This window comes from Pinus tabuliformis, chromosome 5_2 (assembly GCF_031772625.1).
Source record: "Pinus tabuliformis cultivar Carrire ecotype Pingquan chromosome 5_2, CPIR1, whole genome shotgun sequence".
Classification (NCBI taxonomy): domain Eukaryota; kingdom Viridiplantae; phylum Streptophyta; class Pinopsida; order Pinales; family Pinaceae; genus Pinus; species Pinus tabuliformis.
This window is the reverse complement of record NC_142306.1, coordinates 624,644,775-624,788,953: the sequence shown is the minus strand read 5'-3', so window position 1 is coordinate 624,788,953 and position 144,179 is coordinate 624,644,775. Positions and strand designations below refer to the sequence as shown.

Below are 144,179 nucleotides of genomic sequence, written 5' to 3'. Positions count from 1 at the left end.
AACCATTGGATTGCAACTATAATCCCATCACTAAACTTGAATATTTGTCGTTCATATTAAAATATTCCATGGGATCGTAATTATAATCCCATCAGCCCCTAAATTTGAATTTATACAATTGTATTTTGTCCCAGTGGATCAATATACACCATTGGATTAATCTAGAACTAACGTGGATCGATTTTAAATAGTGGTATAAATTGGCTCCATCGCTTCTCTTTTTCTCTTGTGCTAACTCATTGCTTTTTCTGAATCATGCATTCTACTTCTCCTCTAGAGTGCTCAATTTGTAGGACGAGCAACACTCTACATATATGTAGGTGGAACACTGTGCATATGTTACTTATAATGTGGCAGTTTCCATTTATTTTAGCCTCCCACAAGCGAGAAAAGGATATACCATCCCCCTACAACATGATCGAAGGAGAACTCGATGTTTGGGCACCTGTTATAGAAATATGGAGAGCATAGTTTCCTCATAAAATCGCCATCTATTATAGCATTGATATACATTCCCACTACCAAATTGTACACCCCACTTGCATTCATGCAATATTTAGTTTCTATCAATTCATTACTTTTCTCTACAATAATGTCAGAGGATTGGCATTCATACTACACATTTTTGTTCCTCAAGATGGGCTTGTGAAAGACAAAATGTGCTCTAGAAGATGACACAGAGAATGTGTAAATTTCCACGGGATATTTCTAGTATACTATCCCACCTCAAACGCCTTCCAGGCTTATTAATGAAATAAGGATTGAGAGTGTTAATTCTTTTTTACCGTCAACTCAAAAAGCGAATGTATTGCATCCATTATAGGCATATCATATGTGGCTCAACAAGTATAGATTGATTTCTCCACTAGCCCAATGGTAGTGGCTTATAGGGTCTCAATCGTAGCATCCCTCACGACTTGGGGGCTAACAATCTCAAGCACCTCTAGGATGAGGTTTTGAAAGAGCCTACGACTTTACCATGTGGCCAAAGCTTCAATTTTATGAATAGACTGAAGTTGAAGCCCGTTGGTAATGCATACAAGCTTAGGTGCTTAGACTGTATGGCATTATTCAATGTGGTGGCACTGACAAGTCACACTGTGAGACCGTGAAGGAAGAGGCCATGCAAAGGAATATAAGAAAAACTCAGTTAAGATATGTGGCAACTTAAGCTACCCAAATTCCCAGAGTGTAATTTTGCGTCTTTGATCTACCCTCATGAACAGATTTATAGTTCAGCAATGGATCCTCTTTAATAAATTGGTGGCAATCCATATTATTGACCAGCTCACATTGCTACTTCCCAAATCTATGGCTGCAAGGAAATTCTATTAGAAGTGCCATTTGTTGAATTATTTTGTTGTTCGCTTCACATATTAACTCCACTTCACACATAGAAAATTTTACGTGTTTGGACGTGTTCCTAGCTATTTAAAACCTTCTCCTCTGCAACATGGTGACATTTTTACCGTCAAATGGTATGTTTACACGTGACATGTTCTTACATGATATGGACAAAGGATGAAATCCTCTAGAGTAACCTCCCCTGAAATAATGCCTTCAGCATAATTAATTGGATTTAATTTGGGTGATTAGAAAAATATATATTTTTTCCTTACTTTCATGATATGTTGAAATCATAATATTTCCTCTAATGACTAAGAATTTTTTTAGTAAATACACAATCTTATATTAAGAACATATATATGTACAACCCATGCCAAGGAGTGAATCCTTGACCATCGCTAACTTGCTTGAGCCTAAATCATGATCAGAGGACTCGTCAAGAGTTAGACTATAATGTCCAAAAAGCCATGGGTTGAGCTGGTGGTAGCCAGGATCATTAAAAATGATACAAATTGGCTATAAAACCTATGATAACAAGGTAAAAAAAGGATCTAAACATGCACAAGAATTATAAATTAAAGGTGTTACTAGGCTTACTTATTGTGGTGGCATTGTGCCACAAAGATACCATGCAATCAACCAACACGGGCAGGACGTCCGGGGTGGCCAAGAGGTGTTATATATTTGTCCAAGAGTAATGTTATTTCCAATCATTATAGTCAATCATCCATGATTTTTTCAAGAAGGTGGAGCTCGTACATGTGAAGAAGGAGTTCATCCCTACTCTCATTATGGTCAAACAAGGCCTTTCACAACAAGTGTTTAGCTTGCCAGTATAAATCAACTTTCTGAAGGTACTAATTATGATGAGATCTTGGTGTGCCCACATCGAGGACCGAATCCTCCACATATGCCATAACTTCTTAGTCCATCATTTTAACTCTCTCGTCAATTATCTCTTACTCAATGTCTTATGATTCGTGTTGAATGAGCAATGGATCATTCTCATGGAAACAATTTGTTGAGGCTTAGGCTTTAGCTTGAGCTCGTGAGTTTTTCATAGGACTTCATCCCCCACCTCCTCTTCTCGAACAGACTCTCTCCCTCAGCGTTTGAGAGAACGCGTGAAAAGTGAAAAAGTATCAATTAGAGCATGGGTTGGAAGGAGCAGTTAAGAGAGGCGAAGGAAACTAAGGGAATATGAGGTGAGAGAGAAAAAGGGAGAATGAGAAAAAGGGAGATACATGAAATGGGGGAAACCTCTAAAATAGAGATTCACAAGCCCAAAATTATCTCTCTATAAGCCATAAAAACTAGATGGGAAGTTGGAAACTAAGAGGTAACGATGAGGACAACATTATACAATGCTATGAGTGAGGAATGTTGCAATCAAGGAAAAGGGAATTGTTTGGTATGCATCCAACAAAAGGAATATGTGTGGAGTGTTGAGCGTAACCCACTGCTTTCAAAGAAAAAATAGTGAAACCGTTCAAGCATTTTCGCTTCTACATCCCTCAATTAACCAGGAGAGTGGTATAAATGCAATCAAGAATAGGTAATCTTTCCCAACTCACCCTATCCATACATCGAGAATAAATACCCAACATGCCTTTGTTCGGGGCACCTTCAATGTAATCCCCACCTCGTAATCCAATGCGCACGTGCACACCTTGCACTTTGAACCTGAAAGATGGCTCCAATTAGAACCTCATAATGTGTGTCATTCTCAAATATCTTGAAGATGTATTGAGATATGTCTTCATGGCTTCATGCATAGGCACGGGTCAACCCATCAGAGTGGCTAAAAACATTGTGTTTTAAGCATTTCCTTAAAAAACCAAAACAAATGTATTTGTCATCTAAAATATAAAAATATTTCTAATTTATATATAAACAAAAATTTAAAGTCATTATAAAAATATATTTAAACTGAACTTATTTTTCACATATAATTAAAAAGAAATGGAATATATATATATATATAACTTAAGAATGTGTGTATATAAAAATAACTAACTTAATGTAATGCAATAGAAAAATTTAAAGTTGTAATAATAATATACTTAAATTAATTTTAATTTATTATAGATAGGAATTTAATTTAGGTAAAGGAAGATAATGATTATTTTTTCCAATTACTGGTACTATAGTTAATTAATAAAGTAATAAATAATTTAAACAAATAAAATTATAGATTTAAATAGAAGATTATTTGAAAAAGAATTATAAATAAAAATAAAAATATTTAAAGAAAAAAATAATTATAATAAATTATAAATATATTATGGAATGGATTGTTATTCAATTCATTTTTGAAAAATGTGTTAGAATTCATAGGAAGGATATCATGCCATGGTTTAAAATTTTATTGGTAAATGTATTTTAAGTTAAAGAACATAATTAGTTTTTATTTTCAATCTTTTGGTCCAACATTAAATTTGTATTGACAAAATATGGTTTGTTATGTTTAATACAAGGGAGTAACATTTGGACAAGCAAAGTAACGCAATGCAACTAAAAACTTTTAAGTTATTATTATATTTAAATTAATTTTGATATATTATTTTAAGTTATTATTATATTTAAATTAATTTTGATATATTATTTGTAGGAAGTGAGTTTAACAGAGAGGAATAGTAATATTTTTTCCCAACTACTCAAATCAAATTTAGTTAAATATTATTTATTTATATATTATTATTGAAAGGGAAACCATTCTTTCTTTCATTCTTAGGGTGAAAGTGGGGGTCAATACAACAACATTTCTCACGGTGAAAGTGGGGATCAATACAACAACATTTCTCACGGTGAAAGTGGGGATCAATACAACAACATTTATAGGGGCATAGCCACTAATCATTGTATCACTCAATTGGGGATCAATACAACAACATTTATAGGCGCATAACCACTATAGTAATATTTCTCATCATTATATCACTCAGAGGGGAAGATAGCAACCTTTCTACCCAACCACCTGAAATAACCCCTATTCACACACAATCTAACTAATAAATGAAATGGCCTTATGGTGGAAGATAACAACCTTTCTACTAGACCACCTAAAATAACCCCAATTCACACACACAGTCTAACTAATAAATGAAATAGTCTTATCTAAGTATTTTTTTTTTGTTAATACACTAAAAAATATATTTTAAATAACAAATAAATCATAATCTTGCTTGAAATTGTATTGCAAGAAAATATCATTTCATATATATATATATATATATATATATATATATATATATATATATTGTTATTTTATATATATAATAAAAAGAGTAAAGTAATTAGAAATTTAACAAAATAAAATTATAAATTGAAACATAAATTTATTTGAAAAAGAAATTTATAAATTAAGATAAAAATATTTAAAAGAAAACTTCAATTGGGTTGTTGGTCTATGGGCGTTGGTGGCTTGACGTATATTTTTCTCTCTTCCCAAACATAATGACATGCTTGCATTTGGTAGATTTTGCAACAATAAATGATACAGGAGGGGCACAACAAGTGGCCTCAAAATTGGATCACTTTCTAGTCACATAATCTATCACGGTCTAGAACCTCATTTTTGAAGCATCTATACTACCGATTCATGGCTCAAACCACTGGCCTATATGCCTAAGTATAGGCATTCAACCTAGACCTTGCAGTAGGCCCTTTCAATTTGAGAAGTTATGGCTCCATCATCTGGATTTCAAGGAAAACATAAAGTAATGGTGAGGAGAGCTAAAAAATATAGAAGTCTCTTATATGTACAAACTCCAAAAAAGAAATGAAAAACATCAAATGGAGGCTCAAAGGCTATAACAAAACCAAATTTGGCAACATCCTGGAGGAAATACGTAAACTACAACAAAACATTTATGCGCAACAACAAGAATTTATTCTATATGGTTGATCCAATGCATTAATCATAGAAGAAGCCGCTACCCTCACTAATCTTAAACAGTGCATGAAAGAAGAAGAAATTCTATGGGAGTAAAAATCATGGGTGTGTTGGCTTAAACAAGAGGAAAGGAATATTGCATTCTTCCATAAATCCATGCTCCAACATTGACACCATAATCACATATCTCCCATAAAAAAAATTACAAGAGACAAACTATTAGATTATCAAGAGATTACTCAGGAGCTTATCCACTTTTATTAAAAAAAAAATAGAACCTTCTCAAAATAGATCAAGGGAAATCCAGCGCATCTTAGCAGCTTTAAAAAACACCTACAATTCTAGGCATATAAATTAATAGCAAGATGAGTTTTGGATTCAAGGCAAGCAGGCAGTTAGTTATGGTTTCTAAGATTATAGTCAGAATGAATCTTTTCTATAATTGATGACCATATTCTCAACATTCTACGTAAGATGTAAGTTTCAAATCCAAGGACTAGATTTTAATCAAAAGAAGACTATTCTTATTATATATCTTACAATTTGTTCGTTTGTTTATTTTCTACCCTGTGTGTTGTCTCTTTCTAGCATTTTAGAATTGTATTTTGAAGGACATTGTGTATATTGTGTTGCAATTCCAATGTGCATTGTGCTTTTGTGTGTATTTTAGAGGGGTTCTATATTTAGGTGATGTATTTTCTATTCTATGTGTGATAACTGAGAGAGGAGCCGAGATCGCAGCAAAGGATATGACAACGATGACGTCGCCTTTGTGTGTTATGTGCCAAAAGGGCAAACTATTTTCAATTTTTCAAACTCTTGCTATGTTCTCTTCCACCAAAAATCCTTCTTTCTCTAGTTTTAGTGCAAACATCGACACTCTCTATGATTAACTTAAATAACTAAAGACTTAATAAATTTATTTCTATTTGCTACAAATTGTTGTTTCCTTTTGCAATTTACCTATAAATCAAATAACTAAAGTCTTGGTAAATTTATTTCTATTTGGTCTAGTTTGATTTATCAAAGAAATTTGCAAACTCTTGCAGAGAGTTTTGTGATTTGACCGTAAATTAACAATTAAATCACTCACAGCTTAGGTTAGATCATTTAGATTTATTGCAAAATATTGGTCCATTTGCACATTTTCAATGTGATTCGCCTATGAAGGACATAGGATATAATGTTTCCATCAATGTTGCTATTGATGGTAACATGGACAAAGCCAAGGAGTTCATTGAACGACTCTAAATGGTACATCAAACAGTGCAAGATCAGCTTGAAAAAAGCAAAGGCAAGTACAAAGCAAGGCACGACAAGCATCTTGTAGATAACAAGTTCCAAGTTGATGATGAATGGATCAAGATTGGAAAGGTGAAGGAACTGGACCCTCACTTGGTGGACAACTGAAAGTGGTATTTTGGGGTCCAAAAGGCTTTCAATGGGGAGGAATGATTGGGTGCTCAAAAAATAGCTCAAAATTCAAAGTTTTCAGATCAGTGTGGAACCTAGACAATCGTGTAGTGCTCATCATCCTGAATCTGGTGCAACTTGTTTCACACGAAACAGACACTGTATGCTCCCATAATCATGTTTTGTTCACTTTCCCAAACAGGGGAATTTTTGAAAAAAATTAATAGCCTAGTCAGTAGTCCGTACTGCTAACGTGGCATTAATAGGGCATGTGTATGTGGCAAGTTGACTAGTCAACATTATCCAGTGAATTGTATTGCGCCAAGTGTCACATTCTTATTGGATGAAATCAATGGTTTTTTATTGGTTGGATTGGTGGCCAACCATGGGTTGACACGTGACCCAGCCAGAGGTCGCCACGTGGTAGTGCGGGGGCCACCAAAATTATGGTTTGAGGTCTGGGCAGCAGTAGCGGGGGTTGAACCTGCGACTTCCAAGTGACAAACCAAGGTCATTTACCAATACACCATACCATTGTTTCTTAATATATATAGCAACTTACATTTATTTAAAGTTAATGAAATGTGCATTCGGGGGAGGGGCCAGCCCATGAGGGCCAACCCTTGGTCGCACCACTAACACACGACCACCGACATAGAGGAGTGGGGGGTCCAACCGGCGGGGGTGGGTCGTTGGCCTTAGCCTCGGGCATGTGGCCCTTGTATGCCCACGTTTTTTGGAATTAAGGCGTTGGAGGCTATTTAAAGCATCCGACAATTTCACCCGAAAATCAACGAAATTGTCACTCTATTAGCGCGTTTTGGGGCAAATTTGTAGGATGGTGCTGGATTTTGGGAATTTGCAGTGCGATAACCAGAAAACATGGAAAGGCCATAACTTCTTCAGTTTTTTACCAAATCAGGAGCAAAAATAGGCTATACAGGGATTTTTGGGCATTCTGGAGCCATTGGAATAGATTTCAGAGCTTTTTGAGCATTGTAAACTGATGTATTCACATTTTTTAGCATAATAAAGGAGGTCAAGCCATTGGAAGCTAGACCAAGGAGACGTAGACTAGGAGGGGTGAACTCCTTCATCATGTACTATTGTGATATTGTTTATGGTGATGTTTATGTATGTTATATGTTGATGTTCAGTCATTTGTTTATGTTAATTTGCACATAAAATTTACATAAAAACACTCAAAAACCCATGTTTAAAATTGCAAATAATCTCATGAATCCTCAAGCACATTTAATATATTCCCAAAAGTAATTTTAGCACAATAAAACTAATTTTCTTAAGCAGATCACACTCTCTCTCACTCTTGGTCACTTAGATTTTTCTTGGAGCACTCTAGATTTGGAGCAAGAAAGGAAAAGCAAGCAGGAAAGGAAGGAAAGCAAGGATCAAGGAAGGAAAGCAAGATCAGGCAAAAAATCAGCAGGAATACTTGCAAGTAACCTTTTGCATGTGTGATTTCCTAGCTGGTTTGGACATGCATGGTTTTGCATGTTGGTGTATGGTTCTCTTGTTGTCGGTGGCATGGTTTTGTCGAGTTATGACAGTGATTTTCGGCCTAGCCTTTCCTTTTTTCGGATGTCATGGTATGTTGGGATGTTTATCTCGGTTTTGAGCTTCATTTTACCAGTTGGATTTTGGAATTCGAGGCTGAGGTGGTCTCAAGTTTCATTCCCAAACACCTAGGAATCCGTTGATCGGTTTTGGTTGGATACACAGTAAAGCCTAAGGGAGAAGTCTTGGTTAAGGGCCTAGTGATCCAAGTTTGGATTACGGTAAAACTTGAGAGATTGGTCTCGGTTTAGGGCCTAGTGATTCGGGGTTGGATTGTGGTAAAGCCTGAGAGACAAGGAGATGAAAAATTCCTCAAGGTTAGTGATGGATTTCGGATGTCATTCCAAGTTCGGTTCAGTTGTGATCGGGGCACCAATTTTGGTGTGAGCACGTTTTGGTGAGGGTGGAGGTGGTTTAACCTCTGGATTCCCTTGGTTGTTCTTGGATTGGTTGTTCTATGAGATCCCACATTCATGCTTGGAATATGGCACGGGGTTGATACGTGGAAGTCCCGAACCTGGTCGGATTTGCCTATGATTAATAAAAGCTAAGTTATCTTACTTTTTCCATAGTTTATATGTGGTTTAATGGCTGTAATATCTCTTATATTTATATGGTTTTATGTTGGTTATAATCATGGTTGAATAATTGGTTCATGTCATGGTTATTTCATGTATTTACTTGTAATTGTTAAATGGATGGATGCAAGACCTAATTGATGATATAAAAGTTCAATGGAGAAGGAGGTGATCATTTTGGTTATGTTTCATAAGTTCTTTTAGTCATTTATCATATGTCTTGTATCCTAGACTTGTAGGTTGCATTGATGTCAAGTGTTTGACATAATGTCAGTCCTGGTTGGGGATGCTTAGGCCTAGTCCTGAGGTTGATTTTTTATTTATCAGCATCGTTATCATGTCTTTGATGGATTATGAAGGTTGTAACAAGTTCTAGGCAGAGGACGGGATTCTGGGCTAGAAAAGTGGCTCAAATCTCGGGGTCACTGGCACAAGTCTACTGAGAAAAGTCAAGAGTCGCTGGCACAAGTCTATTGAGAAAAGTCTAGAGTCACTGGCACAAAGGCTTATGAGAGCGAATTTGAGTTGCTCATGGTCATTGTCTTACCTATAACATGAGAGCTACTCTAGGTTAAAAGGCTTAAATCATCAGTGGGACTCAAGGACAGGCTGACATGTCTTCTGAGGGTGTTGTTGTTGATGTGGATGGGTTTGTTTGGTTTCTTTTGTTGATTCCATTTCCTTAAGGTCACCTAGGAGATTGAATCCCTTAGTAACCTCTCTCATCACATGTTTGCTCGACTAGCTGGTTGTTTGGGTGAGCCTGGGAGGAGAGGGTGTTACAGATTGGTATCAGAGCCAATTGTGCTCTCTTTGGGTCATATCTGATACTACATATTGGTATTAGAGCTTGGTTGCACTCTCCTTGGGTGAAGGTGCTCATTCATGCATGCATGTTAGTTGCATGTGTGTCTCTTACACTTGCATTCCATGTGTTAGTTTCATTGTATCATGTTTATCATTATTGTAGTAAGGTTGTTATGAGGAACATGATGTGATTTTGTGGGATGCATCATTGGAAGTGTATGACTAGTTGCATATGGTTATATGTCACTTGACTACGTCCTTGTATGTCAGGTGAATTCTTGAATGTTTTGATTACATGTATCAATCTTGTAGGTTGGTTACAATAACCGATTGCTTATGCTCGACTACATGTGTTCATTCGTATGTGTAGTTGATTAGGCATTGCTTATGAATGTTGATAGTTGCATGTGGCAACGTGTGCAATGGAGTAATGGTTGTTTCCATGCATGAGGTCATAGCATGCTTTGTTGATATGGCCTTGCATTAATGATTGGACCCTAGCTAGAAAGATGTTTATGCGTTGATACATTTTTTCGATATATGTTTGTATGCTGTTATGATTATGTTATACATATGTCACGCTGATTGGATGATCTTGCGGACGAGTTATCCTCCTCGAATTATGCTAAGGTACGTTGGTGTTACACAGTAATTTGTCACTGCCTTCCTGTCAGTCACCCTGCTGTGTCAATCACTAAGCTTCATGCCTTCTGAACTAGCCCAGAAACCCATTTTTCTAAAGTTTTGTGCATCAGCGCGTCTGTTTGAAAAATACCCGCGATGACTGGCGCTCCATAGTGTTTTCAGTGCGCTGCCAGCTCGGAAGGACATCACTTTTCCGCGCTGGTCGCCAGCGCGCCTTTCCCATGTTCTTCCGCGCTGACATGACTGTTTCAGTTATATAGACGCGGCGACATCGCGTCAGTTTCCTCATTATCCGCGCTGATCCAGTTTGGGCGAATTCGTTCAAACAACCAGCCTTCCAGATAACTCCAGGCTTGGTTGTTAGCTTTGTGAATGTCGACTCCTTTCTATGGCATGACTGTTCGACCCTTTGCAACTGTTTCCCTCAAAGATAAGCTCATCCTTCCACCCTTTTAGGAGACTCCTTCTCCTATATAAACTTCCACCATTACCATGAGCAGCTAGTTAGACTTAGCTTGGAATAGCTTGGATTGTACAGAGCTTGTAGTGCTCAGATTGCTGCTATAGGTTTGGTGTGCTAGGTGTGGAAGTGATTGATTGCTTAGGGAAGGTTGTTTTGTGCTATTTGTGTGAGAGAGAGAGTTGTTTGTCTTGGGAGAATCATCCTCAAAGGTGAATGCTTGAGATACATACTGACTGGCCCCTTCTGAGAAGGTTACCGACGTCAGAACATTTGGTTGTACTCTTCTCTATTCTGATTAATAATAGATGACTGCTATTATTGTTCCATTCTCATTTGTCTATGCAATGGTTAAATGTGAATTACATCTTTTCTGACTGATGTATGGTTGCTTTTACTAGATTTCACGCTTCTGTTTGTTTCCCCTTCGTGTGTGCAGGTATCTATTCGCGGAGATCGCGGAGGATTGTGACCAGCCGAAGCGGGGGAGCGAAGGCAACATCTCTTCGTCAAACGACAAGCGCAGGAATCCAAGTAGGTGCTCTTTACCTCTTGTTTAATTGTAATTAGGAACATGCGTAGCAGCATTGTGTGATTGTTGCTAGACCCCTGCTGGGCTAGTAGGGATCGCCTCTACCCGTAGAGGGGATTTACCTCTCCAACAATTTGGCGACTCCACTGGGGATCAGCCTTTTTGTCTCTTGAGTCCACTTTTGTGTTTGGCTTTGATTGATCTCTTTTCGAGTTTTTGGGATTGTCTCTTTTGCTTATGAACTTTCTGGGCGTTTCTGGGAAGCATCTTTATTGTTAAAAAGCTCTTGCCTTTGGTTTGGGAAGTTTTTAGTTTGGCCTTGCTTGTTTTTGCGCTCAGCGCGTTTTAATTCCAAACAGTCGCGCTGACATCGCGTTCCTGTTCTTTGGTTTTCTTTCCATCGCGCCTGTACGTCTAACAGTCGCGCTGACCTCGTTTTCAGAGACAGCGCGCTTTATTCGTGTCCTTCCGCGCTGGCATCGCGCCGCCGCTTCTTTGTGTTTCTTGTCATCGCGTCTGTGTGTTTTCTTTCCGCGCTGACCTCGTTTTTCCGAGACAGCGCGCTTTATTCCTGTCTTTACGCGCTGACGTCGCAAAGTTGCTACAGGCCTCCCCCTGTCAGCGCCGAGTTGCTGAAGGCTACCCGCGCTGATCCTGTAAAACTCATTTTTGACCAAATTGGCCTCTTGAACCTCTTGCTGTGACTTTCCCTTCTTCTCTCCTCCTGTCTGATGACTTGTTTTTCATTGTTTGAACTCTGAACTGCTTGATTGCGGAGCTTGTTTCCATAAGGTTTCGTTTTTGCTCAGTTTTAAGTTTGCAAATACCTTCCCTTTCTTGCTTTCGCTGCTTGGTTCGTGTTCCTACCATCACTTTTGCAATTGCTGGATTGTGTTGTGTCTCTAGTTGACTGGTTGTGACTCTCGTCCTTCGGGTGTTTGCTTTTTTCTATTGATTTCGCACTCTAGCTCTAGGACATCTAGAGGCCGTGTGTGTGTCAAGCCTGCCGTAGGGAGCTTGTTTGCTTGTTCGACCAGCCGAGTTCAGATCTGTTCATGCACTTGTTCAGTGATTGTTGGAGTGTTTTGGGTTGTGTTTCCAAGTGGTTTCTTTTCGCTTCCTCCTTGCTTGCGATCCTTGCTTATCTTGCAGAGCTTAGATCACATAGCTCGTGCAGACCTTTGTTTTCCTTTGATTTGGAAGCTTTGGTTGAGTGTTTCGGGAACTTTGCGTGCTTTCATTAAGTAGTTTACTTGGTGTTCCGGTTCCTCCAAATTATTTTAGATGCTTTGTGTCACTGAAAGAAAATCAAACTAGTGGCTTTGCTTTTGAAAATTGAAAAGGAAAAGAACATTTCATTGATTTGCATCTTCAAAAGAAAAGTTTCCTTTCCTCGCTTTAGTTGCATTAAGTTGCTTGTTTGCTTGTACTTGTTTTGTTTGGTAGAAAATTTCTTGCCCTCTCGTAGCTAGAATTCATCGAACAAAACGGAATTCTTTGGCATATAGATTGCATCTAGGTAATTGTGAGCGAACATACGATAGAGCTTGAAATCGAAACTTAATCTCAAGATCAACTATAAAATGAACCAAATGAATCTAAAAACGCATTGGAACTAAACGCAAATATCTAGAGGTCTAGGTTAGAGACGTGTTCCGGCGTCTTTAAACATAGTCACTGTTGTTTCACATTAGGTTGGGTGATTCCTCCTTCTGTGACTCGATAGTGGTCTAACACGGACTGCGCTCCCACGTACCGTCGTGTATATAGGGAGACCCCACTAGGCTTTTATCCTTTATCCATAGGAAGCCGAGTCGGCCGCCCTACGATTCGCAATGCAGTGAACACAGCATTCACGAAGATTGACCACCCGTACCCTAAAAAGTATTCTGTGGTTTTGCGAAAAGTTTGGCACACCCTCTACCTAGAATTCCAGAGCAGTCACTTTTGATCCTTTTCGGACTCCCTAAACGAAAAGGTGCCTGTGAGCGTCTTGTCACTTCGTGCTCATTAAACATTCGAAGGAGACTGGAGTCATCTTTTCGTCCTTCTCTCGACTCCTGAAACATGAAAAGGTCAAGTTTGGTTCTTGTGTCTTAAAATTAATTTGGCCACGATAACATCACCTATTTTAGATCTTGTGTGCGATAGTTTTGAGTAGGGTTTTATCGTTAGTTTCCTTTAGGTTTTCTAAGGGGTCTGGTCATCCTGGCTGATCCATCAACTCCCGGTCAACGTGATCAAGGTTCTCCGTCCTCTGTTGCTCCAGAGGTACCAGTTGTAAGCGGTACTCTTCCCATTGTTCCGAGTATCCGGCCTATCAACGTACGTGCCCCAGGCGACGAAGATTACATAGAGGATTGGAATCCCATCTGGGAGCCCGATTATACCCCCCGTACCCCTCGTACCCCTCTCGGTATGTCGTCTCCAATGTCTTCTTCCCACATGGATGAGGCAGCTTCTAGCATCGGTGAGACACCCGTGGTCACAGACATCGAGACCCCGATCCCGCTTCCTCTCCCCTCCCTCCACGATACCAATCACTGAGGGATAGGTATGCCGCTAGAACGACTTCTACGACTATATGGGATCCTAGTCTTGCTGCTTCCACTGGGCCTTTTGTTTCGCAACCCCTTAGTACACCCCTTACGTCAGGGCTTAACACGCCCGTCACCTCAGTTCCCACTCAACCTACTGTCTGTGTAGCACGTTCGACTCCGGTCGTCAGTGCTGTACCGGTTTCCTCGTCTGAAATCCCTCAAGCTGGTTCCTTTGTTGGTGGAATTCCAGGATCAGGGCCGTATGATGCTTATGGGGAACCCATAACGGACCCGGATTACGAAGGTCCCTTCTTTTTCTATGATGAAAACGGTGAGTTCCTTGAGAGCGTCTCAGGCCTCCCTCATCGCCCTTTCGAAGAAAACGAGGAACCCTTGAATATCACGTACGATTACGCTACTCATATGTTCAAAGGGAACCGGGATCCTCCCAGGCAGCCCATAGGACCACCCAATCAAGGCCAGCCATTCTACGTGCAAACCCCCCAGGGGCAACCACTTTATGGCCCGCCTGACCCAGGACAATCTGGGGGCCCACAAGGTCAACCTTACCAGGAACAACCCATGGGCATTGGAGGTCCGCCATATCCATATCAAAATCAACCCACTGGACAACCAGAGCAACCTTCTTTTCAACAAGGCCAACTCGGTTTCCAGCAAGGGTACCCTCCTGGACAAACTGGCTCAGTTTACAACCCTCCAAATCAACCAGTAGTCCAGCAAGGGTATCCTCTTGGGCAGGGTGGACAACCCTATGTACAACAGGGCCAACCTACCACCCAGTCTGGTCAATTCCCTGGGCAGGGTGGACAACCCTATGTTCAACAGGGCCAACCCACCCCTCAAATCACGAATCCTTCTGGGCAAGGGGGGCAACCTGCTCTACAGCAAGGCCAACCCTCTGCTCAACCCATACACCAAGGAGGGCAGCCTGCCATACAGCAAGCCCAGCCCTCTTCTCAATCTGCTTACGCTGGGGGACAAACGGGCCAACCGTCTATACAGCCAAATCAACCCGGTGTCCACCCTCATCGTCAAACTGGACAAGCTGGCCAACCTCGGCGTCAACCAGCTATCCAGCCAATTCGACCATCCGTTCCGCAAAGACAACCCTTGGTGGCACATGGACAACCTGGCGCCCAGCAAGGCTACCCTGCTGGCCAACCAGGTCCATCTCGAATCCGACCAAGTCAACCTTCGGGACATATGGTTCAACCCCAGCCGGTTCAAGGACATTACTCTGGGCCTCAAACTCAAACAGGTTATCAACCTTCATACCAAACGCAACCTGCCTACCAGGCTCCGTATGGGACCCAGCAGTCATCTGGCTACCAGCCACCCCAGGGGCAAAATCAGTATGCTCCTTATCAAAATTATCAGCAGCCACAGGCCACTCCTTATCAAAATTATCAATATGGTCAACCTGTCGGGCAAGCTGCTAATACTTGGGGAGCTGGGGGGCAGACACAGGGACAGCCGTCCGCATATGGCCAAAATCCATACGGACAAAACTCCTACGGACAAACTCCCTATGCGCCAGGTCCTTTTGGACCTGGTCCGTCGGGACAAAATTCCTACGCGTCAGGTCCTTTTGGGCCGGGCCCGTCCGGACAAAGTTCGTGGGGGCAACCCCAATCTGGGTGGAACCCTAATGTCGCCTCGAATCCGCAGCCACAGATGTCCTTCAACCCGCAGCTACCATTTTTGGCAACGTTGGAACTACCTGATGTGTCCAAGTTAACAAATGACCCTATCTTGCATAATCCATATTGGCCACCGGTTCCAACCAAAATACCAGGTGACTGTCCAAAGTTCGACGGCAAAGCCGGAGAGGATCCTCAGGCCCATGTAATGACTTATCACCTTTGGTGCTCATCTAACTCATGGCTTGATGATTCTATCCGACTTCGCCTCTTCCAGAGGACCCTCACTGGTTCAGCTGCTAAATGGTACATCGAACTCAATCGCGGCATGTTTTCTGATTTTAACTCGTTGGCTATGGCCTTTTTAACTCATTTTTAGTTACCCATTCGGTACGAGACTGGGACCCATCTTCTCACGTCTCTAAAACAGGATACGGCAACGCACATCTCCGATCATATACATGAATGGAGAAGGCGCCGTCGCTTGATTAAATTTTGGATCCCTGATCAACTCCTGACCGACTGGTTTACCACGTCCTTTGTCCCTAAAATTGCCAAAGATATCGCAATGGGGGCGTGTGTAACTGAGGAGCAAGCAATCGCGCGAGCTCAATACCTGGACTTAGTGTATTCTCAGTCAGGTACCTTGTATGAGTATTTGCCAGATGCCCCGAGACACGGACAACCCAAAGCTCCACCAAAGCCTTCTGTTGATGGAGTTATCGGTTCCGTAAACTCATCATCTAAAAAATCGGCCGCGAACCCCGGGAAGCAGAAACAAAATGCCTCTAACGAAAATGCTTCTCAGAGCCAATCTATTCCTGGGAATACCTCTGAGGTAAATGCCGTTCAGTCCACCGCGGCAGACAAATCCTCGAAAGGCAAAAAGAAAGGGAAGGCCAAAGATAAATCTGGACAGCCTAAGCAGAACCCTCCTAAACCTCCCTCCGAGGAAGGAGCCAAACGGAAGCCTAAGTATCCTTGTCTCATTTGCGAAGAGGATCACTACACCAAGGATTGCCCCAGGCGGTCCGAGGTTAGTCGGCTTTTGAAAGGTGCTCCAGGGTCCCCTGCCGTACTTAAAGAGCCTTTCCCGTCCCAGCAAACGCATCAGGTGGCAGATCCTTCTCAATCCTCTTCCTCGTTCGGTTCTCAGGTGTTCATGGCTGGAACCATCCCCATCCATGTTACAACTCGAGCGAAAGATTATCCATCTTCAGCCGGGAAGGAGCCGGAAATTCCCTCCAGCGCTCCTCCGTCCAGTTCTGGTCCCCTTCACATCGAAAGGCCCAGCACCGAGACGATCCCCCGACCCCCTCCCAAAGGTGTACTCAGGAAGTCATCTTATAATCCCAATGCTCGTGCTGCACAGCATTATAGCATTGTCGAGGACTTAGCTCAGGCTCCGTCTGCTATGTCCGCATTAGAAGTCCTCCAGAGCTGCCCCTCTCAGAGGAAGTCCCTGCTATCAGCGATTGGTGGCATAGACCCGGCAGATTCGGATTTAATCTCTTTTGATCTCGAGGGTTTCACGCCGAGATTGCCTCACCAGGTGGCCTTCCTTATACAGGTTCTCATCAACGGCAAAACGATTCATCGTACGGTCATTGATGAAGGTGCCTCAACCTGCATTATGTCGGTTGCTTGTTGGAAAGCTATCGGTTCCCCTGCTCTGAGCCAGTCTCCTACCACCCTAGAGGCTTTCGATGGAAGAGAATCTCGTCCATATGGTATCCTCCCGCGATTGCCTATCTCTTTAGAAGGGAAAACGGTAGAGGTCGAGGTTGAAGTCGTTGACGCTAATCTCACTTACAACCTCCTCCTTGGACGAAGTTGGACATATGCCATGCATGCCGTGGCTTCCTCTTTGTTCCGTGTCGTTCGTTTTCCTCACCAAGGGAAAATCGTCACAGTGGACCAGCTGTCCTTTTTCGCTTCCTCTTCTGAAGGGAATGTGCCATTCGTAGAGCATACCTCCAAATCGCTAGTGAGTGTGGGTGCTGGATTATTTAAAGATCCCTCTCTAATGGGAGTCTTTCCCCTCCCACCTCCAAATCTCGCCTCCGTTAACATGATCACAGTACGTTCCGATCCATGGGTTCTCCCTCCCTTGAATCAGGAAGACTCTTGGGGCGAGATGATGCCGTTGAGTCCCGCCGAGCTCAACTACATCGAGATAGTCGCTGCATCGGCTCCACCTCCTGAACCTGCTTTTCCAAGCAGCGTTCCCGATTCATATGACCGCTTCCCTTGGATGGGAGGGGAGGCCACTTCGGATCCCCTGAAGGAATCATTTCCCTCCGACGAGGCTATCATTGAGACTATGTCTCCCGAGGAGCTCCCTTGGTCAGATTACCACCATCGCTCTTCGTTTCTCCCTCCTCATTCGGAAATGGCCACATGTCTCGAGCGGTTTGCTTCATGTGTCCCATCTATCCCTCTCCAAACGCCTGTTCAGTTGTATCAAGTGTCTTCGGAAGGAAACATGGGTAACATTACGCAAACTCTGGCTATCGACATCTCTGTCAAAACAGGGGTTGTCGAAAATATTCATATTGGAGTCACATGCACTCCTGAGGAAATTCAACTTTACACTGATTTATTTCGTGAATTCCGTGACGTTTTCGCATGGTCTTACGAGGAAATGCCTGGCATTGACCCCAGTATCGTGGAGCACGAAATCCCTACTTATCCCGGCGCTAAGCCTGTCCGTCAGCGTTTACGCCCAGTGCACCCTCGAAAGGCTGCAGCCATCAAGGCCGAAGTTGAAAAACTCCTTCGAGCTGGTTTCATCTATGCCATTCCTCTCACGGAATGGGTATCGAATATAGTCCCTGTGAATAAAAAACAGGGTACTATTCGGGTTTGTGTTGATTATCGCGACATCAATCGCGCCTGTCCAAAAGATAACTTTCCTACGCCTTTTATTGATCAGCTTATCGACGATTGCGCAGGAAGCGAAATTTATTCATTTATGGACGGCTTCTCTGGTTACAACCAGATCAACATAGCCCCCGCAGACCAGCACAAGACTGCTTTCATTTGTCCTTGGGGCACCTTCGCTTACAAGAAGCTACCTTTCGGTCTCAAAAATGCCGGTGCCACTTTCCAGCGTGCGATGTCGTATGCTTTTCATGATATCCGACACATCGTACAGCCTTACCTGGATGACCTACCAGCTCATTCAGCTAAACGTCAAGACCATCCATCTCATTTACGCGAAATCTTTCTCCGCTGTCGACACTACCGTATTCGACTCAATCCGCATAAGTGTGTCTTCTGCGTAGAATCTGGCCGACTGCTCGGGTTTATCGTCTCCCGGGAAGGTATCCGTCTGGATCCCCTTAAGGTCGAGGCCATTTTGAATCTTCCTCCCCCTGCCTCTCTACAGCAGTTACAGAGCCGGCAGGGGAAAGCCAATTTTCTCAGACGATTCATCCCAAATTATGCCGAGGTGGCTAAGGGTTTCACGCGATTATTGAAGCGAGACACGCCCTTTCGCTGGGACGCTATCGCTCAGCAATCTTTTGAGCGTCTTAAAGACCTTCTGGTCTCAGCTCCGCTCCTAAGACCTCCAAATTACCACCGTGACTACACCCTTTATTTGGCCGCCGCCGATACCACCATCGGCATGGTTTTAGTGCAAGACGACGATGATGGCACCGAGCATGTTGTATATTATCTCAGCCGCAACCTTCTGGATACGGAAACTCGCTATGCATACGTCGAGAAGTTGGCATTGGCAGCTGTCTGTGCCGTCCAACGTTTCCGTCATTACATCCTGTTGCGCACGACGACCGTGATCTCTGATTGCAACCCCATGACCTATATTTTGTCACGTCAGTTGTTGGGGGGCAAATACTCAAAGTGGATCGTAATCCTCCAAGAGTTTGACTTGGAATTCACTGCAGCCAAGTCTAAGAAATCACTGGTCTTCGCCGAACTACTCTGCTCCTTACCATCTCAGTCTACACCATCTCGTTCAGAGGAGCATATTCCGGATGAAACGCTATTTCTCATCAGCACTCTCGACCCATGGTACGGGGACATTATCGTATATTTACAAACGTCTTCGTTTCGTCCCAACACATCGAAAGATGCTCGACGACGAATTCGTCACCAAGCTCAACCATATCGCATTTTGGGCGATACCCTGTACCGCCTCGGCGTCGATTCTGTTCTTCGCCGATGCTTAACCCTTGAGGAGGCTGAGAGAGTCTTGAATGACTGCCACTCCGGCGCTTGTGGCGGCCATATGTCTGGATATGCTACCGCTCAGAAGATCCTCCGTGCTGGTTATTTCTGGCCTTCTATTTTCAAGGATTGCATCCTTGCTGTACGTGCATGTCACGAATGCCAGGTTTACCACCGGAAGATGCGTGCACCTGTTGCACCACTGCACCCTGTCGTAACCGTAGGTCCATTTGCAAAATGGGGCATCGATTATACGTCCTGTAACCCTCGTTCGGCCGGGGGGCATGGGTACATTATCGTTGCTGTGGACTATTTCACCAAGTGGGCCGAAGCGATGCCTACATTAAACGAAGACGGTTACACCGCGGCGCAGTTTTTATTCAATCATGTTATCACTCGTTTCGGAGTCCCTCAGGCTATTGTTACAGATCATGGAAAGCATTTCCGAAATCATATGATGACGGAGCTAACGTCCCAGCTAGGCTTGTGCCAAGATAGTTCGTCACCGTACTATCCACAATCTAACGGCCAAGTTGAAGCCGTGAACAAAGTCTTGATCACTATGCTTCAGCGCACCGTCAATACGCACAAGTCTAACTGGCACCTTATGCTTTTCCCAGCCTTGTGGGCCTACCGGACTTCTGTGAAGGATGCCACCGGTTTCACCCCTTTCCAGTTGGTTTATGGACTGGAGGCTACCCTTCCCGTCGAATGCGAGATTCCTTCATTAAAATTAGCTGTCGAGTTACTCCCCAACACCACTCCGGTGGAGGAACGGCTTCTTTACCTAGAACGGTTAGACGAGACTCGTCGTTTGGCTTCTCTGGCTATCGAAGCGCAGAAGAAGAGAGTCAAGGCTCACTTCGACCAGAATATCCATCCGCGTTCCTTTGTTGAGGGAGATTTAGTACTGCTCTACGATCAAGCTAAGGATAAGCTGGGGGCAGGGAAACTCGAATCTATGTGGTTAGGTCCCTACATCGTGAAAAGAGTTTTACAAAAGGGCGCATATGAGTTGATTGATTATGAAGGAAATCCTCTGGACAAGCCCCGCAACGGGCTGTATCTGAAGAAATATTATGCATAACTTCGCGCATTCACTTTGTATATACGTGTGTTTTGTGTGTTGTGCATGTTTTCGTTTTGCCTTGGTGTGAAAGCGTGTTTTCCTCTTATTGTGTTTTCTTCTTCTTGTGCAGATGTCTAGTGCACCTTATGTTGGTTTCGCTGATGGCGCCTGCCGTAGTACTTGTAATTTGTCATCTGCGGCATGGGTGATCTACGATCCTCACGGAGAATTGTTAGACTTTCAGGGGGTCTGCCTAGGTCGTACCACTAACAACGTTGCCGAATACAGCGCTGTAATTGAATTACTTGCCGAAGCGGTTGACCTTGGCATCCGCGAACTAGTGGTGAACCTGGACTCCCAGCTAGTTGTCCATCAACTCAACGGGCGATATTCCGTCAGAGACCAGCGCATATTAAGGATGTACCTACGTGTAAGATTGTTGGAACGGAACTTTGATTACATTACTTATCAACACATTCCGAGACGATTAAATACGTTGACCGACGCATTGGCAAATCATGTGTTAGATAGACATTTGCGTAACAGATAAACATCATGCAAGAAGACATAGAAAGCATAATAAAGTTAAGCATATGTAAATAAATCATTTCAAGCATAGTTTGCATATAGGTGCTTTTAAGCTTGCATCAAAAAATATAAAATCCATGGGTCATGTGTCGTGCAAATTCATACATAAGATCACAATTGTATTGAATAAATGCATAACATAAACAAAACATCATCACATGTAACAATGATCCATCCAAAAACCGGTATGTATATATATATATATATCGTGTGGCGCACTAAGGCGCTCAAAAATAAGTGTATATGTCCAAAAATCAGTATGTCTGAGTCATGAGTCTCAAAATAACAGTGGAAATAAAGCCTAAGCGACTATTCGGCTGGATGATGCTCTCTGTAGTACACAGCTGCTCGTGCCACCCGCCTCAGAAGGCGGTGCACCCTGGGTTGCACCCCCACTGTATGGATCTGATGCTCTATGGGGACCTCCTCGACCCCCTGGTAGTCAGGCACCCCCTCCAGCAACCCCTCAAGGTTGCGAGCCACAGTCTCTGACGTATCAACCCCTGGAGGGGCTAAGGCCAGGACCCCAGCTCCTTGTCCTTCTCTCCGTGCCGTGGCAGCCAGGCCAATCAGTCTAGTAGGCCCCACATCTGCATACCATGACATTTGTTAAAGACATGTACATAAAAAATCCAAAAACATTAAAAAATTCAAAAGTCAAAGTGTTATACCTGCATCATCCCACTGTTCACCTGGGGGCAGTGCCAGATCAGGGTCATTACGGAAATCCATGCCCGCATATGGCCAGTCCTCCACAAAGATCTCCTGCTGATCCAGCCAGTCTCGGAAAAACGCTCCCCAGCTATGTGGCCGGCCGCCACCTCCGCGTGGCATGATTCGAGCCCATCGTGAGGCCCTCGTCTCCCGAGGATCCCTGGGAGCATCCACGGCCATCATCTGCAGCCGCATGGCTGGCACTCGCTCTAGAATGAGCGGGACTAAGATGGACCCGTAGCCGAACTGTTTCGTCTCCCCGCGACGACAGTTGCTCAGCTGCCTCTTCATGTTATTGGTCACTGCTGTGCACCAATCAAACACTGTAGGCTCAAGGCAATCGAGAGCTAACAAGAAATGAGTCTTTGAGGCCTCGTGGTTGGCCATACTACCCGCTGCCCGGGTCACCATGAACAGAATGGTGCGAAGCACTATGTTTCCCACTGTGGGGATTGCTACTTTCCCACTTCGCGCTTTCTCAGCCTCCGGACATACCCGAGCCATCAGATCATCTAGCGTGCCGCCGCTAGGTCGCTGCCCCTCTATGATGGGCCTCGCACCTCGGCGTGACAGCCCGGTCAAAAAGAAGATATCCATGTGGTCAAATTCGATATCCTGGCCCCGGATAGTGAATTTCATATCCACCGGGTTCCATGCCCTGATCAGTAGCTCGAGAAGATCATGCTGAGCTCTTAGGCGAGGTGTGAGGAAAAATTTCATAAAACCGCAAGCCCGCATGGCATTGCAGCAATCCACATTTGCCCAAGCAGCAACATCTTCGACATCGTGCACTCTTTCCTGCCATTGGAAAGCCATTACGTCCTGCAGGAACCATGAAAAGAAATTAGAAGTGCTGCCATTGGAATTTTTACGTCCAACTTAAAACTAAATAATTTTTCCGCGCCAGCGCGGCTGTTTTAAAAACAGACGCGCTGGCCATGACAGCCCTTTGTTAATTTTCGAGGTCAGCGCGGAAAAACACGGGTTTTCCGCGCTGACCCGAAGTTGGCCGCGTTTTGTCCTAATTCGGCCAGCGCGGACCCGCGTGGGATATCCGCGCTGACCGAGAGCGCATCCATGCACCAAGAATTCGCCCGATTGGGCAAATTCGACCGCTAAAATTCTACCAAAAACGACCAAAATGCAGGGCAAGAGAGCGAGGACCTACCTGAAAGAAGCGGTTCGAGAAATGGTGTCCGTACGGGCTGGAAATCACTCCGTCAACTTTCTGGCTTCTCCACGTCCTTCACATCCAGAAATGGTAAAATGGTAAAATGAGTTTTCACCCTCTTCTATTTATAGCAAAAGCTCATAAAAATTGTCATATTTTTGGGTTTTTGCCATGAATTTGGCCCTAGTTTTGTCAACTACATGTTTTAATATGTCTTTTACTCATATCGAATGGATTTATGCGGGTAGTGCTCTTGTGCAGGTTAGTATAAACGGTGGAAATCATCATGGTCCTGAGATCGCTTTGTCCCAATATGTCGTCGTTAAGCTCTTTTCCGACATTAAACAAGAGAAGATAGCCGAGCCCCCTTTCAGCTCGTTAAAAGGAACGAGAGGCGGTCATTTTAAGCTCTTTTTCGGACCGTGTAACTTAAAAAGATTGCCGGGTGTTTGTCGTTTCGCACTCGTTATAGGCCCTAAAACGACGTGTTTTCGACCACTTTTTTACTTTTTCGGGTCAAAAGCACTATTTACGAAAAGTACTCCTCGATCGTAATGGTCGGGCGGTTCTTTCGAGCATTGTTTTATACTTTTTCGGGCTCGAGAGACACAACTGTACGAAAAAGGACCCCCCCTGGAGTCTTCTTTTCTGCTGTCTTTTCAGGCTCTCTAAACAAGAAAAGACGCCGAGTTTTTCCTTTGTCAGGCTCGTTAAACACTTGATGACATCGGGTATTGTCGAGATGACACTCTTCAAGCATATGCTATCCCCGTCAAGCTTGTCATCCAAAAATAACCGGGGTACCTGCCAGAAATGGTGGGGAAAATGGAACTGTAATCGTAGTCGTGTCGGCAGTATGTCGCTCTTGAACATGGCACTCTTTTGCTTCGTGTCTGGGTGGGACCATCTCGTCTTGTTTTTCACTGGCCTCCGTGGGTTTGGGTTATCCTATTCGACCTCTCATCTGCCCATTGCCATCATCACTATACCCTTTGCTCATTTGATGTCAAATACTGCCAAACCCGCCATAGTGCCGCCGATATGTTCAAGAGAAGTTGACCTCTATAATAGTACAGCCTCATCTGCTATCTCACACAAATCATTTTTTCTTCTGTCTCGCGTCGATGATGTGGGAAACATTATGGCCCACCTTCGATCAAGGTCCCTTCCTGTCGACTTCAGCTCATTATCCGGGAAGGTGACTTAGAGACTCCCTTCAGGTGCCTTAGAGCCTGCATGCCTCAATGGCAGGTTCTTCGTGTTCGACGAGAGGTTTTCATCATTGGCCTCCGATCGAATGATTCCGTGGATGTTCGACACCAACTCATTGATTCACATGCCGCGGATTGTACCTATAGTACCTTGAGGGCCATTGTCATTATTGGTGGTACCTCTCGCGTCTGTTAACAGTTTTCATCATTGACTGGTAATCAGACGATGTTCATGCATGTTCGACTTCAACTCATATATTCACATGTTTGAACTTGTACTTTGTTCGGATCGGGACGGAGCGCAAGACCCTGGATCTGTGTCTGTTGTGGGCCAGGTTGCGATTTTGTGGATGATCATTACATGACTCATTGATGGATGGCTGCGCCCATACCTGAGTCTTCATGGATGGCTGCGACCATACCTTGTCATTATTATGGTCTCTTTAGCTGGATGGCTGCGTCCATTCCACAGACCTTTTCGCATGTCTTTTGGATGGCTGCGCCCATGCCTAGACTGCATGTACTTGATTATCAGAGATATTTCGGTCCTTCCTGGTGGTGTTCCAGTTCGGCGTGTGTTGTAAAGCATTTCACCCCTCCCACTCTCTCGGTCTTCATGCTTTAGGGGGCATCTGTTACACAGTAATTTGTCACTGCCTTCCTGTCAGTCACCCTGCTGTGTCAATCACTAAGCTTCATGCCTTCTGAACTAGCCCAGAAACCCATTTTTCTAAAGTTTTGTGCATCAGCGCGTCTGTTTGAAAAATACCCGCGATGACTGGCGCTCCATAGTGTTTTCAGTGCGCTGCCAGCTCGGAAGGACATCACTTTTCCGCGCTGGTCGCCAGCGCGCCTTTCCCATGTTCTTCCGCGCTGACATGACTGTTTCAGTTATATAGACGCGGCGACATCGCGTCAGTTTCCTCATTATCCGCGCTGATCCAGTTTGGGCGAATTCGTTCAAACAACCAGCCTTCCAGATAACTCCAGGCTTGGTTGTTAGCTTTGTGAATGTCGACTCCTTTCTATGGCATGACTGTTCGACCCTTTGCAACCGTTTCCCTCAAAGATAAGCTCATCCTTCCACCCTTTTAGGAGACTCCTTCTCCTATATAAACTTCCACCATTACCATGAGCAGCTAGTTAGACTTAGCTTGGAATAGCTTGGATTGTACAGAGCTTGTAGTGCTCAGATTGCTGCTATAGGTTTGGTGTGCTAGGTGTGGAAGTGATTGATTGCTTAGGGAAGGTTGTTTTGTGCTATTTGTGTGAGAGAGAGAGTTGTTTGTCTTGGGAGAATCATCCTCAAAGGTGAATGCTTGAGATACATACTGACTGGCCCCTTCTGAGAAGGTTACCGACGTCAGAACATTTGGTTGTACTCTTCTCTATTCTGATTAATAATAGATGACTGCTATTATTGTTCCATTCTCATTTGTCTATGCAATGGTTAAATGTGAATTACATCTTTTCTGACTGATGTATGGTTGCTTTTACTAGATTTCACGCTTGTGTTTGTTTCCCCTTCGTGTGTGCAGGTATCTATTCGCGGAGATCGCGGAGGATTGTGACCAGCCGAAGCGGGGGAGCGAAGGCAACATCTCTTCGTCAAACGACAAGCGCAGGAATCCAAGTAGGTGCTCTTTACCTCTTGTTTAATTGTAATTAGGAACATGCGTAGCAGCATTGTGTGATTGTTGCTAGAACCCTGCTGGGCTAGTAGGGATCGCCTCTACCCGTAGAGGGGATTTACCTCTCCAACAGTTGGTTTATTGTGATTTGGTTTAGCTGACATGGTAAGCCTTGCAGGAAAGAGATCATATGGCTAGCAAGGTGGTAGACTATGTAGAATCTCCCTATGCATCAGATGGACAGAGTAGTGTGGGACACTCTTATGACTTGGTAGACACATTGAGAAGCCTGAATGAAGAAATAAGGAGTTGCAAAGAAGACAATGACAAAATATGAGGGCACAAGAGAAACTAGCATAAGTGAATACAATACTACTTCAGAGTTTGTCAGATTTGCAGTGATAGGGACCACTTCGGATCACCCATGGACATGAGGACAGAACTAATGGGGCATATGGCAATAGGTCTCCTAAGACACAGGTCAAATATATTTGAAACCATAAAAAATGGAATATTTTTGGATACTTCGGATAGGAGAGGTGATCGACACAGGTACTATTCCAGTTTTGGTTCTGATAAGCATCATGATCATATGTAGAAATTTCTCTATAGATCAGCTAGCTTTAATACCATGTAGAAATTCCCATTGTAGATCAACAAATTATGCAATATACTAAAGCAAAATACAAGATCTACTTCTACAACAAACTTTGTGGAAGCTTAATCGAATATGAGCAAGATCAAATGGAACACATATAACTGAGAACGAGAAATCAATCACACATGAACACAAAAGAATACTCTGGGGAAAGCCTCAACTAAAAAACCCCGCTATATGTATTATCATACATGTGGAAATATCTCAGGATTACACAAAGCTTTAGCTCACAAGCTATCCAGCTCTCAGTATAATCCCTCACTGCTGCTCATAGACATAATAGACAACACATATGCCTTCCTTTAGTCCTCCAAGCCTGCTATTTCCTTGTGCAGTTTCTCCTGGGTCCTCTAGCTGTATCCTGTGTGATTCTCACCTCACACACTGCTCTGACCTCTGAAATAACTGCGCAATCCTGAAGGAGATAATTCCTTCTGCATGGATGAGTTTCCTATATAGGAAAATTCCTACATTGTCCCTTCCTTTGATCTCAACTAGGTCTCTGATTGAACTGACATGCATGAGTTATTTATGAGAGAATATTCAGTTATCTGAAGTGCAGCAGTTACATGCATGCATGTATTAACTAACTGAACTCACAATCAGTTCCACAAACTGTTGGAACTAATCTAACTGGACCTAACTCAGATAACGTTGCTAACTAATTACAACTCATACAACTCATCCTGATCTCCTTAATCAAGGGATAACTTCCTCAACCAATGGAGAAATTGTTGCATGTCTTCACATAGACTTTATGTTTGATTTCTACAACTAATTAACTGAAGACGAATTAATTAATTATTTTCCAAACAGCTGCTAAGATCATATTCGAATTTTATTTCTCAATTTTAGTTCAAGGACTAATTAAAATTGGAATCTATCCCGAAATGCTATTTATAACAACGTTATTTTTGGCATTTCTATTTTTTGCTATTTCCAACAAAGTTGGAGTATATCCTGAAATGCTATTTATAGCAATGCTATTTTTAGCATTTCTTGTTGCTATTTTCAACATCATCACTGTTACCATCCTTACAAGAGGAATGATAGGGGATATTTGTCGGATGCGTTTAAGAAGGCAAAACCACCTATCTTTGATGGAGAGATGAAGAAATCATAGGATGAGGAAGCATGGTTGCTTGGTATGAAGAAATTCTTCTGATTGCATGATTATTCAGAAAAATGAAAGCAAAGATAGCCACGTTTAGTCTCAAAGGTAAAGCGGATATTGGTGGGAAGATGTGAAGAATGTCAAAGGTATACATGAGGAGGATTTGACTTGGCATGAGTTTGAGAGGCTCTTCAAGAAGAAGTACTTGTCCGAGAGGTACTATAATGACAAAGCTAAGGAGTTTTATAAGTTGTGGTGGGTTCTATGACAAATGATAAGTATACTAGCATATTTTTGGACTTGTTGAGATATGTGCCTTACCTCAAGGAGGAGAAGGCCAAGGTTAAGAGATTCATTAGTGGACTTCCAGTTGCATATAATGACCAGATTGAGTTCGATGAGCCTAGATCGTTGGAGGAGGCCATCTGAAAGTTGAAGCATTGTTATGAGCAGTCAAAGTGCAAAATTGAGCTTAAGCATGACTTGAAAAGAAATGAGAAAGCTAAAGGAAAATGGCCACCAAAGAGAGGAAGACCTCAAGATGCAAGTGAGAAAAAAAATGCAGTTCCTTATAAGAGATTCAATACAACTAAGAAGGGATGTGGAGAGCAGCAAGCTAGAGGCGATGGTAGGGAGCCATTGCAGTGTTGGATATGTGGTAAGGATCATCATAAGAGGGATTGTCTATAGTATCAGAGTGGTGGTAGACCCCAGACCTATAGTGCCCAAAAGGCACATACAATTGGTGATGTTGGTCATAGCATTCCTCGGATCTATGCAGCTATGGACAATATGTAGGTAGATCATCAGGAATCGATCATTGAGATGGATGGTAAGCTTTGAGATCAAGTTCTTTCTATTTTGATTGATCCTGGATCTAACTATAGTTATATTAATCTTTACCTAGTGGATAAGTGTGGTTTGAGAAAAGAAGTGCATGCATTATCTTGGTTGGTACAGTTGGATACAGGTACGAAGAAGCGAGCTCACCATTGGGTAAGAGCTTATGCATTTGAGTTAAATGGCATGCCTACAACAACACATTTGAATGTACTGCCATTACGTTTGTATAGTATGTTTTTGGGTATGGATTGGCTATATCTTCACAAAACCAAAGTGGATTGCTTCAACAAGGCCATTAAATGCGTGGATGATAGTGGGGAAAATAAGAATTTGCAGGGGAAGAATAAGCCTACATCAGTAAGGATGGTTACCGCTATGCATGCTAAGCATAGTTGCATAAAAGGCTATGTGATGTTTGTGATTCACATTTCTAGTGACAAGGGTAAGGAGGTTGAGGATGCATATGTGTTAAGCAGGTACCCAGTTTTGCAACAGTTTCAGGATGTATTTCTTGAGGACATTACCGAGTTTCCACCTCATATGGAGGTAGACTTTACTATTGAGTTGGTGCCAAGGGTAGCCCCAACATCAAAATCACCTTACTGGATGAGCACACCTGAATTGGTTGAGCTAAAGTTGCAGCTGAAGGAAATGTTGGACAAGGGGTACATTAGGTCGAGTGTATTGCCCTGGGGTGCACTAATGTTGTTCATGAAGAAGAAATATGGTACTCTTAGATTGTGCATTGACTATAGGCAGTTGAACAAAACAAAGATCAAGAATAGGTACCCTTTGCCGAGGATCGATGATTTGTTTGATCAGTTGAAGGGAGCAATAATGTTCTCTAAGATCGACTTGAGATTGGGATACCATCAGGTGCGCATCATGGAAGAGGATATCTTCAATACTGCGTTCAGGACCAGGTATGGGCATTACGAGTTTGTTGTTGTTCCATTTGGTTTGACTAATGCTCCAACTACATTTATGTATTGGATGAATAATGTGTTGCGTCCTTATCTGGACAAGTTTCTTATTGTATTCATTGATGACATACTGGTATATTCTAAGAATGAGGAAGAACATTTCGAGCATTTAGTAGCAGTGTTGAAGTTGCTAAGAGAACATTAGTTGTATGCTAAACTTAGCAAGTGCAACTTCTTTCAGACAAAGGTGCATCACTTGGGACATGTTGTCTCCAAGGATGGCATAGAAGTGGATCCAAAAAAGATAAGGTCCATCATGGAGTGGGCAACTCCTAAGAATGTGGATGAGGTGAGATATTTTATGGGATTAGCAGGCTAGTACAAAAGGTTCATCAGGAACTTCTCACGCATTTCATATCCTATCACATCATTGCAGCGGAAAGGTAAGAAGTTCGAATGGACAGAAGAATGTGATGCTAGTTTTGAGTAGCTTAAGCAATTGTTGACACGTGCACCAGTGCTAAAGATTGTGCATCTGGAAAAGGAGTTTATAGTGTGTACAGATGCTTACAAGAGAAGGCTTGGTGGAGTTCTCATGCAAGAAGGATAGGTAGTGTGCTATGAGTCACGAAAACTGAATGAGCACGAGCAGAACTACCCAACTCATGATCTTAAGCTAGCAGCGATTATACATGCATTAAAGATGTGGAGGCACTATCTTCTTGGCGGGAGGTTTACATTAATGAGCGATCACAGTGGGTTGAGGTATTTGTTTGATCAACCAAATCTAAATGCTAGGCAAGCTAGATGGTTGGCTAACCTTAGTGAGTTCGACTTCGAGATCAAATACATCAAAGGGAAGGAGAATTGGGTTGCAGATGCTCTTAGTAGGAAGGTACATATAAATCATATACCAATTATGAATTCTTATGGGATATAGTTATAGGATAGGATCTTGCAGGCATGACAGCGGGATGACAAATACACGGAGATTATGCACAAGTTACAACAAAGCACATGTACAGGTACAAGTGTAGGTACATGTACAGGTGTAGATGTAGTTGCAGGTACAGGTATAGGTGATCGAGATGTAGATTATCGTCTCATGGCAGATGGTTTGGTGAGGTTTATAGACATGATCTATGCGTCGAATTGCAGTGAGCTCGAGAAGCTTATCTTGAGAGAGTTTCACGCGAAGCCATACTCGAGTCATCCAGGATATCAGAAGACATTGACGATGGTAAAGAAGCTCTACTATTGGTCGAATCTGAAGAAGGAAGTGGCAGAGTTCATGTCTAGATGTTTAGATTGTCAGTAGGTCAAGGCAAAATGTAAGCATCCAGGTGGTTTACTACAGCCTATAGTGATTTCGGAATGGAAATGGGAGGTCATTTCCATGGATTTCATTACAGGTCTTTCGAGGACAATAAGGCATTGAACATGATTCTATAATGGTCGTGGTCAACAAGTTGAGCAAGGTAGGTCACTTAATTCTAGTAAAGACTACATATTCAACCAATGAGGTAGCACAATTGTTCATCAAAGAGATAGTGAGACTACACAGTGTTCCAAAGAAGATTATGTCGGACAGGGATGCGAAATTCACTTCCAAGTTTTAGAAGGAGTTATTTGCAGGCTTGGGTACAGAGTTGGCCTTCAGTACAACTTATTATCCATAGACAGATGGACAAATAGAGAGGGTCAACATGATATTGGAAGATATGTTGAGGGTGTACGTGATGCACCAACAGAGGAAATGGGAGGAGTATCCTCCATTGGTTGAGTTTGGATACAACAATGGTTATCATGATTCATTGAGGATGAGTCCTTTTGAGGCATTGTATGGGCGGAGTTGTAAAACTCCTATCAACTAGAGTGATCCAATGAATAGTGTACTTATTCGACCAGATATGTTGGCGGACTTAGAGTAGGAAATGCAGGTTATAAAGAAGAATCTAAAGGCAACATAGGATAGACAGAAGAGTTATGCGGATCAACACAGGGTGTTCAAGGAGTTTTAGGTTGGGGAGCATGTGTATTTGGACATCAAGCCGAAGAAAAGCTCTTTAAGGATTGGTTCAAGTGCTAAGTTGGCACCACGGTATTGCGAGCCTTTCGAGATCCTTGCGAGGATTGGACCAGTTGCATATCGACTTGCACTGCCTCCAATAGTGAAAGTCCATGATGTTTTCCATATTTCATTACTTGAGAAGTATATAAAGGATGTTTATCATGTTATTGATTGGTATGTATTGCATGTGGAGCAAGAAGGAGAGTTCCAGCCGGAGCTTCAATGCATATTGCAGCATAAACATCTCATGCTTAGGAACAAAGTCATAGAGAAAGTTAAAGTGCAGTGGAAGCACTTTGGGCCTGAAGGAGCTACATGGGAGATGGTGGATCAGATACGGGCCCTGTATCCTTCATTTTTTCTGGTTGAAGCAAAGCAGTTTTGGTTTGTTGTTGGTATATGTTTGGCATATGTTTTGTTGATGTTTTGGTATATGTATATGGATGTAAATACCACCATGAGCTAACTTATAAATCTATAATACGCAGTATGGGCATCATATTATTATGGTTGTTATATTGTCATGTTGTCATGATGTTTTTCTTTTGAGCAAGTCTTTCATTGTAAGTACTACAACGAGTTGTCTTATAAATCTCACTGGGTAGTATGTTTTCTTTTCACCAGTTTTGCTGAGGTCATGGTGTGGTTTAACACCGAGGATGGTGTTCCCCAAGGGGGAGGGTTCTGTAATGGCCTTGGTGAAAATTCCATGTAATAAAAGTTAATAAAGGCAAAATAAGACCACAGTTAAGGGACACTTATTCCAAACTGAATGTTGGGCAAAGATATCCTAGTGGACTCCACTAGATGTGTATTTTGGCTAAGGAAAATTGTCAAAGGCTAAGGCAAAGGCTATAAAAGACAAAAAGGCATTTTTGACACATTTATTTATGAAAATAAAGGAAATTAGGAGAAAAAGTAAGGTGAAAGGTCACAGGTTACATGTGAGGAGGAATTTGAAGGAAAATAATGGAAAATGAAGAAATTAGAGGCCTCATTAATAAAAATGCTTATGAGGATCACTTGGTAAACTTTTGTCAGTTCAAGTTTGGAGCTCTCTCATTATTCTCTCTCTCTCTCTCATGCTCCTGGTCACTTAGAGTTTTCATGGAGCACTCTAGCTTTGGAGCAAGAATGGAAAAGCAAACAAAGGGAAAGGAAGGAAAGCAAGGATCAAGTAAGGAAAGTAGGATTAGGCAGCTTCAGTAGGAATACTTGCAGGTAACCTTTTGCATGTGTGATTTCCTAGCTGGTTTGGATATGCATGGAATTGCATGTTGGTGTATGGTTCTCTTGTTGTTGGTGGCACGTTTTGCAGGGTTATGACAATGGTTTTCAGCCTAGCCTTGTCTTTTTCCGGATACCATGGTATGTTGGGATGTTTATCTCGGTTTTGAGCTTCGGTTTGCTGGATGGATTTCAAAATTCGAAGAGGAGGTGGTCTCAAGTTTCATTCCCAAAGGCTTAGGAATCCCTTGACTAGTTTTGGCGGCATACATGGTAAAGCCTGAGGAGAAGTCTCGGGTTAGGGCCTAGTGATTCGGGTTTGGATTGTGGTAAAGCCTAAGAGACTGGTCTCGGTTTAAGGCCTAGTGATCTGGGATTGGATTGCAGAAAATCCTAAGAGACAAGGAGATGGAAAATTCCTCAAGGATATTGATGGATTTCGGATGACATTCCAAGTTCGATTTGGTTGTGATCGGGGCACCGATTTTGGTGTGATCACAGTTTGGTGAGAGTGGAAGTGGTTTAACCTTTGGATTCCCTTGGTTGTTCTTGGATTGGTTGTTCTAAGAGATCCAACAATCATGCTTGGAATATGGCATGAGGGTGACTGGCTGAAAGAGAGATTTGGTTCAGCCATGTCTATGGTCGGGTGGTACATGGAAGTCTTGAACCTCGTCGGATTTTCCTATGATTAATAAAAGCTAAGTTATCTTACTTTTGCCCTGGTTTATATGTGGTTTAATGGTTGTCATATCTCTGATATTTATATGGTTTAATGTTATTTATAACTATGGTTGAATGATTGGTTCATGTCATGGTTATTTCATGTATTTACTTGTAATTGTTAAATGGATGGATGCAAAACCTAATTGATGATATAATAGTTCAATGGAGAAGGAGTTGATCCTTCTTGTTATGTTTCATAAGTTCTTTCAGTCATTTATGCTCTGTCTTGTATCCTATACCTGTAGGTTGCATTGATGTCAAGTTTTTGACAGAATTTCAATCCCGGTTTGGGATGCTTATGCCTAGTCCTAAGGTTGTTTTTTGATTTATCAACATTGTTATCATGTCTTTGATGGATTATAAAGGTTGTAGCAAGTTATGGGTAGAGGTCGAGATTTTGGGCTAGAAAAGTGGCTCAAATCTCGAGGTCGTTGGCATAGGTCTGCTGAGAAAAGTCCATTTTCGTTGGCACAAAGGCCTATGAGAGAAACTTTGAGATGTTGGTCGTTGTCTAGCCTATAGCAAGAGAGCGACTCTAGGTTAAAAGGATTAAATCATTAGTGGGACTCAAGGACAGGTTGTCTAAGTGGATGACATGTATTCCGAGGGTGTTGTTGCTGATGTGGATGGGTTTGTTTGGTTTGTTCCATTGATTTCATTTCCTTAAGGTCACCTAGGAGATTGAATCCCTTAGTAACCTCTCTCATCACATGTTTTCCTGACTGGATGGTTGCTTGGGTAAGCCTATGAGGAGGGGGTGTTACATGGTATTTCTATGGCTTTGGGATAGAAATTGGGGTGGTGGCCCCTTAATAGTTATTGGTATGGGGGTAGATGGTACTTCATTATATGGTATAAGTTCAAGTTCATCAAAGGTTATTATTGTTATAGTAATGTATCATAGGGTTAGCAATTCTTCATTGGTGGTTTATCCTCAATAGAATTGGAACCATGAGCTTGTTATTAGGGATGGATGGATTTACCCTAGGTCTAATAGCATGGCGGATGGCATTAGTTAGCAGGTAAATTTTAACAAGTGGAAGGTTTCTTCCCCTTCTCATGTAGACAAGTGAAGGGAGGACTTGAACCCTAAGTCATAATTTAAGACATATAAGGATGTGATGGTTCATTACTCGATTGCTACACTCCCACTTTAGATGAGTTCAATATTAATAACTTGTATAGTAGTTTAGGAATTCATATTCCTTTTAAATGAAAATTTTCCCACCATCCTTGAATCTGCAAGGGATGATGATCCCCAATAGCAAGCATATTGTTAATGGTGTTTTATAGATATTCTAACAATACGTGATTTTCTTATAGGAGTTGCAATCGGGGGGGTGATTTCCCTATATTCCTATTTGTAGAAATATGTGGTGGCATATGATTTGGATCTTAAGGATTAATGTGTTTGGGTAACTATGTTGGTTCATGATTACTTGCTGGGTTTTTTTTATGCCTATGGTTAAATTTGGAATTAGATGGTTTCTTTACTCTTAGCTATGGAGTGGGTTATTAAAGATTATTCTAATATGATTGAATGGGAGTTAATCAAGGTAATATCATTGATTTTGTATTAGTGATTCTAAGAAATACCCTTAGTCCTATTGCAAGTGCACTCTTCAGGTGTTTGACCCCAATTAGAAATAAAAGAGGCCTAAAATGGTGGTTGTTTCACGTGGACCAATTATAGACATAATCAAGATAGGTTGCAAGCTCAATTGGATTGTTTGTGACCAAAGGGAGGACTTGTCATTTTCAAGCAAGAATTTCCTAATAGATGTGTTGATGGATGTTAAAATTTTTGACAATTTGCATATTCAAACTATGATTGTGGCAGGTAATAAGATTAATTCTTCACCTTCGACACTGCTCAATTTGAATGTGTCTCACCTAGAGTTGAAGGATTTTTGTGCCCTTGTTTAGAAAGTCTAGAACTTCCCCCTAGGCAAGTGGGAGAGCAAGGTTGGATTCTTTCATGGGAGGTTGTTATATGTTGCACCATTGAGTTCATGAGTGGATGGGGTTAGATGATGGTGTGCTAAGGGAGAAACGAGTTGTATGAACTAAATCATAGACTTGAGGAGGTTCCCTTCTTCCCTGAAGAGGACTCTCATTTTTTTTCTCCATAAGAGAATGTTATGTGGGAGATGATCATTTGTAAAGGAGATGACTATATTGCTGAGGGTGTTTAGGTTTTCTCCCAATTGTAGAGGATTTTGGAAACAAATGAAGGTTTTAAATTCTATTTCAACTTATCAAAGAAAAAAAATGGTTGTTGGAAGGGTTCTTAGTTTGCACAAGGTCGATGGATCTCTTATAGAGGATGCCATGGAGCTTGAAGCTATGTTTGGGTTTCATTTCCAATATATTTTTTCTCCATATGTTTTGATGGACCATGTGGTGGCTACTATGAATGATTTTTCTTAGGTTGTCCCTTGTAAAGTGGTGGGATTCTCCCTCGGGGTGTAATGGTTGTTGAAGGGCCCACTAGAGTTAATAATAATGTAGGTATGATGGCCTTTAATTGTAATTTTTTTGGTTCATAATGGTTTTAATTATTAAAAAAGGACCATTAAGTAATTAGTATTGAATAAATGTAATATGCCAACATTGAATAAGGTCCACTAGGTAGTTAACATTAGGGTTTTCTAGTTAGCTATAAATGGTGATGGATTCCTCCTTATGTCATATGTATCTGAGTATATATATTGGCTCCCGACTCTAATATGCAAGTGAATTAAACTTGATCATTCAATAAATGGATTATTGTATGATATTGCCCTGCGTTAAGGGTATTTCAATATTGAAATAATGGAGTGTTTCTGATATAATATTTATGATTCAATTTTAAGAGTTAAGGGTCGTTACAATTTGTCTCATGTGGTCTCAAGGCCACCTTTTCTTGCAAACTTTTCAAGAGATAAAAAAAATAGGCTAGTGAAATTTAGATCCATTTCTAAATATTTACATGTAAAATTTGAAAAAAACAATTGTAGATATGATTTTCTCTTAAAAAAATACCTAATCTAAGATAAAAACACTTCAATCAAAGGTTGGACAAAGGAGATATTGTAGTTTGAAAATATAGATTTTTTTAAGGGATTGTTTGTGATGGTTGTATGTATTGCAGAGTATATGTCTTCATAGGGTACCTAAATTGTAAGTAGAACAATGCCATTGGACATATCAAAATTTAGGGCTTCAATTTAGTGCATTATATGATTTACTTATACTCAATATCCAATGTGTTATAGGACTTGCAATTTTCTCCCTCATCTCCCACCAAAACCAATGAATGACAATATTGAGAGACATGAGTAGGGAGAAAGAGGTGAACATTTTGCAAGACATCATCCAAAAGCATAGAGATATTGAGAAGCATTTTCATAAATTTAAGGGAGGCCCACATTATCGACGAGACATGTACTTTTTTCACATGGGAGTATACTAGAGACATAGATACCTGGTATGATTTAGAGGATACTTGTGATGAATGGTATCTTAATAGTTTTCATTTATGGGAAGACAACTCCTTTCAGCTTCTCTTTGATGACTCTCCTTCATTATCTAAAGTGAATATCGTTGAGGTAATTTAGGACCTTACTATGACTAATATTTTTCAATAAGGTTATTTTTCCAATAGAAGTGTTTGTTCCATATTCACACTTGACCTTTTGCAGGTATATGAATGATGTTATTGATATGGAGGGGCATAGCCACTTTCCCAACTTTAAGAGGGAAAAGAGAAATTTTGATTCTGAAAAAAGAGGGTGAGGAAGGTGAGATACAGTACAAAAGAATAGCCTATCAGTCCCAAAGGCTATATATATTGGTTCCCCTTTAGGGATTCAAATAGTATAGGCTAATGAGTATCTTGGGCCATACTTTCTTAAGCAACGAGCAAAGGTCCTAAAATAACCTTCACAATCTACGAGGGACATATCCTTCATTTATTGCCAAGAATTTGATTTCCTTATGTGGGCCATGTATTAATGATGCAAGGTGCCAAATCATCTCCCACTTGTCCTTTGACTTGAGATAATTTCCAAGTCATTTCCATTGAAAACAATTTATTGTGCTTAGGGAAGCTCTGCTCTTATGTACAAGGCTTTTCTCATATTAACTTAGGTGTGTATGCTAGGCAGCATCAACATTCTTTTGGCGCCATTGTCGGGGATATTTTGAGGATAGCCATTAATTTTTGCAAGTTACAAGGAGAAAAAAGATCATTCATGATGTTAGGCTCTACTTGTAATTGAAAAATAAAATGGATATAAAAAATAACCTCTTGCTCAAAATTAGCAAGAGTTCTACTATGAGAGAGTCTATTTAACTTGGAATGGGTTATGGTTGCAAACTTTCTATGGTGAACTTCCTTCTTCGAATGTAGAGGGTAAGCTGGCAAGAGGTCGGAAGGTGCTTGGTTGGAGGTATGAGGGGGTTTGTTGACGTTACAAAGGCTATTCCCACATGAGGCTATAGGAATGAGTTATCAAAGAATAGTAAAAAGGGGTAGTATGGATGAGGTTCCTAGGTAATATAGTTTCGGTAAGGTCCTAAGAGGTTGATGAGGTTCCCAAGTAAGATTGTAAGGATGGTACCAAGGAGGTAAGAGTTTGTAAAGGTTCGTTTAGAGGTTATTGGGTTGAGGCAGTGTGGAAGAGTGTAAGGAAGGTGCCAAGGAGGTTTGAGACATATGTTCCAAAGTCTAGTCCCACCAAAGGCAGAGGTTAAGTTCCCAAGGCTGAGGTTCCAAGGTATAATCCCAAGTCTTATTTCCAAAGACAATAGGAATGAGGTTACCAAATCCCTAAGGGTTAGGTCTGAGGCATAGGTTTCAAAGTCTAGTTCCAAGGCAGAGTTGATAGGCTGGAGGGATGAGAGTCTAGAAAGAGGTGAACTGGCTTTAACATAACGGGTATGCTGTAACTCCTTCCTATCCTGCCATGGTTTCGCCTTTTTAGTTGCACCCACCAGGCATGGAGAAGTGGTTAGTTGCACCAGGTAATGCAATAATTTGTAAGGTGGTTGCACCTCACTCAACTCTCGTTATGGGTTCTGGCATTGATCTGAATGGACTGCTGGAATGGCCGGGTCGTACCGTAAGCTGTGTGTCGTAAGCCATTAGCCGTAGCTTTCTGTGTGCTGTACTGTGCTGGGTGTAAACATACGCCACTAACCGAATAAAAATCATTCATTACACACATAAAGGCATGAAAAAAATCCATTCACTGAAGAGTTGTTGTTAATTCATTAATGGCACAAGCTACCATAACATTATATATGTGCATATACAAGCACAATAAGTTAAGCACCACCAATGTCACACTATTTCTTCACTTCAGCTCCTTCCCTTTGGATTCTTCCACTCTGATTCACTCAACTTCGGCCATTTTTCATTCAATTAATCATTTGTCCACTCCTTCAACCTTCCTTCTGCTCTTTATGTTCTAGTCTTGCGCAACCTCAAACTATGTGAATTTGTTATTGAATTGAGGCTTTTGTGATCCATATCCAATTTTTGAGACAGATTTTTGGCAATAATCACATCAAAAATCATTTGTCAACGCGTTTCGAACCAACAAGTGTGGTTCATCGTCAGGACAAGATGAAGAACCAGATCCATTAATTAATGAATTAACTGACTCTTATACCAATCAAATAGTTGTTGCCCTGTCCCTCTGGTCAATTATAACTGTTTCTTTCTAACCGTTTTAATGTTCTCTCTCTATTTAAGCTATGTCTGGATCTAGTTCTTCACCTTGTCCTGACTATGAACCACACTTGTTGGTTGAAACGCGTCGACAAATGAATTTTGATGTGATTATCATCGAAAACCTGTCTCAAAACATGTGAATTTGTGTTTCCAACAAGCGATAACTCACACAGTTCATGATCTACATTCCTCACTCAAACTTTTACTTCCTTCTGGTCAGTTCTTATTTTGTTTTCCCCGCCAGAAACTAGGCAGTGTCTTAGTGTAGGTCCGTTTAGTGTTACCCATGAGTGGAAACATATCATGCCAAGTAGTATGTTTTGTAAGGGTAATGGGTGCACTTGCCTCACTCAAACTCCTTTCGCCCATTGTACTTTCCTCATAACATGTGTCAACATGTGCTAGGTGTAAACATACACCACTCAAATTCACTATTCATTCGATAAAAGAATGCACCTAACTACTAGCTTTTCATTTCGTTAACATCACAATAAATGATTTCTTTATATATGTGCATATACACCACACAAAATAAGCTAAACGACTTCTATCTTTTCCCTCCTCCATTTGAATAATATTAGGATTGAAAGCAACACAACTCTACCCAACCCTACCCACGTGATAAATTATTCCAGTTGGTCAGCAAGAAAGCAGTCATCTGTCTTTTCCCAACTTATCTGAGAGTTCTTCGAGCCAGCTTCGTCGGTTCATCTTTCAGCCAGCATAAAGGTGCTAAAGAAAAAATCTATCGATAAAATCTTGTCAATCATAGAGAAACATTATGAAATGATATTCTTAACTAATAAAAACTTCACTTTAAGTGGCCCGATGAGATATTATGCCTCCGACCTGATCAAACCGAGTCCTTAAGGGACTCACCTGAGGCATGCCCCCCGAAATAATACCTTAGGTTTCTCAAAATGAAAAATGTTAAATGAGAGTTTTTTGTGGAATCTGTTCCAAGTCGACTTGGTACCTGGGTCGAATCTATCGTCTATGTTGGCCTCAAAAGAAGATCAATTGTATTAGCCAAGGTAGAATGAGACAGTTTTGTGAATTTTGTTCTAAGCAAACTTTGTGCTTGCTCTGAACTAGGTATTCAATTGAGAAATCGGTTTTGATATGGCCGACCAACGAGCATAAGAGTATTAATCAAATCAAATAAGTCTTTGTGTTATGTGGACTAGGTGACCAACCTCACTCGAACAACTGGTCTTTTTCCCCTCTGGTTTGGTCAGCTTCAATCTATCTATCATTGGGTGACTCCTTCTTTTCTAATCTATCATTGGGCGATTCCTTTTTTTCTATCGGTAAAAGCACTTCAAGCATTTTTATGTCATGTAAATCATCTTGTAATTATTCCAGGATCTAGGGGGTGTTGGGGCCGCCGTTTAGGGTTGTTGTAGATGGCTGAATGTGAACATACTATGTCACATTAAATTTATGTGTCAAGGGTAGTTCATAGGTATGAGGGCTGACTGTCAGGAAGGTCAAAAGGTAGAGACCTAAGGGATAGGTTGTTACCATCGAGGCTAGTGCCAAGGCAATATGGTTGAAGATGAATGTAGGGGAAAGATTCATTCTATAGGTAACAGTGTAAGGATGATTTCCCAAGGCTAATGTGGTATGGAAGAAAGGGGACCTTATATTCGCTATGCCTAGGTAAGCAACTACAGTGATGTTATGAAACCATCTCACAAAAAGATAGAAAAGGCAGATAAATGCCTTCAAAATAAGCCTCTTTGAGGGGGCAACCTCCTTTACATTACACAAATGAACAATTCTTGGATGATTCAAATGACAAGACCTCCTTTCTATATATAGGAGTCTAAGGGGTCATAATATAATTAAAGCTGACATAACAATAATAATTTAAGGGCACAATAATAACAATAGTGGGCTTCTATGGGGCACAATAATAACAATAGTGGGCTTCTATGGGGCACAATAATAAGAATATGGGGACTACATGGGCACAACAATATAATAAGGGGGTTGTACTAATAACAATAAGGGGTTACACTAGTAGTATAGGGACCTAACATGCCCCTCTCCTTCAAAAAGTGTTGTCCTCAATGCTTGAGTAGTTATGGATGCTTCTATATAAAATTCTTGTCCTCCCATATGGAATCTTCAGCACGTAAGTTCTTCCACTTGATGAGATACTCTGAAATTGATTGATTTCGTAGCTGTCGGGTTCTCGTTTATGTGACTGCTCAAGGTTCAAATATGATTTTTCCTTCCTCGTCAAGTTCTGACAATATTGTTTGAACTGGGATCTTCTCATTATGTAAGGTCGCCATTTCTTAAGTGCATGTAGTCTTGCCAACGTTTCTTTCTCATAAATAGCTTTGTGTAAATACTTTCCTTTGATTGGATGACTTTCGAAAGCAATGGGTCTCTCTTCTTGCGTTAAAACATCACCAATTCCATTTCTTGATGCATCATATTCCACAATAAAGGTTTTTATGAAGTCTGGCATAGCTAAGACCGGTGCTTGGCACATTGCCACTTTAAGATGTTCAAAGACCTTCGTTGCTTTTGGAGTCCATGAAAATGCATATTTCTTCAATAATGTTGTTTTCAGAATGTCTTTAGTCTCCATTCTTATTTGATGATATCTTGAACGAAGATCCAACTTGGTGAAGTAAATTAATCCATGCAATTCATCCAATACTTCATCAATGACAGGAATGGGAAATTTATCTTTAATAGTGAGTTTGTTGAGCTCTCTATAATCCAACACATGTGCCATGACCCATCCTTCTTGTGCATCAATACTCCTGGAGCAGAGAAAGAACTTTGACTAGGTTGAATTATACCAACCTCTAGCATTTCTGCAACCATATGTTCAATTTCGCTCTTTTGGGCATAGGGATATCTGTAAGGCCTCATGTTTGGAGGGACACTTCCTGGAATCAAATGAATAGAATGATAATAATCATGAATAGGTGGGAGGCCTTTGGGAGTCTCCAATACCTTGTAATGATTGTCCAAGACTTTTTGGAGATCTGAAGAAATAGATGATTTCAATGTGGGAACCTCTAGCGAACATAATTGTGTAATTATGCCTCGTTTTTCTTTCTTTAGAAGGTTTATCAGTCCGTTAGAGCTGATTATCTTTTCCGGTTTCCCTGTGATACCCCTTAATTCAACTTCCTTTCCTTCTGAAGAAAATTTCATGAGAAGTTCTTGAAAATTAAAAGCTATTGTACCCAAGGATTGTAGCCATTGGACACCTAATACAACATCAGCACCACGCATTGGAATGGAAAGCATTGGGTTATTCAATAGATATGCTCCCATGGATAGCTTAATATTATGGCACTTTCCAAAGAAATTTATGGTTCCTCCACTTGCAACCATCACTTGACACTTTGGTGTTGGATATAGGAAGCAATTCAATTCCTTGGCTATCTTACAATGAATAAAATTATGGGTATTGCCCAAATCAATCAACACTATTACCTTTTTCTTCTTGATATGTCCTTCTATCTTGATAGTTTGAGGAGTGGTAATTCCGGCCAATGCATTACAAGATATGGTCGAATTCATTTCTTCTTTCTCGATGTGATCTTTCACTTCTTGAACCTTTTTCTTCTTGATATGTCCTTCTACCTTGAGAGTTTGAGGAGTGGTAATTCTTTCCAATGCTTTACAAGATATGGTTGGATTAATTTCTTCTTTCTTTGGGGTTGGTTCCTAGTGTATATCCTCTTCTTTTGACGTTTCTTGATCCTTTTCTTCCTCCTCTTCACAATCTATGTAAAATAATTTCTTCTCAGCATACTTATGACCTTTAATGTATTTGTTATCACAATTGTAACAAAGCCATTTTTCTCTTTTTTCTTCCAATTGTTGTGGTGTCAACCGTAGGTTGTGGAAGGCTAGGAGAAACAACACTTCCATATTTATAGTTGTGAAGGGTAGACTTCCTTGTTGCCATAATTTTTCTTTCCACTTTTCTTGCCAACCTGAATGCCTTCTCCAATGAATGAGGTTCCCAAAGATGAACCCAATGTTGAATGTTATCCTTTAAAGTCCCTATGGAAACATAAATCCTCTGCTTCTCTAGAATATCATTTTCCCTTATATTCAATTTTTGAAAGTCCTCAATGTGCTCTTCCATTGAACACTTTTGTTTGAGATTTATCAATTGGCTAAAGAAGGTGTTTCTCTTTTATCCTCATAATGTGCTATCATTTCCTCCGTGAAAATTGACCATGTAACAAGTGGTTTACGAGAAAAAAACACTTTATACCATAAAAATTGATCCATTTCTAAATATGAAGATGCAATACATACCTTTTGTAACAGTTGCACCTCATGTAGATCAAAATATTACTCCATCTGTAGTATCCAATTTACCGGATCCTTTCCATCAAACTTCTTCATATCACCTTTTCTTGATTTTAGGAGCTCGATCTTGAAACAACTGTAACTCTGTAATTTCAGATCTCCAAGTTCTAAAACTGCGTCCTGCAGTAGCCCTCTAAGTGCTCTTTCTAACCTTGCAAGTCTGATCAAGATTGGATTCTGCAAGGAAGAGTTATGTCAAACTCCCACGATGACCTCATTATAGACTGGTTTAGTAGAGCACACTTGTATGAAGTTCCACGTGTCACTGTTTCAACCTTAGGAAATAAAACTGATACAAATAAAACTATAGTCTGTCCTCTTTCTAAAACTTCTTACAAAAATTCAATCTGATGCTCAGAAAGAAAGTTATGATGATTTTCCCAAGGTCACCTGTTTAGGATGTAATTCAGGAGCTTGCAGAAACCCTAAATGTCTTAGATTGTATCTCCGAAAATGTAGCGAAACAAGATCTAAAATTCAGGCCAGAGCTTCACCAAAATTGCAGCTCAAATGGGTTTTAATTTTAGAGTCTGAACCTTCGCAGAAAAACAATTATAGCGAAAATTGCATGATTACCTATTTGAGATGGAATTTTGGAGTTTTCAAAAACCCTAACTTCCTCAGATCATATCTCCAAAAACATAGTGAGAGAAGATCTGAAATTTTGACTCGAAGTGCAGAACAATTTTGGCTCAAATGGGTTTTTGTTTTAGCTTCTGAAACTTCGTAGCAAAAAAGTTATAGCGAAAATTCCACGATGACCTATTTGGAGCAGCAAAACCCTAGAATCCAAAGCTCTGATACCAAATGTTATGAAACCAGCTCACAAAAAAATAGAAAAGATAGATAAATGCCTTCAAAATAAGCCTCTTCGAGGGGACAACCTCCTTTACATTACACAAATGAACAATTCTTGGAAGATTCAAATGACAAGACTTCCTTTCTATATATAGGAGTCTAAGGGGTCATAATATAATCAGAGCCGACATAACAATAATGGTGTAAGGGCACAATAATAACAATATGGGGACTACATGGGCACAACAATATAATAAGGGGGTTGTACTAATAACAATAAGGGGTTACACTAGTAGTATAGGGACCTAACAGGTGCATTATGGGAGAACCTTCCTTTCAAAGATCCTTTCAGGCTAAGGGCATGTCCTTTGAAAGCTTGCCTCTCGATTAGGTTGTATAGAAGTTATTATAACAACAATGCTTACTTTCCGGGATAAATAGAGTGCTTCCTCCATGCCGTTGGTCATTCTTTATAACAATAATTATGCTTTAACACCGCATGTGTTGTATGTATGATCCCTACCTACTATATTAAGTCTGTGTGTGACTAAGGTGTTCAAAAGACTTAGTTGTAAGTTCAAGTAGAAATGACATATATAAAGCAAAAGAAAAGTCATTAGTAAGGTCCATACAAAGGTGTATGGAGGTAAAAGTAGTATAGTTGGGGTTGATAATTGGGTAGGGCGTGTAGTGGTGTTAAAGTAGGTTGATTAATTGAGATCCTAAGGCAGATATTAATTCTTCTTTTATTTGATGGTTCATTGGGTGGTTCCTAAATTGATGGGCGAGGTGTTTGGTTGGTCCTCGAATATGGTTAGGTTCCTTTCCCCCAAATCATTTTAGACAGGTTGGTTTAATTTCCAAAAAAGAAGTGTAGGTAGGGTAGTAGGTGGGCTTGGCATCTCCTGAATACCTCATCCATTCATTTCAATCCCTCATCCTTACGCTAACTTGGGATATCCCAAAGATGGAATCCATCCACGTCTACCTACCCTACAGTGTTGGTTCATTCAACGGGTCGAAGGAGTAAAGGTCAAAGTCGGAGAGAAGCAGTAAGCAGTAAAGGTCCTCAGAAGGTCAAGTAGGACTCGAAGGCAAGCGATCCTCTAAGGGTAAGCACACTAAAGGGGTAAGTCATAATCAGAGAAATAATAAGCTCCCACTGAAATCTTATTCATAAGATAAGCTATATGACTTTAAGCATGCTTTTGAATGAAAGCCAAAAAGGCAGACGTCACCTGTAAGCAAGTAAGAAGCACCTAACTAGGAAGGGAGTGATTAAAGAGTATTCCATACCTTACCTTCTCACTGATTCTAATCTTTTCCGGTCATTTCATGACAATCGGTAATGTTAAGGTCGACAAGGTTTTCTTCCTGCAAAGTGCAATTTATTAAATCAAAATGCGTTATATTGCTAGTTTGGCGATCGAAATTAGGAATTGTTCAATTTGGAATTGAAAGTGGAAAAAAAACAAAACAATCTTGGCCAAATTGTCCCTCACATAAAGAATCATACCATAATCTCGTATATATAGAGAATTTGAAAACATGCTTCTTCCACCATCATTACAATTTAGGTTCTCATAATCAATCCATACCTAATATTGTATACAAAGAGATATCCCATTATATATGTAATTACATTCCTACCTACAAGCCCTCTAACCTGCCAAGCTGAGCCAAGCCATTGAACCAATCTTAATAGCCTAGCCAAGGGATGCTCACTCGACTCTCAAGTTGGCATATTCTGTTGGACGAATGGACGAATGACATCTTCTGGACTAAAGGCATATTCTCTCAACCCCTTCTACCCACTAATGATATCTTCTCTACCAATGGCATCTTATCTTATTGGCCTAATGAGCATCTTATCTTACTAGCCTACCATACCATCCCTATAGCCCTTCTAAGGAAAGAAGTAGATTCAGGGTTCTCGATTCACCCGCTCCCTGTGCTTTTATCTATAGTTTATTATCTTTCTCTTTAGACTTATCTCTCTTTCTTGTGCTTAAAGCTTTTTCCCAGTAAGGTAAGGTTCTATTTCCCGTGCTTAGATCTTTACGTGAAAGGTAAATTGGGAATGCATTTGAACATGCCAATTACTAATTCTCTATTGCCTATTATACTCAGATGATCAACATCAAACTACGGGCTGGTACTTTACTTGCTAGCTTTTGGGTTGGCTGGCTAGTATTGCTAGTGGGTTGCTTGCTTGGTTGTTGTACTTTGCTTGCGAGCTTGAAAGAAACATAACATGAACACAACATGAACCTAATAGATATATAGCCACATTCTAGAACTTATAAGGAAGATCTATTTTTATTTTCTTTCCCCATCCATACTTCTTTGACTACCTCACCCATACTGAAAAGCCTCACCTGCTCTTCGAAGGGTCACCGAATCCTAACCCAGCGTCTGAAGCCTTACTTGTCTTCATACACCTAAGAGTGTGAGTGGAAGCCTTAACTAACCTACCTTGATCTTACCTTGAGATATCTTAACCTATACCTATATCCTAACCTACATTCTAGTCCAATCACTCCTATCAGTTAGGGAAGGGGGGGTTGTTATCCTTCCATGAATAAGAAGCGATTCACACTTTGCTAATGATTTCTTTGCTCCAAATGATTCCCTCCACCAACACGTGGGAGTTTGGAGCACCTTACTCATCCATTCATTGAGTTTAAGTGCACCAATTGGTAGTTTACATGAGTGCATCAATTGATAGTTTACATGAGAACTTGGACGCGAGACTTGAGTTTAAGGACAACATTCTTAGACTACTTTAGCATCATGGCCAACCCCTCTACATGTGACCTTGGTCTACTAAACTACTTGACTATAGTGGTCAACACTTCTACATGGGACTTGCTTAATGTTTGTGCATAATCGCTGCAAGCATTGAAGGCAATGCTTTTTAAAAGGGGGTTAGAATGGTGGGATCCTCTTTAGCAATGGAATGGTGGTCAAAGGGCCCACTAGAGTTAGCAATGGTGCATTTATGGTAGCCACTTTAAGATGAGTGGGGATCATCCTTAGGATGTAATGATGGTCAAAGGGCTTGTTAGAGTTAATAATGGTGCATGTATGGTGGTAATATAAGACAAAGTGGACTCAATCCACTATGTCTATTATAATTATTTAAGGTCAAATTGGTAGTTAGCATCAAGATTTTCTAGCTAGTAATATATAAGGATGGATTCCTCCATATTAATCATGTATTGGAACCAAACTCACTAGGAGGTTTCTCCCTCTAAGAAGCAAGTGAATATGGGTTCATCCCTTGATAAAAGGATCATTATATGATGTTGCCCCACATTAAGGGTGTTTTGACATATGATGTAAAGGATAAATCTCCTTGTTTTTTAATTCAAATTCAAGGGTAAAGAATCATTACACGCCTTTAGTGGTAATTGAGATAGGTTGGATAAAGGTTGTTAAAAGAGGATTTTTTTTCACTACTTGCACTTTCATGCAAAATGGTGAGTCATTTAGCATGAGTGGCCTGCTTTATGGGTCTTACAAGGCCATATGGAAGTCTAAGGGTATCTTTTAGGGATTAGTTTTCGCCATATTTTTTGCTTTCTTTTCTTAAAAATTACATTTCCCTATCTTCTATTTTCACTTTAAAACTTATCTTTTTTTTTACATAAAATATGCTTATATTTTATAATATTTACCAAAATTTTGAATTTTTAACAGTGAATTGTATGGTTTTTATTGAATACCACATACCTACATGTATGATTTTTTTTCAATTTGAAATAATTTCTTAGAATATTATAATTAGGCATAGGATTTGAATCCTTAAAAAATACTTTGTGTCAGACACAATAAGGGATGGATTTAGTTGTTTGGAAGTTGAATGATTCTATTTTGGTAGGCTTTCAAAATCACTTAATCAAAGTTTGATCAGACATATTGCTAAAACGTGGCTAAGGATATTGCTAGGGTTCAAAGGTCCTTTGCTTTGCTTAGTGTTACATATAAGATCATGGTTAAGGTAGTGGCTAGGAAGATCAATTTGGTTGTAAGAAAGGTAGTTGTACAAGAATGTACATGTTTGTTTTGAGGTAGTTTATTCTCGAGATTATGATTTTGTCATGGAAGGCTTTTTGGAGTGTGATTGAGAGTTCGACTAACATACCTTTTTTCTAAAGATTAATTTTGATGAAGTTTATTATCAAATATATTGGACTTTCATCTCTAAGATGTTGACTTGTCCGGGGTTTATATAAATGTGTGTAGCCACGGTGAACATCATCTATATCAAACTCATTGTCTTATTGAATTTTGTTACATCAATATATTCATTGAGGGTGCCCCTTTTCACTATATTTGTTTATTTTTATAATGGAATTCTTTGGGCTACCTGTCTTACGGGGAAAGTGTGGGGTATTTTGCTTCTATATGCTTTAGAGATGGTCAACAACCATTTCACGAATGATTCTCTCCTTTTTGTGAGGGGTAAGTGGAGCTCGGACAATGGGGTTCATGCATTTTAGGTACTTTTTGCTCCACATTAGGTGTCATGTTAGTGAGCATAAGATGATTTTTAGTTGGTTATCCTCACCAGATTCCTATAACTTGAACCTATATTCAACCTAGGGTGATTGTCAGATATTTGAACTCCCCTTTTGAGGTGGGGTTTGTGAATTTTTTGAATCTACATATCATAAATCATACTACAATCACTAGTTTATCATCTCTTACTTGTTATTACAATCAACAAGTTATTTAATTTATAAACAATGATGAAAAACACTACTGCAGACTACACTGACATACAGATCATAAACTAAAACAAATATGAGACAAACACACAAGGGACACCATTATTTTTGGACAACACGTCCCCGGAAAAACCCAATGCGGGAAAACCGGTGCATCAGATAAAGAGTTTGTATTATGAAGCAAGCAAAATCTAAGTACAACAGGTTGCCTCTCACATCGGCCAACCTTTCAGAGAAATCTCAGCAGGAATAAACACATACGAGGGTTTACCTCGTTCTCCAAGTCACAACTGATCCACTGAGTGGCCTGACTCCAACAAGCACTACGAAAATCCCAACACAATCTTTGCTTGGTCCAACGTCTTGCCTCTGGGAGACTGTGCCACTCCTTCTGTTGGATTGATTTGCTAGAGGAAGACTTATGTTCAGCCCTCCTGGCTCAGAACCTAGCTTCTCTGGCAAAATCTCGAACTTTCGACGAATATCTTGCACTGCCACCACAAGAGACCCTTTTGGCCTGCGTTAGCTTTGTGTGAGCCCCTTCTCGGGCTGCTTAGGCCTTTGCGCTACCTTTATGATGCTAATGCTACCTCTTTGCCTAATACTCTTTGGCTCAAAACTCCTTTTGATCCAAACCTCTGCTTCTGCCCCTCCCCCTGCAACTCAGATCACTAGTTTGATTTTCTCAGCAAACCACACCCTAGAAAAATCAAACTGATTTGATCAACTTGGTGTGTTTCCAACTAACCCTCAAGCCTCCTCTTATACTTTTCTTGTTGATGAATCGACGACCGAGATTAAGTCCCTAATCAACGGCTACGATTGAAACAGATTTGGTCCTCATCTCTTAGAAGCTTCTCAACCATATTTTTATTAATACCCATTAATATTTTTATTTTCCTAAGTTTAGACTTAGAAACCCATTAAAAATATTAATTATTTTAATAACTCACAATCTGGGTGGAATTTCTCCAAACGATTTCTGGGTTTTGGAGATCTCATGTGTTCTAGCCCCTCCACAAAATTTCGGAGCTAGAGCACATCTGATGCTACTCAAAATCAACACTCCCTCTTAGCAAGGAATGTGCTCTGTAATACTTCCCAAGCATCACACTGATCCACGACATCGGTTCTCAGTGCTGCTAATGATTTGCGTGTTGCCCTTCATCCACTGCACTGCTACACCTTGTATTGTTTCCCATGACACTATCACTGTCACTACTACATCTGTATTGCAACTCCCTCTCAATATGCTGCATCATGCTACCGATAACACTGCCACTACCAACTGCTACACTGCAACTCAGTTGCTGAGAAGTAAACAACTGAAAAAAGTCACCCAAAAGCTGACATGTTGGTTAGTCTAGATGCCTCGTGATGCTGAAGCTACCTCTGCTGCTAATCTTTGCTGACCCTCTATTGCTACTGTGCTACTGCAATCTCCTCTGTGCCTCCCGTACTGCTGCAACTTCCACTACGCTGCTTCAGACTCTGACACTCTAGCTCTGCCACTGTTGTTGCATCATCCCTCGCACCAAATGACTCTCGTCATTCTGCTACTATCATTAAAGTCTCCCGTAGCCATATGTGATCCAAGAGTTTGGGAACCTCAAGGATATTGCCCCTTGTGTAGTCCTCCTGACTACAACTCAATATTGCCCCACCTCTTCTCGAGAAGTGCATGAGCACTCATGGCACAATCCTCGTCATTGTCCTCCTTGTCAACCTTCGCTGGAGCAGCCTTTGAGTCAGACTTCTCTTCCTTTCCCTTCTTTTGAGGGAACTGAGTGGCGAAATGTCCCAATTCCCCACATCTGAAGCATCTAACTTTGGTTATGTCTTTATTTTTTCTCTTCTGCTGCCATGGTTGTCCCGCTGATGTGAGAGTTGCATCCTTCTCTTCCTCCTTCTTGACACTGACTCCTTTACTGCTACTTCCTGCCATGGTTAACTGTCTGATCTCCTCCCAACTAGGGAGAGAAGCCCTGCCCAAGATGCTCTGGACAAAGGTCTCCCAGTCTTTAATGACTGCATTCAGGGTAGTCCCGACCATGAACTCAAGATTTGGTGTAGACCCCACGGAAGTCAACTGGTCTCGAATCCCTTATAACCTGAGAAGGAAGGGATCGATTTCTTCTCCCTTCTGCATCTGATATTGTCCCAGCTGGTTCTCAAGTAACATCTTCCATTGGACAGAAGTTCCCTCATACAAGGTGGCCAAGGACTCCCACATTTGCCTCCTTGTTTCCTTTTCAGCAATATGTGGGATCACATGGTCCTTGACCCTGTCCAAGATCATGCACTTCGCCTTCGCTTGAGCCTCCTCGTATTTCTTGAGAGGATCAACATCGACCGGTACAACCACCACTTTCAAGGCATAATCCTTGATGTGATTCTTGTCCAAGATTGCCAGGATCTTGGCCTTCCAGATGACAAAGTTGGATGCTCCATCCAATCTGTCCTGATCCCTCAGTCCATTAACTGCCATCTCTGCTCAAACAAGTGTAGAACATGTTCTCTTCTCCCTCTCTTACTGCTACCCCAACAAGACTCAGATATAGATTTCTTTGGCGCTAGAAATCCTCTAAGGAACAAGTTCTTTATAGACTCCTTCTGAGTCGTGATTTCCTTCACAGAAGTCCTCCCGCCAAATGTCAAATCAGTCCTGTCCAATCCTCCTTTGCTGCTGCTCAACAACTCGAATCTAAAGTTCTTTTGTTAGAAATTTGTTAAGGCAGTGACTCCCTCTACCTTAGCTTTGTCTCCACAGATGTTGTTCTTGACCAACAACAACAACGTCCCAGCAGCTCCTCAAATCGAATCTGCACTGCTCTTCCAGCCCCAACAATTGACTGATTTGAGCCTCTCAGGCTTTACGTTGGCCCAGAGAGCCGACGCAGCCACTACATGAGCTTCTCTCGGGTATTGCGTCACCCTCTACAGGCTCGAAATGTTGACGCATGCACTGTGTGAGCCTCTGCATCACTCCTTCAGTTGCTCCTCTGGCTCTGAAACAACGCTGTCACTCGGAACAACTACTTCTCTGCTGTAGTTTCGCTGGATCTCCCGGCTGATGGCTTCAGTGTCCTATGATTTGAAATGCTCTCATACCATGTGAAATTTTTTGAATCTACACATCAAAAATCTTACTACAATCACTAGTTTATCATCTCCTACTTGTTATTACATTCAACAAGTTATTTAATTTATAAACAGTGATGAAAAACACTAATGTAGACTACATTGACATACAGATCATAAACTAAAACAAATATGAGACAAACACACAAGGGACATCGTTATTTTTTGACAACATGTCTCTGGAAAAACCCAATGCGGGAAAACTAGTGCAACAGATAGAGGGTTTGTATTATTAAGCAAGCATAATCTAAGTACAACAGGTTACCTCTCACACCGGCTAACCTTTTAGAGAAATCTTGGTAGCAAGAAATACATATGAGCATTTATCTCATTCTCTAAGTCACAACTGATCCACTGAGTGGCCTGACTTCGGCAAGCATTGCGAAAATCCGAACGCAATCTCTACTTGGGCCAGTGTCTTGCCTTTGGGAGATTGTGTCACTCCTTCTGCTGGATCGATTCGCTGGAGGAAGACTTCTGTTCATCCCTCTCGGCGCAGAACCTAGCTTCTCTGGCAAAATCTCGAACTTCTGACGAATATCCTGCACTTCCACTGCAAGAGACCCTCTTGGCCTACGTGGGCTCTGCGTGAGCCCCTTCCTAGGCTACGTAGGTCTCTGCGCTGTCTCTCTGATGCTACTACTGCCTCTTTGCCTGGTACTCTTTGGCTCGAAACTCCTTTCTGATCCAAATCTCTGCTTTTGCCCCTCTCACTGCAACTCAGATCACTAGTTCGATTTTCTCAGTAAACCACTCCCCAGAAGAAAAAAAAATCGAACTGATTTGATCAACATGGTGTGTCTCCAACTGACCCTCAAACCTCCTCTTATATTTTTCCTATAGATGAATCAACGGGGGAGATTAAGTCCCTAATCAACGGCTAAGATTAAAACAAACTTGATCCTCGTCTCTTAGAAGCTTCTCACCCGTATTTTTATTAATACCCATTAATATTTTTATTTTCCTAAGTTTAGACTTAGGAACCCATTAAAAATATTAATTATTTTATTAACTCACAATCTGCGTGGAATTTCTCCAAACGATTTTGGGTTTTGGAGATTTCATGTGTTCTAGCCCCTCCACAAAATTTTGGAGCTAGGGCACATCTGAAGCTACTCAAAATCAACAGTTATCGCTAGTGTTTATGTAGGATCAATGTTTCAACGACTACATAGAAAAAATCATCGTTGGCGTCACAATGATCTCCCTGTTTAGTGGTTACATAGAAATGAAAAGCTTACCTAGTGCAAAGATTGGCAGGTGTTGAACTAATGTCCATGACTTTGTTTTCTAAGTTTGTTTTAGTCATTTAATCTCTCATGTAGCATGTAAGCTGACAAATAATTTGTTTACAATAATAATTATTGAAAATTGTGACCAAATTATTTTTATTCATGCACATGACCATACTTCATTACAAATAAATCTCTTTACTTATTAAAATTACCCATTATAATCAATACCATAATTTTTGTTGAAATTACAAATAATAATAGATAGTATAATTTTTTTTTTTTAAATTACATAATTGTAAATTTAATTAATTAAATATCACCTAAATTCAAATCCCCATAATGAGCAAAGTATCATAGCCTTACTCGATGCTTCAATGTTAAATGAGCCCTAATTGTATTCAAATTAAGAATGTTATAATAAAAAACTTTTATGAACGCTCAAGGCATTTGTCAACTTGCATATATATCTCATGTTTACATAAAACACTCTTATATTAGATTCAGTGTTGTGTGTGGATTTCCCTTATGTCACCGAAATGCAACAAATCACTATTTATTAATTTATAAAAATTAAAATAATTTATTTTATAATATTGTAATATTTTTTTAGTAAAAAATGTAACAGAGCAATTATTAAATTTTTGTATAGATAAATCTCTTCCCAATCAAAATATCTTAAAAATGTGATTAATCAAGAAAACATCTATCTAAATTATTTTTTAATCGATAAAATTAAATAACATACTTTACAATATTTTTAATGTTAGTGTAATATTTATTTAAACCAAAATTTAATAAACATTATACAATATTATCATTTTGGAAATTTATATTTATCATATTAAATTTTTTATTATAAATATTTTAATCGGCTTAACCGGAACATTTTAATCATTCTCTATTTATAAGAGTCTGTCTATGTATGAATCTGATCGACTCATCACAGCACAGCCGACCCAACCAACCTCTGATATATTTACATGGATATTGGTAGACCAGGAGTCTTCATCGGTGGAAACATAGGTAATTTTTGAGAAGATCCATCTGCATTTTGTTTGCTTCCCCATCAGTAGAAAAAAATCTCCAATTCGGAGTTGCAGGGTTCGAACTTGAGACCATCTATCGTCATGTATCAAATCTTCGTCAAGGGTTTGGATGGCAGAACAAAATGCCTGCAGTTGTCTGCACCCCACCTCGCGGTCTCGGATCTGAAGGACAGGCTCTTCGATCTGATTAAAGTCCCTCCGCAGTTTCAGAGGCTCGTTTCGGGCACCCGCCAGATCGCCGATGACGCCCTTCTGGTCGCCGCCCGCGACGGCCTGTACCCACAAGTCCATCTCCTCCTCCGCCTGAGAGGGGGCAAAGGGGGTTTCGGCTCTCTTCTGAGGGGCGCCGCCACCAAGGCCGGCCAGAAGAAGACCAGCAATTTCGATGCATGCCGCGACATGAGCGGAAGGAGGCTCCGCCAAGTGAACGCCGAGAAGAAACTGGAGGAGTGGAAGGCGGACGCGCAGGAGAGGCAGCTTGAGAAGATTGCGGAGGATTACCTGAAGAAGCAGGCGAAGATTATGAAGAAGAGTGACCCTCGCTCCGACGAGGGCGCCAGGGATGTGGAGAAGTACAGGACCGAAGCTTCCAGGGCCATGGAGGCCGTCGAGTCCGCGGTCAAAGATGGACTGCAGGAGGCCCTCAAGCTTCAACAAAATGGGAAGAGGAAGAAGATCGAAGATCCACAACTTGTCAACGCCAAGCGAGCTAAATTATGGTTAGTTATCACCAACCTGAATTTTTCTTCCAATTTTTGGGTTAATTAAGGTTTTCGAAATTTTAGCGTTACAAGGGTTCTGAGAAACACGCATGTAAAAATCTGAATACCCAGTAAAGGAAACTTTGTAAAATGCTCAATTCACTGTAGCAAGAAGCCGTAAATTTTCTGTAGTTAAATGTTGAGGAAAACCATGACATGGATAAGCTAATGACTTGTAGCTAGGGTTGCAAGTTAATAGGTTGTGTTTTCACAAAGCTAATCTTTCTTAAAAGCTCAATTCACTAAAGATTCCCGAGTCTGTAGCAACAAGTCCTCAATTTACTGTCGTTAAATGTTTTCTTGTTTGTTTGTAAAGGGGTCCACTGAAATCCGCCACATAAATGGGCTGTCGAGGTCACCAAGATTTTTACTTGGGCTGTCGAGGTAGCTGGGACTTCCTCCTGATCTTGATCGTGGTGAAAACATGTCTTTATCGGCGGGGGTTGATCCTCGGTTTGAGCACTGATCACTTGACCGGAAATCGTTTGTTAAAAGTTACGAAGGGCCTTAGAGGAGAGCATAGCCTGTCATTGAGTTTGTAAGAGGGTAGTCCCTAAAATAACGGGGCTGATTAAGCTATAGCAAAACAATAAATTATTCTAGGAGTTAATTCGATACACAAAAATACATTAAGCAACAACATATAATTTATATCATAGACGAGCAGATAATCAAATGACAAATTTAAATAACAAGATAGACTAGTGCCAAGAGTAAACACATGTGTTCTTGATGAGGAGAGAGAGATATGTGTGAGAATGAATGATGTCCAAATGAGGTAGATGAACCTTTTATTTATATGCAACGTTGAGGATGAAAAGACATGTCTTTTGGGCTTTTGAGCCTACATTAGTTTGTTGGCCGACCTTGACAATTTGTTCATAAACGAAATAAATTCATAATTCCATTTGTACATGTCAGAATGAGATGATATTTAGATCAATCCTACACCTCTTGGAAAGTGGAGTTTGGCTATAGTTGCCAAATTTACCACTCCCTCTCAACTAGGAAGAACTCCACCTGCCAACCCATTCCTGTCATCCTTGCTTTGCTCTGCTCTGTTGAACCATGAAGAAATGATCGAGAATGTGTCATACCATTCTCCATTGACCCGAAGTCAGTCTCCAATAATTGAGATTGTATCATACCACTCTCTATTGACCCAAAGTCAGTCTCCATTGATCCCAGATCAATATCAAACATTCTAACATAGGGAGAATGGTAGTACATGATGCGTCCATCAGTAGTACACGTTGCTTCCATAGGTAGTACTATGGTCCCTATATCCTCATTTCCCTACTAATTGGCCAAATGAGAGGTACTTCCCACAAGTCCCGCACTACATGGGTAGGATGTGCTGGCAAGAGAATGTGAACCACTCATCTTGCTCATATGCCATAGGAGAAGGTGAACCACTCATCCTATGCATATCTCAACCATCATGGGGTATCACAGGGGAAGGTGAACCACTCACCTTGTACATCGCGCACCACTAGGGGAAGGCGAACCACTCACCCTATGGTCGCTCATCACTCCAAGAAGTACCCCAAGTCCCCTGGAGCTCTCAAAATTCAATATCCAAATCAAACGGGACCCTCATAAGAGGGTCTCTTCACGACTCCAAGTCGTTCACGGAAGGTTAAGAATTTGACCTTCCCGAAGGGCTTTGTAAGAATATTTGTGACCTAATCATTAGTCCCAATATGCCGGAGCCTTATTGCTCCCCGTTGTACCATATCCCAGATAAAGTGGTACTTGATATCAATATGCTTGGAGCGGTCATGAAACACGGGATTCTTAGAAAGACGAATCCCACTTTGGTTGTTGCAAAAGATTACGGTGGTATCTAGCACATGTCCGAACAACTCACTAAAGAGCTTTCTCAACCAAACAGATTCATAGGAGGCCATACCAGCAACAATGTATTCAGCCTCGGCGGTGCTCAAAGCAACCGAATTTTGCTTCCTGATTATCCAGGATATCGAAGCAAAACCTAGAGGGAAGCAACATCCCTATGTGCTTTTACGATCCACCACATTGCCACCCCAGTCGGCATCATAATAACCATGGAGCTTCACATTCCTGGCAGTGTATCTCAATGCATAGGTGATTGTGCCCCGAAAGATATCTCAAGAGATTCTTGGCAACAATCCAATAAATGTCATGAGGCTCGACCATAAACTGACTCCTGTATTTACTACAAAACATATGTCCTGATGGGAGTTCACCAAGAACATCAGGGCCCCCACGAGTTGACAGTACTCGAAGGATTTCCCAAATCGGGACCAACAACACTTCCACATGACTTCTTGAAGTTAAGTTCCATCGGAGTATTCACGGACTTGCAGTCCACCATCCCAAATCTTTCAAGTAGCTTCACAACGTATTTTCCTTGCGAAAGCAAAATCTCACCTGGCTTTTGCCAGACCTCCAACCTTTAGGAAATAATGCATCAGTCTTAGGTCCTTCATTTCAAACTCAACCTTATAGTAAAGGTTCAGATCAGCTTCACTTCTTGTAAATCCTAGCTTTATCAGATGGTTGTCGATCCTCTCATACCAAGCCCAGGGAGCTTGCTTCAGCCCATAGAGGGCTTTCTTCAACCTGCATACATATGTTTGACGATCTTGAACTTCGAACCACTCTGGTTGTTCTACATATACTTCCTCCTTAATTGAACCATGCAAGAAGGCAGTTTTGACATCCATCTGGTGTAGGTTCCATCCATGCGAGGCAACAAGGGCTATAATCGAATGGATGGTGGTATATTGGGCAACTGGTGCAAATATCTCATCATAGTCCACACTTTCCTTTTGAGAGAAGCCTCGAGCAACAAACTTGGCCTTGAACTTTTCAACACTTCCATCAACTCCATGCTTGATCTTTTAGAGCCATTTCGAGGTGATAATGGATTTGTCCTTGGCTCTAGGGACCACATCCCAAACGTCATTCTTCATAATCGACTCATACTCTGTGTTCATAACATCCTTCCAAACTTGGTGCTTCACAACTTCTTCGAATGTGCAAGGTTCAGATTGAACAATGGTGCTCACGGAAGTAAGTACCCTTGGTACCTATTTGACTTCTTACTTTCAGGAAATGTCCCCTTTGGTGCAACATGTTTCTCGGCATCTTCGAGAGTTTCCCTAAGCCATCCCTTGGTACCTATTTGACTTCTTACTTTCAGGGAATGTCCCCTTTGGTGCAACATGTTTCTCGGCATCTTTGAGAGTTTCCTTAAGCCATGAGGGGTCTCCTATTTGAGGAGGAGGGCTCATGAGGAGGTGGATCAATGGGATTGGGCTCATGAAGAGGTGGATCAATGGGATCCATTGGTCCTTCAATATTGGGCATCGGCTCATCATGTGGTTTTCCTCGCTTTCCTATATCTGCTTCTTTGTCCTTCCTTGGAATAGGAAGGTTACTAATCTTCCCAAGGGCAATATCTTCATCAAAGGTGACATAATGACTTTTCTCCACTTCTCTTTGACCAGGCTCATAGATTCTATATGCCTTAGAAGTTTCACTGTAGCCCACAAATGTTGCTTTCTTCCCAGATGCATCCAATTTGCTTCTCTTTTCTTTCAGCACATGAAAATATACGGGGTTACCAAAAAATTCTAAAGCGAGAAACATCAGGTTTCTTATTGGTGAAATCTTCTTCGGGAGTTTTGGAGTCCAACACTTGATGAGGGCATCTATTTTGAATGTACACGACATTGTTGGCAGCTTTTGCGCATAAGAACTTCAGAAGGCTTTAATCATGAAGCATGGCACTAGTGGCTTCTATAATAGAACGATTCTTCCTTTCAACAACCATTTTGCTCAGTAGTATATGTGGTAACAGTCTCCCTCTTAATGCCAACTTCTCTACAATAGTCATTGAACTCATTTGATTCATATTCAGTTCCATTATCGATCCTCAATATTTTGATCTTCTTCTTGGTTTGATTTTCGACCAAGGCTTTGAAAGAACAGAACCATGAGAATACTTCGTCCTTCTTCTTCAAAAAATATATCCAAGTTTTGCGAGAGAAATCATCCACAAAGATAGCATAATATAAATATTCTCCCAAAGAGTTTACAGGCATCACACCAGATAGGTCAGAATGAACCAATTACAATATGTTGGTAGTCTTGCTATCGCGGGGAATGGTCCCCTTGTGTGTTTTCGTTCGGCACATCCCTGACAAACACCTTCATGTTTTACTTTAAATTTGGGCATACCTGTTACTGTCTTCCTCACATCGAGTAGAGCCTTATAATGTAGATGAGCAAACCTCCAGTGCCATAATTCGGATTGAAGAGGTGTCACAAGACATAGCTCCTAATGGGCTTCCTTCAACTTCATATAGGCTATCAACCTAAATCCAAGTGTAAATGCTTCTTTGAAATTTCTATTCCAAACATGTACCTTTCCATCGATGAATGCCACCTTCAATCCTTCGTCTTCTATCGCCGAGATAGAGACCCGGTTCTTCTTTAGATCGGGTACATATAGTACTTCTTGTAGATGAATGGTGTTACCTTGATTCAATTGAAGAGTGACATTCCCAACTCCCTTCACGGGATAGGTGGCATTGTCCCCAAGGATAGTTTCCAAATTTGTATCCTTTTCAATTAGATTTGAAAGAGCTTCCTTATACTTGGTGAAGTGCCTTGAGGCACCACTATCAATCAACCAATTTCCCAACGTATTCGGAGGAGAGGCAGTAGAGAGGGCAGATATAATATACAATTCTTTTGCTTGTTATCAACAACATTAGATTCATCATACCTAGAGTTTCTTGATCTTTTGGGAGGGCGACCATTTCCATGTTGAGTAGCGGGAGCATTCATTTTTCCTTTGTTGAACCTATCATTCATTGATTGTTGTTGCCTCTGAAATTGTTGTTGTTGTGGTTGTTATCATCATGAGGTGTATCCCTTCTATTAGGACACTCCCTGGCATAGTGGCCAGGCTTGTTACAAATGAAGCATCTTCCCTTCCTTCCATTTTGAATCCCGACCTTCCTTGATATTTGCTTATTTGAACATGCATTGTTCTTCTTTTTAGCATGAGCGAAGAATGCAATAGGATCATTCCTATTTGAAGACATATCCATTTCCATCATCCTTGTCTCTTCTTGAGAACATCTAGTCAACAATTCTTCAAAACCTGGAATCTTGTCATTGTTGAGAATAATAGTGTTGAACACATGGCATTCACGAGGGAGTCCTCCAGCAACAATGAGAGTGATCTCCCTATGCAATAGCCTCTCCAATCGAAAGAAGATCATTTTTGATCTCGGTCATTCTCATGAAGTAGGATTGAATATCTTCACTTCTTCCCTTATGTCCTTCATTTTGTTCTTGAGAAAGAGAACTTGGTTTGCATTGCTAGCTTTGAACATGCCGACCAATCTGTCATACACTTCCTTAGATGTGTTCAAATCAGAGATGTATGCAACCAAATGCTTGCTAATAGAATCCCTGATAATCTTCTTTGCTTTGACTTCACCCTTCTTGTACTTTGTCTTCGTGGCAACCGGTGCATTTGAAGGAGGTTAAGAAATATTTCCCTGCACATATAGTCCATAACATCCTGCTCTTCGAAAGTCAAATCAAGAGACATCTTCCATGCATGATAATCAAATTTATCATTGAGCTTGTCATCAGGCTTGAAGTAAGATGTGGAGGCCAAGAAATCTTAGTGATTGATCTTTTCACTCTTGCTTGGGCTTTGTCTTCATCTTAGCTCCTATACCATGTTAATTTTAGATAACAATGGTATGTTCTATGCGTAAGAGCAATTTACTTCAATTTTCTTGTTAGCCCAATATCAATTTCTAGATTAGCAATCACATTAACATGACAGTAAATGCAGATAGAACATAAATAAAAATAGTAGAAGACAGGCCAAGATAAGAGGACACACGATGTGGCGCATGCCAAGGACAAACCCCAATGTGGGGGAACCCTTTGATCAATTCTTCTTATTATTCTTCAAAAGTTTAGCAGAAAGAGAGTACAATATGCAAAATTCACTTGCCCAATCAAAGTCAAATCTGTCTAGTCAAACAACAGCCATAGGAAGCCCTAACCAGAAAGTCAACACTGGTCAACATGGTAGAATTTCTTCTTTGAATCAGCTCGGTCAAACCCAGTCAACTTGGCCTCCAACATTCATTCAAATCAGCCCAAAACAATCTCGAAAATGATAGTCAAACTTGGTCAACACAGGGGTCAAACCTGCGGTCAACGCTAGTCATGTTTGCCTTGATTTTTGTGCCCAAAAATGCAGTCTGCCCAAATAGAAAACTCCCCAAGAAAAACATAGTCAAATTTGGTCAATCGCAGCTCAGTCAACGCTAGTCAAACCCTTCCTGTGATTCGGTCAACGCCCAAAACAGAAAACGCAGTCTGTCCTTTGCACGTGTGGAGAGAGAGAAGGCTGCCTTGAAGTTGTACGACCCAATCAGATGAGGAGAGAGAGATATGTGTGAGAATGAATGATGTGCAAATGAGGTAGATGCACCTTCTATTTATATGCAATGTTGAGGATGAAAATACGTCTCTTTTTTGGGCTTCTGAGCCTACATTAAATTGCTGGCCGACCTTGACAATTTGTCCATAAACAAAATAAATTCATAATTCCATTTGTACATGTCAGAATGAGATGATCTTTAGATCAATCCTACACCTCTCGGAAAGAGGAATCCAATAAAAATATCAGCTGCATCATATGAGCTGTCCAAGGTGGAGTTTGACCCTAGTTGCCAAATGTAACAGGAAGAGGCAGCGTGAGGGAGCAGTCACTCCGTAGAGAGTGACTTAGAGGCACCAACGTATGGGCGTAGGTTCCATCTTTGGGTTAGGAAGTCGTTGTGGAGAGAGAAATTCCTTATAAAATTTCTCTCAGTATCTTTTCTCTGTTTAGATTATTGGAATTCTTGTACTTAGATTTGTTGCTGAAAATTAATAAGAAAACCTTCATTTGTTGCACCGGTTTTCCCACATTGGGTTTTTTCGGGGACAATTGTCCAAAAATAACTATGTTAATGTTTTTTATGTGTGTGCTAGAATTTCTCTATTTCCAGAATTTTATTTTCTGCAGTAATTTATTGTGAAAATTGCAATAGTAAACTTATTCGATATTTGCCGTAGCAAATAAACTGCATAATCTATTTGACAGTTAGAAGAATATTTTTCAGTTATTGCAATAGATGAAATTTTCACATGGTATCAGAGCAGATATGATTAGCTGGAGAGCTCAGTAGCAGAGAAAGGAAGAGGTTCACTGCTCAGCGTGAGCAACAATTCGAATCCCTAGAGGGTAGCATAGTCTCTTGGCTAGGAAGTTGTAATTTTTGAGGAAAATAATCTTTTCTGAGAGAAAAAAACTTGATTTCTCCAGATCAAGAAAGTCTAGAGGTAGAGGGAGCAACCCCATATTTTTTTGCAGAGCAGATCTCTAGCCAAACACAGTAATTTTGCAGCAGTTTGTTGAGCAGATTCAACGTCGGGAGGAAAGAGAAATAACACATAAAATTATGGACAAAATTAATAGTTAGGATGATTTAGATTTATCTCCCAGGTTGGAGGATGAATTTGCTTGCCTATCAGGATCAACTTCACCTGGTGTCTGGTATATAGATAGTGGAGCTTCAGCTCATATGATAGGAGTTAGAGAATATTTCTCTAGCTATCAAGAAGAGCAGATGGACTTCCAGATCACTATGGGCAATAGAACTAAATGTACTCTTGTAGGGAGAGGCACCATAGAGTTTCAAAGGGAGTCAACACCAATGCTACTAATGTATTGCATGTGCCTGGATTGGGTATGAACCTAATTTCAGTGTCCTAGTTACAGGACAAGGGGTATGATGTACACTTTGTAGGGAAGAAAGTGTATGTCAATCACTCAAGTTGGAAGAACATGGAACAAATTGGAGCTCGAAGCAACAAGTTATACAGGTTGCAACTCGATTCTTTAATGGCACGAATAGGCAGTGACAGTAGCAGTGGAAAGGAGTTGAACGAATTTTGGCACAGGAGGGTGTGACATTTACACCATGGAGCACTCAAAATGCTCAGAGAAACTTCCAGTTCTTAGTACTAATACACTTAGATATTTTTGGCTCAATGTCCACTAGAGCTCTTAGTGTTGGTGAATACTTCATCACCTTTATTGATGACCATTCCAGAAAGACCTGGATCTATTTCTTAAAGACCAAAGATGAGGTCTTTGATCAGTTCAAAGAGTTAAGGCACTCGTAGAGAATGCGACAGGGAAGAAGATTGAGGTGCTTCGCTAAGATAATGGTGGAGAAGACATTGATAAAGATTTGACAGGTTTTTGTGCAAAGGAAGGCATCAAGAGAGAATGGACATCTCCATATAATCCTCAACAGAATGGAGTAGCAGAGTGGAAAAACAGAACAATAATTGGGGTTGCGAAGGCTATGATGTATGATCAGGATCTGCCAAGATTTCTATGGGCAGAGGCATGTAGCACAACAATGAACATTCAGAATAGAACTCCTCAAGAGCATTAGGGAAGAAAACGCCAAAGGTAGTCTAGGAAATAAGCATAAAGTAAGTCACTTGAGGATTTTTGGGAGTGCAACTTACTGCCACATGCTAGATGAAAAACACAGTGAATTGGACCAGACTGCAGAGGAGGAGTTCCACGTTGAGTATAGCGAGACCTCAAAGGCATATAGGATCTACATTCCTAGCAGTAGGAAGATTGTAGTGAGACGAGATGTAAAGTTCATGGAGGACAAAGCTTTTAGGAGATCTCGAGAGATGCCTGTAGGTGATCAGAATCAATCAACAAAAGTTTCGTTAGTCCAGCAACAGGGACAGCTAGTGGGACCAACAGGAGGACAATCACAAGATTCAAATACAATGACTAGTACCAGTGTTTCCTCAGGGGTAGGAGATCCTGGGATTTCTCAGCAAACAGAACAATAGGAACAGGAGGAGGAACTGATTGAACCTCCCACCACCAGTGGTAGAGTCAGCAGGGAAGTTCATTAGACATTGAGAGATGCAGAGGAGTTTATCGGAACTTCTAGGACGGACAAGCCTTGGTAGTTCAGGGTGCAGAACCCTCCAGCTTTCAAGAAGCCGCACAACATCAGGTGTCGGTGGATGCCATAGTAGAAGAGTATAGTTCTATCATGACAAATGGTGTTTGGGATGTAGTATCGAGGCCGGAAAACAGATCAGTTGTAGGTTCCAGATGGATCTACAAGATCAAGTACGCTGCAGATGGCAGTGTAGAGAAGTACAAGGCTAGGTTCGTGGCAAAGGGGTATGCACAAAAAGAAGGAATAAACTACGAGGTGACCTTTGCTCCAGTGGATAGATACACCTCTATTAGATCTGTTATATCCCTAGCAGCTCAGATGGGATGGGAGATTCACTAGATGGACGTCAAGACAACATTCTTGAACGAGGTGATAGAAGAAGTGGTGTATATAGAACAACTTGACGACTTCGAAACTCATGAGAAGTGCACTCATGTGTGCAGGTTGAAGAAAGCCCTTTACGGGCTCAAGCAGGCACTTAGGGTGTGGTTTGGTCGGAGGGACAGTTATTTGCAACGGTTGGGATTTGTCAAGAGTGATGCAGATCTCAACCTCTACTATTTGATGGTAGAGGATGAGCCACTCATTCTGGTTTTGTATGTGGATGACCTACTTTTGACAGGATCATTAGGGCTCATAAAAGACTGCAAGAGGAACTTTGTAGCAGAATTCGACATAAAGGATATGGGGTTGATGCACTATTTTCTAGGATTGGAAATTTAGCGGAAGAATCGGGAGATCTTCATTGGGCAAGGGAGATATGCCTCAAATATTTTGAAGAGGTTCATAATGTAGGATTGCCGACCCATGACTACACCCATGATCACCAATTGGAAGATGATAGATGCATCAGGGGACAAGGAAGTCGACCCCACGTTGTATAGACAACTCATTGGGTCTCTCATGTATTTGGTCAACACTAGGCCAAACATTTGTTTCGCTGTCAATACCCTTAGCCAGTTCATGGTTGAGCCGAAAAGGGTACATTGAGCAACAAAAAGGCACATTCTGAGGTATGTGTGCGGCATAATTGAGTATGGGTTGAAATATACTCGAGGGTATGATGTCAGATTATGTGAATTCACATATGCAGATTGGGCAGGCAGTTCAGTGGACAGAAAAAGTACCTTCGGGTATTGCTTCAGCGTTGGATCAAGGATGGTTTCTTGGTGTAGCAGGAAGCAGAAGTCAGTAGCACTGAGCTCAACAGAAGCAGAATATATGGTAGCAAACACAGGTATGTGCAAAGCTATATGGCTTAGGAAGCTCCTTGTGAGCTTGTTCAGGCAGAGGATGGGGGCAACCAATGTTTACTGTGATAATCAGAGTTGCATAAAACTCTCTGAGAATCCAATGTTTCATGACAAGTTGAAGCACATAGATATCAGTTGTCATTTCATCAGAGACTGTGTATAGCGTGGGGCAATCCAACTGCAGTATGTTTCCATAGAAGATCAGGTAGCAGGTATGCTCACGAAGGCTCTAGGGAGAGCTAAGATCATTTAGTTCAGGGAATAGATGGGTATGGTGGAGAACTCGTTTCAGTAGCAAATACCGGGTACCTTAGATGGTTCTCAGTTGCAGATGTTGCAGTTGCAGCAACAACAGATCAGAGGGAGTTGTAGTGCAGATGCATTGTTAGCAGTAGTTCAGCAAGGTCAGCAGCAACACAGATGCAACGTATATTAGAGTTGCGTAGTAGTTGGTGGGCAACAATAGCCAAACATCAACAACATGACAAGAGCTGGTGTAGAGACAGGGCGTTGCTTCAGTGGGTTGTAGCATTGGAACGCATTCCTCGCTAAGAGGGAGTGTTAGTTTTTGTAGCATCAGATGTGTTCTAGCCAGGAGATTTGGTGGAGAGGCTAGAATACATGTATTCTCCAATACCTAGAAATCGTTTTTGGAAATTCCACCTAGAGACGAGTTAATTAGATTTATTAATCAATTTTTAATATTTTCTAAGTTTAAACTTAGGAAATATGATAATTAATCATAATTAATTAAGTCATGGTGTGAATGTTCTAGAAACTCACACAAATCGACAGGGAAATAATTTGGGCCATCAATTATGTTTTAATTTTGGCCATTGGTGCTCCAACAGAAGATTATAAGAAGAAGTCAATGGGTAGATGGAGAACACACCAATGCAGTTACACATTTGCCCAGGCAGGTCGATTTCCTCAGTGGTTGTGATTCAGTAGAGGAGATAGAGCTAGAGGGTGAGTAGCAGGTGAGAGAGAGAGGGTAGCAGCAGGGGTCCAGAAGGCAGATTTTCGAATTTAGGAAGAGGCAACGTGAGGGAGAGCATATTCCATTAGAGCACTGCGCAGTCACTGCGTAGAGAGTGACTCAGAGGCACCAACGTATGGGCATAGGTTCCATCTTTGGGTTAAGGAAGTTGCTGTGGAGAGGGAAATTCCTTATAAAATTTCTCTCAGTGTCTTTTCTCTGTCTAGATTATTAGAATCCTTGTAATCAGATTTGTTGCTGAAAATTAATAAGAAAACCCTCATGTGTTGCACCGGTTTTCCCACATTGGGTTTTTTCGGGGACAATTGTCCAAAAATAAATGTGTTAATGTTTTCTATGTGTGCGCTAGAATTTCTCTATTTCCAGCATTTTATTTTCCACAGTAATCTATTGTGAAAATTGTAGTAAACTTAGTCGATATTTGCCGTGGCAAATAAACTGCATAATCTATTTGACTGTTAAGAAGAATATTTTTCAGTTATTGCAATAGATGAAATTTTCACATCAAGACCCAAGAACAATAGCAAGACTGTCACAAAGTTCCCAAGTCAGCCCTTTTCCAAGTCTCCTCCATAAAGTCAAAGTCAACGCTGGCCAAATCTCTGAAATTTTGGTCATACCATAGAACTTTTGGTCCTGCAATAGATGGCTGAATTTCGGCCCTACAATAGCCTCTGAAAAACTGCTGAAAACTCGCACGTGTGGACAGAATTAGGGCATAAACAACTTGTCTTCTCTCTCCTTTGACTTTCACTGTTTTTCTTCATCTTGCACAAAAATTGATGTGATGATTGATTGATGGATCAGGCTTCCAAATGGTCGAGTTGACTTGTATATATACATGTACATGAGGGTCAAATTGCTGCCCCTAGGGTCGACTAGTCTAAGGAAGGCCGACTTGGTCTAGTGGATGACATTTTGACTCTTTGAAAATTCTTTTCTTTTCTTACAAAATGTCCAAATGGGACTTGACTCAAATAAATTCCTTTTGACTCATTAAATATTCTTTTGGACTCAAATGACTCTATACGCATGAAGAACATGCTTTGACTAGAAATAAAATATAATAATAAATATAATTGATAATAAAAATTACATTTTATTACATTATGAAGACTGAAACTAGTTACATTTTTCAACACTTCCTCTTAACTAGGGAAGTATTCATAATGACTCAACTAGACAATATCAAGTTGAAATATTCATATGACAAAGGATTTGGATTGATAAGCATCAATGATTATTTTTCATCATCATAACCAACATTGTAAATATAGCAAGGCATTTACTTTCAAACTCTATCTCTCCATTAGATCAGAGCACAATGATGGGGGGCATAAATTTGGAGACCACTGCCTCTCAGGCACATACTCCATCCTGTTGTTCAATAGGTATGCCCTGATAGGACTATTTGCTAATTCATTGTCACCATATTTGACACCAGGGAATATCCGTCCTCAGGACTCCTAATCTTGGATTAATATACTTGACTTATGGCGGTTAGTCCTGGTCAAAACACAAATCCTCAAAGAATATCGGCCCTAGATGCTTATCCGATCCACCATTCTCCTTACCGGTGCCTTTATTAGGCTTATAGCTGTTAGTCTTGGCCATAGTGCAAGACACATGGAGAATACGGTGTCCACCCTCACTCCCTCTTAATTAGGGAGAAGTAAACACAAGCCTAAGCTTGCCATAACCAACCTTCTTTATAGTGAGAAAACATCATCAATGGATCGACTATCTGCTTTGTCAGTACTGCTTCGTGTCTCGTTTCTGCATCATGTCAGGGATCATAAAGTACTTTGACCTTCCTGATTCTCTGCCACATGATACATGGAGAATACGATGTCCACCCTCACTCCCTCTTAAATAGGGAGAAGTAAACACAAGCCTAAGCTTGCCATAACCAACCTTCTTTATTGTGAGAAAACATCATCAATGCATCAACTATCTGCTTCGTCAGTACTGCTTCGTGTCTCCTTTCTGCATCATGTCAGGGATCATAAGGTACTTCTTCCCTCCTGATTCTCTCCCGTTCTTCATGTCGCCAACATATCGTCAAGTAATTCTTCAAACATTATATAGAGTCAAACTGTACAACCGCCACAACTTTTGCTCAGGAATGTGCTGCGTAGGGGACTATATCTCAAATATCAATTGAAGTTACTGCAAATCCAAAGATGTAATATCCTTCTCTTCTAATAATGCTTCATGCTCCCTCTGAAGTTAATATCACTTCTTTGGTTCATGAATCCTTCTTTCTTAAGATCATCAAATTTCTTCAAAATTTTGAGTACTTCTTCTAACAGAGGCAATTATCTTCGTTTTCTTCTTTCGGAGAAAATATTCAAACTTTTCTTTCTGCAAACATATCCTTCCAATAAATAGATAGAAATGATCAATGATGGTGTTAACATGAATCAATCAGCTGCAGGATCAGAGTTCTTTAGTGATGTTGCTATATATCTATAAACTGTCAACCATATTTTAAATTTCTGCCCAAGTGTATTTCTGAACTCCCTCTGAAGACATATCTGATTGCAAGGTATTCATGAAAAACTTCTTCCAAGGTAAGTTTTCCTCTTCCTTCCATGCTGCCATTCAATTGACTTCTTTGATCAAACTGCTTCTTTAATTTCCTTTGAAGATGATCTCTATGAATAAGATGATGAGATTCCTCCTTTGTGATAAGACTAACCTCAATTTATGCTTTGACTGATATTGATAAGTTGTCTCCTCTTCTCGTGGAATGGACTTCTGCTACGTTCCTTTGATTCCAATGCTAAACTTTGGTAGTATTGCTATACTGGTACTTGAAACAAAATAATATATTTGGAGAGACTTCTATGATGCTGCATAATGACCTTGATTCTGCTAATGTACTTGCTTTTAGTCCTTGCTTGCTAGATGGCATGTAGACTGCTTCTAAATTTTCATGATGAAATTAACATTCTTGACTGTTACGTTGACTGTAGAATACTTGTTGCTTATGGAATAGTTTGTAGACAACTATATGGTCCTTAAACTAGACCTTCAAGACCTCAAACTTGCGAATTCTAAAAGAGACTTTCATCTTTCAAATGCAACTGCAACTGTTTTTTTTCTCGGTAAAAAACTAATCTATTAAAATATGTACAGAGGTCGAAAATACATCATGGCGAAACCAGTGTGAGACAGGCTCTGGGCATCACACCCGAGAGCCGATAATGCACCAAACACAAAAGCAAGATCTCGCCCACGCAGGGGCACCAGACTAAGACCGAGACTGACCACAGCTGCAAGCCCGCGCAGGGGCAACAAACTAAAAACCAAGGCTGACCATAGGTGCAAGCCCACGCAGGGGCATCAGACAAAAAGGAGATTGACCACCAGAGCCGGCCCCTACAGGGGCGCCATCCATTTCCTCCCTCGCAGGGGAGACTGTTCTTGCCCAATTCATTAGCAAAAATTCCAAAACAGAGATGACAAAACAGAAAACGCCAAAGACCATAACTGAACCAAAGACAAATAGCCGATAAGACCAGTAGACCAGGCGAAAAGCCAATAGAACCTTGAGTGCGGGCGCCTTCATTCGTCCAATTGCTCTTCCTCAATTCAGCACCACCCATAGGTTTCTCGTTCAGCATCAGTTGGAAAAGTCGCTGCCTCTTCCCCAGTTTCCGCCTTTTGAACATTCTGAGTATGCTTAGCATTTTCTGAGTCTGTAGCCGGTACCTTTGCCTCCTGCTCCTTATCAGCTTCCGGAGCCTGCACTGCTTGCCCTGGGTTGACATTCATCCGTTGCCCTTGTTCATCCATGGAGTCGTCATCGTCTTGAGCATTCTCAATAAACAGTATAGAAACATGCGCGTTAATCCTTGGGTTATTTGTGGAGCTGGTAAAATTGAAGATGGTGGAGCCAAAGGCTGGCAAGGTAGCCGAGCCTGAAGCCCCTGCATCCATGAATTGACTGGAATGTAGGGGGTTGGCTCCAATAGAGCTAGCAAGATTGCAGTGGCAGCAATGGCCAACACTGTCCCCTTCATGCCTGCGTGAGACCCCTCCTCTGGAAGTGCCTCGACGGCTGAGCATACGCTGTCGAGGTCTCACCATTGAGGGACGAGAATTCCAACAAGCCGCGAGATGAACCAGACTTTCTGCTACCAGAGTCGAACGAGTGATGAGCCCGTCCGTCTGAGAAGGTATCTCTACAAAGACAGAGAGGCCAGTCGTCTGCATAACTACCAACATTCCCTGCTCATAACCTGTTTTATTCCCAACCTCCTCACCTACCCTGCTCGGGATCACATCTGCCATTACTGTTGCCATCCGCTGGGTCGAATAAGTTCTCCAGGCATTAACTATCCCATGCCCCTTTGCCTTAAACCGCCCTCGTCCTTTCCTGCTATTTGCTGTGGGTGCCACGTGATGGCCGAAGGTCGGCATGTGTCCAGCCACCCACGCCTGTCCCGTCTCACATATCACCCGCATCCGGGGAATGCAACTGCAACTGTTACTCTAATTGCCATCTTCTAATGAAAAACAAACTTGCATTCAAACCTGGTACTTGCTAAATTCATCAATAGTAGAGGTCCTTATTGTCTCCAGTCTTGGGTTTCTTTTCGGCTTCTTCATCTTCTGCTACATGTGCTTCATCTCTTTCCTTCTTTTTGTTCTTTGGGTCCATGGGACAATCTCTCTTATAATGTCCATATTCATTGCAACCAAAACATTGTAATTTAGACATGTCTCTGTTTCCACGTGGCTTGCTGTTGTTGTTTCTTCTATGATGAGGTCCAAATCTCCCAAACTTTCCAGGGTCCTTCCTTGATCTAGCAGAAAATGCTTGAGAATTTTCATTATGGGGTTCTGTATCATCTTTGGCCTTCAACCTTAGTTCTTCCAAAACACATAGAGCCCAAAGTACTTCAAAAGATGGAGTATCTTTCCTTGCATAGATTCCACTTGCAAAGCCACTCCAAGTTGAAAGTAGAGCATTAAGTGCGGAGGTGATTAATTCAGAATCTGATATGATTTCTCCAAGTCCTTGAAGTCGATCCTTTATCTTTGATAACTTCACAAAATATGAGGCCACATCTTCGTCTTTTGATATTCTTGGTCCATATAGTTGATTTTGATATCTTTTGATCGGTAGTATTGACAGAATATAGTTTGACCAATTTATCATAAACTTCTTTGTATGTGGACAGATCTGAAACAAAGGAGATGAGGTGATCCTTGTGAAAATTCGGCTAACCCTGAATCCTACTACAACAATTGATTAAGTTTTTTCTATTTGTTAAATAAACTGAACAAATTATTTACTGTGTTCTACGATAAATATCGAAACTACTACACTGCAGCCTTCACAAAATAAATATTGCGGAAGAAAAAATAACGCTGGAAGAATAGATGCACACACACACAAATACATAATTATTTTTGAACTAAGTCCCTGGAAAAACCCAACTCAGGAAAACTGGTGCAGCAGCTGAGGGTTTTGATAATATTCAGTAGTAAATCTCAGTACAAGACTATGGATGCTCAAATCTAGCAATCCATACAGAGAAATGGTTGGCAATAACTCTAGTGAGAAAAATCTCACTCCCACATGCGATCCGACATTGACCTTTGCTCAAGTTGAGTTACTCGTTGTTGCCTCTGCGCAGTCACTTTGTTAGCCTAAGCAGTGTTGCGTCCCACAACTCGGAACTGCTTTCCCTCTTACTATCTGATCAACTGCTCTCTGGAAGATGGATCCACCTGGCCTCCGGGCACTCTCTTTGGCTTTTGGCACTGAATCACTGCTTCTCCCCAGCAAAATACAGAATCCCTGCTGAAGCACTGCGCTGCCTCTGTGTGGCTCTGCACTGCCTCTGTGGCACTCACTGCATCTCTACAATGCACTCAGCAGAACTGGAAAATCTCCCTTCAACCTTACTATCCCTGCCCCTCTCTCACTACTTCGAGCTCAGTGGCTCTCTCTCCGGCAACTCAGTGCTGCTACTTTGGAGTTCGATCTGCCAGTTAATTCGAACTGTTGGTCGCTCAAGTGTGTTCTCCAACCCCCATCAAATTTCTTCTTATATATCTCGTTGAGACATCAACGACCAAGATCAAAACATAATCGATGACTTATATTAACTAGAACTTGATCCATGTCGTCTTCTAGAAGATTCGCACCATGACTTAATTAATACCCTTTCTTCTTATAATCTCTCGCTAAGACATCAACGACCAAGATTAAAACATAATCGATGACTTAGATTAACTAGAACTTGATCCATGTCTTCTTCTAGAAGATTCTCACCATGACTTAATTAATACCCTTTAATTAATCAAATTTCCTAAGTTTAGACTTAGGAAACATTAAAAAACGATTAATTATTTTAATTAAGTCGTCTCTAGGTGGAATTTCCATAAACGATATATGGTTTTTGGAGAATACATGTATTCTTAATACATGCATGGAGAACACATCCAATGCTATAAAAAGTGCCACTCCCTCTTAGCGAGGAATGTGTTCTAGCGTTGCAACCCACTGAAGCAACACCTTGTCTCTGCACCATCTCCTGTCACGCTGCTGATGTTTGGCTGTTGCTGCCCACCAACTATTTCTCAACCTTGATATACGTTGCATTTGTGCTACTGCTGGTCCTGCTGAACTGCTGCCAACATTGCATCTGCGTTGCAACTCCCTCTCCAGCTGCTACTGCAACTACGACGGAAAAGCATCCAAAATACTGAATCAATTGTGATTTAGTATGATGCATCTGTCCCCCGAGTCTTGACTGTTGCTAGACTTTGTGCTATCATTGAAGCCTCTACGCTGCTGCTAACTCTGCTCTGCTGCCAACTTTGCGGTGCGCTGCCCAGTATTTCACTGATTTGTCACTCTGGCAGTTCACTGCACCATCCGCCACTGATCCATCTAGCTACTTCATGCTATGGGCTCCTGTAGCGAGGAATTGATTCATGAGGTTGACCTCCTCAAGAATCTTGCCCAACCTTTAGCTCTTTGGGGCTACAAAACCAAATCACCCCACCTCACTCCTGGAGGTATATCGGTGATCATGGCAAACTCTTCCTCCAATTTGGAGGACAACCTGTTGATCTTTGCGGATGCAGCTTGCTGATCTTGTTTCTCCTCTTTGTCCTTCTTTTTGAGAGAACATTAAGTGCTATAGTGGCCAAGCTCACCACATCTGAAGCATTTGACCTTGGAAATGTTCTTCTTCCTCCTACGCTGCTCTTGTTGCACCTTTGATGCGAGGGCCACATTTTCCTCTTCCTTCACTTTCTTCGTCCCACTACTGCTGTTGTTGCCACTGATGGTGCTCTTCACCAAATCTCGCCTCATCTCCTCTCGTTGTAGATCAACCCACATTCGATCCCAATCTGGCAACTTGTCTCTGCCCAGAATACTTTGGACGAAGACCTGCCATTCTTCGGAAACGCTGTTTAGAGCTAACCGTACCAATTTTGTAGGCTGGGGCGCTGACCCTATTGCAGATAGCTGGTCTCGGACATCCTGAAGCCTAGTGAGGAAGGGGTCTATGCGCTCCCCTTTCGACATCCTCGTGCATCTCAGCTTCTCCTCAAGATACATCTTCTGCGGATCGTAAGATCCCTCGTATAGCGTAGCAAGAGCTTCCCACATCTATTGGGTAGTATCTTTGCTAGCTATGTGAGACACCACATGATCTCGAACCCCATCGAGAATTAGCGTCTTTGCTTTCACCATCTCCTTCTTGTAGGCCTTCAGCAGATTTGCATCTGTGGGCACAACTACCATGCTATCGATGTAGGCTTTGAGTTCGTTCATATTCATCTAGAAGACAAGGAATTCTTGCTTTCTAGATCACATAGTTGGAGGCTCCCTCCAACCGATTCCGATCTCAAACCTGCTGATGCCATCTCTGCAAAAAGTTGAATTCCTTCTTTTCTCCTCTGTGGAGCTGCTGACTGGCTTTATGCACTCCCTGCTGGAGTGGGCAAATATGCTCACAACTATTGCTGCTCTGCTGGGAAAAATTGAACTTCTGGACTAGAAGTTCCCTGAGGAAAGAATTCCCTCAGTGTGTGCTCTTCCTTCCTTTGGCACTATTTTGCACTAGCAAACTGTTTCAAAATAACTACGTCCCAGCTGAAGATCTGCTCTGCAAGGAAAATGCTCCTTCTCCTTCTGCCTCTGGTAATTTTTGATCTGAAAAATTTATTCTTTGTCCACTCTCTCAGAGAATTAAATTTTTCCTCAAAAACTGACCCTCTTGGCCAAGGAACTGTGTTTCCTTTGAGGGTTTTGAACTACTGCCTATGCAGATTTTCGAAATTCCCCTTCCCTTCTGCTACTGAGCTCTTCGACTTCTATCTGTGCTCTGATACCATGTGAAAATTCGGTTAACCTTGAATCCTACTACAACAACTGATTAAGTTTCTTCTATTTTTAAATAAACTGAACAAATTATTTATTGTGTTCTACGGTAAATATCGAAAATAATACACTACAACCTTCACAAAATAAATACCGTGGAAGTAAAAATAATGCTGGAAGAATAGATGCACACACATACAAATACACAATTATTTTTGGACTCTCCTCGAAAAAACCCAACTTGAGAAAACCGGTGCAACAACTGAGGGTTTTAATATGCAGTAGTAAATCTGAGTACAAGACTATGGATGCTAAAATCTAGCAATCCATACAGAGAAATGATTGACAATAACTCTAGTGAGAAAAATCTCACTCCCAAAGGCGATCTGACACTGACCTTGGCTCAAGTTGCACTGCTCTTTTTTGCCTTTGCACAGTCACTGTGTCAACCTATGCAGTGCTGCATCCCACAATTCAGAACTGCTTTCCCTCTCGCTATCTGATCAACTGCTATTTGGAAGATGGATCCTCCTAGCCTTCGGACTCTCTCTTTGGCTTCTGGCACTGAATCACTGTTTCTCCCCAGCAAAATATGGAATCCCCTCTGAAGCATTGCATTGCCTCTTTGCAATGCACTCATTGGAACTGGAAATTCTCCCTCCAACCTTACTATCCCTGCCCTTCTCTCACTACTTCGAGCTCACTAGCTCTCTCTCCGGCAACTCAGCACTGCTACTCCAGAGTTCGATCTGCCAGTAACTTCGAACTGCTGGTGGCTTAAGTGTGTTCTCCAACCCTCATCGAATTTTTCTTATAATCTCTTGTTGAGACATCATTGACCAAGATTAAAACATAATTGATGGCTTAGATTAACTAGAACTCGATCCATGTATTCTTCTAGAAGATTCTCACCATGACTTAATTAATACCCTTTATTAAATCAGATTTCCTAAGTTTAGACTTAGGAAACATTAAAAAAAGATTAATTATTTTAATTAAGTCGTCTCTAGGTGGAATTTCCATAAACGATTTCTGGTTTTTGGAGAATACATGTATTCCGACCTCTCCACCAAATTTCGTGGTTAGAACACATCTGATGCTACAAAAACTAACAATTCTTGATGGACTCAAAGAAGATTTTTTGAGCCCTAATTTCTCCCTTGTTGTACTTGGCGACTTCTTGAGCATTGCTCTTGTCTGGTGCTGGAACTTTGCCTTCAACAAATTGCATAACTTCATTTTCTTGTGAACTAGATCAATTCTCTTCTTCCAGGCTTTGTAATTCGAAACTCCATCGAGCTTGTTGTTTTCCTTGCAAATAGATGTCATTTGGCTAGGAGGATTAGACATAGAAAATAGTAGAGTGCTTATTTGTCAAAGGAAAAGTTGCTTGTAGAAGTGTCTTCAAGAATGCTGATGTTGATGAGCAAGATTGTTGAGTGAGTGATTGAGAACTTGATGATGTTTCCAATAGCCTTCAATGATATTCTTGAGTGGTGGCTGCTATAGTGATGTCTTCAAGAATGACATGCTCTAATAAAGTTTTCAAATTGTTATATACTACTACAATGATGAATTTCAAAACCTTCTTCTTTTACTCTGCAAGAGGGAGAAATATCTTCTATAATTTAGCCTTCCAGCAGCCAACAATTTGTGATCTTCAAGCTGCCTTTCCTTCACCTTAGCTCTGATACCATGTTGAGAAACCAAGTACTAGTTGATGATGATTGATTTCTATTACTTGATAATTACTTGTGAATGCTTGTTGGCTTCTTATTAAATTTTATATTCTCTTTATCAAACACTTGCCAAAACATAAAGATCACAAAGAGACAAAGAACACGAGAAATTAGGCTCCAAGCTAGGGCAGAACCCCACAAGGGGGAAAACCCAAAGAAACCCTTTTCTTATAGCATTAGATCAAATTGAGATTTCCAAGACCCAAGACCAAGACTAAGACTATTAGAAAGTTTCCAAGTCAGCCCTCCAAGTCTCCACAAAGTCAGAGTCAACAAAGTAAATGCTGGTCAAATCTCTGAATTTCTGAAATTTTTGTCAAACCACAGAACTTTCGGTCCTGCAATAGATGGCTGAATTTCGGCCCTGTAACAGCATCTAAAAAACCGCAGAAAAGTCACACATGTGGACAGAATAGGGCAAAAACAATTCTTCTCTCCTTTGACCTCTCTCTCTCCTTTGACTTTCGCTGATTTTTCTTCTTCTTGCACAGAAATTGATGTGATGATTGATTGATGGATTGGTCTTACAAATAGTCGAGCTGACTTGTATATATACATGTCCAAGAGGGTCGAATAACTGCCCCTAGGGCCGACTTGGTCTTGTGGATGACATTTTGGCTATTTGTCTCGAAATAAAAATTTATTTTCTCTTCTTACAAAAAGTCCAAATGGGACTTGACTCAAATAAATTTCTTTTGACCCATAAAATCTTCTTTTGGACTCAAATCAACGAAGACCAACACTAGTTACATTTTTCAACAAATCAACGATTCACTTTGGGCTTTGTTAATGACATTCCGAATAGTGATTTTCTCTTTCTAATTATAAGCAGTGATGACTACTGGATAATCACTTTAACGGAGTGTTCCCTCTCCACAAGACTAGCTGTTTGCTAATTATAAATGTAAGATATGTTGTAACGGCCTCCACGAGGGCGCATTACCCTAAAAAATGAACTCTTTGTCAAACAGAGGATGGGCACATGTTCGCCATCTCTTGCAAGATATTCAAAGCAGACTCATGTTGCTATTCATGTACAAATCAGATTCCCCTTGGTGCCAATTCCTCGTGTAAATTCAGTGGCGTCTTCAAGCTTTCTCGCTATGTATAAATTCTATTGATGTCTGTTGCTGTAGATCGAGAAACCATTTGGGGTTCATGTCCAGATTTCCTGCATTCAAATCATTGACCTTCTCAATAACCATCTTATGTTGCCCTTTGTTGTTCTTGGACCAACATCCTGAACAGATACATAGTTTTCTTCAAATCCAGCTACAGACCTGTCACTGAGTCCACCAGAATTGTGTGTTTGATGTCCAACAACCTGCCCAGCTGTAGATTCCTTTTCATTCTTATTCCTCCCATTGTCTTTCAAGGCATGAAAACCCACTGAATCTCTTCATCATAGACTATTCTATTCCCATTATCTTCAAATGCTATTCCAATGGCCTTTGCTGCTGCTGCCATGACTGATCCTGCCTTTGAACAAATAATTTCCTCCAAATGTGGGGTACCTACTTTTGATAAGGTCTCTTCTTGTAGATCTGTTAGTGATGCCACCTGTCCACTTTTCTAGGTAGCTGCTGTAGTGACCTCTCCCCCTAGAAATATAGCAGGTGTGGAATATATTCCTTCTAGGAGGTCACTCAAGATCAGCTCTAATGGTCTAGGGTGAAAGTTGCAAAGTCTACCAGTTCTCACCAAATGTGCAATACAAATCTTTTAAGGTCATTCCAATGTGGACACACAGCTTTCAAAGATGAAGAAAACTCTACTGTCTACAGGTAAAGAGCTCTCTAAGGTGGATGGCCCTTCCAAAACATCTTTAGGATATCTACTGTGAAGTCTAATGCCTGATGTCCAAAAGCTATAAAAGGGTGCATCCTCCACGAGTTTTGCACCAGAGTCAATGCACCCTCCACTAACTGACTGGTTTTTTACTTTAGGAACTGAACCAAGAAGATTCTGATTTAAGCAACCCTGTCATCCTTGTATGTTCTCTGTATTCCTGCATTTTGCAATGTATCCATCCATGCAGTATCATTCTTCACTGTAACTTGAATGTTCCCTAAGTTATTAATCACCCTGGGAGATGATTAATCCACATTTTCATTTGCAAGAAAAGACACATTCCTCTAAACTGCAGTTGTATCTCCCATTTCATCATTACAACTTACGTTACACTGCAGAAATTTGCTACTTGAGGTACACAGTGGATGGGCTTCCTTTTTACATTATGAGACCAAGCTGGGACTGATCTCAGTCCTCAATGAATCGAGGTATTATTGTCCAACATGCTGTGACTTAGAGAATTTTTTTATTCAATATCATGACGGCTAGATAAATCAGGTTAACACTGTTTCCTGAGGTCATATAACTGTCCTGCCTCATTTTTCCAAGGCTTTTGAAAAGTATAATGAGAATCTACACAACCTGCATTTATGAGTGTGATCAACTTGTAAAGAATAATTCAGAAGGCATACGATTCAGCTAACTTAATCATGTTGAAGTAAACAATGGTTATGTTTCTCAGTCCAGAGACTTCCATGGATCTGAAGGAGTGGACTGCTCTGTGTCTGCTAACACTTCCGACAATACAGCGTTCCCAAAACTCATAACAGAACATTGGCACTCAGAATTAGAAGTAAGTATTAAGGAAACTTTATTTCTCCATGCTGGTAATGAGACACATGGCTACTTGATACTTGAACATAGTGTTTTTCAGGTTAACACATAAGACTTGAAGCATGATGCCCCGTGAAGATTTTTTGAGTGTTCCTCTGATTTCAGCAGTAGTGAGCCTTCTATTACATGTAGAAGTTAGAAGTTAGAACTAAGAATATTTGAATCTGTGAAGGCCGAGTTCAACCTGATGTGTCAAGTTTGTCTGGATACTGTTTATTTTTATCCTATGGCTTTAGGATGTGGGCATCTTCTCTGCAATAGTTGTGCCGGTGCTGTGGCTTGTATCCCCATAGATGATGGTATCAACATTGCGGAGCCCCTGGCAAAGTGTCCCATATGTAAACATGAAAGAAATTATACTTCAGAGAAAATCATTGAAGAGCAAGGGAAAGACATCAATGAGTTTAAGAATTGGACATTGTATGTGGTGCCAAAGTTTTCTAGACCCCCTGATGATATGTTGAAATTTGATGTTCTATGCTGCAATAATCATTTACTACAAAACTATTTTTTATGCTGCAATATTAGATAAACAACTGTAGATAGAACATAAATCAAATGCACAATAGAAGACAACCAAAAATACAATGAGACATAGAGAATTTAGGTCCACTGACCAGGACGAAACCTACAAAGGGAAAACCCAACCAGATTCTTTTTCTATTAGAAATCAATTGTTCAGCAAAGACACAAAGTACAATGAGGGATCAAGAGAATGAGTAAGTTCACCCAAATCTGAACAAGTTGTATCATGAAAATTACTGGTAGCAGCAGCAGATGCACACACTGAATCAACCTTCCCTTCAACTGAATCGACACTGAAACACTGAAGCATTGAATCAACCTTGGCTCACCATGTCTGCTCTTACTCTCCAAGTTTCTCTCGCACAATCCTTTTTAACTCTCTCCAATTCTCTCTCAAGTTCGAATTCTTCTTTCACAATGCACAAGTAGTGAGGGGAGAAAGAATGGGGTATATATATATATATAGATATAGGAGGAGCGACAAATCCATGCCATAAAGGAGTAACTCACATGCAAAGAGGGAGAGTAACATATGCCCATTTAGGAAATGTAACTCATGCCATTAAGGAGTTATGCATGCCTTTGTAACGTATGTTTTTAAGAGAGAGTGTAACTGTAAGATTCCAAATAAGGAAACTACCCAATTGACCACAAATTTCTGAGTTTTTTCAGTGAATATTTCAGCTAGAAATTTTGTCAAACATGTCACATGCAAACTGCTGTAGGTGTATCTTTTAATTTTGTTTGCTGGACAATGTGTTCTCTACTTCATATGAACCCACAAATTTACCAAAACACATCTATATTTTTTATGACAGCTCAGAAATTTATAAATACTGGTACATTGATTTCATCACAACGAAAATAGCCATAACAGTCCCTTTATTTCATTACTGTGCAAATACAATTGGAAAAACAATGGACTAGAGGAACCTGGTAATGTAGCTTCAGCAAAGATGCCTCCAACTTATCAGTTCCTTTCAGGGAAAACAACCATACATATCAGCCTTTAATTGGCCATGTCCAGCAGTGTTATTCACTCTAAAACTCATCCGAGTCATATGTAAATTGCACCAACAGCTTCCACGTTCAATCAGAGAGCAAGATGGGCTGATATTCAACTCAATTTGGTCTCTAGTCTTGGTCCATACACATCCTTGCACAAACTGCAGCTACAGAACTTCTCTCAGTTTCAGCATAATTCTGGCAATTGTTGAGAACCCTGAACTTCTCTACAGAACTTCTCTCAGTTTCAGCATAATTCTGGCAATTGTTGACAACCCTGAAATATTGTTAAAATTGGCAACTAGGGCCAAACTCCATGTGGCAGCTGATATTTTTCTTGGTTTCCTCTCGTCAAGAGGTGTAGGATTGATCTAACGATCATCCGATTCCGACATGTATTCATGGAGATATGAATTTATTTGTATTTCTTGACAATTTGTCAAGGTCGGTCAGCGAGTTAAATTGTGTTGCACACCCCTAGCTAAACCTCAACGTTGCATATAAAAGAAAGAGACATTGTGTCTCATTTCACGATTCCTCATCTCATCATCTTCTCTCTCCTGATCTCTCACACGTGCAAAGAAGAGGACGGATTTCTGTTTTAGGGCTGCATTGACTGACCATTGACCGAGCTGCAGGACTATTGACCGTTGACTGAGCTGCTGGGTAATGCGTTGACCTTGTGTTGACTATATTTTGACTGCCCATTTCTATTTTGAGTGATATGTTGACCAGCATTGACCAAATGTTTTCTGGTTAGGGCTGACCGCAGGCTCTGACTTTTGTTGACTGCGGTTTGAATGTTGACCGAGGGCTGTTTTGGACTGCATATACGTGCTGTTGGAGGCCGAGTTCTCCTATGATGTCTTAAGGTCATTGGTGAGTTGTTTGACCAGATTTGACCTTGCTGATTTGATTTATGCTGCTGCTGTTATAAATCACAGATTTGTGATATTGTACTATTTCTCTCTCTCTCTGCTGAATTATTGAAGAATATAGAAGAATTGATCAAAGGGTTTCCCCGCATTGGGGTTTGTCCCTGGCCAGTCGCTACATCTTGTGTCTCTTGCCTTGGCTCGTCTTCTGCCACTTTTATTTATGTTCTATCAACATTTTACTTATATGTTAATGTGATTGCTATACTGAGAATTGACATTGGGCTAATAAGAAGAATTGAAGTAAATTGCTCTAAGAATAGGACATATCATAATTTAACATGGTATCAGAGCTGAGGTGAAGACAATGCCCAAGCAAGAGCAAGAGCAATCACTGAAGACAATTGGAAAAGGTCAAAAGGCTTCATGGGTTTCTCATCACACTTCCTCGCCGAAGACAAGCTCCGTGAGGAGTCTGACTATCACGGATGGAAGATGTCCCTTGATCTGACATTGGAAGAGCAGGAAGTGTTGGACTATGTGAGAGGTAGAATTACGGAGCCTCCATCAAATGCACTGGCTGCTACAAGGAACAAGTACACTAAGGGTGAAGTCAAAGCAAAGAAGATCATCTGGGACTCTATTGACAAGCGTTTGGTGGCCTACGTTTTCGAGTTGAACACCTCCAAGGAAATCTATGATAGACTGGTAAGCTTGTTTAAAGTTAGTGATGCAAATCAAGTTTTGTTCCTCGAAAATAAACTGAAAGATATTAAAAAGGGCAAAGACAAGGATATTCAATCCTACTTCTTAAGGATCACTGAGATCAAGAATGATCTCCTATCGATTGGAGAAGTCATTGCTGACAGGGAACTGACTCTCACTATTCTTGGAGGGACTCCCATCTGAATGGTATGTATTTAGAACCACTCTTCTCAACAACGATCAAATTCTGGGATTTTAGGAATTGATGGCAAGATGCATTCAACAAGAGACAAGGATGGTGGGGCAAGAAATGCCTTCAAGCAAAGGCAATCCTACTGCTTTCTCCTCTCAAGCTAAAAGGAGAAATAATTCTGGGTCTAAATTCAAAGGAAAGGTCGGATCAAAGGGTGGAAGAAAGGGAAGATGCTTCGCTTGCAATAAATTTGGCCACTATGCGAGGGAGTGTCCAAATAGGAAGGACACATCTCATGATGATAATCAAAATCACTCCCGGGGCAACTCCAACCATAATCAAAGGAATGTCAGGTTCAATGGCAAAGGAAAGAGGAATGCCGAAAATCAAGGAAGTAGTCAACCCTCCAAGAAAGCAAGGAACTCCAGGTATGAATCAAATGTTGTTAACAATAAGCAAGGTGAATATTATCTGATATCAGCCCTCTCCACTACCTCTCCTCCGAACTCGTTGGGCAATTGGCTTATTGGTAGTGGTGCCTCAAGGCATTTCACTGGTTACAAGGAAGCTCTCTCTAATCTGATAGAGAAGGAGGCAAACTTGGAGATTATTCTTGGAGACAATTCCATCTATCCCGTAAAGGGTGTAGGGAATGTTACTCTTCAATTAAATTAGGGTAACACAAGTCATTTGCAAGAAGTCCTATATGTACCCGATCTCAAGAAGAACCTGTTGTCCATTTCGACAATGGCTACAAGGTGGCCTTCATCGATGGCAAGGTACGTGTGTGGAAAAAGAATTTTAAAGATGCTTTCACTCTTGGGTTTCGAGTTGACTCTTTATATCAATTGGAGGAAGTCCGTTGGGAGTCATGTCTTGCGACACATCTTCAGTTTGAACTATGGCATCGGAGATTTGCCCACCTTCATTACAAGGCTCTACCCGATGTGAGACAAATGGTGACAGGGATGCCCGAGTTCAAAATATAGCATGAAGGTGTATGTCCAGGATGTGCCTTAGGAAAAGCTCAAAAGGGGACCATTCCCCTCAAGCCATAACAAGACCTCTGATATTTTGCAATTGGTTCACTCTGACATATTTGGTATGATACCCGTGAACTCTTTGGGAGGATATTTATATTATCTCACTTTTACAGATGACTATTCTTGCAAGACTTGGATATACTTCTTGAAAAAGAAGGATGAAGTGTTCTCCTGGTTTCGTCACTTCAAAGCCTTGATCGAGAATCAAACCGAGAAGAGGATCAAGATCTTAAGGATTGATAATGGGACCGAGTATGAATCCAATGAGTTCCATGACTTTTGCAAAGAGGTTGGCATTAAGAGGGAGACCACAACACCATACATTCCTTAGCAGAATGGTGTGGCGGAAAGGAAGAATCGTACGATTGTGGAAGTTGTTCGTGCCATGCTCCATGATCAAAGGCTTCCGAAGTTTCTATGGACCAAAGCTACGAATACCGCCGTATATGTTCAAAACTGATGTCCTCATCAAGCATTGGATTCCAAGACACCCGAAGAGAAAAGGAGCAAATTGGGTGCATCTAGAAAGAAGGGAATCTTCGTGGGCTATAGCGAAAATTCTATGGGCTGTAGAATCTATGTGGCTAGTCAAAGGGAAGTCGAGATTAGTCATGATGTCACCTTTGATGAAGATATGGCTCTTAGCAAGGTTGACAAGCTTCCTATTCTAAGGAAAACTAAAGAAGCTGACACCAGGAAGCCGGATGAGAAGGAAGATGAGACGATGCCCGATGTGGAAGAACCTATGGATCCCATTGATCCTCCTCCACAAGAGCCTTTCTCTTCTAGGAAGATGCGTTCATGGTTTAGGGGGACACTTGATGATGCCAAAGGACATATTGCACCCAGAGGGACTTTCCGTGAAAGTAAGAAGCCGACCAGGTGTCAGTGATACTTGACCATTATGAGCACCATCATTCAAAATGAGCTTTCATTGTTCGAAGAAGCCGTGAAGCATCAAGTATGGAAGGATGCTATGAATGAAGAATACGAGTCCATCATGAAAAATGATGTCTGGGATGTGGTCCCTAGACCCTAGGACAAAACTGTTGTTACCTCGAAGTGGCTTTACGAAATAAATCATCGAGCCGATGGGAGTGCTGAAAAGTATAAGGCTCGCTTTGTTGCTCCAGGCTTCTCTCAAAAGCAAGGTGTAGATTATGACGAGATATTTGCACTTGTTGCCCGATACACCACCATCCGCTCGATCATAGCCCTTTTTGCTTCGCAAGGATGGAACCTACATCAGATGGATGTCAAGACTGTGTTCTTGCATGGTTCAATTAAAGAGGAAGTCTATGTGGAACAACCCGAGGGGTTTGAGATTCATAATTGGGAATCTGATGTATGCAGGTTGAAGAAAGCTCTCTATGGGTTGAAGCAAGCACCCCGAGCATGGTATGAGAGGATTGATAGCTACTTGATGAAGCTAGGATTCACTCGGAGTGAAGCCGATCCAAACCTTTACTTTAAGGTTGAGGATGATAAGCCTCTCATACTAGTGTTGTATGTTGATGACCTCTTTCTGACAGGTGCAGACCCTTTCATTCACAAATGTAAGAGGGAGTTGGCTTTCGAATTTAAGGTGAAGGACCTAGGACTAATGCACTATTTCCTAAGGCTGGAGGTCTGGTAGAGGCCAGGAGAGATTTTCCTATCTCAAGGAAAATACGTGGTGAAGATTTTGGAGAGATTTGGTATGGTGGACTACAAGCCTGTGAATACCCCAATGGAGCTTAACTTCAAGAAGTTATGTGGTAGTGCTGCCGGACTTGCTTTGGGAAATGCTTCTGAGTTTCGTCAGCTCATAGGAGCAATTGATGTTCTTGGTGAACTTTCGTCTAGATATATGTTTTGTAGTCAACACGTTGAGCCAATATATGGTTGAGCCTCATCACTCACATTGGATTGGTGCCAAGGATCTTTTGAGATATCTTCAGGGCACAATCACTCATGGGTTGAGATACACTGCCGGAAATGTGAGGCTACATTCCGATGCTAATTGGGCAGGCAGTGTGGTGGACCGGAAGAGCACTCCCGGGTGCTGTTTTTCTTTTGGGTTCTGCCTCGATATCCTGGATGAGCATGAAGCAAAAGTTGGTGGCTTTGAGCACTGCTGAGGCATAGTACATGGCTGCGAGTATGGCCTCCTGTGAGGATGTCTAGTTGAGGAAGCTCTTCAGTGAACTGTTTGGACATACGCTAGATACTACCGTGATCTTATGCGACAACTAGAGTGGGATTCGTTTATCAGAGAATCTTGTATTTCATGATCGCTCGAAGCATATCGATATCAGGTACTAGTTTATCCGGGATATGGTACAATGAGGAACAATAAGGCTCCATCATATTGGGACAGATGAGCAGGTAGCCGATGTTTTGATGAAGCCCTTGGGAAAGGTCAAATTCTTGAATTTTGGAGAACGACTAGGAGTTGCTGAGAAACCCTCTTGTGAGGGTCTTGTATGATGCATACATTGAGCTCTATGAGCTCCGAGGGGCTTGGGGTACTTCTTGGAGCGATGAGCGACCATAGGGTGACTCATGTCCCCTAGTGGTGCGCTATCTACAGGGTGAATGATTCAGTGTTCCCCTACGATACCCCGTGGTGACATGTAGGCAGGATGAGTGGTTCATCTTTCTCTTGCCGAGACATCCTACCCATGTAGTTTAGGACTCATGGGAAGTACCTCTTATTTGGCCAATGAATAGGGAAATGAGGATAGGGACGAAAGTAGTACCTATGGATGCATCGCGTATCTACCGTACTCCCTATGCTAGGATGACATTGATTTGGGATTAATTTGAACTGACTTCGGGTTAGTAAGAGTGATATAACTCACTCTCTTTTGGAATTGATCTGGGATCAGTAAGAGTGGTATGACACACTCTCTTCATTGGGACTGACTTTGGGTCAGTAAGAGCGCTATTGGGCACTCTTTTATGTGGGACTGACTTTGGGTCAGTAAGAGCGCTATTGGGCACTCTCTTTTATGTGGGACTGACTTCGGGTCAGTAGAGGATGGTATGATACATTCTTGATCTTTTCTTCTTCTTCATGGTTCATCAGAGTAGAGCTGAGTTGAGCAGTGTAGGGCAGTGCATTTGATGGCAAAGATAGTACTGACAAACAGATGGATTAGCTGATGGAGTTCTCCCTAGTTGTGAGGGAGTGTTAAAATTGGCAACTGGGGCCAAACTCCATGTGGGTCATCTTATTTATGGCAGCTGATATTTTTCTTGGATTTCTCTCGTCGAGAGGTGTAGGATTGATCTAACGATCATCCGATTTCGACATGTATTCATGGAGATATGAATTTATTTGTATTTCTTGACAATTTGTCAAGGTCGGCCAAGAAGTTAAATTGTGTTGCACACCCCCAGCTAAACCTCACTCATCTCATCATCTTCTCTCTCCTAATTTGATTAGGCAAACGTAGGAGCCGCTGATCTCTCACACGTGCAAAGAAAAGGACGGATTTCTGTTTTAGGGCTGCGTTGATTGACTGTTGACCAAGCTGCAGGATTGTTGACCATTGACCGAGCTGCACTGACCTTGCGTTGACTATATCTTGATTGCAGATTTCTGTTTTGGGTGATACGTTGACCAAACATTGACTGGTTAGGGCTGACCGCAGGCTGTGTCTTTTGTTGACTGCTATTTGACTGTTGACCGAGGGTTGTTTTGGGTTGCATATACTTGCTGTTGGAGGCCGAGTTCTCCCACGATGTCTTAAGGTCATTGGTGAGCTATTTGACCAACTTTGACCTTGTCGATTTGATTTATGCTGCTGCTATTATAAATCACATATTTGTGATATTGTACTCTCTCTCTCTACTGAATTATTGAAGAATATAGAAGAATTGATCAAAGGGTTTCTTCGCATTAGGGTTTGTCCTTGGCTAGTTGCCACATCTTGTGTCTCTTGTCTTGGCTTGTCTTCTGTCGATTTTATTTATGTTCTATAAACATTTTACTTATATGTTAATGTGATTGCTATACTGAGAATTGACATTGGGCTAATAAGAAGAATTGAAGTAAATTGCTCTAAGCATAGAACATACCATATTTAACAAATATGCTCAACTATACATGTTAGCCACTGAAGCACATCGTTTTAGCATTCAATAATGGGGACACTGCTCAAAAATTACAATTTGGTCTAGAAGTGGCTACACAGGTTCACCTTGCACAAGGGTCTTTGACATCAACAATCCTCTTCAACTATGCCTTAAGATGGTACACAGTCTCCTAAATGAGGTTATAGCAGTGAGGAATAATCCTTTGATTATCTCTATAATGCTCTAGAATTCGTGGCTATGCTCAGAAGGGAGATGCAGCCTCTTGAGAAATGATTTGATGCCCCAAACATGTGACACGACCTGTCTGTAGCTTTGTATTACCTCCTACAATGCATCCGGTCCCTCCTTTAAATAATATGCAACCCAAAATTTAATTGATAGGCCTGTTTAAGCTTCTGAGTATGCTCCACGACCGTTAGCCTCAGTTTCACAATCAATATGCATTCCCAAGCAACTAGGGAACTCGTTCATGCAATAAAATAAGGGATAGATGTGACTGGGTGCTCAAGTTGCCTTTGAGAAGGATGTGAATTGAGCTATTGATGCCCTCTATCCGCTGCCATGAAATGAACAACCACTATAAACCACAAACTTCAACCTCTATTTGGTCAGACATTTCCTCCACCTACAAAGGGAATATAAAAAATACCAAATAACTTTTAAAATCAATAGATAGAACTTGGATACCTTAGTTTTTCTTGCAAATCTGGTTCTCCATTGAAGCTCTACGGTGAAATCTGAGTGACTTCACTCTTAGACTAGGGGGTATCGTCGCAACACCGAAGTCCGCTATGGCAGCTAGGGCTCCAAAGCCCTCAACTTCCTCTTCCAACTCTCTCCAAGAGTTCTCTCTTCAAACTCACACAATGTTCGAATGTAGGGACTCGGGAGCCTCCTCAATTCCCTTTTTTAGTGACTTTGGGATTCTCTTTTCATCTTCACTTTCCCTTTTGTCTTTTCCTCTTCACCTTCCCTTTTTTCCCTCTTTATTTATTTTTTTCTTTTTCCTTTTTTTTAAATGTTCACTTTTTTAAAGTCACTTTATGATACTTTCACTTTATAAAGTTAAAGGGACATCCAACTTGCCTAGGAAATATTTTCCTTTCTCCTTCTTTAATAAAGTCTCCTTAGGCAAATCTAAGTCCCCTTATTAATTATTTCACTGCTTTAGCCTATGAGAACCACTTTAGGCTAGCGGACTCCGTCATAAGCTTCCTATGGTGACGAGGACATTACAGTCCTCCCCGCCCAAGATTGCTTGCCTCAAGCAATTTCAACTCTCCTTAGGCAAATTTAAGTCACGTTATTAATTATTTCACTGCTTTAGCCTACAAGAACCACTTTAGGCTAGCGGATTGCGTCATAAGCTTCCTATGGTGACGAGGACATTACAGTCCTCCCCGCCCAAGATTGCTTGTCCTCAAGCAATTTCAATTCTGGATGTTGATAAGGAGTGGTTATTACTGTCTGCACACCCTCCTTGAGTTCTATAACATGCTCAGAGCCTCTATCTGGTGGTCTACCTAGAGGAATATCATCAAAAACTTTATGATGTTTATGAAGTAATACTTGTATGTCATCTGAGTGTGGTCATGGATGCTTTGACTGTCTGTTATCTGTAATAAGGCACTCTACTGACCACTTGATACCAACGCATTTCAATACAACGTCCATGTGGTTGGACGACATGAGCTTCGATGGGTATTTATGCAATGGCTCTCAAGACTATCCTCTCGCCATCTATTGGATCATTGAACTCCATTTCCATGTTTCGTTGATCTGTGGTATACCTTCCTATGTAATAAAGCCACTGACCCCCCCATCACCACATTAGCGTCCTACACATCCACTATAAGGAAGTCATCTGTCACTGTATAGTTTCCCATGGTGAGTTGTAGCTTGGGGATGTACCTGTTGCAGTCCATCTGATGTTTCCTGGGTATGATGATTGTAAAACCAGGGTTGCGGGGGAGCGCCCCCCCCTCTCACTCACGCCCCCAATACGCACTCCAAGCTGGAGTGGATCCAGAGCGCGCTCCCTAAAAAAAAATGCTCTCTGCCTTTTCGGGAGTGTTTAGTCTTTTTTGCAAAATTTGTTTTGCAGTAGTATTCCAAATGGAAATTTTTTTCAAAGAAAGAAATAAGTTTTGAGTGGGGCAACTTAATGATCAAGCCTATGGCCCTGGTATTGATATGCGATTCATGGTAATGTTAAATTCTTAAAGTAAATGTGACATTCTCCTTAATCTTCATTTTCATCTTTTTACTTAAATTTTTAACATTACCATGAAATGACTCAGGATGCTTGAGAGTGGTTCCGACTTCATTGCATTTCATATGGAGAAAGTAGAATTTTAGATTTCCTTCAAAATCCAACAAACTTATCAGTTTTTCAAGATTTCAGGATTGGGGGGATTGCAATGTTTCCATTGGATTTTGTCATGTATTAGTGTATGGAACTCGTATTTAATCAAGAGCACCAATCCCTCTATGTACCTTTATGTTAGTGACATTGGTTGTCGAACTTCTCTATCATGACCCTCTATTGACTTGACATGCTATGCTTTTTCTATCTTATGTTAATGCTTAGAGGGTGATATTAATGACAAAGAACCCTATACAAATCCAGAGGTAATGACAAAGATACCTCTGGATATTAATGCTTAGAGGGTGATATTAATGACAAAGATCTTGATTTTCCAACAAGACTAAAAAATTAGACATTTCTCGTGGTGGCAAGACTCAAGAGGCCCAAGCATTAGCAATAGATGATAGATTTACTCGTCTTTTCTAGTTTCTAGTAGTTTTAATAACGATTGACTCTTTCATATTTATTATGATATTTTTTGTAAACAATATATGACAATTTAAGTTTGAAGTTTGAAGTTGGCAATTATAACTCATTGATAATGAATAATGAATATGATTCTTCGTGAAAGTTGAAAGTTGTTTCATTTCATTTCATTTTATAACATTTCGTTTCATGTTAGATATTGTTGTAATGGTTACACTTAGCTTACAAGTACAACTTGGTGATCAATGATGATAAATGTTATATATTGAATTTTGAAAACTTGAAACTTTAAGATTGATGAATCATGATTCATGAGACTCAATATGTTGTATGTTACTAACTTATGGACGTGGTTGATGAAGATTATAACTTCTAGATGATTGTTGTTATATGGTTCAACCAATGTTTTACGACTCTGACTCCGACTCCGACTCGGCCGAGGATCGACTCCGACTCCGACTGGGTAATGACTCGCCCGGCTCGATTTCAATGACTCGGTCGTTGTAAAAAATACATTAAATATTTATTTTTTTTATAAAAAAACAAAATTTTAAATATTTTAAACATAATTTTAAAGATTTTCATTCATGTTTCCAAACACACAGCATTATAATATAGATGGAAGACAACATATGATCAAAGTAGGCTCATGAACCAATCCATTATATCAAAATGGTACCCAATGGCAATACATAGTCAACTGTCATACATGATCAAAGACTCAAAACAAAATACAAATAACCAAGGAGGCTAGAAATGGCCTCTACAACAAAAGTAAACTGTGATGGTGACCAGACTCCAATACTAGTACTACTGGCTAGTAGCTACTGCCAGAGGAGCCAAGATCATCTCGACCAATCTCTGGATCATCATCATCAGAGTCAGACAAGGGGCCCCATGGCTCCTCCTCATCATCATCGTCTCCAACTGCAACTGTAGAAGTGGTGCCAGTACCACTAGCAGGCTGTGCAGCAGATGCAACCTGAGATAGAGTAGATATGCGGTTGCGCTTCTGTCATGGCTGAGCAGAGGAAGCACCTACAACTGGAGGCCTACTCCTTGTTGGCTGTGAGACTGAGGCTGGTGGATTGGGATCTGCATTCAACTGAACAGGTTGAAGTGGATGTTCCAGTTCAAGTTCATCAAGATCCTCATCAGGATCAAACTCTGGTGGACGACTCTCCACTACCCAATCTGATGTTGGATCAATGTCTTCCAACACAATGGGATCTGAATCAGGTCTTTTGTTCAGCAATTGGTTCCGTCTGAGCCGAAGGTTGTATTGGACAAAAACTAGATCATTCAACCGTTTTTGCTCCAAACGGTTTCTCTTCTTTGTGTGAATCCTCTCAAAGACAGACCAATTGCGCTCACACCCAGATGCACTGCAAGTTTGACTCAAAATACGAATTGCAAACTTTTGCAATTGAGGGCACTGGCCACCAAAGGCCTCCCACCATTGTGCTGCAAAAAACATAGGAGTGTAATGAATTATGAGTTAGATGAAGGCTCAAGCTCAACAAAATTACAAATTATATCTAACTTTCAAATTATAAATGATTTAACAAACTTTAGTCTTTAATAAAAAAGTAAAACTGTAAAACCATTAAGAAATTGAAAATTGAAATTTTTGTTTACCTGGCTCATCTGCTTCTCTTGCAATCTTTGCTAGGTTCTTCCCAAAGGTACCTGTTGCATTGCTGAAGGATGTGACCTGTTGATGTATCTCCAGCTGATCAGACTCCGATGGGATCATGCGTTCAATGCAATCAACCAGTCCATCTCTGACCTCCCCCCTCAAAGCTCCTGACTCCTTAGCTTTATAATGATACCGTGGGTTCAAAAAATACCCAGCTGCATGTATAGGGCGATGGAGTTGATTGTTCCATCTTTCATCAATGATTGCCCAAATGGGCCCATACTTTGCCACTCTATCCTTGTATGCTGTCTTTATTTGCTCCTTTGCTTGATCCATAGCCTCATAAATGAAGCCCATAGCCAACCTTTCCCCATCCACCAACCACAACACCTTAACTAGTGGCTCAGCAAGCTTCACAATCTCTGCTGACTTTCTCCAAAAAGTTTCATCATGGACTTTCCTTTTCAATTCTCTGCCTTCTGGTTTGTTAGACCAATTGCTTTGATTCCATTCATCACTGGAAAACATCTTTTGCAAGTTTCTATGTTGGGAAAGCATAGATTGCAATGTCAAAAACTGTGTAGCAAATCTAGTGATGGCAGGCCTAATAATATCCTTGCCTCCAGTGTGTTTCCTCATGAGACTCAAAACCAGTGTATGATTGTAGATAAATTTTGTTATGCTTTTGGCATTATCTACAGTGTTTCTGACCCAATCTAATTTTCCAATATCCTCAAGCATGAGGTCTATGCAATGTGCAGCGCATGGGGTCCAAAAGATGGTCTTGTGTTTTTCCTCTAACAATTTACCAGCAAGAACATAGTTAGAGGCATTGTCTGTGATGATTTGAACAACATTAGCCACCCCCACATCCTCAATAACCTCATCCAATAGCTGAAACAACAAGTGGCCATCTTTTACCTTATCAGATGCATCAACTGATTTTAAAAACATGGTTCCCTGTGGGCAGAAGACAAGAAAGTTTATGATGGTACGGTTTCTTTGATCAGTCCATCCATCTGACATGATGGTACACCCTGTTCTTGCCCATGAGTCCCTGAACTCTTGCAAATACTCATTAATGGATTGAATTTCTTTCTGCAAACGAAACCCCCTTAGCTCTTGCATAGTAGGGCCTTTGAAGCCTTTTCCAGCAGCATGTATGGCATCAAACATAGGCTCATAATATGGTGAACGAGCAGCATTAAAGGGGATATCAGCATCATACCACCATCTAGCTATGTAGTCACAAGCAGTCTCCCTCAATTCTTTCTTCCAATGGTCATCTAAAGTGGGCTGAATTTGACCTTTACTAACTTCAGGACCATGTGCATCTGATGGAGAGGAGGGAGTGAAATAACTTTTGATAGTCACATCACCCTTCATTCTACCCTTTCCCTTATCTTGAACAGAACCAAAAGAGGGAGGAACATAACGGAAAGGGTTGGATGCCTCAGTTTGAGGGATAGAGGAAGAACCCTCAAAATCATAGTGGGGGTTGGTAGCCATCATTCTTTGTATCTCCCTCTTCCTCCCAATTTCATCCTGTATCTCTTTTTGCCTAGCCTTATCTTCTTTAAATTTTTCAAAGCTGGCCAACAAATTCTTTCTAATCTCCTCAATTTCATCAGAGGGACATGCGGTAATTTGGCCTTTAATCCCTGCCAAGTGTTGTTTCAGCCTATTAATCCCCCCAGGACCTTCCTTAATTTTCCTATGGCAAAACTTGCAATGCATCTGATTATCAACCATTTCAACATATGCCCAAGCAGGATCTTTTGCTCTAGGTGCCATTTTTTGACTAGGAAAACAATCTGAAAATGAAAAAAAAAATAAAATTGATTCAATGTTCATTTATTTGACAAAAAACACTCTCTAAGCTTTCTTGATATGCACCTAAAATTTACTAAGCAAAAACAGATTTATAGAGGTGGAAAAAAATACCTCCAGGCACAAACTGCCTCCTCAAGCTTGCTCCAAGAATCAGCTCCTCAATGCTGCTCCAAATGGCTGCCCAAGAAGCTCCTCACTCCAGCTATAATGCTCCTCCAAGACTCCTCACTGCTGCTCCAAAACAAGCTCAAGAACTGCTCACTAATTCTCAAAGAAGACTCTCACTCAAATGCTTAAGACTGCTGTGAGTGAATGAGAGCATTTGGCTGTCTTAAATAGGGTTTGGGAGGGGGAAATGGACCCCAAAAGCATTTAACAAATTACAATTACCCTTTAGAATCCATTAACTGCATTTAACTTCTGCAAAAATCACATAAAAAGTGAAATTTCATGAGCTGTTACGCTGCCCAGCCGGCCCTACCTTGACTCGGCCGAGTCATAACGGACCCGGCCGGGTTGACCGAGTCACATGTGACTCGGCCGAGTCATATGTCGGCCGAGTCATATGTGACTCGGTCAACCGAGCCGGGTCACCCACCGTTTCAATGCCCAGGCCAACGACTCGGTTCCACTCGGCCGAGTCGGAGTCGATTCGGCCGTTTTGTAAAACAGTGGGTTCAACCTATGTTTTTTTATATCTAATTCATCATGCTACATGTTTTTGCTGACATATATGCATCAAAATATAAAAAATATAGATATTATATAAAAAACGCTCTGGGATTTGCTCCCAAAACGAGAGCTTCTGAAATTGTCGTTCTCGCTCCCAAGTAACCTTGTGTAAAACCATTGAATTCTGTTGTAGGAATTGCCATTCGTTCCACCAGCTCTGCATTTATGAAGTTGTGAGAAGCCCCACCATCAACCAGTATTGTCACCTTGTGCCCGACTATAACCCGTCTAACTTTGAAGGTATGGTATCTAGGGATCTCGACATAGAGGCAAGAATAGGAGCTTGGCCCTCTGCATGTGAGGATTCACCTCCAACAGTTTGGTGCACTTGCCCTTGTATTTGTCTTTGTGCCTGCTCCTCATCATTGTCACTCTCTGAGCACACCTCAATGTAGTGGGCCTTGCCTACTTTGTCTTTGCCTGCACACTTGTGCATTGGTGCCCAAGGTTCTTGACAGCTGAAACAAAGTTTCTTCTTCCTCAACTCTTTTCAGGTCTCCTCATCCAACTTTGGTTTCTCGGTCCACTCCTTTTGAAAGGGCTTGACCTCATTACCCTTGGGAGTGAATTTATTTTTGGAAGCTGCATCCTGTAAGTCCCTGGTTTTATTGATTGTTGCACGAAGTGTGGTGGGTTCAAAACTCTTGACCCATCCACGTAGAGGTTCTGCTAACCCCTCTACAAATAGCATCACCAATTTGGCCTCTGAAATATCTGTGACCATGACCACTAGTCTCTGAAACTCTGCAATATAAGCCTCCGGACTACCTGTCTGCTTGAGTTGTACCAGCTCTCTAAAATGTATCTTTGGATCCTTCCTGTCAAAGCGCTCAATAAGCCTCTGAGTGAACTCTGTGTATGAGATGATGTTGTTATGCCCCAATGTCACCAACCCATGGTACCACCACTCATGGGCCTCACCATCCAAGTGCAGGGTGGCCAATTTGGTAGCCTCCTCCTCTGTCATATGATGCAGCTGAAAATAAGTGTCCAATCTTGCACCCATGATCTAGCTGAGCATTTGGATGACCCATCAAAACAGGGGATGGCCACCTTCCCCAGTGTTTTCTGCAGCTCATGATTTTCCCTCGGAAACCTCTGAGATGGTTTGGGCCTTCTCTTTAGCTGAAGATGGCAGAAATCAGTGAAGCTCATAGCAGCATGGAAATCCCGCCCTAGAGATTGATATTGTTCCATGTAATTTGCATAAGGGATTCCAAAATCAGCCTGCTCTGTTAAGTCTTCTGTGAACTGCTGCACAAACCGAGGCATATTGGGTCTGGCCATTTTGCTGTCAGTGCGGGATGGATTCTGTAGATAATTCTGGGCATGACTGCTTTTTTTCACTGTTGGACCCTTCCCCATTCAATGGCTCCTTTCCAGTGGAAGCCCTTGTGTGTGTCATACCCTTCATTGCCTCCACTATCTCTTTTTGAAATGTGTGTGTGAGATGATGTTGTTATGCTCCAACGTCACCAACCCATGGTACCACCACTCATGGGCCTCACCATCCAAGTGCAGGGTGGCCAATTTGGTAGCCTCCTCCTCTGTCATATGATGCAGCTGAAAATAAGTGTCCAATCTTGCACCCATGATCTAGCTGAGCATTTGGACGACCCATCAAAACAGGGGATGGCCACCTTCCCCAATGTTTTCTGCAGCTCATGATTTTGCCTCGGAAACCTCTGAGATGGTTTGGGCCTTCTCTTTAGTTGAAGATGGCAGAAATCAGTGAAGATCATAGCAGCATGGAAATCCCGCCCTAGAGATTGATATTGTTCCATGTAATTTGCATAAGGGATTCCAAAATGAGCCTGCTCTGTTAAGTCTTCTGTGAGCTGCTGCACAAACCGAGGCATATTGGGTCTGGCCATTTTGCTGTCAGTGCGGGATGGATTCTGTAGATAATTCTGGGCATGACTACTTTTTTTCACTGTTGGACCCTTCCCCATTCAATGGCTCCTTTCCAGTGGAAGCCCTTGTGTGTGTCATACCCTTCATTGCCCCCACTATCTCTTTTTGGCCCTTGGCCAAGTCATTTATGGCCTTGAGTAAGCTATTAAAAGCTTGTTCCTCCTTATCCCCCATATCTGGCCTTTCATCACTCTCTGTATCACGGATATCTTCCTCTGAAATGGGAGTGGGTTCTTTTTAATTGTGCTTGCTCCTATATGTTAATCCTGTGTATAGATTTTCTTTTGTCATGAAATTCTCAGCCAATTGTTTTCAAACCAAACCCACAGCCTGAGCCAAGATTAAGGCTCTGATACCACTGTAAGGTTCCAAACAAGGAAACTACCCAATTGACCACAAGTTTCTGAGTTTTTCCAGTGAATATTTCAGCTAGAAATTTTTTCAAACATGTCACATGAAAACTGCTGTAGGTATGTCTTTTAATTTTGTTCGCTGGACAATGTGTTCTCTACTTCATATGAATCCACAAATTTACCAAAACACATCTATATTTTTTATGACAGCTCAGAAATTTATAAATACTGGTACATTGATTTCATCACAACGAAAATAGCCATAACAGTCCCTTTATTTCATTACTGTGAAAATACAATTGGAAAAAAATGGACTAGAGGAACCTGGTAATGTAGCTTCAGCAAAGATGCCTCCAACTTATCAGTTCCTTTCAGGGGAAACAATCATACATATCATCCTGTAATTGGCCATGTCCAGCAGTGTTATTCACTCTAAAACTCATCCCAGTCATATGTAAATTGCACCAACAGCTTCCACGTTCAATCAGCAAGCAAGATGGGCTGATATTCAACTCGATTTGGTCTCTAGTCTTGGTCCATACACATCCTTGCACAAACTGCAGCTACAGAACTTCTCTCCAAGCCCCCAGAACTTCTCTCAGTTTCAGCGTAATTATGACAATTGTTGACAACCCTGAAATATGCTCAACTATACATTTCAGCCCCTGAAGCACATCGTTTCAGCATTCAATAATGGGGACACTGCTCAGAAATTACAAGTTAGTCTAGAAATGGCTACACAGGTTCACCTTGCACAAGGGTCTTTGACATCAACAATCCTTTTCAAGTATGGACTTAAGATGGTACACAGTTTCCTAAATGAGGTTACAACAGTGAGGAATGATACTTTGATTGTCTCTATAATGCTCCAGAATCTGTGGCTATGCTCAGAAGGGAGATGCAGCCTCTTGAGAAATGATTTGATGCCCCAAACATGTGACACAGCATGCCTGTAGCTTTGTATTACCTCCTACAGTGCATACGTTCCCTCCTCTAAATAATATGCAGCCCATAATTTAATTGATAGGCCTGTTTAAGCTTTTGAGTATGCTCCATGACCATTATCCTCAGTTTCACAATCAATATGCAGTCCCAAGCAACCAGGGAACTCGTCCATGCAATAAAATAAGGGATAGCTGTGACTGGGTGCTCGAGTTGCCTTTCAGAAGATGTGAATTGAGCTACTGATGCCCTCTATCTGCTGCCATGAAATGAACAGCCACTATAAACCACAAACTCAGCCTCTATTTGGTCATGGAATTCGTTTCCCAGGGCTCAAGTTTCAGGCATTTCCTCCACCTGCAAAGGGAATATAGAAAATACCAAATAACTTTTAAAATCAACAGATAGAACTTGGATACCTCAGTTTTTCTTGCAAATCTCGTTCTCCATTGAAGCTCTACGGTGAAATCTGAGTGATTTCACTCTCAGACTAGGGGGTATCGTCGCAACACCGAAGTCTGCTATGGTAGCTAGGGCTCCAAAGCCCTCAGCTTCCTCTTCCAACTCTCTCCAAGAGTTCTCTCTTCAAACTCACACAATGTCCGAAAGCAGGGAGTCTCCTCAATTCCCTTCTTTAATGAGTTTGGGATTGTTTTTTGATCTTCACCTTCTCTTGTCTTTTCCTCTTTACCTTCCCTTTATTTTTTTTTCCTTTTTTATTAAATTCCTTTCTTCTTCTTTAATAAAGTCTCCTTAGGCAAATTTAAGCCCCCTTATTAATTATTTCACCGCTTTGGCCTACGGGAACCACTTTAGGCTAGTTGATTTTGTCATAAGCTTCCTATGGGGATGGGGACGGGAACATTATAGTAACATATGCATTAAAGAGTGCGTAAGAGGAATCTTTTATGTCATGCTTTTATTGAGTGTAAGAGGACCTTTTATTGACGCTCTTTATCAGTGTAAGAGAGCATAAGAGCATTAATGAGAGTGTAAGAGGAATATGTCATGTCAATAATGAGAGTGTAAGAGGAATATGCCATCCCAATAATGAGAGTGTAAGAGAACATTATTGAGAGCCATGATTGAGTGACTTGAATTTCTTTTTAATAATAATATAATGTGGGCCTAATGGTTAAGAGCGTGTGTTTCCTCCTAAGAGGTCACAGGTTCAAAACCAGAGGGGGGTAGAGTATGTATGCCTTCGTAGACTTAGCAGTCAAATCGCTGCGCGGAGGTGGGTCCCTTGTCCCACAAACAAGGGGGTCTCATACACCAATTTGGTGTCTGGCTTGGCTGTGACCTTAAAAATGGATATTATTATTATTATTATTAATAGTATCATAAGAAGAATAATAATAATATTAATGATAAACTAAGTCACCTGACACGGGGATTCGGGACACGTAGGATTCGGGATTCGTGGTGTCGGATTCGGGACACGCTGACCCCCGGAACATGACACGTTAGGACACGTTATATATTATTTTATTAAAATATATATATATATATATATATATATATATATATATATATATATATATATATATATAGTTATTAGCATATTTCTTACACAAATTTTAATTAATGATAAAAATTTATTGATTTCAAACATAGATCTTCATCTATAGCTATTAGCATGCATAGTACATACAAAAGTCAAATAAATGTCAGTGGTACTAGTCACATAAATGATAAATAGAACTCAAGACAGAGTTTGGATAAGTAGGGAATTTGGATCCCTCTACAGTTCGTATTACAGTGGCAGCAAAGGATATGACAGTTTGGATTGCATCACACTGCACAGTCATACATTTCAGTACTATAAAGGTAACCAGTCCACAGATTCGTTACTATCTCAAGGATTTTGATTCGGTCCTCACAGTGGTAGGAACTATCTCAGATTTGATGATTACAGTATTGTTGTGATAAGGGTTCTATACACTTATAGCAATAGGAATACAGTTAAAACTTACAAGTCATTACATCTATTATAGTGGCATCGTGGCATCAAATGTATACAGTAGCATCGCACAACAGCATCGCTTTATAGTAAAAATAAGTCTCGACTCTCAGCAATGTAGAAGTCTATTGTATAAATGAGTTCTTGTTTCTGCTGCTACAGGGCCGTGATTCGGTGAATGAAACCTTTGCGTCTTTGCCAAATCGCTGTTTCCCTTGCAATTGCCGTCAAATGGGAGAGACAACAGCGCATTTAAACCTAGCAGCAGCCCGAAAAACGAATCCGAAACCAGGACTCGATTCCAAAATTCGTGACACGTTATTCATTTTTTGAACACGCCCAGGACACGACGTACCAGAATATGACACGACGAGTCCTTGCAACATGACACATGTCAGGATAGAATCGTGTCCGATTCGTCCGATTCGGGATTCGTCCAGGGGTTTGGATGAATCTGGTTTCATAGATGATAAAATATCAAGTCAAGATTGAACTATTAGGATTGATTAATGATAAGAAGTTATTTTTCATCACCAATACTTGATTACCAATTGATGCAAGGTGATTTACAATCTTGAGACTTTCCAATTTTAGGCTTTCTATTTTTAGACTTCCTAGTTTTAGAAATTCATCCTTGAGCTGCCAATTTTCAACACTCCCTCTCAGCTAGGGAGGAATTTCTTTCTACAATAAAGATATCTGCTCTCTCTGCTCATCTCTGCTTTGTATCATCTGGAACAATGATGTCTCACTCTAATGGAGAAGAGTCATTATTGGGGAGTTTCATCCATCACCCTATATTCACGGGTGGATTGCCACTTGCCAACATATGACAAGGATCTCGCACATCCAAGTCTCATCTCTGCTGGGGGGTCCACTTGTTAACACATGACAAGGGTCTCGCACAACCAAGGTTCATCTCTACTTGGGGGGATCCACTTGTCAACACATGACAAGGATCTCGCACAACGAAGGCTCATCACTGCTTGGGGGGATTCACTTGTCAACACATGACAATGATCTCGCACAACCTTGGCTCATCTATGCTTGGGGGGTTCAACTTGTCAACACATGACGAGGATCTTGCACATCGAAGGCTCATCGTCCATGACCACCTTCTCTTGGAAGGGTCACATCCATTAGTCCAAGTTGCTCTCTAAAAACCGAGAACTTCCCTTTCAACAAAGGCTTGGTAAGAATGTCAGTGATAAGTCATCAATATATAATACCAAGATCAAAGGCATACCTTGGAACGTTTTGAAGTAGAGATTTGGATCAACATTGCTTCTGGTAAAACCAAGCTTCATCAAGAAGCTATCAATGCGGGCATACCAAGCTCTTTGTGGCTTGCTTCAATCCATAAAGAGATTTCTTTAGTCTTTGGGTCTGGGAACTACTCCCCATACATCATTATGTATGATGCAATGTTTTAAAACTCGTACTCGGACTTAGAACCGACTGAGGGTCAACTTCGACCAAGTATTGATTTAGACTAGTTGATTCCAATGACTCTGTCTTTGTAAAAAGTACATTAAATATTTACTTTTAATGAAAAATCATATTTTTAAAGATTTTAATTCATGTTTGCAAACTCAAAGCATTAGAATAATAGAGAGAAGACAACACTTGATCAAAGCATGTCCATGAATATATCTATTATATCAAATTGGCACAGAGTGCACTATCCAATACGTGTCATATATAGAGATTAAAACAAAAACACTTAACCAATGTTGCTCCAAAAACCAACTCCTCAATGTTGCTCCAAAGATTGCCCAAGAACCGCCTCAATGTTGCTCCAAAAAATTATTAGAATATATCTCTATTTAGTAATGCTCAGTCTTTTAGCTGTTTCTATTTTTCTCTTTTAGCAGTTTCTTAGATGAAACTGTTTGTTCTATATTCTACATAGAAACTTGATGTTTCTATTATTGTAAATATCTTTGTATTATCATTGAGCTGTTTGCTCCAGGTTAATCAATTCATTGAACATTCTTTTATGGTATCGGAGCTTGGACCTAGGTTCAATTCCCCCAAGTTGCGTTTGAGGGGGGTGTTGGAAGAATCACCGCACCTCTATAGAATCCATAATTTCCATCCTCGGGATCCTATTTACTGGCTTGTAATGTTTACCAAGACTTGCGGGTTTTGGTGTAACGGCAAACCTCCACATGGTATCGGAGCAAGGTTAAGAGATTCTTCTTGAACAGTAATTCTCTTTGCATCGTAATCTCTTGAGTCCTTTCTAAGGTCGAGCCCTCTGTAAGCCAGGCAGCCTTCACTGAGTCTTAGCCTCGGCTTTGCTCGCTGTGATAAAAGCTTACAGTCGTCCATCTCGATACAGAAATGGATTCTTCTCTTGCATGATCATTTTATTAAAGAAATAACTCTGTGGCGGTGAATGTTTTCGTGGGAGCGGGATTTTTTTTTGGCTGGCCAGTTTTGCTTGGAATCGCGAATCCGGCTATCTTCTTCTTCACCGGGCGGCTACTCGACCACACCGTGGAATTTCCCAGCATTCGTGATCCAGGTGTTTTTCTCTCAAATCTCATTTGTCTGTTTGAAAATCGGAGTTGTGTTTTGAAAAGTCGATCTGCGGGCATCTGTCATTTTTTAACTACTGCTAAAACGCTGTCAAACTCGTGGATTATGTACCTGAGGATATATATTTTGAAACCCGTGATTTATAAGTCAAACCCGTGATTTTGAAACGCCCGTGGATTTATAAGTCAAGTGACGTGCGTCAAACCCGTGTGCGTTAAACCCTTGGAAGTATATTTAAAAACCCGTGGTTCATTGTATTTCACGTAAACTGTGTATTTTGCAAACGCTGTATTTTGCAAACACCGTTACGTAACCCGTGGTTCAGTGTATCTCTGTCATATGCCTGTGGTTCATTATATCTCTGTTATACGCCCGTGGCTCATTATATTTCACGTAACCGGTGTATTTTGCAAACGCTGTATTGTTGCAAACGCTGTTACGTAACCCGTGGTTCATTGTATACGTGTGTGATCACTTCAATATCAAGCGTATTCACCTGTGGCCTTTATATACACGTCTATAAACATAGCTGAGACGGGACGTGCAGGTTTGATAACTCACGTGGTTCTATTTCAAGCATATGACCTGTAGCTGAGCGTGAAGTAACGTGATGCTTGGATAGCTCACGTGGGCCATTGTTTACATCTTTGTGTATTTTCTGTGGGCCAATTTGATACCTGAGAAATATATATATCCGTGGTGTTTGCCGGCAGTAGGTTACCATTCAGCAGAAGTGTGAAACTAAGACAGCACATTCTTCATTACAAACTCAGACCTGTGACATTTGGTTATTGCATCAGTATACTCTTATGGTAGACCGGTATTATCTTGTGGAAAACTGTATTTTCAGAACTGTACTCTGTGCTAGCAGTATTACTATTGTTTTAGACAGCAGAGATATTCTTTAGCAGGTCAAAGTCTGTTCTTTAAATTTTCACCAGGATAAACAGTCAGCTACATTGTTCTTGTGTGTCATACTTCTGTATTTTCTTTGTGAAAATGGCCACACTCACCAATCTGATGTTAGAAGGAAATCAAGCCTTTTACGCCTTTATGGCTAAAAGGTCTTCAGATCATGTTCCTTCTTCTGCATGGTACATTGATTCTGGTGCATCACGCCATTTCTCTCACAGGCGTGACTGGTTTATTGACTTCTCACCTTTCAGTGATTCCGTGGTATTTGGCGGAGGTGAAAAGTACACAGTAGCTGGCAGAGGTACAGTTCAAATTCAGTCTGGTGGGCGCACACTCATATTTCTGAATGTATATTATGTTCCTGGTATGGAAATTAATCTGCTGTCTGTCAGCCAGATTATGAGGAATTCTCCTCAGCTTGATGTTGTGTTCAGTGCACACAAGTGCTCTATTATTGACAGAGAGACTAGTCTAACAGTTGCTGTTGGCTTAGAGGACCATGGTCTATATAGGCTACTTGACACCGGTGACTCTCCAGAAGTGGCTCTAGCAGCACGTGTCTCTCCCATCAGTACTCTTTGGCATCAGCGATATGGGCATCTAAATATGCAGTATCTCTCTCAGCTCTCCCGGGAGGGACTTGTGTCAGGATTACCTGATATTCAGACTCAGCAGTTAGGGGTATGCGGCGCCTGTCAAGCAGGAAAGCAACATCGGTCTTCATTCAAGAATGGAGAATCTTGGCGTGCATCTAAGGTACTCCAGTTACTTCACGCTGATATTTGTGGTCCTATGAATACAGCTTCTATCACTGCTTGCAAATATTTTTTACTTATTGTAGATGATTTCAGTAGAAAGATGTGGGTGTATTTTCTAAAAAATAAATCTGATGCACTTAGTACCTTTCAGAAGTTTAAAACCTTAGTTGAAAAAGAGTCTGGCTGTAACATCATGACTCTTAGGACCGACAATGGGGGGGAATTTTGTTCTTCAGCTTTTGCCAATTTCTGTGATATTCATGGCATCAAACATCAGTTAACCGCACCCTACACTCCTCAGCAGAACAGTGTTGTCGAGCGCCGCAACCGCACGGTTGTTGAAATGGCTCGTTCCATGTTACAACACAGGAGTGTTCCAAACAGATTCTGGGCTGAAGCAGTATTTACTGCTGTTTACCTTCTTAACAGATCACCCACTCAGGCTGTTACAGGGAAGACTCCTGAAGAGGTTTGGTCTGGCCGTAAGCCTAAGATCAATCATCTCAAAGTATTTGGCTCAATTGCATATGTTTGGATTCCAGCTGCTAAGCGCTCTAAGTTGGATTCCAAAAGCCAGAAACTCATGATGACAGGGTACAGTGATCATCACAAAGCCTATAGGCTGATAGATATAGCTACTGGTCGTCTTAGCTTCAGTCGGGATGTAGTCTTTGATGAGGACAAAGGATTCTTTCAGCAATGTTCTGAGGATCAGCCTCACAGTGTTCTTCTTCCAGTCGGTCCACCTGATGGGAGGGATGATGTAGCATCAGTATTAGATAATACTCTATCTGAGCTTCCTCCAGAAGCTAACCCTCCTCCTGCTGTCCCTATTGCTCTTGAGCCTTCTCCACCTCCTTCTGATATTGGTTCCTCTGCTCCTGATATTGGTTCTTCTTCTCTTCGGCCTAAATGGTGGGCTAAAACCACAGGTGATCTCCGGGATGATGAGCTCCTTGAAGGTAGAACTTCTAGACATAAGAACAGACAACAGTCTACAGTCAATTTTGCTCTTATGGCTAACATACACAGTATTTTTGAGCCTCAAACCTATTCAGAGGCTAAGGGTACATCTGAGTGGGAACAGGCTATGGAAGCCGAATTCCAAAGTCTTCAGAAGAATCATACATGGACACTTTCTGATCTTCCTGCAGAAAAAAAACCCATAGGCTGCAAATGGGTGTATAAAGTGAAATACAAAGCTGATGGAACCATAGACAAGTATAAAGCTCGTCTTGTGGCTCGAGGGTTCTCACAGAAGGAAGGCATTGACTATGAGGAGACTTTTGCTCCTACAGCCAAGATGAGTACCATAAGGCTTGTGCTTGCCCTAGCAGCTCAGTTCAATTGGAAAGTTCATCAGATGGATGTAAAGAGTGCTTTCCTAAATGGTGATCTCCAAGAAGAAGTCTACATGACACAGCCTCCAGGATTCAAGGTTGCTGGTCAAGAACAGAAAGTGTGTCGGTTAGTTAAAGCAATCTATGGATTGAAACAAGCTCCTCGGGCTTGGTACATGAAAATTGATCAGTACCTGACAGATCAGGGTTTTCAGCGGAGTCCATCTGATGCAAACCTGTATATCAAGCATACTGGTGATGATATCTTGTTTGTAGTTGTCTATGTGGATGATCTTATCATTACTGGCAGCTCTGCACATTTGATCCATGGGATCAAACAAGATCTATGCAGAACTTTTGAGATGACAGACTTGGGACTTCTTCATTACTGTCTGGGGGTTGAAGTGTGGCAGACTGAAAATCAGATCTTTCTTTCTCAGTCCAAGTATGCCAAAAATCTTGTGGAAAGGTTCAGAATGCAGGATTGCAAACCGGCCACGACTCCTATGGAACCAGGGCTCAAACTTTCAGCACAGTCATCCTCTCCTCTTGTGGATGAAACTTTATTCAGGCAATTAGTGGGCAGTCTCATCTATCTTACTGCTACCAGACCTGACATCAATTTTGCAGTAAGCTACATTTCTCGCTTTATGTTAGCTCCTAAAGCTGATCATTGGATAGCAGCAAAGCGGGTGCTACGATATGTGCGTGGTACTTCTGATTATGGCCTCTTATATACTCGCAGCTCCAATCCTATTCTTAGTGGCTGCACTGACTCTGACTGGGCCGGTTCGGTTGATGACCGTAAATCTACAGCTGGGTATGTGTTTAGTCTAGGATCTGGTGCTGTTACTTGGACTAGTAAGAAGCAACAGGCAGTGGCTCTCTCCTCAACAGAAGCAGAGTATCGGGGAGCAGTTAAGGCAGCCTGTGAGGCAGTTTGGCTTCGTCGTATGCTTGCAGATATGCATGTTTTTCAGACAGGGCCTACTTCTTTGTTTTGTGATAATCAGGGAGTGCTCAAACTTGCCAAGAATCCAGTCTTTCATGAACGAACAAAGCATGTGGAAACTCACTGCCACTACATTCGACAGCTGGTTGAAGACGGCTCAATTCAGTTGCACTATGTTCCCACAACAGAGCAGCCCGCCGATATTTTCACCAAGCCTCTTGGTCCTGATAAATTTGTAAAATTTCGCGGGTCTATTGGTGTTGTAAATAGATTGAGCATTAAGGGAGGGTATTAGAATATATCTCTATTTAGTAATGCTCAGTCTTTTAGCTGTTTCTATTTTTTCTTTTAGCAGTTTCTTAGATGAAACTGTTTGTTCTATATTCTACATAGAAACCTGATGTTTCTATTATTGTAAATATCTTTGTATTATCATTGAGCTGTTTGCTCCAGGTTAATCAATTCATTGAACATTCTTTTAAAAATAACTCCAACTACTCATAAACTCCTCACAAGTGCTAACTCCAACTACTCATAAACTCCTCAAAAGTGCTCACGTAAATGAAATGAGATAGTTGTGAGGAAATATGAGGGGGTTGGGTCATCTTTAGGTGTGGGAGAAGGATAGAGGGGTTAGGAAATAGTTTAAACAAAAAAAAAATCGATTTCAAGTCCGCCTAGCCCACCGTTTTCCCAATGCTGAGACTGACCGGTTTAAGTCGGGCTCGGTCAATCCGACCTGTCCATCACCGAACTGTTCGAATCGGTGACCAACATGGCCAGTTCGGTAATGGACCGCCTGCCAAACCGAATAATTGACCTAGTCGGTTTGGGCGGGGGTATGGCTTGGTCAACCAGGCCGATTCTGAGTTAGACCAGCTTAGTTTTAAATCTATGGTATGATGGATTCATGATCTTTGATCTTTCACCGCTTCATCCTAAATAATGTTGCTCATGGCTACCATGTATACTTGGAACCAACATGGTTTCTTGCTTTCTCTAAAGGTTCCTCGGGGAGCAACATGTTTATCGACATTTTGTAAATGGTCATGAAGCCATAATCGTCTCTTTCTAGCACATGGAGATGGGTTCATCAATAAGAATAGGACTAGGCTCAAAACCTTCTTGTGCATCCAAGACATCATCCTGTCTTTCAACATTAGCAAGAGGAGTGTATATGGATTTTTATAGAACTGCATCTTCATCAAATGTTATATCTCTGCTAAACAATATAGTTTTTTACCAGGGACATATATTCTGTAAGATTTAGAATTTTCACAATAAGTAACAATCATACCTTTCTTACCTGAAGCTTCTAGCTTGGTACTCATTTCCTTTGGCACATGAAAGTAGGCAAGGCAGTCAAAGATCCGTAAGTGCTCATTTTGTTCTGGGTTATATGGTACGATGGTCTCTTTCTTGATTCCAACTTCCTTGCAGGAGTCTTGAGCTCTTGTCCACTCAAGTCATGGGATGGCTCGACATCTTCCTCAATCTTGATACAAAGGACTTGGTTCTCACATTTATCAAATGTACTTGTTGATCCCTAAACAAGAGCAAGAGCAATAGTAGCAAAGTAAATAAACATAATGAAAGCATACTTGGTGATGAGGAAGGTCTTCTTTTTTTCTAGATGTGAGAGAGGTCCCTTCATTATATTTGCGCCAACTTCCTCTTGGAGTTTACTCTTCCTGCACTATTTTGCACCTTAATGATCTTCAAGATTTTCTTTTCTTGATCGCATCCTTGTCAAGAAGTTAGTGAAAGAATCATTCAAATAATCATGTAGTAAGAATAACCAATGATCTATAAAGATAAATCTAAATAAGAGCAGTGACACAATGAAACAACATAAGACTTGAAAATACTTTTTTTCTTTTCTTTTTAAATAGGGATTGAAAGAAGCTGTTAGCTCCCTCTTGATCCAGCCTCTATAAGTTACCACTGTCCATAATTAATATGTCATTGGCAGAAGAGTTGCATCTTCTTGAACAACACTTGGCAAACTCCATCATGATCCACTCTAATCTCAGAGATTTTGGAACCCATCTTTCTCACATGAGGTAATTCTTAATAGTGAAGATGAGTGAACTTTTGGTGCCACAATTTATATTGATGATTACATATCATGAATTAATGCATGGATAGGTCTTCCATTGATTTTATAAAGATCTTCAAATCTTGATCTCAGAGTGAAGGCATGTAATAATAATTATACATATGGACTTCATTGCCTGTAATGATATTAGTTATAATCCATCTTTGTTTGCTACAAAAGAGGTTAGTTTAGAAAACTATCAGTCCATTTTTTGCAAAATCCATGATTCTTACCTACAACCACTATTGTTAGTAAACTCTAATATCAAAATTACAAAAACTCATAAGATTACTACTTTTCTCATATAATGTGAGAGAGTCAAAGTCCCCCAATCTTCAGCATTGAATTTCTATTGGTTATTCTTTCATAACCTTCCATGCATTGTACTTCTTTTCAAGACAACACTTTTTTGCACATGCATAAACAAAAGTAAAACTACTATTTAGTTTTGCATGCATCAACAAGTACTAAAACCACAACTATTAAACACATGCAACACCTTAATTATTAAGAGTTTGTGGATTTTTGTGGTGAGAATTTTGAGAGTTTTGATTCAGATTATCCACAATATCCATTTTTTAGTCTACGTTTCGAGTCTATAACAAGACTCATTTTCATGACCCATATGCAAAGAAGAGAAGGGTGAGAGGGAAATACATATGGGATGGACGCAAGAAAAAGAGGAGGAGAGCCGACTAGCAAATCCAAAAATGAAGAAAATCCCAGAAAAGATATAAATAAGAAATTAGCATGAAAGTAATACAAATTTTTATTTTAATTTGTATATATTAGTAAATTTATTTATAAGTTTTAATGTTAGCGTAATTAATAATCAATATTATCATAGTCATGTTTTATTAAGAATAATTATTAAATGATAAAGTTAATAATAATAATATTTTATTATTAGTATTGATTACAAAGTTATTAGTAATAATTTTTCTTATTGCTAATAAAGTGCTAATTAATAATACTAATAATAAAGCTAATTATTATTAATTTTATAGTTTAATATTAATTATAATAATAAAATGACCCGGATGTGGGTGATATTCAAGGCTATTAATGGCGCTTCAGAGGAATGACGACGCTCGGCCCAGCCAGCTGCAGGCCAGCGCTAATCTCCATGCCCAGCTCAGGCACCTGCAAACTCACCTCAGGCGAGAGCAGATCCGCCTGCAGGACATAATAAATGAACGCCCCGATCGAGATAAGGAGATGGTTAGATTAAACATGGTGCATAAGCCCATCAACTCCATTGTCTGTCCTCCCTCCTTCAGTATATGCCCGCTCCAAGCAGGAAACCCCTGCAGCAGAATTGTTATAGGCAATCGTTGTTCGACTCCTTGCTGTCTTAATTCACTCTCCCAGCTCTGCCCTTTGAACCCTATTCAGGCCCCCTCTGCGCACTCTCTGCTTCCCATCCAAGCACCCAATTCGCCTGCGCTTCTCCTTCGCTGCATTACCATGGTTCGTCACCGCATGAGGAGCCACCATGGAGGTAGCCGAGGGGGCCGCGCTCGCTCTTAGGCAGCGCAAAGCGTGGAGCAGCCACCACCACCTGCCTCTCTGCCTTCATCCGAGGCTAATTCCCCCCCTCCTAGCCCGCCCCGCAGAATCTATCTGCACAATGCCTTCTAGTCGACTCACTTCAGATTCCAGAGCAACCTGAACTAGCCCATTATCACTGCTAATATAACCATCATCTTCTTTGAAGAAGAAGAACATCACAGGGCTTCGAAGCGTAACCTGGCCGAGCAACCTCAGGACAGCCGCAGAATTGTTGGCAGACATGGCTCAGAGCAGCTCTCGGTGGATGAAGGCAGAGTAGCAAGGCGCGACGGGCAGCATGAGGAAGGTGATGCTGCAGGCGACACTCGGCAACCAAGTGGCAGCTCTCACGGCGCCACAATTTCAATGGCCATTGCTGGCAGCTCGAGCGGCACCCTTCAGGCTTCGGAACCTCCAGGTGGCGGGGCGGAGGGCAGCGTGGTGAAGGAAGGTGAGATTTGGTATGGGAACGAGTGCCCTGTCATCGAGGAGCCACTGGACCCGGACTTCCCTATGTGATGCCACATGGTCTCCCACGTGTCACCCAAGTTTTTTGCTGCTGACTGGTTAGGCTCTGTTGTTAGTGGTTTTTGTGATACTGTTTGTAGTTTTGTGGTTCTGTTGCTGACTTGTGTAGCAATTTGTCATATGATGTTGTCTCAAATGCTTCAAATGGTGTTCTCTCAAGTTCTCATTCTGGTTTTACTGTTGTATTCCCGACTTTTTGCATGTTTTTTTGCAAAGTGTAACTGGTTTTCCCAAACATGGGACAATTTTGATAACCAGAAGAAACTCAGATGTTCTCGGCTGAGGCTACTGCCTCATTGTAACTATATTTTTCTTTCCTTTTAATAGAATTAGTTTTTACAGAGAAAAAAATAAAAATTATAATAATAAAATGATAGTGATAATAATTATTGATCTAGGATTTATTAAAGGAAGCAAAGGGGGCCACATGAAAAGGAAATTTCATAAGAGGGAATAATATGGAAGGAAATTATTAGTAATATTAGGTTAGAATGGGGTAATTAGAATGTTTATAGATAGGAGGAAAATAATTAGATTTGGATATGAGATAAAGGCATGATGGGAGCGAGAGGATAAAAAATGAAGAGGGAACATATTGTGAGGGGAGAGGGTAGGGAAGAGGACTAATGGAGAGAAAAGGGGTCCATGGAAAGAGAGAGGGAAGAAAAGGTTTATGTGTTAGCCGTGCAGGAGAGTAAGGAGATCCAATTTCTGCTTACTTCCAAACCCCCATCACTATTGAGATTGTGAGGACGCTTTTATTGATGGTTTTACGCAGATATGGTGACGTCTTTGTTGAATGCTCCGCCAGTGATGAAGATAGAGTTCTGCCATTTTTGATGTCTGCGCCATGTTCTTTAAGTCTAATCCTGAAGGACCTTTTTGTTTCTCCAATATAACAATTTCGATATGAACATATGACTTTATAAACACCCTTTTGTTGGAGTTGATCAGGGTTATCTTTAACTAATCTCTTCTTTTGTCTAATGGTCGAGATGGGCTTGAATAGGTTTCAACATCTTTATTTATTTATTATCTTGGGTTCCTTGAAATCTTTGGAAGAACTGTAGCAGTAAAATTTCAGCGACAAATAGAAAATGACAACAAGAGATATTTCAACTGTAAATGAGATATTTCAGCAATAAAGGGGAAGAGAGATTTCAGCAGAAAACGAGCAGCAAATAGAAGGAACAACAAGAGATATTTCAGCAGAAAGAGAGTTGTAAATGGAGCAGAGATTAAGAGATATTTCAGTGGAAAAAGAGTTGGAAATGAAGTGGACAACAAGAGATATTCCAACAGAAAGAGAACTGCAAATGGAGTGGACAACAAGAGATATTTTAGCAGGAAGAGAGCTGAAAATAGAATTTGTCTTCACCAAAGCTCTGATACTATGTTCAAATTCACCAAAGCTTTGATACTATGTTCAAATTCTGATGTTTTATGTTGTAACAATCACTTACTACATTTTTTTATGCTGCAATATTAGGTAAGCATTTGTAGATAGAACATAAATAAAATGCACAATAGAAGACAACCAAGAATACAATGAGACACAAGAGAATTTAAGTCCAATGACTAGGGCAAAACGCACAAGGTGAAAACCCAACTATATTCTTCTTCTATTTGAAATCAATTGTTCAGTAGTGATATAGAGTACAATGAGAGATCAAGAGAATGAGTAAGTTCACCCAAATCCGAAGAAGCTATAGCATGAATATCACTGGTTGCTGCCACAGATGCACAAGACTGAATCAACCTTCCCTTCAACTGAGTCAACATTGAAACATTGAAGCACTGAATCAACCTTGGCTCACCAAGTTCTGCTCTTACTCTCCAAGTCTCTCTCTCACAATTTTCTTCAACTCTCTCCAACTCTCTCTGAAGTTCAAAGTGTTTTTTCACAATGCTCATTTAGGAAATATAACTCATGCCATCAAGGAGGTATGCATGCCTTTGTAACTTATGCTTTTAAGAGAGTGTAACATATGCATTAAAGAGTGCGTAAGAGGAATCTTTTATGACATGCTTTTATTGAGTGTAAGAGAGTGTAAGAGAACCTTTTATGACATGCTTTAATGAGTGTGAAAGAGTGTAAGAGGAATATGCCATGTCAATAATGAGAGTGTAAGAGAACATTATTGAGAGCCATGATTGAGTGACTTGAATTTCTATTTTAATAATAATTTAATAGTATCATAAGAATAATAATAATATTAATGATAAAATACTAAGTCGAGATTGAACTATTAGGATTGATTAATCATAAGAAGTGATTTTTCATCACCAATACTCTATTACCAATTGGTGCAAGGTGATTTACTACTTTGAGACTTTCTAATTTTAAAATTTCCATTTAGACTTTCTATTTTGCACCTTCTATTTTTAGAAATTCTATTTTTAGACTTTATGTTTTTTAGAAATTCTTTTTTTAGAAATTCATCCTTGAGCTGCCAATTTTCAACATGATACTAAAAAGAAGGCTGATGAGAACAGTCAGGAAAATATGAAATTGCTAAATCTGTAATGATGGGTATATAGGGGTCATAGTTGAAAACCTAGAAGGAAAACAACACTTGTTGGAAGTTGCATGCAACATGGCTGCCCAAGGATTCAGTACAAATTTGTGCATGTCAAAGCTTAGATAACATTAAGCAAAGACAAGAATCTGTTCAATCATGAGGTTCAACATATTAAGTTTTATCTTGCATTTGCTGTTACCTCAAAATGAGAGGGGTCCCAAAGATCAATGAATCCAGATCAGAAAGGTTATCCTCATAAATCTTGATTTTTGCTTTGGAAACTTGTCTCTTTCATCAACCATTGAATGTTGAAGTACTTCAATGAGTAGAGGTTGTATGATCCATCCATGCTTACTAGTTTCTGTACTCCTGTATGATCTACCTGGTGTGATACAAGCAGTCGTGTCATTGGCAACTTCAACGGGGAAGGCTTACAAGAAGGACTTTATTCACAGGAAGTTGCCACCTGTGGCATGATAGTATTTGTCACAGGACAAAGGGAAGTGGATTTTCTATGAATGCAGTTGAGGAAAGCCTTTGTGAAAAAAACAAAAGCAGTTTTGAAATACAAGGTATTTCTCAAAAATCAAAGCCCACTGTGGATATAAATTATGTCACAACTGAACCCAATGTTGAGGGCATTGTTCAAGCTGTCGATGACATAGATAATGGGCAACACAAGGATGAAACTGACAGGTTTAATTCATTTGATGATGAGGGATTTGAAGTTCAAAATGGGCAACACAAAGATGGAACTAGCAGGTTTAATTCAATTGATGATGAGGGATTTGAAGTTCCACCAGAGGCAAACTCGGCTCACTCTGATGCTGAATTTGATTATTTTTTAGCACGATTCATTTAAGTTTGAAGAATTCGCAAGGACACGCACTAGTATCATATTCCAGGACAGTTCACCTTGTTTGCTAGGATATTTTTTTTTTCTCATCTTTGTGAAAAAAAAAACAAAAGCAGTGTTAACATACACGGTATTTGTCAAAATTCAAAACCCACTGTTGACATAAATTATGTTGCAACTGAACCCAATCTTGAGGGCATTGCTTAATAACACATGATAATGAGCAACACAAGGATGGAACTGGCAGGTTTAATTCATTTGATGGTGAGGCACTTGAAGTTCCATCAGAGGCAAACTCGGCTCACTCTGATGCTGAATTTGATATTTTCTAGCATGATTCGACACAGCAATTCTCATGTGATTCCGAAAGATTTCCAATATACACAATATGGATCACAGAAGCCTCAATTCTATGATTCATTTACGTTAAAAGAATTTGCTAGCAGATGCACTAGTATCATATTCCATGACAATTCACCTTGTTTGCTAGGATATATTTTTTGTTTGCAGTATTGTTTTGAATTAATTCAACCAATTTTGTTTTCTAGGAGATATGTTTGGTTTGAAATATTGTTTTGAATATCTTTTGAATAATAATTCATAATTAATAAATAAATTTGCTTTGTTGGACCTGTACATTTTTCATTTTTATCATAGGTTTGGCATTTTATTATGAAAAGTATTAAGTAAAAAAAATATACATACAAATGGGTTCTTCCTTGCAATTTTCTTTTACCCCATACAATGCAACTATATGTAGATTTTATGTTGTTTCACAGGATGCTTGAAGAAGAAGATGAAGAAGAAGAAGATATTGATGAAATGATGGGTATGGAGAATCAAGGGATTATTTTGATGAAAGATCCAGAAACAGGTAGCTGTTCAACTAAATCAGAATCAGCATCAGATAACGAAACAGCATCATTTTCTAATAAGGGGAATTCCCAAACTGACTCTTGCAATGATGATGTGACGATGGAAGTTCCTGTTGTTTCTTTGGGAGGGAATGACAATGGTAGTAATGAGCTAAAAGCTAGTATTGTGTTGGAAGAAGAGGAAGCAACATTCTCTGGTGACAACAATGGTTGTGGTAAGAGGAAGACCTGTGTAGAGTTGAAAAGGGAGGATCCTGTCTCCTCAAGCTCCATTCATGGGCAGAATATAACGCTGCCTAAGTTGGTTGATGATGAAACTACATCTGATGCTAATGTTGAAAAAAGTCAGCTTTCGCATCCCGAAATGAGTGCATCAGACTCTGTTGGATGCCATTCTGGTAGCAGGGAACCTCATGTAGATCTGAAAAAGGAAGAACCCATTGCCTCAAGCTCCGTTGAAGGGAAGAACATAACATCAGCTAGTTTGGTTGAAGATGAGATCACCTCTGTTGCTAATGTTGAAAAATGTCAGCTTTCATGTTCAGAGATGGCTGCATCGGTCACTGCTGGATGCATTTCTGACACAACTGCTGTACAGGGAGAAATAGACAGTGTTTGCGACAGTAATGGTAGCATGGGAGGACCACTCAACTTGGATGACTTTAACAATGCTGAAGAGATGGAGGTATATCTTATTTCCATTGACGAGTGTTTTTGCTTAAAAAGTTGGTTGTGAATGACTATATCTTGTGATTTTGCCTCATGTTAAATTTTGTATGTTTGACGAATTGTGTTGCAGATTCTGGGGCTTGAAAGGCTAAAAAATGAATTACAGATTCGTGGTTTAAAATGTGGTGGTAACCTTACTGAGCGTGCTGCAAGATTATTTCTTCTGAAAACAACACCTTTGGAGAAACTTCCCAAGAAGCACTTTGCAAAGTCAAAGGATATAGGGAAGTAAAATTCAGTGTTTTTACTGATTTGAAATGTATGAGAAGTACTTGTACCATTTGTCAAGGAAATTGTTTATGCAGGTTAATACATTGAACATTCAACGATGACGGGATACTATGTGCTTATTTTCAATTGTATACTTGGAAAACATGCCATAAGATGGTTACAACTGTTGTACACTGTTAGATGTATGAGTTCTAATCTGAATGTTTTCTTCCTATATATTATCTTCCCAAATTGTGCATGGTGTCTGGTACGTGTAAAATCATGGGCATTTCAGAATAAGTGGAACTGACGAGCTTAAGAACCGATTGGTGAATTTCTTGGAGCCGGTTAAGGATTACGAGAAAAAAGGAAAAAAATGCTTAGATGCATGTGATGACCTATGCTTAGACATCTCATCTGCTGTCTAAATTTTTTTGTTATATGCATCCCAGCACCCTTCGGTTCAATAAAGCTGACCCTTGTAGATATTTCCGTACTTCCCGCCATCAGAAAGAGAAATGAGAACTAAAAGCTAGATTAAATTTTTACATTTAGAGCCATTCGAACTTCCTTTACAACTAAGGTAACCGATCTATTTCTTATTGGTTTTGCTCTTGGCACCATATTGACTAAGTTTGTTGTAAATGATCCTTTGCTTGAACACTCTTTTGTTGTGTTAATATAGATCCCTTTAAAAGTCTTTTTGCACAAGAGGGATTTCAACTTTGAAAATCACAGAGGTTGGGTTTTAGAACAAGGATATTGCAAATAACCAGTTTAGCTATTGCACACTTGTTGTGCATTATCCAAGTGTCAATGCTTTTGAGAGATGCCAACTTTGTAATTCACAGAGGTCGTCTTTTAGAACAAGGATATTGCACATTAACCAGTTTAGCTATTGCACTTTTGTGTTATGCATTATCCAATTGCCAATGCCTTAGAATTTAAAAGAAAAATTATCTCAAATTTAAAATAATTATTTCTACTGGCTACTAAATTTGGGAACCTGAATTTGGTTTTTGTGTAAGATTCCTTCTGCTTAGTGCTCACGCAGGTCCTTCATGTTCTGGATGAAGTATCTGCTTATTGTTTTTCACGTGTAGATATGTACCTCTTTGTTTTCCATGTTTCAGAATGCAGTCTATTTCTCCAATCCTTCAAATATACTTGTTTAATAATTTTTTAATACATGATTTATATTTCTTTTAAATGTTTTCTTAGCCTTCAGAGAACACTGAGATTTCTGTGCTTCTAAGCTTTGTAATTGCATTATCTGACTCTGAAACATGAATTTCCATGTGATTCAACACAGTGCGAAAAAGTGGAGGTTCTTGACATCTTGCTTAAACATTGTGTAGTCTTCTGCTCATCTAATGGTTTGAATTTATCTCTTATCCCATTTATCCCATACTTGCAAGCCTTGTCAATGCTGCCCCAACTGTGCTCGATGGAGACTGGAGTGCATTGAGCCAACAAGAACTTTGCCTAAGATTGTATTTGTTTTACTCAGAAATTAGTGCACCTGAACAGGATGCTGAGAATAAAAGTTTGCGGAAGACGGCAATGACGATGCTGAAAAGTGATCTGACAAATGACCACCAAGTGTCTAAGATCAAGAGTGCTCCAACCAAACCAAGCACCAGTAATCCAAACAACATTTTTTAAAATGTTATTCCATTGTAAAAGAGGCACATTTAAACGGAAGCGAGGCTGTCATCATAACTCTCAACAGAATTGAAGGTGCTGTCGCTGAATAGATAAAGGTGGATGCTCTAAAAGGAAAAAAACTTGTCAACACAATACAAGAATGTTTCACGGAACTCCAGAATCTTGCAAAATTTAAAGGTGATTTAACAAGGCTATTGCACATAACCAGTTTAGCTATTGCACACTTGTTGTGCATTATCCAAGTGTCAATGCTTTTGAGAGATTCCAACTTTGTGATTCACAGAGGTCACCTTTTAGAACAAGGATATTGCACATTAACCAGTTTAGCTATTGCACTTTTGTTGTTATGCATTATCCAATTGCCAATGCTTTTGAATTTAAAAGAAAAATTATCTCAAATTTAAAATAATTATTTCTACTGGCTACTAAATTTGGGAACTTGAATTTGGTTTGTGTAAGATTCCTTCTGCTTAGTGCTCACGTAAGTCCTCCATGTTCTGGATGAAGTATCTGCTTATTGTTTTTCACGTGTAGATCTGTACCCGTTTGTTTTCCATGTTTCAAAATGCAGTCTATTTCTCCAATCCTTCAGATATACTTGTTTAATAATTTTTTAATACATGATTTATATTCCTTTTAAATGTTTTCTTAGCCTTCAGGGAACACCGAGCTTTCTGTGCTTCTAAGCTTTGTAATTGTATTATCTGACTCTGAAACATGAATTTCCATGTGATTCAACGCAGTGCTAAAAAGTGGAGGTTCTTGACATCTTGCTTAAACATTGTGTAGTCTTCTGCTCATATAATGTTTTGAATTTATCTCTTATCCCATTTATCCCATACTTGCAAGCCTTGTCAATGCTGCCCCAGCTGTGCTCGATGGAGACTGGAGTGCATCGAGCCAGCAAGAACTTTGCCTAAGATTGTATTTGTTTTACTCAGAAATTAGTGCACCTGAACGGGATGCTGAGAATAAAAGTTTGCGGAAGACGGCAATGACGATGCTGAAAAGCGATCTGACAAATGACCACCAAGTGTCTAAGATCAAGAGTGCTCTAACCAAACCAAGCACGAGTAATCCAAACAACATTTTTTAAAATGTTATTCCATTGTAAAAGAGGCACATTTAAACGGAAGCGAGGCTGTCATCATAGCTCTCAAAAGAATTGAAGGTGCTGTCGCTGAATAGATAAAGGTGGATGCTCTAAAAGGAAAAAAACTTGTCAACACTCTACAAGAATGTTTCACGAAACTCAAGAATCTTGCAAAATTTAAAGGTGATTTAACAAGGCTGTAACGCTAAAGATCAACCAAAGTGCTTAAGGAATCAAAGAGAGCCGACCTGCCTCTTAAGCACACATCACGTGCTCCAAATAACGCATGAGCCAAAATGCATGTATGCAAGGAAGCAACAAAAATTCCAATTATTAACACAGTTGGATCCAGAGATCTTCTTTATAAGTGATCTAATCACAAAAAACCAATGAAAAACCTGTATAATGGTGCCAAGTCCACCTCGTATCAAATGCATCATCATCCAATCGGACACTGTAAACCTGCAAAATAGTAAAATCCATAGAAGCCATATACAAATTGTCATACTGGACGACATCACAACAGAGATGCTAATGAGTCTGCGAGGCTTGATTTTGTTGTTCAACTTGCCTTTAAAGGTGCAATTTTTGTACCCTAAGTAATCTGAACTCCTTTACTTGTCCAGAGATCTATCATGTAGGATTTCAATGAGAAACATTGAGTACGAGATAACGTGGATTGCATTTATAGATTCACTATAATTTAACACACAAGTAAAACCACTGTCAAAACATAAAATAATTGCACTATTAAAAAGTATGCGGAAGAAAAAGACACTAATAAAAAATTACACTACAATAGGGTGTTCTCAAATGACCCAGTTGTGCCTTTGTAAGTTCTTATGGTTGGAGGATGTCAGATTGTTAGTCCCTAGACAATCACAAAGTCTGAGAATACAATTGTTATGAGTTGTAAAGTTTATTTTGGATTAAAGGTTTTTATAATCCTTTGGTGAATTGTCAGTGAAATCTAGGTCTAGAATGGTCATTGATGTATTATTAATTCAGATCATAAGAATGTCTAAAGGTTTTTTTCCATCACTTTGTTTATCTTGTTTCGGCCATGTTAATCCTTAACATGGTATCAGAACAAAGTTAGTGAGGTTAAGAAAGGTTATTGAACAGAGTGATGAAGTGGTGGTGCTGTGATATGCATGAAGTCATGTTGCAAACAAGGGGAGACCACAAAAAAGGGAGACCACAATAAATGCTGCCTCCAAGATCTGCTTCCTTTCGATTACACAAGGAAAGACCAGCAATATGCCTGTTGATCTCATACCCAGTGATCTACCAGGTTTCAAGGTTATTTACTTGATTTGTAAACACATACTCTCTTTTTAAATATTATAGATCTCTGTTTAGGATCAAGTTTATCAGAGAGTTGTGACAAATAATAAGACTATGGTAATATCAAAATCCAAGTTTGGTTTTCTCTTCAAAATCAGGGGATTTAAATCTGGCTGGCAATATGGTTTGTTTTGTCATTATGTGGTGCCATGCTAACAAATTATGCGTTGGGATCTTTATGTTTCTAAGAATGTTTACACTTCATGTTAAGGTGAGATTGGTGCAGATTCACGATCATTGGTGGTAGATATGGAGTTTTCTGGAGCTTTTAGCCTCCACAGGGATTCAAATCTACAAGTTTCTGTGTGCAGTGCCATTGTAGAAGCTCATCTTTGCAATTGTAGACCTCACTATTTTTTTTTGAGGTTTAAATGAACAAATGAATGGTTTATACTTTAAATTACCGATGTGTTGGATCCATGTGAGCTAGTTCTATCTATTTAAACTCTTCACATTGGGGAATCCGATCTCCTTTATCCTGGGGAATCAGATCGATCTAATGGCCTCTTTGTGGACATTGGAGATGATGGAAATATCAGAGTGAGATCTGACAATGTAACAAAGGACAAGGATGGATAGCAACAAAATTGAGCAGGAAAGCCAAGGAATAGGTGGAAGGTCATCACTAGTCCTCTCGAGCCTCTAACTACCAAGATAAAGAGAGGGTGAGAGAGGCTCGCCTAGTCAAATGCTTTGAGATGGGTTGAAAGTTGAAGAAGGGGATCCATTCATCAAAATAGAAAAGAAAGTAGAAGAAATGAGGGAGTAAATCCATGTGCCCATGAAGCAGAAAATCCAAAAGCAAGAAGCATTTTTATGAAGGTAGGACGATCTTAGCTTATCAAAAGGCTTGGATAGATCCAACTTGATCATCATACCTGTTGTTTTAGACTTTTGGAGTGAATGGATTGCCATATGCAAGATTATGATGCCATCCAAGATCTGTCTTCTTTTGACAGTCTGACTGCGCTTCAGAGATGAGGGATGACAAAATTGCCTTTAGCCTATTAGCTATTACTTTGGAAATGATCTTGTAGATAGTGTTGCAAATGGCTATATCACAAAGGCCGCTAGGATCATTTGCCTGGCCTTTCTTTGGAGCTAGAGAAAGAAAGGTGTTGTGGAGGGCTAGTAGCACATAAGTAGTTCTCTTAGATTCTTCCACTACCTCCCAAATTTCATATCCAACAAAGGGCCAACACATCTGATAGAGTGAGAAGTAAATCCATCTTGTCTTGGAGCCTTATGTTTTGGCATCTGATAGAGTGAGAAGTAAATCCATCTTGTCTTGGAGCCTTATGTTTTGGCATGCCAAGCACTGCGCTTTCCACCTCCATAGAAATTGGTCACATTAAGGCCTCATTTGGATTTAGGCTCAATAGAGAGGGAATGTGTTGGGTGATGGAACTCCTCGTGGTCTTGTTGTGGCTCAATTGAAAGTGTTTTGTAATAGTTAACAAACTCCGTCTCAGTGTCTTATGTTCTAAGATTTTTGAATTGTTTGTGCTTACTGTGGTGGTTGATCAAGGACTTGTGTGAAAAAATTGGTTTTTTTCACCTTAAATTTTTGTTTTTTCTCACCTTCTTTGAGTCATCTCATTGTGGACTTCTTTTTGGGTCTGATTTTCTTTTAGTGGGTGAATGAGAGTGGCTTCTTCTTCAACAAGATCATCGAACCTTGCTTATAGGATGATTTTCTGCTGAAGACAAACCATCCTTTTTTCAAGTTGTCGTTGGGCTTGAAATATCTTACCAAACTCTTGATGTTTGAGTTTTTGTTGGAATTTTTGCATCACTGATCCATTTGACAGGTTGGCTTTCGACCACTAGTCTTTTTCCTTGTCGAGAAAAGTTGGATCATGAAGCGAGAAGCTCTCAAATTGAAGTGGCTTTTGTTTAGGTCATGCTTTGATCTCTAAGTTCAAGCAAATCGGCCAGTGATTCGATCCTCTACAAGGTAGGACGAGTGCTTCCAAGAAAAGGCCCTTTATTTGGAAGGGTTTTGAAGATAAGGAAGCGATCGAGATAGGATGCAACTTGATGGGTTCCCGCTCTTTGATTGTTCCAGGTAAAAACCCCATTGGCAATTTCTAGACTGATCAAAGTCAAATTCCATATTATTTTTTTTACATGATCTGCGTTTGAATCCAAACACCCGATTCCCCCTCGCGTTTCTTCTTGAGACTTAATAAGATTTAAATCCCCATCGACAATCTAAGGGAGCCCAAGCACTAATGGGCGAATATGGCTTAGTGTCTAAGGGAAACTTGGGTTTTCTCTTGGCATATGTGGGCCATAGAAATTCAAAGCATATTCTTTGTTCGCTGATCCTATGGGCTTAAAGATGAGTAAACAATATTCTAGGAGTGGACCAATAGTTAGTTTGGAGAACTTTAGGTTGCTAGATAATAACTATTGCCTGCTTGGCCCTTTGCATCAATGTCTATGCTTTGTGCACCAACCCAACATTTGGAGTCAAGGATAGCTACTTGCGCATTAGAACACAATGTCTCTTGGATCACTAGGAGTGGCCCAAAAGTTAGTTTGGAGGACTTCTTTAGGTTGCCAGATAATAACTATCGTTTGATTGGCCCTTTGCATCTATGTCTATGCTTTGTGCACCAACCCAACATTTGGAGTCAAGGATAGCTACTTGCACATTAGAATACAATGTCTCTTGGATCATAATTATTCTTGTCTTATCTTTATGTATTTTGCTTGGGATGAGCCTATTCTTTCCTTTGCAGTTGAGGCCTCTCAAGTTCTAAGATATGATATTCATTAAGCAGAGGGAGTTGGGGAGGTAAACAACTTCGTCATCAAAGTGATTATCCTTGAATTCATGAGTGTTTACCCTAGCTCTGGCAAGAGCTATTTGTTGCCTTTGTGATTTCGATGTTTTTCTTCTTTAGTAGATTTAGGTTGATTTTTAGAACACTACAAATTGACACCTAAATTGGAAGATGAAGAGATATCACTTGCAGGATATTGTGGGCGGTGTAGCTTAGATTTCAGCCCGAATTTCTTGAGAAATTAGATCCGCTGCTTCGATATTGCCTTTGGGTCCTTACCCTTTCATTTTGTTTCCATAGCTTAGGGATCGAGGGAGTCTGTCCATATCTTTCATTCCATCTTATGATTCTTGGGTTAGTACCTCTATCATTACAACTTTATTCTCAATCATGAGTTCTTTGCCTAGTGGTATTGACGCTGCTTATGTTGCAAATTTCTAGTAGGATCTTCCTTTTCCTTTTCTTTATTGCAGTGGAGGATCACTAGGCTCACCACTAGGCCTCTCCCCCATTTCTGTGACCTTTGGATCTGCCACTAACTCAAAACTATTTTGAGTTGGGATCATTGGATCAAATTTTTTTCAGAGTTGGGGTTGACATTGTTTATGCTTAGGGGTTGGCTTTATGAATCCATCCTTGTCTTTAGTTGGATCTTGCTTCTAGGGAGAGTCTAGTCGTACAAGTGAGATATCTATGAAAATATGACCATATTCACAACATCTTTTGCGATGGAAACACATGGGTTCATAGTCCAAGGGTTGCTTTAAGACCTCATCTTCATAATATATATCAATAGAAGTTGGAAGGAGATGTGATATATCCATATAAATGTCAACCCAAATATATGAGGTATATCGTTCCCTTCTAGTGACCTTTGATGTTTTAATGAAATGGCCAAGTGCATTGCTGATGCCTTAAAAGGTTTCTTCCTCCCATATTTCCTTTGGAAGGAGACGAGTTAGATCCAAACAAATGTGGCTTTGAAGTTCTGCTTGTCAGGTTTGAAACACTTCGTCTAAGAACAAAGATATAAGGTAGCAAAGTTAAAAAAATAAGGGCCATTTCCAAATATTCTCATACGATCTTCCAAATTGGCAAAGATCACTGTAACAAATGTTTTGGCTCTTCTTTCTAGGTTTAATTGACCTATCGACTTCCATTTGTTTTGGATCTAGGGGATGAGGGATTTTTCACTTTGGCCAAAATCCTGGAAACTTTCCAATGAGAGCATGAGATTGCATATATTGGATTTATTTTCCAATCCTACTCTATGGAGGGACTAGGGTGTTGCCTTCCCTTGGTCATGTGCCTTGGTGGTGTGCGTTGCATGCTACTGCTGGATGATCCACTACATATGCATCCCTCAACGTGACATTTTGATAGGAGGGGGATGGGCCCCCTACCCCTACACACCTTGTGTGTGGTTAGAAACACTGATTAGAGAAGTTGAGAAATCCTAGGTTGCAACCCTTAAGATTTTTCACTGATTCTCCCTTTCAAGCACCACTCCACTTTATCTCTATGCTAATTTTTATCTCAATTTCGATATGTATTTAATGTCAAATACTACTATTTTTAGCACATTGATTTTAGTGTGTATTTATTAATAATTGATAAAAAGTGTACACTAAAATCTATATATGTACTCAAAATTAATATGTTGATTATATATATATATATATATATATATATATATATGAACACCTATAAGTAATTTGAACTCGTGACATTTTCACATGCAATGCTATGCACCTATTCACCATCAATCCAAAGCAGCTCATGAGCATTATTAACATGTTTATATTAATTCTCTTATAATATTTAAAAAAAAACTAAACTTTCAAACAATTTTAATTATATATAAAATCAAATATAAATTAATATACTCATTAAATAAATTATACAAAAAATTATTTAACTAAATATTAAATGATTAATATAATATATATATAACAATATATCCATATATAGAATGAAAAATGGTATAACAAAGAGCATTTATAAATTGCATTATTTATTTCACATTACATTTCTATTATCATCTAAAATATTGTTTTTATAAGTAGAACAAATAATTTTGTGACCCCATTCTTCCCATGTCTTTCTGGAAAACTGGATGCCCCCCGGATGATTTTCTTCGCATGGCTGGTCTACAACAACAGGAATCTCTCATGGGATAGTCTGAGAAGAAGAGGATGGCAAGGTCCCAGCGGATGCAGGATGTGCGAATCTGACGAAGAAACAAATCTACATATGTTTGTCCAATGCAGATCTTCACAACTTATCTGGTATGAATTAGCAATTTATTTTGGTTTTCCACATGTCTTTGACTCTATTCATGTAGCTTTCGCCTGGTGGAGCTCCCAACAAAAGCCAATGAGCTTCCTATTCATCATCATGATATGGTGTGCCTGGATCTGGAGGAACCACAACATCTTCCAGGATTCAAAAGCTTCCTTTTCCAATATTCTCCTCCACATCATTGCGCTATTTGAATCAATTTCAGCATAGCTATCCATCAAATTATCTGTTTTTTTGTATCTTGGTAATTCTGATCCAAGATGTGATGCATATATGCTTTACAGTGTTTATTAAATCACAGGTCAATTTGCCTTATGAATTTGTTTTTTGGACTATCTGTTTTCTGATCATTCTCTATATCATAGACTGTGGCTTCAAATACCACCTTTATGTACATCACTGACAGTTATATTATCTTAATATAATCAAATCTTACTTTTTTTCTCCGAAAAAAATATTGTTTTTATAAGTAGAACAAATAATTTTTTGACACAAAAATGTTTGATTTTTTTATTTACGGTCATTTATCATAAAATTTGATGTACTAACATTTTTAATATGGAACGGTTGCAAGCAATAAATGATTTGAAATTATGACATCTACATTTTTTACATTAATTTCCCTTTTGCATTTCAACGTCTTACTTTTTTCTTTAATATTGTTCATTTCAATTTCGAATTTTGCAATACACACAATGTAATGGAGCTAATTAAAATGTTAGTAATTTTTATTATTTAATTAATTAATGTAAATCATCCCTCAGCGCAATGATTTTATTAGCCAACTATCTGGAGAGAATTGGTTAGTGGCATTGACTTAACCATTGCAGAATTGGGGTTTCCAAAGCATATTTCTTAATGGATGATTTAGAGATTTTTTGCTATAGTGTTGTTCTAAGTGTTGTGAAACTATGGTTTTTGGATTTTTATAGTTTTCAACCATTTTTGGCAAGTGACATTACCATAAAGGCTGCAAAAGTAGTGTTGCCATTGCACAAGTAGGGTTTCCATTTTTAACTTTTCCAGCCATTGGTTCAATTTTTTTGGTTAATGGCATTGCACTATGGAATCCAAGCTTTTAAATAGTCCCTCCTCTTGGTTTTAAAAATGCTCTTTTAAACACAATACTTTTTGTTCATGTTTTAAACATAATTTTTATCCATAGGCTATGTTCTTTAGTAAAGGGTTGCACCATTGTAATGTAGGTTCCATACACTACAATTTTTTTGCAAGAAGCTTGTACTATTTCTTTTTCTTTGGGTCTGATTAAGGAAAATTTTTGCATACTTAGTTGTATAATTTTTTAACACAACGTAATTAACTTGGTTATTTTCATAGTAAATCACACTACTTATATTTGGGTCAAATAATTGATATATATATATATATATATATATTTTCGTTGTATGTTATAATGATATATATATTTCCAAGTCTTGTATGGTTTATCTTTAATAGATTGAAGAAATTTTGAGAGTAACAAGTTAAGATATGGATATATTTTATGATATTTCTCAAAAAATGTACAATGCACACGAGGGTTTGATGTATTGTGCCAAACCCTTGATCAAACTCTTAACCAATTTTGCATTTCAAGTTTTTTTATATTGAATACAAGGGTCCATATTCTAGTATATTGTCTAGATGATCTTTTTTCAAATGGTTGTTATCTTTGGTGGACTTTGTCATAATACACTACGATCATTTCCACTACTTACTAAATATTCTTCAGTGGATGGTTCTCAATATATTACATTGGATCCTTCTCTCACATATTGATGTATCTTCTAAGGCGATTTCTTTACATTATTGTTGAACGTAAAGGACTCTTGTTATGGTGCATTTTCCCTATTAGACCGTACCTATTCCAGGATGTGCCAATATTGTTATCGACCCCACCACATTTGGAGACATTCTTTATGTTCCAAAATTTGTTAGTTTTACAATGAAAGCTTTAGTTTATTGTGATGTGAGGCCTCATTCTCAGTGATCGGTGCGTAGTAACATTCGTGGCTATATAACCAATTGCTATAGTGGAGGAGCTAAGCACTTCTTCACCTTCATTATTGTAGCTTTTACTCTTAGGTGCATAACATACACCCCCCATTCTTTAGATGTTATGCATATGATTCTCCACATATTACAATGGAACTTTCCTTTATACCTCTCCCAAAAACTATCTTCACCAACTTATGGAGCCATACTAGTATTGGAGATATGACACAGGGAGATTATCCATTTTGTTTTTATTTATTCTTGAGGGATGTGGCATGTCATGGAATGTTGGCTTTTTGTAGTCCCCTATTTATATTAAGGGGGGATGTTGAATGCAAGGGAACAATCCTCATTCTCAACCATGATTGACTTTGTGTTGAGTTGCATGTTCACAATACCTACTAAAGCTATGTATAAATACATCACCACTATTTTATTTGTAAATCATCTTGTGATATTCTTAATCATTCATTAACCTATAAATGCCATTTTAAATTTTGTAAAGTGTTTTATGCCAAAGGGCACCTATATCTTTGGTGTTCTTATGTGTTTGACATTTATTTCTTTTATCAACTAGTTATGAATGACATGATTTTGGTTCCAACCATGGTTACTAAAGTATTTGAAATGCATCGAGGAATGGTGCACTTAGTAGGTGAGATAGATGGAGGTGGGAGATCATGGATCCAAAGAAAGCACCTGGAATTGGAAGGGCTTAGAATGTTGTCACTTGTCTAAGTGTAATCAATTATTTTCTTATCAATGTAGTGTGTTGTATGAATGGGTCATCAAATGAATCTTTATAATGGGAACAAATGCATAGGCGGTTCACTAATGTGGTAGGTCAAAAGTGTTTATAATAGTGACAAATATGGTTTTGGTGACAATTTATCTCTGTGAATGAAACAAGCACACACCTAAAACACATATAGAAATCAAATACAACTTGTAACGGCTTAAATGGGTCTTCCAAATGTCGCGAACAATAGTGATGAAATCCATTAATGATGCAAGAGAATTCAGCTCAACATTATCATTGTACTTTAGTAGACATAGGGGGTCTTGTGTTTTAAGGAAGTTGGTTTCCTAAGTATTGAATTAATGTAATTATTTAATGTTTTGAGTGAATATAATAAGAATAGGATTTAATTGAATATTGTGAGGCATAATTGTAAATGTTCTCGAATGTAGGAGAACATGAGAGATTTAGGATAGTTGAGTGATGAGAGGATTGAGAATTGATTGTAAATCTTAGATTAGGAGTCAGTTCATGATTTTGTGGATTTGAGAGAATCCTTAGGGATGAGAAAAAGATTTTAGGATTTAGTTGAGAAGCTTATGGATCTAAACCAGGAATTGGTTTTAGAATCCCTTTTATATAAATGTAAGCCTAAAAGGCATGATCAAAGGTTATAGGGGTTAGACAGAGAGAGAGAGAGTTAGATATTTAGTTGTGTTTGTAAGCCTATGGGAAAATGATGAAACATAAGCCATTAATTAGAAGATTAGGCCGAAGAGAGACAAAGAGTCTCGTCATGTAATTGTTTGTTGATATATATATATATGCACAAAGATTCAATTTCCATTTGTATAAGTGTGTTGTTAAGCATCAATGGCGAATGATGAGTGAGTTAGTATATTCTGTGTAACAGAGTTGCAGGCGGAGTTTGACGGTTACACAGAGAGGGACATGACGAGGAGGATCATAATGGATCGTTGAATCCATTAGAAGGATCAAAGTCAAAGCTTAGGAGGAAGTGCATAGTGGAATAGCCGAGGGACAAAAATCTTGAAGGAACCCGAAACCATAGTGGAATGCTGAAAGAATAGCGTAAAAACATAAGTAAACAGAGTAGCGTAGGAGTAAAGTGTCGATTTACAACAACAGTTGGATCTAACAGATCAACAGACCAGATCTAATTGCAGAGGAGACAGAGGAATATCGCATCGGCGGAAACCCTTCAAGTTTTGTCGGATGGCCGAAGGGAATAAGCGATTGTGATCATGCGATTAATCATCAACATTCGGATCGTGACACTGATCGACGGTTGAGATGTAATCGCATATCGCAAAGGTTAGGCGCTGAAGGACGGCGTGATAGCCGCTAGCTGATATCGATAAGCGTTGATCGAAGACTGAGCAGATTGGCGATTGGAGGTCGGGCATTTCAGAGATTGAAGCAACAATGCAGAAAGACTTGGTATTGATGGACCCGACGATATTTATATATGCGGGTCTACAATATTTGAAGTCCACTTATGTGTTTCGGAGAGAAATTTCAATGTAATTCTATGTATTACGGTTAAAGTGGGGTCCCAGTCATTTAATGTAAAAGTGGTGTTAAACGATTCCGAAAGTTGCATATCTGATGCGGAAGGGGTGATAAGAGCCATATGAGCGTGGAGGACTGCGATGAGCGATTGCGATAAAGGGTTAATGCAAAGGATGGATCAAGGGACAAACTGTGGTTAGTTTGTTTGATAAATCATTTCACCAAGTATTAATTAAGGGGGCCTTAACCCATTGTTATTTATAATGAACCTTTGACCGAAAGGTCATATAAATTCCTGGGCAGAAAATGGTTTATGCATAGGTCTATATGCATACTGTGGGTAAAGCAAGGGTAACCCTGTGTCATTTGGTATCAGAGTTGAACAAAGAAATTATGTGTGAAAGTTTCTTTGGAAGAATTTAGAACAGAGATATGTGGAAAGATGTGTATGCAGGCAAGGGAGATCATATTTTAATATGACAGTTAAGCAACCAGAGTAAAGCTGGGAGATTGGAACATAAAGAATCCAAAGCGATGTTTTCAAGAATGGAGATTCACTCGAATGTCAAGAGTGGAGGGAGAATGCTTGTGGAATCATGCAGGTATTGTTTTATTTAACTCTGACTTGAGTTTTGCTGGATAAAGAAATAGATTGAAGATTGATAGTTGCAGCTAATGTATCTCAACAAAAGAAGATCAAGCCTTAAGAAGCAGTAATGAAGGAAACTGTTAAGGATTCCTGAGTGGGAAAAAAAATTAGCATAGGAGAAATTGTCGCTGATAGTTAAGATTTGCCAAGATAAAGCCGAAAGATTGGAAGAAAGAATCAAACTCTAAATATGATTGGTAGTGGCTGAATATTGAGAATTTGTGCATTGGAAGCATGAAGATCTGCTGAAACAGATTTGCAAAAATGGTGAGATCCTAAAGGTAGGTGAAGGTATGCAAATTTGTCTAATGATTAGTGGATATTGAATGAATGATATTTAGAGTAGGATTACAGTAGTTAAATTGTAAGAAGGACTTTGTAAACTCTTGAAGTAACAAAGTTTGAAGATACAAATGAAGGCTAGTGGAAAGGATAGTCCATTCAAAAGTGCAGGTGAATGGGAGGAAAAGATCAGACAAAGATCTTAAAAGCAATTCCACAAAGGATGTGGGTAGAATTGCTAAGAGATAAAGGAAGCTGGTAAGAGTTTCTAAGTGAAAGCAGAAATGTGGCAGAACCTTGAGGAATTCCAACAGAGATTGGATAAAGAGGACAGTTGTGTTCTTGGAAAGTGAAGATGAGTTGAAGCCTAGGAGTAGAGAAGAGTGCTAAAAGGAGGTTCTAGAGGTAGAGACCCAATTTCTTGTCAAAAGACCAAGTACAAAGGAGAGCTTGGTGAGGTAGGTGGCAGCAGGGCAAACTTCTTGTTGTAGAGGCTTTAGTGCAACTCATAGTGAGTGAGTGAAAGGAATTCATAGAGATGGAGAGGATGATGACTAGTGACAGTCATAACAGAGGTTCTGAAAGAGATCACAACAGAGGACAAAAGGAGAAGGATGCCAAGACAAATGGCATGAGAATGAGTGATGAAGAACATGATAGAGAAATGGCTGAGATAGCAATTCAGCTTGAAGTATTAATGGAAATGTTGCAGAGAAATGAGAAGCAGAGAAATGAGATGGAACAGAAATATGGTTATGTCATGAGAAAGAAAGTGAAGTGGCAGAGGCTACAATAGAAGAGGGAACAACAGATGAATATGCAAATAATAAAGGAGCTAAGGGAACTTGAACAGATTATAGATGTCAAATTGAAGACAAAGAAGCTTGAAAGATTTGAGCAACAACAAAAGGGAGATGTTGAAGTTTCGATATGTGAACCAGAACGTGGGCCATTACTTTTTGAAAGTGATGAAGAGACAGAGGAGTTGAATCATATGAATGATTCAAAGCAGCCAAAAGAATTGATTACTGAAGCATCAAATGAGACTGAAAGGTCTTGTATTTTTAAAATTAACAATTTGTGTATGATTGCAGGTTTGGAAGAAGATAGGCAGTCTTTTAAAGCTGTCAAAAACATGAAAGAATACCTTCCAGAAGACTGGAAAAGAATCAGTTCGCTACAGTGGACAAGTGCTGAAAGACATCATTGAAACAGATGACGAGAAGGAGAGATTAGATGACAATCTCAAGAGTTCTTTGAGTTTGAATCAACATACTGATATGCTGACAGAAGAAGAGAGATCCGAGCAGCATACTACAATGTTGCCAAAGGAAGAAGAGGTACGAAAGCCTTATACTTTTGATTATGATGATTGTCTTATAATTGAAGATTTTGTTGCAGAAATTGGAACATATTTGGCACAAGAGGATAGCCAAATGAAAGAAGAAGCGGAAGGACATCTACTGAAGGATGTTAAGAAAGATTTAGCAGAGGAAGAAGGACAAATGAAGACATAGGAGGTTGTGTAAAATTTCCAAAGTTCACTCCAAGTAAAATCATTGAGTTATATAGGGAATTAGACTTTCAAAGGAGGAAGTTAGAAGAGTAGAGGATAAGTGTTCAGGATAAATTGCTGAAGAAGGATGATGAAGAAGTTGTCATAAATAATAATCAAGAAGAAGTTGACAGGTGCATGAAACAGGAGCAGAAAATTGTTTTGAAAGACAATATAGCCGCAAGAGAAAAGGAGGCGACCAGGATAAGTGAAGAAAAATAAAAAAAGAGAGTTCATCAATCAAGAGATGAAAACAGTAAGCAAACTGAGGATATACTGGACAGATAAATTGAACTGATAAGAAGGTTAATGATGAAAGTGTCTCAGAAGAAGACAACAACAAGGAAAGAGAGGAGTAACAACAAGAGGAAGACAACAACAGACTATGAAAGCAGGGCAAGTGGAGCATTGCAGCATAAGGTATGGAGACCTGGAGAACAACAACAGACAACAATAGTAATAGAACAATGGACAAGCAAAGAAAGATTACAAAATAAAGTCTGGGATCCAGGAGGAATCAATTATCTAGACTTATGACCAGGACGTCATAAATTTTCTTACTTGGAGAGTCTAATGCAAGAGCATTCAGCTCAGCATTATCATTGTACTTTAGTAGACATAGGGGGTCTTGTGTTTCAAGGAAGCTGGTTTCCTAAGTATTGAATTAATGTAATTATTTAATGTTTTGAGTGCTTTTAATGAGAATATGATTTAATTGAATATTGTGAGGCATAATTGTAAATGTTCTTGAATGTAGGAGAACATGAGAGATTTAGGATAGTTGAGTGATGAGAGGATTGAGAATTGATTGTAAATTTAGATTATGAGTCAGTTCATGATTTTGTGGATTTGAGAGAATCCTTAGGGATGAAAAAGAGATTTTAGGATTTAGTTGAGAAGCTTATGGATCTAAGCCAGAAATTGGTTTTAGAATCCCTTTTGTATAAATGTAAGCCTAAAATGCATGATCAGAGGTTAGAGGGGTTAGACAAAGAGAGAGAGAGTTAGATATTTAGTTGTGTTTGTAAGCCTATGGGCAGATGATGAAACATAGGCCATTAATTAGAAAATCAAGACAGAGAGTCTCATCATGTAATTGTTTGTTGATATATATATATATATATGCACAAAGATTCAATTTCAATTTGTATAAGTGTGTTGTTAATCATCAATGGCGAATGATGAGTGAGTTAGTATATTTTGTGTAACAGAGTTGCAGGCGGAGTTCGATGATTACACAGAGAGAGACATGACGAGGAGGATCATAATGGATTGTTGAATCCATTAGAAGGATCAAAGTCAAAGCTCAGGAGGAAGTGCGTAGTGGAACAACCAAGGGACCAAAATCTTGAAGAAACCCGAAACCATAGTGGAACGCTGAAGGAATAGCGTAAAAACATAAGTAAACAGAGTAGCGGAGGAGTAAAGTGTCAATGTACAACAACCATTAGATCTAACAGATCAATGGAAAAGATCTAATCGCAGAGGAGGCGAAGGAATATCGCATCGGCGAAAACCCTTCAAGTGTTGTCGAATGGCCAAAGGGAATAAGTGATTGCAATCATGCGATTAATCGTCAATCGTCGAATCGTGAGCCTGATCGACGATTGAGATGTAATTGCATATTGCAAAGGTTAGGAGCTGAAGGACGGTGCGATAGTTGATAGATGATAGCGATAAGTCCTGATCGGAGACTGGGCAGATCGGCGATCAGAGGTCGGGCGTTTCGGAGATTGGAGCAGCAATGCTGAAAGACTTGGTATTGAAGGACCTGACGATATTTATATATGCGGGTCTACAATATTTGAAGTCTGCTTATGTGTTTTGGAGCGGAATTTCAATGTAATTCTATGTATTACGGTTAAAGTGGGGTCCCAGTCTTTTAATGTAAAAGTGGTGTTAAACGATTCCGATAGTCGCATATCGGATGTGGAAGGGGTGATAGGAGTCATATGAGCGCGGAGGACTGCGATGAGCGATTGCGATAAAGGCAAGTCTTGGGAACTGTGCAAAGGCTTATGAAAGGCGGAAAAAGGTATGATTTATGTGGTTTTATGTGATATCTATTATAAAGGGTTTATAATAGTATTAAAGCGCTGATAGCGATTTGTGGGTTAAGCCTATGTATGACCCAAAGTTTAATAATGGTTTAGGGGGTTGGCTTATATATGCGGGCCTAAGGATTAACGAGGGTTAATGCAAAGGATGGATCAAGGGACAAACTATGGTTAGTTTGTTTGATAAATCATTTCACCAAAAGGGGCCTTAACCTATTGTTATTTATAATGAACCTTTGACTCGAAGGTCATATAAATTCCTGGGCAGAAAATGGTTTATGCATAGGTCTATATGTATACTGTGGGTAAAGCAGGGGTGAATCTGCGTCAATTAATTAAGGCAAGTGAAGGTAAAAATGAACAATGATACAAATCTATGCCCAAGGAGATGAAATCAAAAGGGCTCTCCCCCTTTATCTTATATGCCATCAAAATCCCACAAGAAATCCCCCTAGAATTAGATAAGGGGTTGGTAGCCTCATTGGTTAGGGGAGAAATAGATTTGAATGTATTGGAAGACTGATGTAGTTATTTAAGAATTGAATTTGATGACCTAGAGGAGGTGAGCATGCCAATTTTGTCAATCCTTGCATGGATGCTCACATTTTGTTAATAGTGATATGTTCACTCTGTAGGTTTTAACCCCATACAGAAATTACCTGCATACAAATTATAAAACACAAAAAATAAACAATGCGAGAGCATAACACATAAAACACATATACACAGATATTTTCCCCTGGATCCCAAAACCGAGACTACTAGCTTTATTTTTCATTATATTTCTTTCAATGTTACAATACATATTTATACATGCTGAAGCATCCAATACCATGGACCGAAAACCATCACGTCCAAAAGCATGGATTGAAAGCCATAGGTAGGTCTGCCCAACCTAATATAGGGTCCAATTTTTTTTTTTTGCCCCTCAAACCCCCTGGATAGGGGGGGTTGCCACCCCCCCTGTGACCCCCCTGCTACGCAATTGGCGCAACGAAGGGGGACCTCTGCCCCCCGGTTCACTATGTGGGCTAGTCGTGGAAAGAATATAACACAACCTAACATTCTCCCACTTGTTGTTTTCTTTCCACAAGGGGCCACAAGAGAGTTTATTCATTTATCTAGCCCTGAAACGCCCATTTTTTCTCTACACCAAGAGAACTTCTCAGAGCTCACAAATTTTGTCAATGCATCTGCAGTATTCTTCAAAATGTCCACTTTTACCAGCAACACCTTTTTGTCTTCTATCATATCCCTCACAAAGTGATACTGAACATCAATGTGCTTTGGCTTTGAATGATAAGCAAGGTTATTTGCCAAGAAAATCGCACTTTGGCTATCACAATCTATCCTTATAGCTCCCTGTACTAACCCCATACTCGAGCACAATCTCTGCAATCAAACTGCTTCCTTGCTTGCATGAGTCGCTGCCATGTATTATGCCTCTATACTTGATAGTACCACTACATATTGTTTCTTACTCATCCAACTAACAACACCTCCAAATAGGTTAAAACATACCCACTTGTAGATCTTCTCTGATCCAGATCTCCAACCCAGTCTGCATCAACAAAGCCACGAATACCCAACACTCTTTCCAATCCTGGTCTTCTTTGGTAGCACAAACCATAATCACTAGTGCCATGCAAATACCTAAAAACCCGCTTCATTGTTGTCCAGTGCTCCTTCCCTAGTTTTGACATAAACCTGCTCAATACTCCCACTGAATGTGCAATGTCTGGTCTAGTACAGACCATTGCATACATCAGGCTACTGACTGCACTTGCATATGGAACATGGGACATATCCTCTTCTTCTTCTTGTGTCTTGGGACACTGTTCAACATATAACTTTACACCTATAGGAATAGGAACCTTCACCGATTTACTATCTTGCATATTAAACCTCTGCAGTATTGTCTCGACATACTTCCTCTGGTTTAACTAGAGCTTCCTCTTTTCCCGATCTATTTTAATTTCCATGCCCAAAATATAGTTTGTAGCACCAAGATCTTTCATGTAGAATTTGGAGGAAAAATGGGTATTCAAATCCTGAATAATTTCTTTGTCATTTCCAGTCAGCAACATATCATCCACATACAAGACCAGATAAATAACACGGTCACCAATTAATTTAAAATACACACAATGTTCTATTTTGCTTATGGTGAAGCCAAGTCCCCATATAAATGTATCAAATTTCTGATACCACATCCTTGGTGACTGTTTTAACCCATACAAAGACTTTTTTTAACTTGCATACCAGTTCTTTCTTACCCTTCACCGCAAAGCCTTTAGGTTGCTTCATGTAGATCTCCTCTTCCAGATCTCCGTGAAGAAATGTTGTCTTTACATCCATCTGTTCTACCTCAAAACCAACAAATAAAAGTAATCTAATAGAAGCAACAGATAAAAGTAATCTAATAGAAGTTACCTTGACAACAGGAGAAAAAATATCACCAAAATCAATTCCCGACACCTGGGAATAACCTTTTTCTACCAACCGAGCTTTGTATTTCTCCACCTTTCCTTCTGCATTTGTATTCTTCTTGAACACCCATTTGCTACCAATGGGTTTCCTTCCAGCTGGCAACTCCACCAGATCCTAAGCCTCATTTTTGTGCAAAGATGCCATTTCATCAACCATGGCCTCTTTCCAGAGTTTTCCATCCTCTGAATCTACTGCTTCCTTCATAGTTTTGGGATCATCATCAGTAATAGATAAAGCAAAATTTGAACAAAAAGGAGATGGACTATACCTTTTTGGCTGCCTTCTTTCTCGAACTGATCTTCTTACACCCGGAGTTTGTGGCTCTTCATCTTCTGATTCCTCCTCTGCCGTAGAGTCTGATTCTTCCTCCTTTAGCTCAAACTCTATCTTGTCATATTCCTTTGGTTGGAATTCATGTTTAATAACATCTTTCACCTCTTTGAACACCACATCTCGGCTGTACACAGTCTTCCTTGTTGCTGGGTTCCAAAGCTTATAATCCTTTAAACCATCCTTATACCCAATAAAGATGCACTTTTCAGATTTACTATCCAACTTGGTTCGTTTCTCCTTTGGAACATGTACATATGCATCACATCCAAATACCCTCAGATGTGAAAGAGAGGGTTTCTTACCAATCCATACCTCTTGTGGAGTCTTATCCTCCAACGCTGATGAAGGTGATTTGTTGAGCAGGTAACATGCTATTTCCATCGCCTCTGCCCAGAATTCCTGTCCTAACCCGGCACCACTGAGCATGCTTCTTGCCCTTTCCATCAACGTCTTGTTCATCATTTCTGCAACTCCATTTTGCTGAGATGTATATGGAGTAGTCTTCTATCGTGCTATACCACACTTCTTACAGAATTCTTCAAATTCCTTACTGCAAAACTCTCCACTATTATCTGTGCTCAACACCTTTATCTTCTTCTCTGTTTGGTTTTCCACCAGAGCCTTAAATTCTTTAAACCTGTCAAAGACTTCAACTTTCTTCTTAAGGAAATATATCCATGTATTCCTTGAGAAGTCATCTATAAATGATACATAGTACACAAACTTACCCAGTGATGGAACCTTCACAGGTCCAAACACATCACTATGCACAAGCTCTAATATCTGTTTCGCCCTCTTACCACCAGAGGGGAAACTCACCCGATTCTGCTTCCCATATACACAATTTTCACAGAAACAAAATCTAGAGAGCTATTACTCATACCTTCTACCATACCTTTACCATGAAGTATTCGAAGGCCCTTCTCTCCAATATGTACAAGCCTTTGATGCCCCAATGGCCTCCTTAATTTTGTTGAACATTCTAATCAAAATCTTAATGCCCTTTCTAACATCTTGAATTGCCACAACTTACCTTTGTATGCATGAAAGACACTTGAGCATTGTGCATTCCAATCTCAAGGTACTGTTGTGCTATACAACAACCCCCCCATTTCAAATTTTTAATCTTAGTATAGATATGCTAAATAAGAAATAGGTCCCCTTTAGGATATAAAAAAGCAATAAAACCTTTTGAGTAAAAATAGATTTTCCATACTTTTCATATAAAAGTTGCTTTATGAGTGTTTGGAACTGCTCATCGCAGATTGCAATTGGTTAAGACCAATGAACATCCATTTGAAAAGTTGCGATGCGATCAAAGTCATCACAAATGCCTCATCGCAAAGTTTTAAATTGAAAAAAGCCATTTATAAACATGTGATGTGGTATAACTATCACATTTCTCATATCGGTAATTCTGAGGAATAAGTTAAGGCACTCTGCTGAAACCTTGCGATGCGATATGGCTATCGCGTATTACATTGCACCAATCCATAAGAAAACGTTGAAACGACTTCGTTGAAACTTTGCGATGCGATGTAAATATTGCGATCACATATCACATACTGTGATCCCAATAGAAACAAGTAGCATATACTATGAGCACTTGTGATATAATCTTAAATCAATTATAAAGAAAAACATGATTTACGAAGGAAAAACATGATATGCCAAGTTTGAAATGAACCTGCCAACTCTATGTGCCAGCTCATCACTCATTGCAATCGCAACGATACAAGGAATTCTTTCGGAAATAGCGCTTGTAACTCCCGATTTGTGATATGCGATGGCTCTACACGTATTAAAATAATACAATCACTAATCACAAAATCGCAAAGTTGTGACACATGTTCTAAAAGGACCATTGAAAAACTTGCGATGCGACATATATTAATTAAAGTTCATGTTATGAGGATACGGTAATGAATTTAGAGGCAGTTATGGTTACAATCCTTTAAGGATTTCATCCTTTGTGACTATGTACTATATCAGATCTTTTGATGTGCATAACTGCTTTTAGTCTGTAATTAGTTGTATTGGCTCCTCCCAAAGTTTTTCGCCTATCGTGCTCCTCTTTCTCATTTTGCAGTGTAAATCCAGAATCACGCAGGCAGTTAAGATGTCTAAGAGAATTCGAAAGGAAAAGGATCACCTTATAGTGGAAGAAGGACAAGAAAAATTTGCGTTAATCTTAGATACCACCTGTCTAGGCTTTGGCAAGACCTCGTGGGAAGGCATATATACTTTGCTTGAAAATGAAGATCCAAAGGAGATAGAGGAAGAAGCAACAACTGATGGAACTGATAAATCAGAAAACACGCTCAATGATTTAGCCAACTCTTTCCTCCATCGAATAGCGGCCCGTGCAAAGATTTTACCATATAATGATATGGTAAGATGGGTAATTGAGAGCATTAACATAACAGATAGATCTTTCTTCACATCTGATGGAAGGATGTTTGGATCCTTCAAACCAGAAGATGTTAAGAGAATGTATCACTTGCTAGATCCCCAACGACACTACAACAAAGCATTCCTGGAAGCTTTCGCCAAGGAGAATGACATTAAATCAGACCTTATCAAGCAATGGAGACACTTTCCTAACAAGCATAAACATGAATCATCTGGTATGTATTCCGTGGACTCCTTGGCATCTCCATATTGTTATGCTGCTGCTATGATGTGTAGACTCTTTGGAAGCCCCGATTCTGCTAGATTTTCTATTGAGATGGTTCCATTGATAGAAGCAACGATAAACTCCTTTTTCATGGACTGAGCAACTATCCTATCGAACAAAATGGCTAGTCAAACACTGGATTATAGAAAGAACAAATTTGTCACTACCCAAGTGATGCCCCCATTCCATATGAGTGCTTACAGAGTTGACACAATTTGTTTTAATTTCGACTTTACCATACTAGGTTGGAAATGGACTATTAAGGACCCAACCCCCATTCATATTTACCATAAATACTTATGGAAGTCTGAATACAAGAATCATAAATACAAGATTTGCCATGGTTTCATTTTACTCGTCCATCAAGCTATCTTTAATAAACCTGCTCTTCGGCTGTCTACGAGGCTAGCATTGATTTAACCTCAATCGGCAGTTGGTTCGAAGAAGAGACGTTTAACTATGTTAGTGTTTTTGGAAGTATTACAGATCCTCATGTCTTCCCACATTACATTCCAGATAAGCTTTTAGCCAGGGAGGTAGCCTACTAGATAGTAGAAAAAGGGATGTCTAGAAATGATCCAAAAATAGATCCTGGATAAACCTCTAAGTCTAAAATACTTCATATAAGAGGTAAAAGGTGCCAAATGGCACAAATCCTTTGTAAATCAAAGGAAAATCAAAATTGTAGGCTGCTCTCAGAAATAGTCTCATTGCAGAGATCTCCTCATTCTGAGTCCAACACAACTTGAATGGGCAAAAACAGACTTCAGATGAAGGAGTTATCATAAAATGAAGCTTCCGTTTTTCAAAGGAAAAAGAGGCAAACAATGGCCTGAACAGTGTTTGCACAGGAGTCGTCGGATCAGACCAATCAACGGTCCTGATCCGATTGGCAATCGCAATCGGCGGTGGTAGTTGGCAGATATGCGATGGGATCGGGTCGAGTGATATGCCGATCGCCGATATCGGTGGATTGCATTCGGCGATGCCACGAGGCAAAGACAGGACCCTGCGAAGCGCGATGTGCCGATCGCCGATATCAGTGGATCACAGTCGGCGTTGAAATTGGTCACGCCATGTGGCTTACCCCGGGTCCCCCTGATATGCGACAACGATATTACGGACCCGATGGAAATATAAACATTGTTGCATAAGATTTGAGATCCGCCAAAAGGCAATTTTAATGCATTTTCGTATATTTCATTATCAAATGAAATACAAAGGGAAACCTTGGAACCAAGCCATTTGCAATATGCGTAGCGACTCCCAGGTGGACCCGATAGAAATATAAGGCGGGATTAGGGACTTTTGAAGTCCAAAAGACAGTGTTTTTGCGGATTTTCCCGTGTTTTACAACGTTCTCTGTGCAAACGGAGAACAACTATTTTTGAAGGATTTCAAGTGCCGATGGGTCCATTCCATTACAGAACAGGTGGCCGTCTGCCCTCAAGGCGTTATGCAATGATTATTGAATGCCAGAAGAGGGATTTAAGTGGACCAAAGCCGGAAGTTGCAGAGCTCGAGAGGGAAAATGAACAGGTAGCACGATTTGTCTTAAAAAGCCACAGAACAACAGAATGAGGAGACTATTGGTTGCTGAAAGTGAAGCCAAGGAGAAGGAGGCAGCGCAGAAGCCAAAGAGGCAGTGCAAAAGCAAAAGGAAGCCAAGGGAGTCACTTGGAGTTCAAGTGAGAAGCCCAGAGAGAGCTGTAACCTGATAGAAGGTAGAAAGAAGCTAGAGCGAAGAGCCGAGAGCTAGAGCCAAAGAGCCAGAGTCAGAGCCAAGAGCCAGAACCAAGAGCCAAAGATCCAGAGTCAGAGCCAAGAGCTAGAATCAAGAGCCAAGAGCCAGAGCTTCAAGAGCCAAGGGATAACATGGTGTTTGAACCTGCTGTTTATGTGTAAAACAACAGGAGTTAAGCTAAGATCTTGTAAAAAAGACTTATACCATAATCCTAGAGAGCCTAGTTGAATTGACTAGAGCTCACGGAGATGTAGCCCCAGAGTTGTGGATGAACTCCAAATTAATATTGCTGTTCATGTGTCTGCTTTACTTGCTACATTATTTACCATTCTTTATATTTAAAATATCAGCATAAGCGACAATAATTACAACACTTAACAATAAAAAATAAACACAAGCATACACCTATAATTTCAAGTATTCCTTAATTCCGCATTGGTTAATCAATAAGACTTGGGAATATTCAAGCTTTGGAAGTGGGAGAGGTTCTTGTAAGTTAGACAAGAAGCCTAAGAGCCCCATTTTTAGATCAGGTGGTATCAAAGCTTAAGGTTGATTATCCACACCTTTAAGAAGGTTATATCAGAATGTTTGATTGACAAAGCAAAGACTGCTTGTCTGAAAGGTGTTTGAACATCAAGAGGCTGATTGTATGCTTGTTTTGCAGACTGACGATTTTCTGAGTTTGCAGAGGTAAAGGTAAAGTTGTTGATAGCTCAGTCCAGGAGAGGACAAATATGAAGAAGGGCTGAAGGCATTCTTATATCCCAAGGACCTCCAGGCAATCCAAAGCACAAGAGGTTTGTTGCAAGAGGTTGCTTAAATAAGCTCTTTATTTATCTTGTTGAAGTTTTTTTTGTTCATTGGCATAATGACAACTTCTACAAGTGGGTCCTCAAATTCCGTGTTCTTCACAAGATTCCTTGATGAAAACATGAAGCAAGAATTTTCCACCATGATGGATATGGTGAGAGAAATGTATGAGGATGGAAGGAAGAGCAACATGCTTAGAAAGTAGCTAAATTCCATGAAGGAAGAGAAGCAGTTGCTTGCTGAAAAATTGCAGGAAATGGAGAGGCGACTTAATATTGCAAATATGAACCTGAAGAAGATGCATGAGTTGGAAACACAACTCTTTGTTTCCCAAGAAGCCTTATTCAAGTATCAGCTTGAAGAAGAGGTAAACCATTCCAGTTTGTCTTCAATTTCCTCTAAGGATGCTTATATTGGTTCTTTTGAAAAACATACTAAAGGCATAGGTTCCAAGATAATGTCTAAGATGGGCTATGAAGGAAAGGGCTTGGGTAGACATGCACAAGGTATTGTTGAGCCAATAATAATTGAGGAAAGGCCTAAGTATTTGGGTCTTGGCTATGGAGATTCTTATGGAGAGAGTTCCAAAGCTACCATGAAGGCCATTGAAACAAATCCAAGAAGGGGTTGCATTATAGAGTGTGAAGATTGTATTCAGGAAGAACACAATAGCTTGAAACATCATTTGCAGGATGCAGGTGTTCAGAAGCACACACTTGAACTAGAGAGTTGGGGAGACTCCAACAGCCTTGAAGAGGTTGATGGTGTTCCAAAGGGAGCCACTTCTTCATTTGCTTCACCTCCTCATGAAGGCGATAAAGGTGAAAGAGAAAGGTATAAATCTGGTTCTAAACATTTTCCTTTTGATTGTGCAAAGCATGATAAATTTCCACATATGTATGGGAAAAAATTTGCATGTTCCTTTTGTGGTTTAGATAACCATGATGTTTCTAGATGTTGGAAGAGAATGGCCACATACAGGAAGCAGAAGAAGGAAAAGAAGCAAGAAGCCAAAGGTCCATTGGACAAGGCAAGTCATGCTGTCAAGAGGATGCACATGCAATGCACTTACTGCCATAAGCAAGGACATCTTGCTGCAAAATGTTGGACTCTGAATCTAGCAATGCTTCCACAAAAGCTGAAGAAAGTGGAATGAGAAGATGGCAGAAAAGGAAGTGAAGATTCCATGAGTGATGTGTCTCAAAATGATTCACATGATGATGCTGATGTGTAGAAAAAGGTAGTACCTTTGAAAGGGATTGGTAAGGAACGGTTAGAGTCCTTATCTGATTGAGATTGCATGTCTATTGATACATCTACATTATATTTCATTTCAGCTTCGAAAGTACAGTGTGCTTAAGTGAAAGTTGAAGGATGAAATGCATGCATGAGCATGAGATGCATGAACACAGGGATGATGATTTCCTTGTTTTGAACATGTATGTGTAATTAACTTGCAGGGTTGATTGCTTTGACATGCATGTGATGCCATGTTGACTCGGGAGAAGTTAACTTGGTCTCCAAATGGAGATAATGATGAAGTGTTTCATCTTTTGAAAAAGAGTCCTAATGGTCTTTTTCTACATGATTGACTTGAAGAGTCATTTGTTTAAAGGCATGTTTTCTGGGCTTGTTGTCTAGTCCATAATTTGTATGCAGATGTAAGACATGGAGGTGTTCACAAGATGTAAAATCTGTTTCTTTTGTTGAAGCAAGAGTTATTCCATCCAGTTGTTGTTGGCAGCGTTTCAAATAGGTACAAATGAAAGTTTTGTGGAGCAGATAAACTTCACATTGGTTTGAGCCACCTTGGATCAATGATCAAGGAAGAAGAGTTCAAACTACCTTCCATAACCGTTTCAGCAGAAGTTCTGCATGAAGGCAAGAAGGAAGACCAACCCATCCAAGAAGGGAAGTGGTTAGAAACTTAGGTTCAGAGGCACTATCCAAAGGCAAGTGTAGGGAGGCTGAAAAGAAGAGGGTGAGTCACTCTCATTTACTGTTCAGATCAGTATATCAGTCTTTTGAGACCAAAAGTTCTCTTAGTGGGAAGGCATGATCCAAAAATGGATCCTGGATAAACCTCTAAGTCTAAAAGACTTCATATAAAAGGTAAAAGGTGCCAAATGGCACAAATCC

General features: G+C 40.2%; 1 protein-coding gene across 1 annotated transcript; it reads left to right on the top strand.

Moving 5' to 3' along the window:
• Positions 1-54,474: 54,474 nt before the first annotated feature.
• On the top strand, positions 54,475-116,209 carry LOC149160590 (uncharacterized). Its single transcript, XM_089436745.1, has 3 exons — positions 54,475-55,343; positions 114,938-115,718; positions 115,833-116,209. The coding sequence occupies exons 1-3, from the start codon at positions 54,706-54,708 to the stop codon at positions 115,992-115,994; spliced, it is 1,581 nt and encodes a 526-aa protein (XP_089292871.1). The 5' UTR covers positions 54,475-54,705; the 3' UTR covers positions 115,995-116,209.
• The last annotated feature ends 27,970 nt before the right edge of the window (positions 116,210-144,179 follow it).

Excerpts from the sequence above, each read along its gene's own strand:
- LOC149160590 (XM_089436745.1), top strand. The coding sequence starts at position 54,706 with ATGTATCAAATCTTCGTCAAGGGTTTGGATGGCAGAACAAAATGCCTG. Across the intron at positions 55,344-114,937 it reads GCCAAGCGAGCTAAATTATG|GATGCTTGAAGAAGAAGATG; the intron begins GTTAGTTATCAC and ends GTTGTTTCACAG. Across the intron at positions 115,719-115,832 it reads ACAATGCTGAAGAGATGGAG|ATTCTGGGGCTTGAAAGGCT; the intron begins GTATATCTTATT and ends ATTGTGTTGCAG.